We start from the raw sequence: 144,179 nt of genomic DNA, 5'->3' as shown, positions 1-144,179 counted from the left end.
TGTATTTCCTCTTGTGTCCTTCACACGGTCCCCTCATTACCTGAGTGGTTAGCGGGCTGCATATCTATAGAGTGGACATGCCGATGCTAAACAGAAACCAAACAGTGAACACTGTTGTGTGAAAGCCTTTTGACAGGGAGTTTGTGGAAAAAGAAAAGCCCATCTTGCTTGTGCATGCAGACGTCTATTTCTCTGACTGCATGTGTCCTGAGGCAACAATAGGAGGTTTGTCTGCGGCCTGAACACGGCAGAGGACAATGTCAGCCGGCAGGTGTGCATGGATCAAACTTTGCATAGACAGCCTCCTACATTGCCCTTTTTCTGGCTCTCTATGCTCCTGGTCCACCTCAATCCTCCCACCACACCCCTGCCTCCACCTCGGGCCGGCTTCTGGGAGATCACGGCCGTCGCTGTTGCGATCATTGTGTCAGTGTTCTTTTGTGAGGTCAGGATGGGCCCTGGCGCTTTGTGTCTCTCTCTACACACACCACGTTCTGCTATTTACAGATTGGCTTTGCGAGCACTTGAGGGGAGCGGAGACAGAGGGGGGAGGTACAGGCGGTCAATGGATCCACCATGGATCGTTGGTCCACAAAACAAGACGAAATGTAAACAAGGAGAAGAGATTCTTTAAAAAGCGACCTCTTAATTGTGTTGCCCAACAGAATGTCAACTGTGGCTGTGCTGTTTGGTTTGGGAGACAAATGAAGTGGGAAGAGACAAGAAGGAACAAAAGCAGAGCAGTTTAGAGGAGATTGTGCTTACACTGTATCTGGGCCCATTTGTCTGTCGGGATCTCTTCTCTGCCAGCAGGTCTTTGACTGTATGCTTGACTCTGACGCCTTGGTACACTCGCTTCGAATATTCTGGACAGAAAAGAAATACAAAAAGTGTGAATACACATTTGATACAAATCCAGAAACAGTTTGACCTGCAACAAAAGTTCATACAAATTTTCATCCATTCCCACAAATGTGAGTTCATTTTAATGTTTCACAGTTCTATGCATATAGGCGAATGACTCTTTGGGATTGGTGTGTAAATGTCATGGAAATTGATTTTGGTCAATGCAAATGGACTAAAAAAAGATGCAATTTACAACAAACACTCGCTCACAAACTGAATGAAGACCGGAGGGGTAATGATGGCTTTGCATCATAACAGCAGATCATTTGGTATAACATTGCTTGTCACAAATCTGAAACGTGTGCTGGTGTGATTTGGGGACATTCCTAGGAAGCAGGAGCATTAATGAGAATGCAAAATGTAATATGTAGATGGATATTGCATGCAAAAAAACCAAAGATCCCAGATTACTCTGACCTTACGTGGTCACTGAGAAAATATGAAAAAGTGAAACTAAATAGCATTCTGTAAATAGTTAAAATATAAGTTATGAATGATATTAATTAGCATGCAAATGTTCAAATATCAAACATGGATACATGTAAGAATTTAAACAAAAATTACTTTTCTCCTTGTTCATACATTTTTTGTTCTATTAAAACTAAACTGACCAACTTATTATGAGATATTAGCATCAGCAAAGGAGACTGTTCATGTCATCAAATAATTGTCAAGATACACTTTAAACTGTTCCTATTACATTTCTTCACATGCACTTAATTCATTAATATAAAAAGAAATACAGATGCTATATATATATATATATATATATATATATATATTCAGCAACAACCAGAGTGACAGCAGTATATATGAACAAGTGAGTCTCACCTGTGTCCATGATGCTGTAGAGCAGTCTGATACACACAGCCACTCACACAAGTACACACATATATGCACACACACAAACACACAGGCAGGCCTCTCTGTTGTCCCTCTGCTCTATTTGCCTACAGTAGTTGAATCCCTGCGTGCAGCACCATACTGAGTGGTGTGGCGTGCCACGCTATAAGCTTTAACCACGCTGTCAGGAGGGCAGGGACACATGGAACATGCCACCTCACACTGCAGTCATGAGGAGGCAGCTTTTCAAAATGACCTTTATCTATTTGTTTAAATGCAAATGTTTGGTAGGGACGTTTTTTAGTCCATTTGCATCTGCAGTCAAGATTAGGGGATGGAAGCATCAGGAGCGTGGAACAGGGACTGGGAAGCAGCATTTCACTCCTGCCTGAGCCCACTCATCACCCAAAGTTAAGAGGACATAATATTTCCAAGATTTAATTGTAGCTGCAGTTTTCTCACTGCCGGTTTGTGGAATAGAGTCTGTTTCAGTTTGAGCTGTGGCATCTTTGGAATAAATAAAACCTCAAGAAGAACTTACCAAAGCCAGAAGTCTTAATCAGACAATTGATACAAAACTTTTTTATAAGGACATTATTGAAGAACAAACTAGAATGGCACTCAGTAGAGCACATACCTCCAGTCAGGCTGTACCAAATTCCATACACTCATCAGTCCCCTAAATATGGCTGATTTTTTCAACATGATCAATTAATTATTCCCTGGGAAAATATTGAAAATGTCCATGAAGTTCTATCTCACAATATTAGGGAAAGTAAATAGAAAAACCTGGATTCGCCCCCTAAACTGGATCTACACCAAATTATCAAGAGTTCTTTCCTGACCCACACCACATCATTCCACCAAGTTTCATGGTGATCTGTTCAGGTGTGTGTAATATTGTTAAAAAATAAAATAAAACAATGAAGAGAGGTGGAAACATAACCTCCTTGGTGGAGGTAATGAGCTGGAGCCTTTACTAAACTAGCATTAGTAAAGCTCCCATCTGACTTTTTAAAGGTATCCTGGCAGAACCTCACTGTGTTTTCTCCCTCAGACTGAGTCTCCTCTTGTAAAACTACCAGCATCAATGCAAATTCACATAGGTTTCCAATACCTACATTATTTACATTTTCACACAATTTCATATTAACACCATATACAAATTAAAGTGGCACAATTAAAGACTGCTTGGATTTGCATACAGTTTGAGTTGATACTTTTAAATAGTGATCCAAACACTGCTTCTAAATGTCACAGTGACCACACATCCTTAACGTACGCTCAGTTAAACACCTCCCGCGTCTCCCATGCTGACTGTATGAGCTGAATCACAGTGGTGCCCACTTTGTTTTTAACACTAGGTTTATTGTTTTTTCCACATTTATAACAAATAAAAGCTGGCTACATTAAAAGATACGCAATAAAGGAAAAAACCATGAACCATGAACAAACAAACAACAAATAGTGGCTCAGATTCAAATAGGGTTCCCACATTTTCTAGAATTGGTCTGTTTTCATATTCAATGTACATGTAAGGTACTCTAATGGCACCAAGTCGAGGAGCACTCTCCGCCAGCCCTAACAGTCGGCACCTTTTCATTAATCCATCGTAGTAAAATGTTCTTCCTTGCAGCATAGGTAAGGAAGCAATACAATCTCATGTTGCTTTTTGATATTACCAATCTACCTGGGAGGTCCAGAATGAGGGACACTGGGTCCATCTCCAGCTCTAAACCCAATATTTTTTCCATTTCAGATAAAACACCAGACCAATACCAGTGTAGTTTACAGCATGAACAAAGACAGTGAGTTAATGAACCAGTGTCCGTTTTGCATTGAAAGCACATGGGTTAAAGAACCGGATTAAAATAATGTCTACGATTGGGAGTAATGTGCAATCTATGTATAATCATGAATTTCATTTCTTTGGTACGATTACAAACTGGAATTTATTTGTTATATCTCCAAATAACTTCCCAGTTTTCACTGTCAACTGTGACTGAAAGTTCCTTCTCCCAGGTGCAGATCAGCAAGGGATGCAGTGCTCAAAGGCTTATTAAATAAACTGACAGACATCCTACCTCCTGTTTCGAGTATCAACTTCTCAATAGGGCATACTTTAGGGTTGTCAGTTATTGTTGTGTCATGTAATATATAGTGGCGCATCTGCAGATAGCGAGGGATACCAAATTTAACAATCATATGTTCAAATATCATTATCATATCGTCAGCGAATAAGTCCTTCAGTCTAACAATGCCATTTTTAACCCACCGCTTAAACCCAGCATCCAACAGCCCAGCCTTCAGTGTATTGAGCGTGACAGGGTTATCATAAATCGCTTTTATTGTTTTAACTTCATAAAAAAAATAGCAAGTCCCTTAGTGGATATTTCGAGAGAAAGGACTCAATACCCAACCAGACAGAAGTGTGCTCAGCTTGGATCCAATCATAAAGCGGAGCCCACGTAATGTATCAGATTACAGAAATGCTGCCACTCGTAAACTGACACCAATGACTGTTGAGGTAAATAGTGACCGACTGCAGCCACAGACTGGAAGTGCACAACAGCTCCACCTAGCTCAGGAGCTGACAGTACACACACTGGACTGAAGATTGTCCACGTGACTAAATGTTGAGTACATTCCGCTCCCTGTGTGACAGTGGCATGAGATGAGGGTGCAGCAGTACACAGGAACAGTAAGTAGACTGTGCTGCTCTGTACTCGCTGAACTTTCTCTGTAGGCTACAGTATAACACATTACAAAGCACTGGGAGCTAAAATCAGTTAATATATAACCAAAAGCCATAATTTGGTGTCTGCATTTTCAAAGGTTAATGATTAATATTTGTTAATGAAACTTAAATGTAAATCCAACCAGTTTGTTAAAGTTTTTTGTGTGTTACAATTTGTAAATGTGACTGCAGAGACAAAGCATTTTAGAAAAGCTTTTTAAACTGTTGAAAAATTCAGGATTCAAGTGGTTACTTCAAGTGAGTATATGAAGTAACTGTGTGAGAGACAGCACTGCTAAATGTTTTCATCTGAGCATGTGTGTTGTGCCTTTTACTACAGGAAGGTACTACAGGCTTCAGCAGCCAGTTTCTTTTCTAGGCAAGATTGAATCTAATACAACTCACAGATACATTTGGTCTTTTGTGGTGTGCCACGATATTTGCAGATGTCTTTCTGTATTGCCGCTGCAGCTTTAAACTATATCACTACACCAGTTGATGCTGGAGGAAATGCACGTAGTTTGACGGAGCTAATTAAACGTATATGTTTGGGGAGTATTGGTAAATATATAGGTGGGAAAATGGGTTTAAAGCCTTTAGTTTCACTAGAAGGAGCTGTGATGAAATCGCTTTAAGACGTGTCTGGAGACAAAGTTTCAAAATGAAAAGAATCAAGGGCGAGGCATAATAAACAAGTAAGTATAAAGCTGCAGCCTGCTCTGCATCTCTGCTGTTGGCCAATTTGTTTGGTTATTATAAATGTCCGCCGTTAACATGACAGTTTTAGCAGTGCAATGTTTTATTTTCTCTTCCTCCACAGGGTGTATAGAGAGTACAGTCCATGGTTTTACTGCAGTACAGTTTTGCAGGTGGCAGCTGCTCCCCCAACATTTTAGCAAGACTTTGAGTTTTGAATCACTGTTCAAACAGCATCTCTCGAAGACTCTACATAGCACAGCGGGTCCCTGAGCTTTCTGTCTATTCTTTCTCATATAGAGATAGTCTTTGATGCCAGGGATTGCAGCACGCCCACACCCCTGATCCAGCCTGTCAGCTTACATTGAACTCCAACCTGTATGGTCCCACTGGGAAACATAGACGAAGGCTCGGTCACTAGACACTCACCAGTTAGCTCCCCTCCCAGGTTCGGCTCCAGGACAGTGCTGTGGCGAGGTGACACAGTTCCAAAGGCTATGAGTCACTCTTAGTCTGGCCTCTTCCCTGGAACAACTTTTCCAGGGGCCAATGCTCCCAACAAGTCAGCTTCCAGGATCACAGAGGCACACAAACCCCTCTACCATTTTGAGGGGAAGCTTGCACCTGCATGTCATAAGGACCAAGAAGACGCTGGACAGATTATCATCTGGCCTTGGAATGTCCCAGGATCCCCCAGGATGAACTGGAAAAGAGTATATTATTAGAGAGCATATGATAACCAAACTAGAGGAGAGCTCCTTATTTAATTTGCATTGTTTTACCTCCTTTTACCAAGTGTCATGGAAAGGTTAAACTGAGAGTCTAAACGGAGAAGCTACATGACTACGCTAATCAATTAAAAAAGGAAAAGCAGTGGACTATTTCAATTTTAACAATTTATTAATGGATTTATATTTCATTGGTAAATGTTCTTTATAAGGCCATACAAGTCACCATAGCTCAAGTATTACTGTAATGTTAATAACTACAGTCTGCCATGTGCACAATGCAGCTCGATTGTGTTGGAAGAAATACACAAAAATGTAGTATAATTCTGTGGACAGTATGATCACATTCATGGCAGTGTATAGGTTACACCTTGTGTTATTATCCAGATACAAATAAAAAAAATAAACAGAAAGCTGGAGGGAATTGCTGCAGATATTGTTTGGTATTTACAGTAGCCAATTGAATTAAACTACCAACTCAACATGGTCACAAGGAGGAATTACCAGAAAGCGTTAGAATTGGACGCAGAATGAGTAAATCACCCTGAGTCAAACAGTTTGAAGTGTTTTACAAGAAGAGAAAAGACAGATTTAGATCTAGAAATACTATGATGTCGTTGTAGCTATTTTACATATATATGTCAGATAACAAGAGATGAATGAGCAATTAACACAGGGGCCCATAAATAAACTGGGGGAACACATTTATATTTCACTTAACTTTAAACAGTTTATTTGCAGCATTAAATTCATTCAGTTTGATTCATTTGGGGAAAGTGAAGGGGATTTCCACAAGAAAAGTCACAATAAACACTTTCCATCCACCACAGTGTTTCCAGATCAACATTGGGTTTCCAGTGAACTTCAAGAGAAGACTTCCGTGTCGATAGCAGCATTGTGGCTCCCTGCACTTTTGTAATGGGATGACTTTATGTGTACAGACAACAGTGTGGAGTTTGTTTTAATAAGTTAATGACTCGGAGATAAGAGGGATATAACCCCCCCCCCCCGAGCAACGGACAGGACAGAAGAGGAAGGAAAAGATCCAACTGTGCAGCATGGTGTCTCATTCTGACAGGGACATGTTGAGGCTGAACAATTTGACTCTCTAGACGGGCTCTTATGTCTGTAGTTTCAATCTCGGCTCTTAGTCTGGTGAATATATTACACCACCATGAAAGCTTTCCCATACGATCATGTAAATAAGCTTCAAAATCTCTGCTAGCTGTTTCATCTGGTGAAACGACAGACAGAACATCTGAGTGCACTGTAGGCAGCATGTGAACAAAATACGGTGAGGGCTTTAATAGGGGCTGGGCAATGTTCATAATTATTGCAATATCATTTTCATCAAAATGAAATAAACCTATATATTTCAATATACTGCTCATGTGGGGAGAAGGTATTAACACATAATTGATCTACTGTAAAATAACGTGTGTGTCATTCTCTGCCAATGAAGAGTTTAAAACCACAACCTTCACTCAGGAGAAAAAAATCAGTCTTTAAACTTTAAAAAATGATATTGTGACCATTGACGTGATAATTGTAATAATAGTTATAATTCATTTTACAGTTTTTGGCCATATCATCTAGATCTATAGCTGTAATGGCAAAACTAATTTAAACACTGATTGAAACACCCACTAGCCAACCATGGTTTACTTTATGAAATAAAATATATACACAATATCAACTAGGTAAATGCAGGAATGCTGAAAGAAAGAAGGAAGACTGATGGAATAAATGAAGGGACCAAATCATATATTCATTTGGGATTTGATGACAGAAAACAAAACAAGCATGAGAAGTAATGTGTTACTAATGGTACTTCCATGTTACAGTTGTGCTCGTCACACTGGATCGGCCCTTTTGGACTGATCCAACCCACAAGGCTGCGTCTGGACAATTTGAATCTTTCATTACCATTTAGATTCATTCATTAGACAAGCCTATGAAATGAAACATTCCCATGTTAAAATATATAAAAACGGTAAAATCTGTGATACGTAATTTTGTTGAGTTGAGTACTTACATTAAACTAAGTGTTTCCTCAAAGTAAGGTCTGTTTCATTTGGTCACATGCTCCACTGCGCATGCGCTATATCCGCAGTTATCTGCTTTATGGTTAAGCTTTTTTTTTTACATTGAACTTTATATGTTTTTGGTGTTTTTAAAAGAAAATTAAATTAAATTTAACCAGATGAATTATTTTAGTCATCGGACGTCTGGATCTTCTGTTGTCAGAGAAACAAGCTCAGCAAAACTCCGTTCACTTCACAGCATCGGAGAAACACTGATTTTGAAGGTAAGTCTGCTTTATCTGGTGTTTTACTGGGTTAAATAACATGGTGCATTTATTCTGATAAGCAAGTAACGAATATGGACAATTCGGCTTAAATAAAAACCTTCAGAACGTTAAGTTATCAGAGAAACAATTACAGCAAACAGTAGCGTCACTTTGTCTCGCAGGGGGTGAGACGTCCTGTTTTCTCCAAACCGCTTTGGGGAAACACTAACTTTTAAGCTATAACTGCTCTATTCTGTATTTTTACCGGTTTTGTTCTTAGGGTCCGTTTCTGGTGGAGAGGAGGAAAACTGTGCGGTGAATTCGGCTTCAAGTAAAAGAATGATAAACACTCAAGAAATACTAACCAGGAGAAGCTGCCTGCAACGACCACAGTGAAGGTGAAGACTACAACTCCCACAATTCCACGCTACTTCCCGCTCAGCCAAATGTTTCGAGAGGGACCCCTAGCGGCAGAACATAACATTTTGTGCTTTTGACCAAAGCGGTTGAATCTTGAATTGTATCACATATTTGAAATTGACAGTAAAGAAATCAATCGCATCAGAAGATGAATATTCCCAGTGCAGCTGCAAGGGCCTCGTTCTGACTGCTGTGTTCATCCCTTCATTGTCTCTAACAGAACCCGGCATCACTAACACTATGGATGATTCAAATACAGTTCCAGCTGTTTAAGTCTGTGCCTGTGCTATAATGCTGCTTGCATGCGAAATCCCATCACATTATACAGAAATGCTGTCATTCATATGTGCACGTCACCAACATTCGGTTGCAACTGGACGATACGTTCAAAAAGGGCCCTAGGGAAGCGCATACTTTATTCCATCAAGATCCATGAATTATTATCTGAAAAATTAACAAAGTGAAAGTTGCCCTATTAAGTGGGGGGAAAAATCCTCGATCCACCCACTGATCCGGATCGGCACAAAGATTTTGCGGGTTCTTCTCTGACCCACACCACATCCTTCCACTAAGTTTTGTTGTAATCAATGGCATTATCCTACTAGCTATCAAACAAACACTAAAGAAAACATAACCACCGTGGTGCAGGTAGTAATGACATTGCTGTGTCAGTTCTCTGTATGAATTACTTATACCTAATTTAGTGCCAGTGTAAAATTGTCATATGTGACTTCTAAACCAGTTTGGTGCGCCATTAATGACTTTGGTGCAATTTCTCAAAGGGGGTGAACTGATTTCAATTTGACATTTAAGGAACTTTTCTTGTCGTTCGCTGACAAAAAATACAGAAAAAGATAAAGACAGCAGACTCTAAATAACTGAGTAGAGTTATCAGACAGTCACTTTAATCATTATTTGGGGTTCAGTTTGTGAATGTGTAGTTTTCAGTTGTGCGTTTATTTTTTGTCAGTGTGGTGCTTGGTTTAACACATAAATGTCACTTGTGCAATGTGTTTCTCTGTATTATTCCAAACTGAAAATCAATTAATAGGCTTTGGAAAGAAAGAAAGAAAGAAAGAAAGAAAGAAAGAAAGAAAGAAAGAAAGAAAGAAAGAAAGAAAAAGAAAAATGAACAATCGTTTGTTGTGGTTTAGAATCGTGACTTGAGGGTCCATGAACAAATGTAAGCTGACCTCCAGTGGAAACCATTAGTCATGACAGCTGAATGACTTTGCTTTGTATCCACTTGAGGGCAGTAAGAGACAGGTCAAATGAGGCTAGACACTGACACGGCACGGATGAAGAGAGGGGCTGAAAACAAGTTGACATGTCCCAAGTGAGCACAGTTCAGAAAGATAAAACAGCTATTGTATGTGGAGAAAAAATAAATGTATCCATTCACGGACATATACAGTGAGCCCACACATTACATCATATGGTGAGCACAAATACATTGTCTCTCACCGCTCTGTCATGCGGGCTTGTTCAAACAGCTTTTACTTATCATGCTCTGCTGCTGAGTCATGATTTATCACTGGGTTGGTCTGATCACACATCTCCGCTACAAGAACACATTGTGCTCAGGTCAGGATGATTTATCAGCCTCAGCTTTTTATTGAAACTGTATATCAACCAGTCACTCATACAAATGCTCTTAATATTGCTGCTGCTACTACTACTTTACCACTACTACAGCTACTACTACTACTATACCACTACTACAGCTACTACTACTACTATACCACTACTACTGCTGCTGCTACCTCTTCACCACTACTACTGCGGCTGCTATTGCTATACCATTACTACAGCTACTACTACTACTACTATACCACTACTACAGCTACTACTACTACTATTCCACTACTACAGCTACTACTACTACTATACCACTGCTACAGCTACTACTACTACTACAGCTACTACTACTACTATACCACTACTACAGCTACTACTACTACTATACCACTGCTACAGCTACTACATATACCACTACTACTGCTGCTACCTCTATGCCACTACTACTGCTGCTGCTATTGCTATACCATTACTTCTGCTACTACTACTACATATGCCACTACTACTGCTGCTACCTCTTCACCACTATACTACTACTACTACTACTACTACTACTATACTACTAGTACTGCTACTACTACTAGTATGCTACTACTACTCCTGCTCCTACCTATATACCACTACTATTCCTGCTGCTACTGCTATACCACTACTACTAGTACTACTACTACTATATCACTACGACTGCTGCTGCTTCTACTAACATTACTGTCATAATTATAATGTCCATGCTGACTTTACAACTAATAACACTAAAAAGCACTGTCTATGGTCCACACAATGATTTTAGAGGATTCAAGACAACAAATCAGCAACATTAAATTAACACGTGTACACATGTACTGAAAGCAGCAGAGTACATCATGTGTTCTAACGACAATGTTGATGTGTTGATTTCATGTTGGAGGGAAATGACATACATGTTGTAAAAAACTAATTAAAATATGCCCGAACTAAAATCAGTGTATATGAAGGAATATTGGCATTATAATGTACCAAAGGCACCAAATCTGGGTTTTTATGGCCAATTTTTTTTTTCCCCCTTGAGAAAAAGCTGGTTAGTTTTCACCACTGGCTTGTTGCTCTGTATCCTTGTGGATAGAAAGCTCATCTGAGCTACTTCAATCAGAGCCGCAGCACTGATTTGATTCATAAGACTTTTTTTATGCAAAACTATCCACACCACCTTCAGTAATCCATGTCATTTGAGCACTAGACTGTTTACATTCTTTACTGCCTTGTTAGACACAGACGCTCTGAAGGGTGTCCTCCCTTTTCCACTGCCACCTGTTACATAACAGTGAGTTGGTGCTGAGAAACAACAAACTTCTGTCTCCTGGAGTCGGATCTCTTGGAGTCTATTTCTTTAAAAATACTGCGACAATATCTTTCAAAATTTTATTATAAAACTAACAGAAACTTGTCAATGTAATAATTCATATTGGATTTACAAACGCTTATAAAAATATTATTTATCCTTATTTTCTCTGTCACCATCAAGAATAAAACCTTTCTTAACTCATGACATGGTCTTGGAGCGCTGAGTGGAATTTTCCAGTGGACAGAGTATTCGGTCTCAGACAGCGGAGGAAGCTGTGTTGGAGAGGATTCTTCTGCGGGCTCCTGTGCGTATCATGCACATATAGGGATTATTCTCATAAAACTAAATTCCATCTTGTAAAACTTTGGTACATCTCTCAGCCCCATGCAGCCACCTGCCTTTTCTTGGAAATTACAGTGCTTCGTCACACTCTGGACAAATACTATAAATTCTTCAGAGAGTCTGGACGACGTGTTTTCTGAGTGGGGTAATATAAATGTTTATTCAGGTTCTGCCTGCACAAATATTCACTCGGACACAAGGAGGATGACTCACATGAATGTCGCATTATAATTGAATTCCTATGATATCCATTTCTTCAGCACTTTATCAACAATTTCTCGTTTTAAATGTGCAGGAGTGAGCAAGAGATGGAAATATGAGTTAAACCAGACAACTACAGAGAAGTTTATCAGCCTGCAGGGTAACACTGGTGATACTGATTAGCCTGCACAGTAGGCTACCATTAGATTTAGTGGGTCTACAGGATGAAGACATAAATTAGAGAGTGGAGGATTAGTACACACAATGACGGGCTACTTTATTTCCTTCATGGAAGTCTTCATGTGGACAAGATGTGCAGGCGGAGCAATATAAACTCTCCATGGAAAAGGAATTGAAGCAATCACCAGCAAGTCAGCTACCTGAGGCAGTGAACAGATGTCCAGTGAGGTAAAAGCTTCTGCGCTCCAAGTGCAGGTGCAACAGTAAAGAAAAAAAAGGGTGGAAATAACATTGCACAAAGATTTCATGTGTCAGGAGTAATGTCTGGAGCACAACATAGACAAACTGAACTGAGTGCTGTTCAACCTAGTATGACCCCAGCTTTGCAGCAGCGTTGTCAAAGGGGATTGAGTTGCTCCACAGTTACGACCCTCCAGTGGGGTTTTCTCAGACGTTGTTTGAGCCCAGTCTCCATTAGCTACCGGAAGTGGCTGTGTGCTCCGCTAAATTTACTGGAGGTGGGAAAGTTAACCAGACCTGTGTTTGCCAAACCAACTCTTTGGCCCCTTTCTCAAAGCGCAAATACTTGTTCTTTTCCCCTCCGGCATCCACATTGTTTAAATAGGAACTGCATTTGCATCCACATGATGGTCTTACAATTAGTTGTGGTCCAGTGCATGGTTGGCTCATTGCCGTCATGAGGCACCAGAAAGACCAACACCAACCACAACCTGGTCTGAAGTCAGTGGGGCAGTTAGCACTATTACTTTATGGGCACATTATTGAGATAGTAATATGCACACACACTCTGCTTTTTACACTCACAGGTGGTCTGAAGGGAAACCATTTCCTCTGCGGAGAAGCGTTCTCTCCCACTACCGGGGAAATCCACATTATAGTAGCAATAAACCAAGTTGCAAGCACACCTGGCTTTTAAAGAGAATTGGAAATGGCTTTACACTCAACACACACGTATGATCAATCAAGAGGCAAAGGTTTGGACCATATGCCCGACGCAGCAATCTCGCTTTCTGCTGTTGAACTGGCCAAAGTGGATTTGGACACGTCCTGAATGCAGGTGCTCAGTTGATAGTGTCGATAGAACCCAGAGTCTTTACCCTTGAATTCTAATCACCACAGGTTTATCACAGCTGCAGTTGTAGTAGGTGTTTTCCTCCAACTGGCCTCAACGGGAAATATTGAGCCCATTCCCATCTCAATTATCAACTTGGACTTATACTGTATCAACAAGGCATAAAGGACAACACTTTGTTTGGTAAATGCTTGTTATCCTTCCTGCCAATAAAAAGCAGCTCCATAACTGCTTCACAATGCTGTGTGGGAAGCACCAGGGGCGACCCCAGGTCAAATTAGTCCTGAAGTGCCACTGTCCTGTCACTGGTCACTTGATTCTTTACAGATGAGTAAACGTCACAAACCCACTTCAGAGTCTTACTTTTTGTATAAATGATTCAATAAAGTGTCCTATATGTTGTATATTCTAGTCCGTCAGTCTCAGTCCCAGCAATATGAAAACTGATAAGAACTATTTGCATAACATATTCATTGTGTCTCTTTGCTCAAATCTATAGAGCCAACATTAAACAATGAAGGAACTTACTGAATCAGGAATTGTGAATGGATGTCGGACAAACGGTAAATTGGCCCCTGTGCGTTGGTCTCCCTGTTAACTCTATGTTGTTGGTTGTGTATGTTTGTGTCAGAGAGGATAGGCCGTCAGTATAGTTTTTTTCCAGGTTCGTTAGGCTCATGCACTGAACCAAAGATTATAATGGTCTGTGAGAAGGCATTGCATGGCGTGAATGAAATGGTTTTTTTCCCAGTTGTTTCAGACAATCTTTTGCGATGTGTTTAATGCACATTTTCATGTTGCAATGATGAGGAAAATATGATTTATCAGCATTATAGTTTATATAGTTATAGTTATATTTTATTATACCTACTATTGCATAGTACAGTCCTTTGCACAACTAGAATCGCCACTAATCCCTAAAAGTTCCCTTAAATTCAATCAAGCTGCACCTTGACTAACTATAACTATGAAGTATTCCCTGGGAAATGGTGAAAATGTTGAAAACTGTCCTATCTCGCATGATACAAATTCCTGGATCCGAACCAACAATTTAATGGGTTCCTCCCTGACTCATTCCACATCCTTCCATTAAGTCTAGTGGAAATCAGTTTTGTTCTTTTTGTGTAATCTTGCTGACAAACAAATGGACCGGGGTGAACACATAAACCTAAATTGCACTTGTGAACATACATGGGGAGCACTGTGACCCAGCATCTCCCACTGTTGCCCCACAGCAGGAAAGTTTGATTCCAGGCTGAGACTGGTTCTTCCTGTTGTTGTTTCTTCAGGTGCTCTGGTTTCTCCCACTATCAAAAGCATGTACTGTATATAAGATCTATTCTTCTCTCACTTCGATGTAAGCATGTGACAGTAAAGAATTGTTTTCTTCTGTACTTAAAATAATGTGAATTTGAAAGTCTCAACTGGTAACATTTTGATTTTGTTGTGTAAAGTTTATGTTAATATTTCAAGTTTTAATAGATTTCTTTGCTTTGCACTTTTTAAACATTTTCTTGCTGTTTAACTTCAGGGTTGCTGCACACTTGCTGCAAGTTACTTAGCTTCTTTAGAAAAACTACTCTGCAGACAGGAAAGTGCATTTTCTCAGAAATTTAGGATGTTTGTTCTATTACCAACTTTTAGCGGATGAGTATGGCAAAGATGAGCAGTCTATTTTTTTATTCCAGATGACCTCTGGTCTACTGTGACTGTAAGTTTTGTTCTTGTGCTGGAGCCAGATATCATGTTTCCTTTAATCGCTTTCTCAGCTTTTGAGATGGATGTTTTCCGTTTTCCTCAGCTGTAACAATCCCCATTGGACAATGGCTTTAAGATGCACTCTTTCAACGAGGACATTCAGTGTTTACAGCTTCAGGGGCGCAGGAGAAAGGGAAGGTACTGTAATCCTCCATCATCAGTGGCATGCTCTGTCTACATCATGTGTTATCATAGCAATAGTAGGGATACAGTTTATTGACATTGTAAATGCCAAATGGATTTGAATATTGTACATATACTTGGTTTGAACTTTTAGTCAATCATCATATCAGATGCCTCATCACTCATGAATCACCAGTGACCAGTGATCCATCTGAAGATGGAGAGCCAGCAGCAAAAACACAGGAACCACTGCATGGGTCATTGCATTTAAAGAATTGCTTGTAATGTCTTTGTCAGCAGTGGAAGTAAATTGTGGATAATATCAGTAATTTATCCATCGTCAAGCCATTCATTTTCATGGTGCTCTTCAAAAATATACTCATACATAGTTTTAGTTTTTTTAAATTCCCAGAATAATTCCTTGTTGTAATTATTATTATAATAAGTTCAAATTTACACCCCCAAAACATTTTACAACACCGATTTTGACACATCACCAAAGTGCATTACACAATAAGGATGGCCTTGCAATAAGTTTTTTCACCACAAGGCCACAACATATATGGAAACATCCCTTGATGAATCTAATAATTAAGACAAAAGTATTTCTTCCCTCTCTGTGACATCTCCTTTTATTTCCAGCAACATGAAAGATCTCATCCTCCAGACCAGTAAAGAGCAACTCATACCCTCAAAAGTAAAAAGGTTTAAGGGTCAATCAAAAAGTATTGTCTCCCTAAAATTCGTCGGGTATAAGAAGAGGAAATTTTGTCTCTTTTGCCTCAAGCCCACATCAAAAAATTGAAAGCTGTGCATGATAACATAGAAGAGGCAGCCGTAACATTTCAATATCGAAAGAATTCAAAAGACAGACGCAACAAGTTTTTGAAGGCATGGAAACTTTGCCCACAATGCCAATGTTGTGAGGGAGGGAGTTGCTGCAGGCCTGTCATTAATGGTATTCATTGTTTTCAATGTCAAGAAAACATGTAAAGAGAGAAACTGGTGATGAAATCCTGGATTGGGAAGAGCATTTGAGTTTGTGCCCTTGAACCTGCTGTTTTGACAGAAACGAATAATAATAATAATGATAATAACTTTTGCATAGCACTTATTTAAAGAAGGTTACAAAGTGCCTCACAAAATCCATGGCAAAAAATGAATGAATGAATGTAAAAGGTATTCAGTTCGGTTCAATCTTAATTGCCAAATCATAACATATTAAGGTCAAGACCTGAAAATGTATAGAGAAACCCAACAGCTCCCACATTGAGCAAGCACTGTGGCGACTGTGGAGAGAAAAAACTCCCTCACTAACTGGAAGAAACCTCTAGAACCAGACTCAGCGTGGGCGGCCATCAGCCTCGACTGGATGGGGTGAGCGGAGAAAAATGGGGAAGAGAGGAGAGGTGGGTGGAAAAGAGGGGGGGAGAAGGGGAGAGAGACCGTGAACAGTTGTGTAGCCATCACATTTAAGCTCTGTCAGACTGGTTGTTATAATAAAAATAAAAAATTTTAGGTGTACCATTGTGTTTCTGTGTTTCGGCCTTTTAATCGCAATAACGTTACCTGAGGGTTCACTGAGGCTAAAGGTAAATCTGTATGGCAGTGCTATGGAAGCCATGTGGCCCCCTCAGTAGATCAGACGTCATTACCTCTATGCCTTTTTAAACTAAACACCTACTGTCATAGGCAGCAGTCAAAGTCAAAAGCTGTCCCATTTAAGAAACTACATAAAATATGGTTGCAATTAAAGTAAGATAAAAAAGGAATACAAGCAGTTAAAACAACACAGTAGCACCAGAGTTAGTGAAGGACTGACAAGTGTAATTTCCTGCATGCAAAGCCATTTTCAGACATTCTCAGGAGTTTCCCCTTCACACACGAACAACGCAACAGGAGGGTCTCCGCTCAGATGCATTCACAACAAGACAGATATCTGAGGAGCATTCGGGTGAGGGGAGGGGCAGCAGGCAGAGGTTGGACATAAAGTATTAATTCCGCCTCAGAGATCAGAAGTGTTGGTTTACTGCGTCCCGCATCATCAAAAGCTCCCAAATCTTGCTGTCTTTACAAATTAACATGTTCATCTGCATCAGACTTGCATGGCACAGATTTGTCATCCTTGGATATTTGTATTCTTTTTTTTTTTTTTTTTTTTTCAGTTTTGCATGTCAGAAAAGTCATCAATGCAGCCACTTGCTTGCGGTGAATCCTCCTGCTGTATTCTCATTCAGACATTCTCCAGAGCTTTTACTAGGGGGCCGGTAGGAAAAACCTGTCTGTCTGTGGAGTTCAGCGCATGTCTGAGAGCAGCTCAAGTTTGATGAGGATCAAGTGTGATGATCCAAAGCCTCTCTTGAACAGAACAGACATGACTACATAACCCAAGAGCTTGGGCGACCATCACATGTCCTCGCTACGACCCATTGAACATCTTGACTTGCCAACTTCTTGACATCAAATTGGTAAATCATTTTAGAGGTTTTCCCGTTTGATCCGTGGGACGTTCCTACATGCTGGTCCTGTGTTTGAGCTGTATGTGTGTGTCAGAGGTGGTTGTCAGTACTTTGGCAGCTGTTTATATTTATGTCTGCCTGTCTGTGGACATAGTCTGTCACCATGGTGGCGTTACAGTCGTGCAAGATGCAGTCATGATGAAGTGGGTACTTGACATCAGAAGGAATGCAGAAGATGGGTGTGGTTCAACCAGTGAGTAATGAGCACTTATGTAATATTGTGCTCGTGGGTCAGAACATGTTGACACGTATCACAGCAGGTGTGATCCCATCACAGTTTGGACTCGAGTGTTATTTGGTCCACTGAAGTGAACTCTCTCACTTGTATGTTACAGCACTGCACTCATCCCATGAAATTCCATGTGGCCAGACTGGATCATCCAGTTCTCGTACACACAGTTCATCCTAATTAGGGGATTAAAAGCAGAAATGTTTATGTTCACCCCGTGACTCGTCTTGTTTGGTTCCTACTATACAGTACCAGCCAGGTCCAGCTCACAGACAGAAGGTGCCCTCAGTTCACAGACAGGCCAACGTGCTGTCGGGCCCAGAGGTCGGCATGTGGTGCGGCTAGACATCAGCAGATGCTGCAGGTCCATCAGAGCGACGTAAGCAGAATTAATGTAAGACCTGTAGGAATGTGTAAGAGCGAGAGGTTATGTGTATTGTGTTGGGTGTAGACATAGAGAAGCAGAAAGCGCAGTAAGCAGTACACTCACACACAACAAATATTGCCTTTTCACTTTTTACTGTGGCAAAGCAGTTTTCACAGCTTCACTCTCCTTGAATGGAATTAAACTTTGAAGTTCTGACACACACACACGTCCCCATGACTTCAGAGGACATTATATTGACTTACATTGATTTACTGGAGACTTAATTTAACCTAAACCATACTGACTGCTTGCCTAAACCTAACCTTAACCTAACTCTAACCTTTAAACAAGTCTTCACCTTATAATTTAATCATTTACATTATCGGGAGTTGCTTTTTGTTCCTTTAAGGAAGACAAGTCCCCATAGTGTGACAACATGATAATATCTGGAGAAATACCTGAGCCACACACACACACAGAAGTTTGTACCTCTATCTTAGTCAGGAAACTCATTGACACGATACATTCCCTAGCCCCTTACCCTAACCTTAACCATCCAAACTAAATGCCTGACCCTGACCCTAACCTAAACCTAATTCTAACCCTTACATTAAAAACCAGGCCTTAATCCTCAAAAAGCCCATTAAAAGTGAGGACCGGTCAAAATGCCCTCACTTTCCAAAAATGTCCTCACTCTGTTGGGTCACTCTGTACAGGAACACTCACACTAACACACACACACACACACACAGTGCAATGAGGTCGCACAGTAGCATGACTAGCGGGTGCATTAATCCGTCAGGCCACCCACTGTCCAGTGTTTTAGTAGAGCCTGACATAAAAGCCAACCCTGATCGGTTAACCAGGTCTTGTTTCCACTCAGTGGAAAAGAAGTGCCACTGAAGAAGTCTCAGTGAGTTGATCACAAGGTCCCAGTGAACGTTGGTTCAGTGTGTGTGTTGCTCTCGGCCACAGGATCTCTTTTAATGATACCACTGGGGGGCATCAAAGTCAGAGGTTTTCAAATTCTACACATTCTGGCTCTGTGCAGTATATGAAAGGTGTCATTAGTTGTGAAAGGTAGCTCCAAAGTCTGCAGTTCCCCTCAGGTCTATACTTTCAGCTCATGATTTGGTTTCATGTTCTGCAACTCTTGTGTCGTCTCAGTCAAACTTGATAACAAATGCAGCAGCCTCTGATAAACCCAAAGTATTCTCCCCTCGCAGCGCCAAACAGTTGTCTGTATCTGCTGGTTACAGAGCAATGGATGGCTGTGGCTCCAAGGGTAGAGTGGGTTGTCCACTAACCAGATAGTCAACGGTTCATTCCCAGTCTGCCCCATTTTACATGCCAAAGTTGCCCTGTCGTAAGATACTGAACCGCAAATGCCCCATATGCACTGTGTGAATATGTGTGTGTGAATGGTTGAATGGCAACACTGCAATTATTATTTATTTATTTTAATTTAACTATTGCACTGCTGAGCTGACCGGTTTCTTCCTGTCCAACACCTTTCATTGTACTGTTGACCCTGTGTTAACTGGCATATGACAGATAAAACTTGAAACCTGAAACTATTTTGTGCTTTAAGTGGTCATCAGGACATATTTGTCATAGGAACCTTATAGGTGATAATACAGTGTTTTCTGCCCTTAAAACTAAGTCATACATCTTCAAGATAATACATACTAATCTGTATGTGCTTGTTTGAACACTGAATAATTAATTCTTTGGAAAAATCCCAAATGTTATTGGCAGAAAGTTTAAATCAATGTCTTTCTGTTTATAACTACGGACATTGTTGAACTATTTGAACTCATTGTGCTTAGGTCCGTATGTGTAATATACAGAGTGCCATAACACCTGAGGCAATATTAAAATTGATAGTCGTCAGCGGTGTCGCGTCTGTAGATGAGGTTTTGCTCATTTGATTCTATGCAGAACAGCTGGCCAGGAGAGAAATACAATGTGGAAAGCAGTGGCATGTGATGTGAGGCCTGGAAGATTAAAACAGAGCAAGTCCAAACCAAACTGATGTACAACGTGTGGTCCATTTGAGGAACCTTTTGCCATGGACGCTCGGAGGCCTGGTGCTGATTTCCAGATGTGTCTTCAGGCCCTGTCTTATGTAAGGTAAGGAGTCTGCACAGTGGGGGCAGGCATTGGCTGTCTGCTCCCTTGATTGAAGAAGTTCAAATGTTGATTCAGTCTCAGTACACTAAGCATTTCTCTTTTCACTGTAGCAGGCATCATTAACCCTCTCCGTATTCTATCCTCTTGTGCAGGGGCTTGGATGTTTGCTTTCCAAACCAACCTCATGAATGAAAACATAAAGGCCCACCAGGAGTGTATTTCATAACGTTTTTTGGCTGACAGAAGCAGGCCTGACAACTTCAATTCATTTGTCGTGCAAAAGCACAGAAAGGTGGGCCTGTCACTCTGCCTTTCTCTCTGCGTGAGCTGACACGAAGGTTTAAAAAGAAACAGAACTCAAAGTTTGCTTAAATCATTCCTTTACGTTCCCTGTCTTCACTCAGATACAGTATGTGTGTTTGGTTTACTCACCTGTGTGGACCTGCAAGTGGTGCTCAGCAGGTGCTTCTGTGGCCAGGGCACAGTGTGTATGTGAAGCTGTTTACTTAACACACAAAGCGGTGTGTGTGTGTGTGTGTTATTTTGCTCATATATCCCAGTGGGGACCTGACTTAAGTCAAATCGGGGGACAAAACTCAGTTCCACAGAGACTGCTTTCTGAGACTCAGGTTACAACTAGGTTAACTTAAGGGTAACAGGCTAGTGAATGCATTATGTCATCATGGTGTGTGTGTGTGTGTGTGTGTGTGTGTGTGTGTGTGTGTGCGTGTGTGTGTTTGTGCTGCTTGTGTCATTAAGAGATGACGCGACTGCAGCATCGATTGACATGTTACCAATGCTGAACTCTAGTATTAATATAACCAGACTTAATTATGTGAAAATGTGAACATTTAAAAAAGCCACTTAATTCAAGTAGCACCGTTTGATGCGAGCTTTCCAACATGTTGATCAGACAGAGGTGGTGAATCACAAGTTGTTTTTTTCTACAAAAAACTTTAACAGGAATAATTACAAATCCAATAAAAACTTTAACACTTATAGATTCAAAATAGAAGGATTTTGTTAAATTATAATTACTCCTTAATCCTGCAAGAACATGCTTTTTTTTGCCACATGGGGGCAGTGGAGACAATCTGTAAACCCAACACTGAACTAATCACCTTTTAAGTAAATATGGTGAGGATGTTAGCAAACGTTGCATATTTACAGAATGAGTAATGTTAGAATTCAGTAGGAGTTGTGTTTTTGGCCTTCAGATGAACATTATTCCAATAATCCCTCTCTCCTTTCAGCTCTCTTTGGGGTTTCCGTCATCTCAGAATGCTGCACTATGAACATCATCAAAGCGTTTCCCTTTAAATAGCAGTAGGGCAGAGGAACGTAATCATCTATTTCTTGGCAGCTGCCTGCTTCAGATAGAAATGAGGATGATGATACTGAATCATCCATCAATTATCTATACTGCTTATACTTTTAGGGTCAACGGGGGAGCTGGAGCTAATCCCAGCTAACATTGGGACTTACTACACACTGGACACGTCACCAGTGTATCGCAGGGCCAGTATATTTTATATTATTTAGAATCTGTAATTAACCTAACCCTAATTTGCATTTGGGAGAATAGAATACCTGCAAAAAACCCACAATTCAAACCTTGAGGGGGTTAGAGCGGTCATTCTCTAAACAGGAGGTTGGCGGTTCGATCCCAAGAAACTCTGAATTGCCCCTCAAAGAAAAAGTGCTGCGCATAGATGCATTATGTGAATGGATGAATGGCAATAAACTGTACTGTAAAGCACTTTGAGTGGTCATCAAGACTAGAAAAGCTCAAAAGCAAACAATGAAATCAAAAATGAGCTTGAGCTGTGGTGAACTCTTGGTACATGAGAAACGATGCCTTTCACATTACACATTGTTACACATATAACAGTAATTTGGTCCCTTATTAATATGTATTGATTTATATTATATTATATTATATTATATTATATTATATTATATTATATTATGACTGCAGCTTAAAATGTGATAAATACTCCACATTATATAGAAACAAAGCAGCAGGTCTGATAAAGCCACAGGCAATGTGTGTGTCTACACAGGACACAGACACACACATACACACACACACACACACACACACACACACACACATCAGAATATTCAACAAAATACCAGCAATAAGTAGGTGTCAAATTTGAGGAAGTCATCAAAAACTATGTCGATTGTAGTGAGTTGTAAATGTTTTTCAGTGATGTAGTGTTAAGGATGTATTCTAGAGTTTTAATCTCTCAATAAAGTTCCCTGTGGCAAGTTTAAGCTTCATGTCCTCGCTCTCCTGTTTCTGAATTATTATTAGATTACATAATTAACAATAGTGCTTATAGTAAATGAAGTACATCTGACAAATTTGAGTGTGGTACACCCATTTGATGGTTACTGTAAGATTGCAGCCCTCAGGTGATGGCGTCCACATACGCCAGCTAAACCTGCAATGTTTGCATCAGATGGGACTGTTGGGACTGTTAATCTGTCAACAGGTGGGACAAAGATGAGAGTCGCATGGTGAATATTGTCCTGGTGGAAGTCCAAATCAACAGACAGTGTGTTTTCAGCTTAAGTCAAGATCTGCTGGTTCCTGATCCACTCAGACCCAGGTTGAGGTTGAGTTTGATTGACTCCAGCAATTAGAAGAGATTTCCTTGTACAGTTCATTGAGTGTACCACCAAAGAAAATGGCACTTCAATGTGGCAATCCTCCCCTCTGTGTTGAACATTAGCCTATCTCAAGCATAGAAGACCTTTCTTCTTCCCTGGGAAGTGTTTTAGAAAACCTCTCACAGGCCTGCCTGCTGGTGCTGGTTTAGAAGAGCTTAAAGACTCACATCCTGCACAATAGAGCATGAATGGTGCCCTACAATTTTCAGCTAGTCATTGACCAAGTCTTTCAAGGACTTATCACCTTGGACTGCTTCCTGGATGATATTCTAATGACAGAACATGATGACACAGTGCACCTGAGAAATGTGGTACCTTCTGTTTTTCAAGAGAGGAGTTTTTTGATTTCCCAGGGCTCCACCACTCAGGGCACGTACTGTGCAGTGGCATCAGAAAGTATTCAGATCCTTTCACTTTATCGCTTCCATTGCAGCTGCTAGACTTCAGGTTTTAGCAATGCCCACAACTATTCAATGTAGTATGTATGAGCTGCAGGGCATGTCTCACACACTTCAGGAACCACATAAAGCCACACCAGGTTCTCTGGACACCTTTCCGGAATCTCCAACGAGGCAGAAAAAGCCATTTGAAGAAACCTACTCTCAAGGGCTCTCCCAAGCGATGGAAATGACCATACTGGGAAGAGTTTAAACAAAGGTTCCAAAAATGCTTTGACATTCTATCTGTCAAGAAACGTTTTCACACAAGATGAATTTGAAGCATTTCTCAAAGTGAATGGACTGAAACATGAGCACCATGACACCAAGCCAAGAATGGTCTTGCAGAGCACTTCTTGAAAGCATTCAAGGAATCTACCACAGTGCAGCAGATATTTTTCGATAATTGTCTTACTCAGCAACAGTAGCATTTCAAAATTACAATGCCTACCATGCTCTTTCTCCACTGTAGACTCAACTGTCTTAGACTAAGTGTGGCCCCAGTCATGGACTATGATCTAAGATGACTATGATCAAGCTGCACAGCAAAGGCACAAGGCAATATTTTTCAGTTAGAGACTGTTGTGGCTAGTGACTCTTCCCTGGTCTTTGACTACTGGTGGGTTAAGGCAATTGTACACCTGGGGTAGTGGTTGCAGACATCACACAATTGGAAATATCATATGGATCAGATTCCATTCTGCTACCCCAAATGAGTCCAGGGAACTTCTGCAGCTACTGGAAATACTTCACATAAGTAATCACTAGTCAACCAACAACTACTGCAGGTGCTGGTATTGGTAAGACCCACAGTTTTGAATTGTGCTGCATTGTGAGATGGAGAGAGGGCCAACTAGCAGGCCTACATGTCACATCAGAGTTTGAGTGCTTAGTCAGAGGAATGACAAAGACACACTCACGCTTTATTTATCCTCCCTTCCTTTATCCTACTATATTTGATTGACACGTTTCAGGACATTGAAGTGTTACCATGGCAATAAACTAGCCAGTCATTTTGATAACGGCCACAAATGCAGGCTGCAATGTTATTCCTAAAACGGTTAAAAATGCTTTGTTTCTGTTGAGGACACTGATCAACGATGCAATAAATCAAGTTTTCATTCAGAAATACCCTGATCTGTGACTTTGTATAAGATGAGGCCCAGTTAGCAATAAAATGTAAAGACGAGGTCAAAGTTTTATTAACAAATCACATGAAGAGTGTTAAACCAACAATGTGTTCCTGTCTCAATATCATTTATCTTCACTCTATTGATGCCACTCAAGCCACTGGTTCTCATTAAATGTATAAATTATAAATATATGATTATATGAGGCCTTGGATGAACACACACATTAACAGGATCAGTCCATTGTTGAATTTGATCATAATGATAAATTGTTCTTAATGAAAACTGGTATCTGAACCCAGGTTGTTTCTGTGGTTTTAAGGGAAGAAGGCACTTAAATGCTGAAATGCAATGGACATGACTGATTCAGTTATTTCAAACAATACAAAAATACTTCATAGTGATTTTCTAAACTCACAATACAATATATTACAATTGTCAGAGTTGACTGTGTCTGCTCCCACATTGCTAATCTTGATCTAAAGCTATAAACACATTGACGTTCAAAGCCATTGTTCAGACCTACAACTAAGTGATCATATAAAGCCTCAGAGATGGACAGATTACACAAGGAGTCGATTAAAAGGTAAAGGTTGTTCTCAAACCATTGAAAATAACTTTGATGCATTGGACATACCTGAGCTGAGCCTTTAAGCAGATCAGCTGTACACACAGCCTATCCTCTCATCATCTCTATTATAAACTGGCTGTTTTTAATCCAAGGCCACTCCTGACGTCAGCACTTTTGGAGAGGAACCTGCACGCATTCCTGAGATGAGGAGGGATCCAGACGCAGGCTCATTACCCCTCCTCCACCTCCCCCTGCACTGCACTTCGGCCAGGACAACAAGCAGAGCTCTCTGCAGACAGCCTGATGGATAGATCAATTTGAGCTAAGCTTTTTTTCTCTTTTCACTCCACACTGCCAAAAAATGACACAGTGGCACATTTTATGAAACACAACCATGTGACTTTATTGTTGAGCAGCCAGTGCAGAGTGATCTAAGCATGTGGAGGGAAAACACATTTAATATTTATGGGGTGCTTCTGCTGTGCTGACCCAGAAACCCAGGTACAAACATGCTTAAATGTTAGTGTGTGTGGAATACAGTTTGTAATATATGGAAATGTGTGTACTCCAGACAGCTGTCTTGGCAAGAAGAGACCTTTGTTCCACAAAAGAAACCGTCCTTTCATTCTTCCCTAACAGTTTTTATTTTTGATATATTGTAGCTGTTACTCAACCATCTTTTGTTTTTTTCTTTCTTCCACAAATCACTGGGAAGCAGTGGTACATTTACTGTGAGCAAAACCTCACTGTTTGATAAAATAAAAACATTCAAATATTGTTATGTGACTGTAATTCTCTTGAACATGGGCCGTACTGCTTTCAGGAACATGAACCTAAATCGTGCTCATTACAGGACCGGTTAATCTGCTTTTTCTTTCAACATAGCTTCACTATCTCTGTGAGCCTAATTTCCAATTTAATTTAATGTCCTCATTGCCAGATGTAAAGTGAGATAGAATGTGAAATAATCCTAAAAAATTTAAAATCTGTGGCCTATTTGCCTCAAATTTAAAGACTTTGCTTCTGATTGTCTGAAGACAATTGAATCATGCTCTTATACTGAAAATGACATTTGCAATCACATAAAAGGTCAGAACGTCTAATAATAATAATGGTTGGCATTTGAGATTATGTTAAAGAACTTAAAGCAGTATCAGTTGAAGTTGAATCACTGAAACTGAGTTTAATAAATTCTTCTAGTTTTAGCATGAAATTAAAGCATTTGAAATGTGTAACTGTAAATCACTTTTGATTGATCAATCACTTCAAGTGGTCGTTTTTCATTTGTTAATCCTTCCAGCCTACCTCCAGGTCCAGGAATTGATTATGTGATTATCATTAGCTTGTGTGAGTATGAAAATGATATTATATTGCACCGTATCTGACATGAAAACAGTCAGTAAAAGTCTTACATTTGATTTGGTGAATGTGATGCTTGAATGGTATATGTTTTATCTGACTTGAAAGTATTAATGAGTCGTTGACAAACAAAAAGGAATCCCTGTCATTGTTATTATTATTATTATTATTATTATTGATAATAAAACAAAATTCCTACATGTTCATGCAGTTAACTGCCTATGGATTTGTTACCCAAGAGAGTTTCAGGTGATATTTGGAGCTTATAAAAAATTATTTAGAAAATGAAAGATCGTCATGTTGACTTTAGGTTTTGTTACATTCTTACACTGTGTGGACAATGCATGACAAGTTTTAATACTTAACACTTATTGTTCTATCATGATGAAAAATGCCCTGCCATGTTCCCTGAAACTCATCTGCAGGTCCTAGCTTCCATAAATTGTCCACATGTGCTGGCTGACACCAGGACTACTGGAAAATGTCACAGGTGTCAGAGGGTTTTTACTGTCACTGCTGTCAGGTCCATGACTTCCCAGAAATGCAATGGAAAGACTTTGCCATTAAGGAATGGAAAAAAACGGCTCCAGACCCTTTTCTGATGGTTGGTTGGTGGGTTGGAAATCGCTGCATCGCTTAAAGAAATCCCTTATATGCTCCAAATATTGGTCCTATGAAACACAGCCGTTGCAGACAATGGCTGTGCACTAATGAGGGAAAAAGTTAAAGCATGCTTTTAATATCTGCAGCACGTGCCTAATGTCACAAATCTGTCATCCCTAGGAGCCTGCTTTCAACGCAGATGTGAACTGGTTGAACCAGTCACAGCTTGGGTAAGTAAACACGTCACAGAATGTGAATGAAATGATGATGCCACAGAGTGAAAAAACAGACCCACACTTAGTCATACATGCCTGTGCTGGATAAACTGTCCAGGCACTACCTGTGAGATATCTGCTAAGGTTATTTGGGAAGATGGGGCCATTGTTTGACGTCAGAGTCCCTGTGAAGCAGAGATAGTGTCCTTAGCAACGGCCGAAAACAACAGATCACAAATACAGTTTTTGGAGCCGCGCGGCCAAGGACCTCATCCCAGTATTGGTACAAGAATAACACATTCTTGGAAATTACTTGAAATAGCTCAGTTGTGAGTCATCAGTTTGATCCCTTCACCCCCCACCCAACCCCCCAGCACTGGAAACCTCTGCTGATCAGAAAAATGCTAACAGCTTCCACTCTAGTGAAATAGACTATTAAGGACTTTTTTTTGTTTGTTCGTTTATTACTTTTAATTTTGTTTTGGAAAGATTGCTCTGTGACCATTTACTGTAACTTTAATAAAAGCTAACTGCCTATGACTTCATGGTCAGCTCATTCTCGGTTGTTGCACAAAAAGGAAGGATCATGAAAAATACCAGAGCTAGAAGACTTTCCAACAACCCTGAAACATGAAAAACATTTTATATATTTCTTTTTATACCATTTTTTAAATGTTTATATTGTAACCTATGCCATCTAAGTGCCAGAAGGTGAGGATTTACTAAGAAGAATTAACTAAACAATATTTCTAAGTCGCTAAACTTAAAGCAAGGTGCATTTTTGCAGTCTGGAAAGACGGTAAGTCAAGATACAAGGTCTAAAAGTTAACACTGTCTCTAAATAATGGAATAAAAAGAGTTCATTTTGAAAGACCAATGACCAATGTAATAAAAATAGTTCATTTTGAAAGACCAATGACCAATGTAATAAAAATAGTTCATTTTGAAAGACAATGACCAATGTAATAAAAAGAGTTCATTTTGAAAGACCAATGACCAATGTAATAAAAATAGTTCATTTTGAAAGACCAATGGCCAACCGGGAAACTCCAACCCTCACCTCTAAGAAATGGTATAACTTCATAGTCAGTCAGTCATGGTGGCATTCAGCCTGTCTCCCACTCCCCCCATGGATTTAACAGCATTTGGTGTTGTTTGTAATTTCATTTCCACACTTACATTTTCTTTTCATTTCTTTAAATACACTTATATTTTAGTTTAAACTCATATTTCTCTACCTCGTCCAGCCTTGAGCCGGTTGTGACAGTGCAGCCAAAAGAAGTTGACTGACAGGGCTAACAGCTGCAGCTGCTTTTAGAGGACTGGGCCCCATAATGACTGAGTAAATTAATAATGACACATATTCTTAGAACACATTGGATCATCCAATGATCATTCCAGCTCATTACATCAAATGTGTTATTTGGCAATTATTTCTATCAATTACATTATCTCACTCAACTCTGTCTGATCTCAGATGACCAGACAGTTTATAAATAAATCAAACATTTTAGCCAGATAATTTATACTAATGCTTTTATGTCATCTAAAGGTTCTACTACGCTCAGGATTTAGATACTTCACAAAACAAGTTTCACTGCCACTGTTGCAAAAACTATTCAAATGAGAATTTTCAGATTTACCACCTACAGACACAAAACCTACTGTAGCTGGTTGGGGTTAGGAAAAAGCTGACTCATTGCCACCTGAATCCCTTGAGGGGAAACAATGATTCCCATTCAGTTGTGATTAGATGCATTGGTTGTGTTTCAGGAGGCACAGATGCTGAAACAGACTCCTGTTCACACCAAGTGGCCTGATCCCAGAGAGGATATAACTTAATGGTGTTTTCACATGTGCAGATGGCTTTAAAGGACATGAAGAGAAACAGTGAAACTTTTATTTTTCTCTATAGTCTACAGCCTTTCCTCTTCAGCTTACGTAACTTTTATGTTATTTGCGACCTGCTCATACCCTTGGAAACTTTCTTCTTGCAACCGGTTATAGCAGGAATCAGGATTGGATGGAAGTTTTTTCTATTTTATTTTAGGCACTTAATTTAATTTTGAATCTGAAGACACAGCAGCTGGTGAGCAAATTAAAAATGATCACTGCCGTTCCTCTAGTTACAGAATTAGTTAGTCAAATGCTATAAAACCGTTTTCAATTGCCAAAAAGACAAAATAAATGTCATTGCTTTTTTCACTTTTGCATAACAAGGATGTGTCAAACTACATGAGATTTATGGTCACATGGGTAGGCATGTGCCAGCTATCTGTTATTGTGAAAACGTGTTCTGTTATTTTAATGATTTAAACTTACTAAAAATATTTTTACTTGTCAAAGTCAAATAAAAGTTGTGCATGAGTATGCCTATCCACTTTTATGTGCTTGGTCTTTGTCCAGTAAATTTTGTAACACAACATATGTTCTCAAAACTGAAACAGTGTTTGTCAATGCAGTTGTTTTACATAGTATTAAGTATTGGATATGTTCTAAATATACCAGCAATGGGAAATGTTCCGACATCTTGCTCAACCCTTTTTAGAAATCGCAATATGTTTTGGAGGAAAAGTAATTGCAACCAGATTATGTTTTTATGTAATGAAGATATGTTGTTAATTTATAAATTTGGCAAGTCAATGATAATATGGATTGTATCAGTTGAGTGACCCAGCCAGGGTGATCAGGTCCCATCTTGTGACCATTTAGCGCGTTACACCATCATCCCTCTTTAATTAGAGAAGCCTTTCCAGTAAAATGTTCCTCAGGGCTCTTCTTCCTTTCAGCCTACAGATCCCCAAGAGTCCAAAGACCTGGTGCAGAGATTGGTCGGCATGGGAAGCTTCTGCAGCTCACTTCAGCTTCCTCACAATAGGCCTTCCAACAATTCCTTTGACACTCAGCTACTAAATCTTCATATCTGGCTATATTTCTTACTTGCATCTCTTCCACTTCGGTGGACAGTTAGGTGTAGCAACACTAGTTGCTTGGTTTCATGTACATCAGGACCATGTCTGGCCAAAGCGCAGCAGCTACAATAGTGTTCCGTAACCTCTGTTGTCTCCCTATGTGGACAAAAACTGTCACTCTTTGCTGGGTTCACTCTATTTGGTGCCAGTGATGATGTGGTCTGCTACTGCCCATTGACAAGTGCAAATTACACCACAAAAGGCCTTTGAATAGCAGCTGGGGATATGCTCCAAGCTACGTTTCTGGCAGAAATCCCAAAGACGGTGAGTCAACCAGGACCTCGGTCAACAAACTCCATCTGGATAAATAGCATTAATTGGTCTGTTTCTGCCTTCCAGAGTTCTGCCCAGATGATCCTTTAACCAGTTTTACACTCCCACTAGGTCCAGGCCACCTACACATACTATCTATTCGGTTGTAGTGAGGTTCCTCCATCTCCGCGCAAACCTCCTCCTACATTGGCTTTTATTACATTTTTTCTTAGGCCTTACCATATAAAGGTCTCAAATGTCTCCCAATCTGGGCACTATCAGTGGCCACAGTGCCCATTGGGACTTCAGGTATGAAGGGAGTCATGGTATGATTTGTCCAATGTGATTTTTGAGATCATCACTGGTTGTCTTTTGGTGTTGTATGGGCACTGGGGTGTCTCCTGACCTAGCGCCTCTCACCAGATGCTGTATGTGGTACTAGTCCTATGCATTGCAATGTTCACTCCATCTTCAAGCAGCTAATCTTACAAATACTTGTTTGGTGTAAATAGGTCACATCATCAGTGGAGCAGAATCTCCAAGGCAAGTTTGTAACATCTTGTGGAATCCATCTAAATGACAAGTGAGGTTGGTTGGAGTGGAAAGAGGATGGGCTTAATTTCTTGTGAAATACCAGATAGTAAGAACTTTTTTGGGCTTCTAATAACAAAAACTCATGATATGAAGAGGATAATTGAGCAAGACAGTACTCACACAAACAATGCACATTCACACTTGTGAGAAAAGTCATGGCAAAGCATAGACATAACTTCATTTTAAATGGACAAATGCCAAAAATGATATCTTCTAAACCAGTCAATGCTGCGGATCCCATCAGCTCCGTCAGTGTTTTGGTTTTACAGCCGACAGCTATACTGTTTTTTGTCAGTCTAACAGCTTTGTTGCCAGCTGCACCTGGCTGACATTTACAACAAAAAAACACTTCCTGGGCCAACAACTAACAGCTCACAGCTCAAGTTAATGACTAGTGGAGTATTAAAGCTATAGAGACAGATTAAATCAGGCGTCCAGATGACTGCATGCATAGAGTCCAACCAATATAAGGTGGCCTCATATTTCTCAAGCCACACCTGTAATTGAGCCTCTGGCTGCCTACTTTTAATTGTCCTGTTTTGAGTAAGACTGTTTAAACAGTCGGTGATAACAGTTTAGATTTTGGCAAAAGAGTAGGCTGTTTAAGTTCTCTAAGGCAACCAGGATGAATGGAGGATGAAGACCAGGATCAGTTACCTTTAAACAGAATACTAAATGTCTCCACCACCTGTATGAATAATATGCAGCTGGACAGTGCATTACACAAAATATAAAAACCATTAAGGCAAACATGACCATTCAGAGTGCACAGACCTAAAACAGCTCAGGCCTGTCATATAACCCAGTGTCATTTTGTTTCCTGGGGACTCTCTTGGCAAAAGAACTTTGAATTAACATTCACCTTTCTTAGGTCAACCTTGATCTGTCTTTGAGTCAGTAAAGACCATCTGCATCTAACAAGTGCTTTTCTACTCCATTCTGTTGCCCCGGGCACTGTAGACCACAGGCTGCATCTCCTCACTCCCACCTACAGAGATCGACTCTATAGTGTCTGTTTAGAAGCAATAATGCACTGCACTGCTAGGATACAGAGTGCTGGGCAATAAAACGACTCTTTATGAATGTCAGCTCTGCTCTTTAATGTAAGTGATACTGCAGAGCAGGTTGGGGGTGGTTTTACTGGAAAAGGCTTCCTTTACACAGTGGATAAATGGTACCATACTGGGTCAGCGGGGTTTAGGTGCACATGAATGCACATATGGCAGGAGCTTATTGTTTTATAAAGTTGATGATGATGAATGATTTAATGTTTTATAGTTTCTATGGACTATCAGTTACACAAAAGATAATATGGCTCACTACGTCCTAGACTGGATTTGATAAAACTTAAGGAATGTCTTACTGTTTTTTCTGTTCTAGTACTTATACCTATAATTTACTAACTGCCTTTAGGGTACATCACCTGCTCAGAAAACACCAAAAATCTGATTATGGTTTCAATCCCTTATCCTTATCGGTAATGGTAATGCCATTTTGACACCACTTTCCACACCATGTCAAACCTCAGTTCATTAGTCTATCTTACAATCGGTAATGTAACCATAACAACCTGAGCAACTGATGTGTGTAATATCCTCCTCTGGTCCTTGTTGTGTTTTTCATTGTATCATTTTTGGTATACTCACCTCTCCTCTCATCTTTCCCTTTCTTATGTTTCCCGCCAGTGTCCTGTTTCGATTTGTTTCACCTGTTCCTCATTATCCTCCCCTCCCTGGTGTATGTAGTCTGTAGTTGTGTCCCAATTCAGGGGCCAACTCCTTCAGAGGACGCGGCCGATGGGGCCCACAAAGACCACCTCCTTCGACCGGGAAAGATCAAATGAAATAGACTGTCTGGTCTACAGAGGATCATGATCAGCATCACCAGCTTGTCCTGCCCTTACTGCTGTTGCCTAGCAACAGAGCTTCATTTGGACATGACAAAAAAGTTTGAATGCCTCTTGGTTTTTTAACATGTCTTCTGTTGAGTTGAAGTTACTTAACCATCCGACCTCTCGTCGCTTGCCCTTTTGAAAAACAACTTGTGACAGAAGAGCAATGCATCCTACACTACACTACATTATACTGCAACACCAAGGTGTCAACAAACAAACCTATAAAACCAATAAAATAAAACAGTCAGTCAACATTATCAGCTCATATATACTTAGAAATACGTTTGTCCACCACTTACTAGTTTATTTTCAGCCACACTAGCAGCGTGGCAAGGCTGGTTTATCAGTCTATCTCTTTGCTGTTGAAAGAAATATTGCAGAAACTATTGGTTTATTATAACTTCATACAGACACTCATGGTCCCCAGAGGATGAACCATGCCCACATCTTCAAGTATCTACTACTGGTGGCCTTCGATTCACCTTTTCTTATAAAACCATGACCTGGATGACTGGAACGTTCAGAGGCATCAACCTCATGGTGGCTTTAGGTGGAAAAGGTGAATCGAAGGCCACCAGTTGTAGATACTTGAAGATGTTTGACCTCTTTTCCAAGACATATCTTCAGTTCTGACTGACCAGTGGAGAGACCCAGGTAATTTGCATCAGGCCATCCATTTGTCCTGGCCGTTGTAAAAACTGTTGTCATTGGAGTCACCTGAGGCCAAGTGTAAAAACTGTGGTAAAATGATCGCGTTGAAGGGGAGTAATAAGTGGTGTCATAGCCACTTCTGAATGTGTTCTGGATGGTTGGTTCTTAGATGCGCCCCTTGGTTGTGTTAAAACCTTCTAAAAGCTGTCCCCTTGTGATTGGGTCTCCTAGAGATGAGTGTGATCAGGGCCTCAACAAGAGTTGAAGAGGTCTCTTGGAAGTTCTGCTGCCTGCAATTCAATTTCTTTTCTATGAGTTTGACATTTGAGGTTTGGGGGTAAATGATTTCTCCATAGAGTGTGTAAAGACATTCATACCTACCCCAGGATAAATCAAATAGCAAAAAACAAATAGTCCTGACCCTTTCTATGATCTTTGGTGTAATAAAGTTTAGAAAAATATTCAGAAAGACAAGTCTCAAAATGTTGACTTCCAAGTCAACCTCTCACCATAGCTGAGACTGTGTGGATACACATGAACCCTTTTGCTGAAGTTTACTCTTTTGCCTGCAGAACTGTTCTTATGTGGAGAGGCTCTCGTGTCTGTGTCTGGTGACACTTTTGCAAATGAACACCCAGAGTCGTCAAAACAGAGCATCACTTCAAAGCAGTAAGTACAGCATTGCGCCGCTGAGCATATCCAGGCTTCTGGAACAGTTACTGACACGTAGTGATGTTGTTCTGCAGTAAGCAGCCAGTCAAAGTTTTGCAGTGCTCTAATGTTGAAGCTTTGTCTGTGTGAGCCCTGTCTATGTAGAGGCTGAAGTGAATAAGCAGGCAAGCAGAGAACGAGCCCATAACCTGATGATAAGAGACCATATAAGGCAGCAGTCTGAGGAAAGACGCTGCAGGGAAACCCTGCCAGTAAGCAAGGAAAAGCACAACCCATCCAAACACTTACTATCAGCATACACACTTTTCCTAGAAAGTTGATTATACTACGGAGATGAGCAGGTTTTAAGCAACCAAACTGTACAGAGTGACAGCAAAACACTTGCCAACTAAAGGATCCATTAAGAGTCACATGAGTAATATATCAAGCTTACATAACAACCTATTTGTAGTATGCAAGCACCTAGCAGTATTATTAGACATGTCTACAATGCAAGAACATCACTGTAATGTTCCAAAGATATCTGACATTTAAGATGCTTAAATTGCCAAACATCTGCAGAACAGAGACAAGACGCAGCAGTAGTGGTGTAGAGTGGATCATCTGAAGATAAACGGGTCAGCAGGCCTGACACTTGTTACATTGAAGTCTGTTTTCAATCATCCTCCATGACAAAACAATCTGAATTATACAGAACTTCATTCATACATTATCCTCATATATCTACATTACGTTTATGCACAGATAATTGGAGGCCATCATAGTGTAGAAATAAACAGCAGCAAATGGGTGCTTTGTCCAAAAAAACCTACAAACTGGACTGGATGATTGGTAAATATGGAAATAGTTAGATGATATTTTAACATCAAAAGACTTCTCAATACTGGAATTTAGGTCTTTAAGTTAAATTATATTTTTGTACACATTATTATTATTATTTGAAAGTCTTTTGATGTAGCAGTGTTTTCCTGATACCAGATCTCGGCAAACTTGGTGAAAGTCATGAAAATAGCATGCAAGTTTTGATAAACCAGAATGATTTCTCATTACCACGTCAACAATGTTTGAAGCTGCTCTAATCAATATTCCTATTTATTAACTTCACTCGCCACGTACAATGTACTAGAATCAAGCTTCTGTGTCACTAACATTCACTGAGCATTGTAAACACCACACTAATACAGTACTAGAACTCCCTTTGCTTTGAAATGCATCACATCATCTCTGCAGATTTGTCAGCTGCACATTCATGCCGTCAATCTCCTGTTCTACCACATCACAAAGGTTCTACTGGATCCACATCTGGTGACTGAGGAGCTCACTGAAGTTCACTCACTGTCTCACTGTTCATGAAACCAGTTTGAGACTTTTAACTTTGTGACATGGAGCATTATCCTGCTGGAAGTATCCATTAGAAGATGGTAAACTGAAGCCATAAAGAGATGAACAGGGTCAGCAACATTACTTAGACTGTGACATTCAAATCATGATTAATTGGCATTAAGAAGACATTCCTCACACCATCCCCACCACCAGCAGCCTGGACTGTTGACACAAGGCAGGTTGGCTCCATAGATTCATGTTGTTGACTCCAGATTGCGACTCTGCCATCTGCAGCCTAAGCAGAAATCCACATTCATCAGAGCAGACAACGTTTTCCAGGCTTCAACTGTCCAGTGTTGTTGAGTCTGAGTCCCTGCAGCTTCACATTTCTGCTCACGGCTGACAGGAGAGGAACCTGTTGTGGTCTCTGTGGTTGTAGATCATCCACTTCAATGTTGGATGCGTTGTTTATACTGAGATGCTTTTCTGATCGCCACAGTGGTAAGAGTGGTTATCTGAGTTACTGCAGCCTTTCACTCAGCTCCAACCAGTCTGACCACTTCCCTCTGATCTCTCTCATCAACACAGAACTGCTGCTCAATGTTGTCTTTTTGTTTTTTGTCTCTATGTAGAGTAAAATCTCTAGTTGTGTGTAAAAATCCCAGGAGATCAGCAGTTTCACAAATATTTCTCTGGAACCAACAAGCATGTGACAGTAAAAATGAATTTCTTTCCTTCGTGGCTCCTGAGCTGTGTCTGCATGATTGTATGTATTCTACTAAGGTGCTTGTGTCACCATTCATTTTACTGAAAGAGAACTGGAAGAGATAACAGAAAAAAAACCAAAATGACATACAATGGTTTCTATGAAAGCTCAAGGGTATATATTACACTCTGCTGTCATCTAATCTCTGCTGTGACTTCACACTGCAGCGTCCTGCTGAAGACTAAGTGCTCCTTTCTGCAAGTCTTATGTAAAAGCACCGAAACACATGGAACTATTTTTGCCTGATGGAATGGGTCAGTTTAAACACACAGCCGTTTCAGACTCGTTTTTTTTTTTTAAATAGTGTCAGTGTCACGTAAGTTAAAGCAGAAATTCTTGCAAACTGCTGTTTTAACAGCTTTACCCTGTGTATGGGAAATAATTCTCCTTTCACAGAAATATGATTGGGGCAGGAAGTCGTTAATAAGAAGTCAAAGTTGAAACCGTGTTGTGCAGTGACCAAGACATGCATTAATGGTGGATTTCATTATGTAACTGATTGGATGGCTCGCTGATACTGTTGGAAAACGTGTTCCCGGCCTAAGGATAAACAGGAGGTCAGATAAATCTTGGCTGAAACTGATTTTCAAGTTAAAAACTTCTCACATCGGCTCATTCGGACATACAGACATTTGGGTTTTCACATACAGCCCCTCAGGAGAATGTCCAGAGTTCAGTGCATTTCTGACAGCAGCTAAAGAGTGCAGCCAACAGAGACACAAAGTGAAAAACAGTAACTCTGTCACTAGACAAGATCACAGTTCTCTGAAACGCCAGATTACATACATTCAGTGACAATGTTTTTCAATGTGTGCAACTCTATTATTATATTCTGCTCCATTATTTGCCTTTATCAAAAGAATTGATGATGATTAAAGTTCACACAAGTTTCTTTGCACAGGGAGCGACTGCAGGTGTGATAGTAGATACATGGTTTTAGCATGAATTCAAATGTTAAACTTATAATAAACAATTCAATTAATCAACTAATGAATTAATCAATTAACAAAAGGGTATGTAGGTGTGTGTGTATGTACTTGTACTTATACCTTTGTGAGGACCATTTTGAGCATAGACCTTACAGAGTGAGGACATGCATTATATGCCAATGAGTGTGTGTGTGTGTGTGTGTGTGTGTGTGTGTGTGTGTGTGTGTGTGTGTGTGTGTGTGTGTGTGTGTGTGTGTGTGTGTGTGTGTGTGTGTGTGTCAGCAAAAAGTAACACCCCCAAACTCTTCTGTCTGGTATCTACATGTTGTTATTCCTCATATTTGGTGGTCCAGACAGTGTTGGTTACCTGTCAGTATTCATGAGTTAATGTGAAGCCTCTTGCTGAAACAGATTTTAAACCTGATGACGGTGCTGGAAGAAACTTTAAGGGAAGGGAAATGTAATTGAAAATCATTCTAAGGGGAAATGAACATCTGCACCAGACTTGACACACAGTCTTCAGAGTGTTCTGATGTTGGAGGTGTGGGAAATTAAACTTGTCCCAGATATGTGGAGCATTAAATTTTATGCTCCACATATCTGGGACAAGCTCCATGAGAACCGCAGGTCTGCTGCAACTCTAGCTCTGTATTTCATCTGTCTGTTTTTTTATTTATTTATTTTTTTCTTGTCTTGTGTTTCTTTTACATTTGATCGTGATGCTTTTCAAATGTCATGCAAAGCACTCTGAATTGCGTTGCTGCTGTTGGAATGTGCTGTACAAATAAACTTGTGATGTTTAATGTAAGGGTTTGTGCTGACAGTTCAAATATGGGTCTCCAGTGGCAGCAGAATGCCTGACTGCCTGAATATTAGTCAGTGACAGTAATAAACACAGGGTGGAGAGTATAAAGCATTGGTTAATACGTACAAGCCCTCCGTACAGCCCTCTCACATGTTTACCTCCTCATCCTTCTGCAACACTGAGAAACGTCACGTGATTCCCAGGAATTTACACTGGAATGAAGGCTGGATGTTCCGTGTCTGGCCAAAAGGAAGCTTTTCCAAAACCAGAGAACAGAATAAATTCCAGGCCGTAGTGGAAAGAATCAAACATCAAGTGAAGTGCTGAGAAGCTCATTAGAAATGGATGGAAAATGACATAATGTTGTAGGTGGACAAAGTGATTTTCTTGTTGCTACTATGAGCAGGTGTCCGGTGTCACGGACAGACACAATCCGAGCTGTGGAAAAGGGAGAAATACTGGTCAATAATGTCAGATGGCTGTCATCACCGTGCTTGAATCTTGGAAAAATAAAGGAACAAATGTAGGCACCTTTGGCCTGACTGCGAGATGTCAGCTGCGTGAGTGGCCAGTAACATTACCCAGGTCCTGGGGTCACTTTTGAAATGCAGCGTTCTGAATGTCTAACCATTGTTTTCTGTGGATACAAAAGCCCAATGAAGCTGGCAAGGATGTGATTTGTGGAATATTCCATTGAATCCAACCTCTTCCATTGATTAGGAATGTATGACGTGTATTAGTCATGCAGTGTGTTTTATTTTTCCTGGCAGGGAGGCTCGCCACAGTATTATCACTCTCCTCACAAACTGCTGTATCCGGTTTGACTAAAATCCCCCTCTGGCCACGCACGTCCAACAGATAAGTCCAAAATGTAAACAAGTCCTAAATGCATCTGCGGTAAAAGACTCTCAGTCTTTTGGCTCTGCTATAAAAGTTTAAAAGGAACAAAGTACGAGCCCAGCGTTATACAATGGGGCTGTAATCGAGGCAATGCATGCTGGGTGAAGTGGGGGTGAATGATGGGTTTCATGATCCAGCAGTTGTAGTTTTCATCCACCTGCCTTTTCCCAGCAGAGACACTGCACCTTGACTTTACTTTTTAATAAGTTAAGAATGAGCTGCAGCTGTAATAATAATATACTGTATATTTCTTTATTATTTAAAAAAAACACCATGTTTTCTAAATTTTAAGCAATTGTCCTCATCTTGGAAAAGACAAGTTTGGGGTGCAGGGATGAACTTTCTCAGATGAATCTACAATCAACCAGAGGCCAAAAGCAACAAAATTCTGGCTCTGCGTGATGGAATAGATTAACTTCAGCTTTCTCATCATCCCCAAAACACAATGTCACCAATCTGAGTCTTTTTCATCAAACATTTCCAGGAATATTTAAAACAATGACTTATGAAACAGATTTATGCAACGCACATGTTCGTGATGTTCCCTCAATGAAGATCCCCTCCCTATGTCCGCTGTGAGATGAATGTTACTTTGAAATAGTGATACATTCATAATATCTGGATTCAAGGTTCAGTGAAGCAACATTCTGTAAATCTTCACTTTTTTCCAATAAACACAATACTGAGAATATAGCCCTGGTTTCCAAAACTAGACAATCTGACGGCCGTGCCTGCAACATGTTTTCTACAACAATTGTCCCTGGGTGTCAATATAGAGCCAAAGCATGTTTTATATTCACATTGCTCACATTGATGATGTCTCCACTGTCCAGTCCAGTGATGAACTACAACAATACAGTAGATAAGAAGAGTCTGAAATCTGGAAGATGTATGAAAGATACACACCACTCAAAGGAAGCCTGCATTTTTAAGGCTCCCTACACTCCTTAAAATCACTATATTGCCAGATAAAAATGTTGATATTCAATAGGTGAGTTGTTCATTTATACCAGAGGCGATGGTCTAACGTTGTGTAATTGTTGTTGCAGTCCTGCTGGGATTAATCACATTTAACAAACCAACATAAGAGCTAACAAGGAAATAGATATAAAAATAAAATATATTTTTAGTAACATTACATTACATTACATGACATTACATTTCATTTAGCTGACGCTTTTATCCAAAGCGACTTACAATAAGTGCATTCAACCATGAGGGTACAAACCCAGAACAACAAGAATCAAGAAAGTACAATTTCTTCAAAAAAGCAAAACTACAAAGTGCTAAAAGTAAGTGCCATTTAAGTGCTACTAAATTGTTAGTTTAAACTTTTATTCAAGGTATAGTCAGAAGAGGTGTGTTTTTAGTTTGCGGGGGAAGATGTGTAGACTTTCTGATGTCCGGATGTCAATGGGCAGCTTGTTCCACCATTTAGGAGCCAGGACAGCAAACAGTCGTGATTTTGTTGAGTGTTCAGCTCGCAGTGAGGGAGCAACAAGCTGATTGGCCGAAGCAGAGCGGAGGGAACGGGCTGGGGTGTAACGTTTGACCGTGTCCTGGATGTAGACTGGACCCGATCCGTTCGCAGCACGGTACGCAAGTACCAATGTTTTGAAGCCACTGGTAACCAGTGAAGGGAGCGGAGGAGGGGAGTAGTGTGAGTGAATAGAGAACATGCCTGAATAACGAAGAATGTTGTTAGCTGCAAAGCCAACCGACTTTATGAATGTTACAGTGCTGGCGCTCAGAAGACTTAATGAAAATACATTTCAGGCTCATCATCTGAATACAGAAGTGCTGCCCCCCCCCCCTTTTTTTGTTTGATCACATCTGCAACATAACATTGTAAAAATAAAAGCATTTTACACACTTAATTGTTCATTTTACATTGATAATAACCTTTGTCCACAATTATATTCGTTTTATATAATTTATCATTCTACCATATGGTGTGTCCACAGTAGAGCCACTTTGGTATTCTGGATCTACTTCTGATGGGTTTTTTTCCCCCTTCTTCTGATGAAGAAAAGCAGCTGTTGAGGTCTTCCTCATTCACTGCAACAGATAATTCTTGATGACGAATGTGTAAAACATTCATCTGTATCCAAGCATGAGGATCATGTTCCCTGTCCTGACTCAGACTGGTCCCACTCCAGTGAGGATGGATTGATGTTGCATATCTCAATAAATGTCTGTTGAAAGTATCTGCTCCTTTTGTCTTCATTACTAAAAAATATCTCTATTATGTATTAAATGAAGGCTCAACATTTTCCCTAAAATCTGTTCAGACAAAACCAGTACACCCAGATTACTTCACATTACTACTGTAGTAACTGACCAGAGCCATACACCCTGTACCTATATTCAGAAAGACATACACTGTGTTATTTTGTTTATAATAAACATGAACTTATTCACATTATTTACACAGTTTTCATTGTTTACATTAGTGCAGTCCCTGTTCTAAACCAATCAATTTGAATTGTGTACTGAACTCTTGTCATTTTTCAAACATTGCATGTCGGCTATCTCAGAGGTCTGTTAAGCAAGTGACCCAAGTTCACACTGTGGGTAAATTAAAGAAAAATATCATAGTTAGCTTTGGCAACAGCAGTCATCAAATCAAGGAGAGAAGTTATATTTCATCTTCTAAAAAAAACAAGAAAATCAAAAGAAGGAGAAACAGATGTGTTTGTCAGAGCTGCTCAGTGAGACTGCACATGATTAGCAGAAAACATATTGTGTGTTGGCTCAGGCTTTGTTTTCCTGGAGAGACGGTGGTGCCACTGAACTGAGGAGCAGCCTCGTCAGGTGCTGTGGACCACTGAGCTGTTCATGCCTCATGTTGCAAATGTGTGAAGTTTAAGATTAGATTAGATTAGATAGAACTTTATCTATCCACACATTGGGGAAATTCACTTGTTACAGCAGCAGGCAGGTCAGAATGAGGCAGACAACAGAATGAAGATTATAGATTTTATATAGAAAAACACAATAAAATTCAAATAAAGAGTTTATAAGTTAAAATTTAAAATTTAAAAATAAATCAAATTTTCAAAAATGCTGAGTATGAACATTCTGTACACACAGGATGAATAGTACATGGCAAGTAAAGAATCTTTTGTACATAAGAGTGAGACGGTTGTACATAAAAAAACAAGTGTGCAAACAGTTTTTTCCTCTTAAAAGTAGTGCAAAATAGTACAACAAATTGTGCAAAAGAAAACAATTGTGCAAATAGTGTAAGTAAACATGACCAAAGCAGCATTTTTTATTTAACATTCTGGATGGTGTTGTACAGTCTGACAGCAGAGGGAATGAAAGACCTGCGGAAGTGTTCCTTCTTGCACCGTGGGTGGAGCAGTCTGCTGCTGAAAGAGCTGCTATGGGCCCCCATGGTGTCATGTAGGGGGTGAGAGGTGTTGTCCATGATTGAATTCAACTTTGCTAGTAGGATCCAGAGGGCAGTCCAAGAGCGAGCTGGCTCTCTGAACCAGTTTATTAAGTCTTTTTCTGTCCCTCTCAGTGCATCCACATCCCCAGCAGACAATGGCATAGAACACTGCGGAAGCCACCACAGTGTCATAAAAAGTCCTCAGTAGTGTCCTGCACACTCCGAAGGACATCAGTCTCCTCAGCAGATGGAGGCGACTCTGGCCCCTCTTGGACAGGACGTCTGTGTGTGTGGACCAGTCCAGTTTGTTATTGAGGTGAACACCCAGGTATCTATAGTCCTTCACAATCTCAATGTCCACATCCTGGACGTTCACCTGTGTGGTCTGGGGCGACTTCCTGCGGATGTCTATCACCATCTCCTTTGTCTTGGTGGCGTTGATGTAAAAGTGATTCAGTTTACACCAGTGGACACAGTCAGTGATGACCTCCCTATATTTCTGTTCGTTGCCTTCCGATACACGACCAACGATGGCTGTGTCATCAGAGAACTTCTGGATATGACAGATATAAACACGTTTTTAATTTTACAAGTTTATCTCAAAGGTCAAAACTGTCCATTGGTGGATAGTGCATGAATGATTAAACTGTGTGATACATGGAACAAACACAGCAGTGCATTTTGAACTGAACAGCTGATAATGGAGTACAGGGAAATATTACTGGTCCTTCCCTTATAGATAAAGTGAAAGTTACAGCCACCACCAGCAGAAACCTATGGCTGTTTACAGGAGCTGTATTTCAAATCGTATGTAAATAAAACTGAAAAGCTGCTGTGAGCTGCTGCAGCAGTAATAGCGTCACTTCAAAAAGTATTAAGGCTTTCACATTTTTTCACATTATGACAAAAGTAAAACATGTTTTTAATTTTTTTGTAAATGTATTAAATATCAGTATCTATTATTTAGAAAAGTATTCAGATATTTAATTCAGTCCTGTGCAGCAGCTCCATTGGCAGCAGTCACAGTTTGAGTCTTCCTGGGTGAGTCTCTACAAACTTTGTACACCTGGAGTTGGGCAGCTTATCTCGTTATTCCTGGCAGCTCCACTCCAGTTCTCTCAGATCAGATTGGAAACGTGTGTGAGCTGCCATCTTCAGCTCTCTGCACAGATGTTCTACAGGGTTTAAATCTGGGCTTTGGCTGGGCCACTCGAGGACAGTCAGAGACTTGTTCTGCAGCCATACTGCATGATACTGAATAAAGTCTAATGGTTTATCAGCCATCAGCTGTAGGTACAGGCTGCAAAGCGCCTGATTGGAATGTATTGGTTTCTTTCGGTGCAGTTTTACCAGGGAACAGTGTATATATTTGAATATCAATGTGTATTGGCCTGGTAGCCTAAATCATTTAATCATTCTACTAAATGCACCACAGTAACATTAACTCAGAGTAGTTTTTACTGTCTTTGTACTTTTATCTGAGAACAGGTAATTTTACTTCTACTTGAGTAAAATGTCTTTCCAGAATGCTTTCCAATCCTGCTTCTCATTAAACCCATAATTGAGCTGCCTATAAAGTAAAGATACCAGATACCACATACTTATAAAACAGTTGAAAGCGTGTTAAATGGCCCAGGAGAAAGCTCTGGAATTACTAGTATATGGCCGGCTTCCACCTGATACCCAGTATTATATAAAAAGAAGAGGTGAATACTTCATCATGAAGGGTAAGTAACTCATTTAATACCTGAGACTTGTGGTTTGCTTGCTGAAGAATTCCCTTTGGCTCAAAGTTCAATTCTCCCCAGGTAATGAACGTCACTATATCTGCCAGAGGAAAATTGATGGCAGACAGATCCTGACCACAGTGCTCGCGTCTCCACAAGAGGCTCATGACATACGTGTGAAGTCCCACACTAACTCTCCTGGTGGGATCTGTGGAGTGGAAAACACTCACAAGGCCATTATTAGCTGTTTTTACTGGCCTGGCATAGAACAAGACATCGCAAGGTAGGTAGGTTGTTGCTTCATCGGTAACACCATCGTCTGTACTGGAAGACAATCTCTCTGTTTGTGAAGTTTTTATTCCATCAGATTTTTTGGCCACACAGCACATTTGTGATTGGGTTCATGTGTTTTTGAGTATGTTTTTTTTCTTTCTTAATCATCAAGGTCTTCCTCATTAGGCGAAGAGGGCTACAACAAAAGAGAGAAAGAAAGGCCTACAATACCATATCTATAACTTTTACAATATGAATCAAGCAAATGTATTAGGTTTGTTGGCTCTAAATTTAAGATAATAATAATAATAATAATAATTATGTTGATCTCATTTACTAATGATAGCTAAATGACCCAGCGTTAAGGCTATCGTCAATGCACAGTTGGCTTCATAATATCCTAATGTTGGATGGTAAAATACATAAATATGAAATTATATATATATAAATACACGTTTCATTGTCTGCATCTGTTGTCTCTCACTTCAGTTGTGATTGTATTTTTGTAGTGGTTGTGTTCTGGCCTTTGTGGTTGTGTGGTGTTTTGGTTTTTGCATTCATGTTTTCCACTACTGCGCCTGTGTGAGATGTCTCGATCACAGCAGATCAGGCCTCTAGAGTGGTTTGGCATTGAACTATTTGGTAAGCTGGAACCCGCTGATGGTGCATGTCAATATATTTGCTGCGTGGTGGACACTGAAGAAAGCGCACAAGAAGTGACTTGATGTTGTTCTGGACTTTTTCCACAAGTGTGATGCCCTCAGAGGACTCAGAAAGGAGTAAATAAGGTTTGTACAACATTAGTCTCGGCCTATTAAGTGTAACACATTAATAGGAACAGTATGTCTTGAACCACAGTGTGTGTGGGTTTAATCTGCATCACAGATCGAGTTTGGATTATAGGAACATCTGGGGATAAATCAAAGCCTCTGCTCGGTTTACTGTCCTCAGACAAACGGCCTCGTGGAGGAAGCGTAACTGCACCATCCAAAAGTGTGCACTTTACACTTTTCATTCCAATACTGTCAATAGATTTTCTCTAATATAAAAAATGCTCTAAATAAAAGTCAGATGCAACAAAATGCCGACGCAGTCAAAACATTTCTGTTCTGAGAACTAACAATTGCTTTGTGTGGCTGTATGTGTGTTGTATTAACTTTTATGAGGTTTGTGATTTTATTTGGAATTTGGTAAAATACGAGTCTGTGAAGGAGCAAATATCATTTCAATCGGGAGAGACTTTGATTCAACGTTTTAACAACATTTATTGACAGTGATGTGAATGTTATAGTCTTTTGGCGTGTTAGACCCCTATGTGATGTCATCGGGATTAGATGGAGGTGAAGCATAACGCAGTAGAGGAGTTCCCCCCGGGGTCGAGACACTGGTGGTGGTTGAGGATCCAGATGAGGTGATGATGATTCTGCTGAAGACCGGAGGAGATTGGGGTGGAGGTGGGTCATGCGCGTCACTGAATGACGGCTGACTGCGGAAGAGAGGAGAAGGGATTCAAAGTTTGACAGGAGCCGCATGATTGGCTGGAAGAGACTGTGGCAGAATCTGATTGGCCATTTAGAAACGCCCACCATCAGCTGATCAATAAGCGTAGAGAGAGTGAGAGAATGACATTGATTGAGTGGGGGTAAAGTTTTCCTGACTGAATTTACGCTGAGCTTTATTATTATGCGTCGTCTTGATGGTGCTTTGTCCCTTCATGATGTCATCATGATTCAGAGGGGGTAAGGCTGTGTGTTGTATAGGAACCCCCCTCCCCAAGGTCAAGACACTGGTGGTGGTTGATGGGAGGTAGAGAAGTTGAGGATGGCGCTGCGTATGGAGACTGGGGATGATTGGGGGGGATTGGGGAGGAGGGGGGCCAGGTTTGACAGCAAAATGATTGGCTGATTAAGATTGCGGCAACGTCTGATTGGATTACAGCCATCTGTGAGCCAACACTGAACATCAGTATCGGCCCTCTGAGAGGACAAAAACTACAAGTTGAGAAATAATGATGGGGAACAGTACAGATGAGACCCATTTCTTCACTGTCTACTTTGAGGGACTTTATTACTCTTGGCATGTTGCCTGCATGGAGTGTGTGACGTTAAAGAAATGAATGTTCACGAGCATAATAATGATGTTTGGCCACTTTAAATCCTTACAGGAGCCTCAGAACCTGTGTGGGGCTGTGGCTTGATCCAGACTCCTGCAGAGAATGGTTATTTTGAAGGATTCTGCACTGTCCTGGTGGCTTCGGGCTGTAAGACACTGACCATGTAACCACAAATGTTCCTACTTTAAATCTGGCTGGGGACCTTTGCTGCAAAGCATCATCTCTTCCTCCCTCGCCTCACTGTCTGCTGTCTAATGAAGGTAAGAACTGCCAAAGAAGAAAATAATACTCCAGGAATGGCCTTTAAAGCCTTTGTCAAAAAAGTCTGTCTTGATAAATTTGGATGGTTATTGATGGCATCATTATTTTCCCCCTGCTTGCTAGCTGCGAAGCAATTGCTTCATAGTCGACTACACTGCGACAGATGGGGGACAAACTCCTCAGTCTTAATTCTGTGTTCAGCCAAAGCTACCAAGAGTCTTCAGGGGTGGGCTCATTGGTTCAGATGGCCTTTGGGGGTTTAGTAGTCACATGTAGTTTGACTGCTGGGGTTTGGTTCCTGAAACAAACTCACAAGAAAAAACATCAACTGAAGTTTGCTCATCTAGTCTTTTGAATTGTGCTCGAAATAAAACGATGTTGGATTTGTGATGATGCAGAAAATATTCTGAAATATATTACAGCAACAAATAACTTCAGACAAGTTTTAGACTTATTCTGACTTTTGGTTTTTTTTATTTATATTTTATACTTTTACAAAAGTGACTCTTTTTTAATAACAACAGGACTGCAAAGCCAGAACACTAGTAAAGATTCAGAACAACCATAAACCCGAAAAATACAGAGTGGTCTTGTCAGTTTTTAAAAGCCAGCTGTGGAATATGATCCAGTTTAAACACTCAACAGCACAAACATCAGTTCTCCCAATTCAATGTGCAGGTTGCATTGCTATCTGGGATGTTTTTGTACAGTTTCTCCAAACTACAGTTGAAATACAGTATCAAAGACACAAAATACAACATCTGTCTCAAAGCAGGTTGTAATCAAGTAGCCTACAGTATAAAGAATATGCAACATAGTATGAGTGTATATACTGCAAATTTATATATATATATGTATATATATATAAACATATACACACATTGCAGACAGTCACAAAGTGAAGACTACCAATGCCCCCCATACTCCCAGACTAAGGTGTTCTATTCACATTTAACAAGATTATCCAAAGGTGCCATGAAACAGCACCCATACAAAAGTCACCAAAAATATATATGCTGTTATGAAGAGCTACCAGTTTTTTTTCTTATATTTTCCACCTTTTAAATAAACCTTAAGGACTAGAAAACATATACAACATTGAGTGTATATTGAAAAGGCATGTCTTGTATATAATCAAGATATTTTCAAACATTGCACATAAAGGGATAACGTACAGAAAATAAGAGGGCATGCTGAACAACTGATCAAAGCTCTGCTGGATGAGGAGTCATCGACAAATAAGGCCTTGACGGAACGGATCACTAACTGAAGACATGCTCTCCACTTCACAGAACAATATGAACATGCAACTTTAGAAACAAAAAGAAAGGAGCTGAACAGAACCAGTCTTTAAATATCAAAGCCTCGTTCCTTGTTTCACAGGTCAAATGGGGTCCTCGCCTATTTGATTCACCTTCAGTCACATTTGAATGAAACAAAATGATACATTCTTTTTTTTTTCTCTCTATATATATATATATATATATAATATAATTCATCATTCCAAAGACAAAATCAAAACTTTGAAAACACCACCTGTCCATTTATTGCACACCATTGGTTCACAAAAATATTTTGGGCACTTTGCGTTTCAACAAACAGCAGCATTTCATTATAAAAACTTTTTTATACAGACACCGAACACAACAGATGAAAAGCATGACGTACAAATGGAGAATAGAAAACATTTTTAAAATTTCGATATTGTGCAACTTGAGTTAATAGGTCCATTTACTAAGGCTAGCCTCTTAAAAGCACAACATCATACAGTGTTTTCAGGGCCGAAACAGCAGGAACCCTTTGCTAAATAGCATGGACCACTTGAAATGATTATCTCTTTCTTTTAATATGTGCAGATACTGATTGCCATGGCAAATCCCCAATGAGACAGAGGACATTTGGTCCTGTAGGAAAAGCTTGATATGTACCCAGATAAAAAGGGCAAATGGCACAACTTTGAAAAAGTGACGGACAGGCTGGGGCGGGGTAGCACAAGCTCTTATTAAGATAGGTCTCAATGGATTGCAATGAATGGGACACGGTCATTGATATTCCTGCCCTTCTCACAGCAATAGTCATCTTTACATTTACAATCAACCCTTCGTGAGAGGGCTTACATCCCGCTGTGAGAATCCTACATGTGGGCCATTAGCACTACTTTCAGGGGGCAACAGAAAATAAAAGCTTTCACTCAACAAGAAACCCATTCACAGTCAGTAGCATTCAACTCATGGATCATGAGCATCATTATCTTCTCCAAATACAGGCACACCACAGGAACACAGGTAACAGGAGTTGGAGGTTTGACCTAAAATCAGCATAAAAACATAAAATGAAATCAGAAACATCAACTGCCAAACAGTTGGAGGTGAAGGTTAAGCTCTTACCTAACACAGCAACGTATCATTTAGAATGATTCAACTCACAGTATTTGCATTCACACGACAGCACGCTCCTGCTGCTTCCAAAGCTATATCTTAACACAACGTGACCAAACATCCTTGTACTCTGAATTTCTGAATGAAAACTGGCCGTCACAGACAGCCTTCACAATCTGCCTGCACCACTTGCTGCAGGTTTAAGCTACATTTTAGTCAGGAATATTTTTCACAGAGTAACTTTTCTGTTTAAAAGACTGCTGGTGGGTCATCCCACTTTTGGGGAAACTTAATATTCTTGGGTTATCATCCAGAAAAAACATTCACTCAAGGATAAGAGGTTTGAAAAAAAAAAAGAGAAGACAATCACGTTGTACCTTATTTAAACATCACTTCAACAGTCATGCAACGTCTTAGAACATCAGCAGTGTACCTCGGTTAATCAGGATAACCATAATCTGAATCAGATATCAATATGAATCAATATCTGTTACAAAGTGTGTTCAAAATGAAAAGCAGACCCAACTTCAACTAGGATGAAATGCTACATTACCACATCTTAGAACCCATTTGGGACCGCACTTTCAAACTCCAAATTTAAAATTCTTCTGACATAAAATTTGGTCATATTTTGTTTCAAAACAAAAAAATGCATCAGTGCTTATCTGAGTTTCTCTTTTTCTAAACTCTGTGAGTTTAGGTTTGATTTAACAACAGTGTTCATTAGAGATTAAAAAAATACTTGTAATATGTCAGAAAAATCATATACTACACAAACATCTAAAAGGGAATACTCTGTCAGTATCATTTCAAGATTTAAACATTTAAAATTGAAATGTTCTGTCTTGATATTGATTTTGAAAAATGCACATACACACACCTGACATATGTCACAACACCCAACATACACAGCATTCAAATAGTAAAACTACAGAACAAGCTATTGCAATATAGATAATATTGACATTTAACAGTTTGCCTATAGCGACGGCACTGAAGGAATAACAGAGTTTCTGCCCTTACAAACTAGCATTATCACAACAAATGAAATACAAGTATGTTTTTTTCTTTAGCTCAGTTAGCAGACTTGATTCGTCACTGTTGGCAAAGTCAAGACCTCTTCCTCCTCTATATGTTACTTTGTTAAAATGGGAACTCAGGCACTTTCCAAAAATAGGGCAAGGCTTGGATTTATAACAGACCTCAAATTGGCTAAGACAGAAATAATTTTACCTAGTGCTGCATTCATGTCATATGGGAAAAAACAGCCACCTGAAAAATGACTTCAGAAATACTGCTGACTTGCTTATTCAGGAGATAATTGGGGTTTGGGGACAAACTGAACCCAGAGTTTGATCTACTGAAATCTCATATCACCGAATGATATCATAATTGCAAAGAAGACAAAGAAAATGATCATTTACTTTGCTGGAATTGGTTTGGTGTAAAACATTAACTCAAATAAGTGCATCTGACTTGCATGTGGAAAGCAAAACTAAGGCAACTGAAGTCTTCAGGTAACTTTTATCATGGGGTCATGATGGCTTCACATGATGACGTTTCAACATGTACACATGTCCAGTCGTCCCTGTCAGCCATCATGGCGCTCCGGCAGATATTCCCATATGACATGGCTGCAAAATAAGACATGATGAGCAAGTACAAGACTTGAATCATTCTATGGTAATAGAAACCATCTCCTTGGCCTGGGCGTGCTGCTGCTGCACTTCTTCAAACACCTCTGGGGAACTGCCACCTAGACTGTTGTCCATCTTGGTCTCCTCTGTCATGGCTGCCGTCTCGTCAGCGTCCATCTTGAGGGAGGCTTGGGCTTCCATGGGATCCAGTGGCTCGGGTGAAAGGAAGCCGGAGGAACTCTCACAATTCTGGGTAGAGGAGGAGACCTGGGAGATGACGGGCATCTGGACTGAGGAGGAGGATGAGGTGGCAGAAGTGCTGCCTGGGTAGACTGGGTGATGCTGGGACTCCTCCAGCTCATACTGGACTCCCAGCACCTCCTCCTCCTCCTGTACCTGGCTCAGGTAGTCGGGCACGAGGAAATCACTGCAAGAATCGAGAGAATTTGTTGAGTTCACTGTGCATGATTTGGTTTCTGCAACACAACTCCATTGTAAATGCAGTGCAAATATCGAAATATCTACAGGAAGGCACAGAGGACATGATAAAGACAATTTATGATGTTGTTTAACTATGATTTCAAGATTTATTTTGTAATCTTGACATAATTAGCTTGATTTTTCATTACAAAAACAGTTTACTATAATGTCTCACATCTGACACAGTCCTGTAAAGCTTAATCAGTAGAAAAACTAAATCAATTCAAAGATATACACAATGTTTGGTAATATGTGTGTTGGAGTGGATATTTTCTTGTTATCATTGCCATAATAGGTTGAATTATATCAGCAACCGAATACAACATTTAGAAATTCCATTGTAGTAATCAAAGGATTACTGATATGGCACAAGATATTGAAAATACTGTAGGAAATTGACATTTTTTCTCTCAGGCCTGAGATGAAACAACAACATAACAAATATCACCCAAATGGCCTCTTTAGTGAGTGAGATCTCTTCATCTTGGACTAGTTCCTTTTACTCAGTGTCCCAAATGCTCAGATCTGAGTTTTCTGTCTTCAAATTTAGCATCTGATTTAGACCAAGTGTACTGACCAAGGGCAACTTAAATACACCAATTTTAATTCTATTTTAATAAATATACAACTGGAGACTGACTGTTGAGAATTTCACAAAGTAAAAATTCATGCCACATAAATTCAAAAGATAGTTTTCAAGGTCAAATGTTTCCGTGCAAACTTAGTAGTGATTACATTTTTTTATTTGATTCAGCTGATTTAACTCAAATTATTTTGGCAATCATTTGTTTGCAAACAAGTTTAACACAAGTAAACTAGAAGAGGAGATGATGACGATGAAGTGATTGATGATGACGATAAATGCTTCGGATAATGTCTAATTAAAAACTAAATATAGAAAAATCTGTGCTTGTTCTGCCTCACTCTTTTAAAATGCTGCATCATTTGATCTATGCATCAAAATAATCGGAACATGGATTGGTTTTCATTAAGTACACTTGAATTCCAATGACAGAGGCTCTAAAATTTGAGTGACCATGGTTCCAAACTAAAGTCACTCATTATTCAGAGTTATTAGTTGAGGGCCTGTGTTACTGTCGTCTGTGGCACAGACAACAGCTGAACCTGACAAACTGCACCAGCAATCAGCAACTTGGGGACAAATAGAGTGAAGTTAACTAATCTTTTTATATGAAGACTGGGAATGGGAGTCAACAGAGCGACTGGATAGTCAGTTTCCATATTACGATCTCAGGCTCAGGCCTTTTACTAAAAAACCTTTGAGGAGTCAATAGCCTGTTAAAAGTCCTTCTGACCTGTGAGAACCAAAGTTAAGTTAAGTCAAAAAGTGGAAAGGTTTAGTAAATAAAAAGAAACAAGCAACTCAGTCTATTTGGGTTGAGGAAAATTATTTCAAATAGAAACAAATCGACAAACAGAATCAAAGTTGTGTTTTGTGGGGATTGAATGACCGTACTCAAGTTTTCATGGTGCAACTCTCGTGAACAAAGTGCAGGACTATAAAAAGTGTGAGTCTAAATAACGCTGAAATATCAAAGGTGTTTCAGAACACTGGGTTACTTCACTCACTTCATTTTAAATCAAATTACCGACTTCATTGTCACATCAAATCGTGCTTGAGGTATTTGCCATCTCCTCTCAATGATGAATGTTACAGGAATAGTTCAGGGTTTTGGTGAATGCGCTCATTCAACTTCTTGCTAAGAGTTAGAGAAGATTGACACCGCTCTCATATTGAATTATTTATTGATTAAATATCAAAGCTACAGTCAGAAACAAAGGAAACAGCTCGACAGCCTCTATTTAAAAAGGCACCAAATCCACTGACAGTCTTCTCTGAAGTTCACAAGTTAACACGTTATATCTTGACTGAACTGTAAGACCTCAAGAAACATAACCCTTGGCAATTTTTCACTTCAGCTTTTGTTGATTAAATAAATGAGATATGTGTTAATTAGTGAACTTTAAAGAAGCTGATGGCAGATCGCGTCAGGCCTGCTGTTTCCGTCATAATGCTGCTGTTGGCCCCAGCTACCTATTTACCTTAAAGATATGAGAGTGCTGTCAACCTCCTCATCTGACTTTTGGGAATAAATATATTAAGTACATTTCCCAAAATGTCTAAATATTCCTTGAAGTAAGTAAGTAAAATAAAAACTCTCCAATAAACAAAAGCCCAAAACTTCAGGTACACTTGATCTGAACATTCAAACCAACTGCAATCATCTCAAAAACAATTCTACACAACCAAAGTCAAATGAACCTCAGGTATTAGAACCTAAATGTAGTTATTTTCTAATCCATCTGAGTAGGTGAGATCTGAGTAAATAATGGGGGTCAGCGCCCCCGCACTCCTCACCTGCTCTGGAAGTAGTTTGCTAGCTCGGATGCCTCATGGTTCAGACTCCTCAGGTGTACAATTAAATTGCCAGAGTTGGTGAACATGGCGCCGCACGTTTTGCACTCGTAAATCCGCGGCTTGCGGATTATGTGTCGGGAGACCCTCATGTGGTGCTTATATTCACCGAAGGACGTGAATGTGGCGCTACATATCTGGCACCGGAAACAGCGTTTACCTTCGTGCTTCAGCCGATGCATCTTTAGGGAGTAGGCCCGTGTGAACTTTTTCCCACAGCGGTCACACTGGAAAGGCTTAATGCCTGAGGGAGGGTGAGAAACGCAAGGCTTAGCGGATCTGTACTGTAGCATCAAACAAGTGTTTGTATCCAAGTGTGTGCGTGCGTGTGTGTGTCTGTGTCTCTCTGTGTGTGTGTGTGTTTCAGCCTCAACCGTTTTCCAAATCAGTGTTTCCCAGAACAAAAAAGCCTCATGCATGCATCACTAAGCTCTACACAATATGTTGGAAAGTATAGTAAGCCAAAATCATTGAACCATTTATTGTGATCTCCATTAGCAAATATACCACTGATACTGAGAACATCAGTTAAATGTCAAGTTTTGGTTAAAACCAGTTAATGTGTAAATAATGAAAATATGCATGTTTTTCATATTTAACCTAACCTTTAATTTTCTACTTGTACAGACAAGGAACAAAACCAGTAGGTGGTAATATACTTAATCATGATAACGTAATGTAGTTTTAGTTATTTGAATGTCAATTAATACTTCAGCTCCTAAATATCATTAAGTGTTAAGGAGTAAACACTCAACTCTATGATAAATGCCTATTTGCCTCTACATACCACAGTGATGAAACTCACACATCTTCATCATCTTTAAATGTTTGCGGAGATTTCTACATATTTCATGGCTAATGTGTCACTGTGATGTGCCCTTAAAACTGCCTGTCCCTTTATGAACATGTTTGCACTTCAGAAGTCTTATTAAACTATGTTCTAAGTTAGTAGACGTCTCAAACATGATAAAAGGAAAGTAAGTTTCCTATCATATAGAATTTACCTGCTCTGTCACTCTTTTACTGAGTCATCAAATTGTTCATTTCATACATTTCATATATAGGTATAACTCCAACTGATTCCAAATGAAATGCTGCTTATGAATTATCTACAATGTAAATCACACTGGACTTTCACCATATCAATTGGAAATTGATGCCATTGCAGGGTGATGACTGAAGGCTGAGAATATGATGCCTTTGGCTTTTGATAATAAAGTTTGGTTATCTCTAAAACCAAACTCAATTGTTACTGCACTTTCCACAGGTTAAGAAAGTATAACTCTATAGTATAAAAGTACAAATCTAAAAATGTTTTAAAAAGGAACTACTCTGACCTGAGCAGGTTTTGATCTCTCTCCCAGGCTGCATATGCTATTTATGGCACCTTTTTACAATCTTACTTAACGTCTGATGTAAATCAAATGTTGGTAATGTGAGAATAAATCCAACAGTGCTGTCATATTAGCGCCAACATAGTGCCAACATTGTAATCTGCATATGGTGAACACGGTATTTTTAGACGACTGAATCACAATGGATGTAATTTGGATTTTGTTTTAGAGAAAAACTAAAAAACAATTAACATCGAAATGAAACCTTTACAAACTTGTCTGAATAAGTACAAACATTTATAATGACAAATATCACTATCGATTATCGACTGATTTGAACTTTTTTTATTGTGACGACATTTTTGGTCATATTCAGCCCAGCCCTAGTTTACAGGTGTTGGGCAGCACTGCTGCATGTGTGTAATCTTGTTGTGGCTCCAAAGAGAGCTGCACAAAATCTGATGCATTGTCTTCATTGATGACAAAATAATGTGACTGCAAAAAAATATCTGAGGTTGTGGAGGTACACAGCAATGAGCTGATCAGGTCTCTGTTACCTGTTCTTGATCTCTGTTAATCTTAATCTCCTCATTTCACCTACCGGAGTGTATGAGCATGTGCTGCTTCAGATTTTGAATACGTGTGAATCGGACTCCGCAGGTTGGACACTGAAAGGGCCGATCAGGGCCATTGGTGCCTGGTCGCGCTGAAGGGCTGATATAGAGGTGGTATGGATACTGAATACCATCCAACCTGAAACACAGTCAACATCAAAATGATAATAAACCTCGTAAGTGCTCCAATAGTGAAAAAACCTGTTCCTATACAAATACTTAAATTACATCCATTTTGACAAGTTAACAAAAAGAACTATCTTTGTCTCTTCACATAAAAAATATCTTGATAGTTTAGAAATACAAATGGCCCACTACAGTCCATGTCAAGGAACTGGTAATTTAAAGAAACTAGTAATGGGATGTTTTTGGACAATGCTGAGATGTGACATGAGTCATTTATGCATTTCCAGTTAGAGGCCTTCACATTGAAAGTCTTCATATTATCGTGTGTCATGTCTTTGTCATTTAGATTTATTACCTACACAGGTGTGGCTCAGACAGCCAGTTATTTGTCTATATATTCTTTGCTGCCTGTGACTTGCGTCTTACTTCAAGTTGTAACAAATCATGATACCTTTCATCATCTTCCGCATGTCCTCCAGCGTTAGACGTGCTCTGCATTGACGGCAATCCCTCAGACACTCCCTCATCCATCGACCCTGAAGAGACAAATCAAAATTATTCATATGGTAGCTGTCTACTGAATTTCCGACTAAGGAAAGCATGTCATCTTGTATGAGGTTGGTCTATTACTGTAGGTCCTTTAAGGCTGATCCCTTATTTTAGCATTGATGCAGCTGGATACAAATCTGTTCTATTTAACAGTTGAGTGATCACTGTTTCCATTTTCCAACTGCTTTCGCGCCCCCGGACTAAAAAATGTTCCACTAACACCAACACAAAAACCCACTGGGGAAGGTTTGGTTACAAAGCGACGCTGTGGTAACTGGGTCAGGACACAGATTCTATTGTAATAGTGATAGATACAGCAACACGGATATGTTGTTTTTCTGTCTATATTTAACCATGTAACTCTCGACTGATAGTGAAGCATTTACTCTAGAAAGGCAACATTAAACATGCAGAAATAATTCTAAATGCTGTGGATGAGTGAATTAGGGAGAACAGCCCACCTATAGAGGAAGACTGTGGACTGATGAGGAGCTCCTCCTGGACCTGTTCACTCCCTGGCACCGTCTGCTGGTCACTCAGCGAACTCTGGGAGGCACTGACTGGTTGAGAGGACGCCTCTTGGACCTCCTCATCGCTGAGACGCTCCACCTTCACCCTCACATCTTCCTCTTCTGCTGGCACTGGCGACGACACTGCCTTGGAGCTCTCACACGACAGGTAGTCACTGAGCCGCCGGCCAACCACGACCTCTGAGGTCCCTGGAGCGCCCTGCTCTAAACAACGAGGGCTTTCCGGGAGCTTTGATTTGTCCGAGTGGAACCTTCGGTCGATGCCGAATGGGAAAGTCCATGGAAAGGCCAGGGAGGATTCCACAGGCTGGGCTGTGCTGTCTGAGAACGAGGGGGATGGGTTGGGGATCTGAGGGGAGGTGGTGACAATCTGTGTAGTGCATTTAAGAGGACTCTCAGGTGACGCCATTGTTACAAAGCTCTTGCGCTTCCGTCGCGATTCGCGGCATATTGGCACATTTCTCTCCATCACGCTACAGTCCGACGACACAGGTGAAACACTGCCGTCCAATGGCGTCAGGGCACAGTTTGATGAGGCACTCTCTTGTGCTGATTCATGTGGTTTTTCTGCTGCCATGTTGTTGTTGTTGTTGTTGTTGTTGTTACCTGGGCTCCACAGAATACTTGACTTCATGAACTCTGAACATGTGCTCGCCACAGCAAACATCTGCATATAACTTGCAGCCGCCAGGACATCGATGATATTCTCGGTGCTGATGGAGAGTGTCGACGTGTACGCATATTCCAACAGAGGAGCGAAGCCACTAACAGTCACATGATGAAGGTCCAACACAAACTTTTCCTCCTCCTCTGGTCGGCCCACCAGTTTGGAGCGGAAGAATTCGCTGCAGCAGGCGAGGACCACTTTGTGGGCCAGGAAGAGCTTGTCTTGGACGCGGATGGTGACATCACATAGGTGACCCTCGTTGCGTAAAGCGTTCAGCTTCTCCAGCATCTCCTGGCTGTGGGAGGTCGAGCTGTGAGTGAAGGTTTTGACCCCCATGTTGGAGTCACTTCCTGACTCTGCACAGGAAGTGCGTCCTGCAGATGAGAAGCAAAACAAAAATTCTGTTCAGTTTGCAAAATTTAAACCATATGAACTAGTAAGAAAATATAAGAATATAATACAAATATTTTTGTTAAGCTTTGTTAATGTTTCCTGTCACGTACTTCACTGTATATAGCCATGCCAATATTTCAAATGGTTACTTAACTTAACACAGTCCAGGCCTAGCATTAGAGAAACAAGTGTGAAGTCACAAAGGACTCTCATAACCCACTCCATTAGAAATAAAGCACAAAGAGAAAAATAAGATTTCAAGTAGCACTCTAAAAAACACCAGCTCTATGGTAAAGTAAGGATGATACCAGTCAAATTCACTGTGGAAGGCAGTGGGCACACAGAGAGAGAAATACTATGGTGTTCTCTGAGGGGAAGGAAAGGTAAAGGGGGGGCATGGAGGACAAAATGCCAAGTTATGTAACAACAATCAAAGCAGATGCGCAGCGATGCGAGCCAGACCCATGTGGAGGCCAGTGCACTACAGGATGCTCAGCAGCTGTCTGAGAGACATGTGGATTCTTTGAGGCATGAGATTTTCCATCAAACAAAAGCTCATGTGAAGGGGCTCTCGCAGGGAGAGCGCACTCCCCTTCACACACACACACACACACACACACACACACACACACACACACACCAAAAGAAAATACTCTTGGGCTACGCTGGCCCAGTGAAAGCAAGGTGAATTATAGACCTGGGCCGTGGTGGTGCAACAAGAGAGTGCCTAGTCTGAACCAGCAAACTGGGGTGATAGAAAAGAGCTTTGATTTCACTGTGCGGTTTTCATATGGCTGTAATGTGTCCTGAAGGAGATTTATTTATATACATGAGCTCTATTAAGTTATTCATGACAGAACTGGATGTCCTTTCAAGTACATGCACCTGAGAAAGAAGTTGTATATTTTAAGTAAAACTATCTTAAAAATTGCATCTGCAAGAAGTCTTCAATTCTGCTGTGAAAAAGGGTTAGGGTTAGGCTTAACTTATACAAAGGTTGACGCCAATGTTACATCTTGAGAGTCCATGTAGTGACTCCAATATACATGACTGATTACATTAGTACCCTACTTGCTTCACTATAAAGCTACAATTTAATGACCACAAAACCATCACAATGAATATTGTGGTGACAAATTAATCCGCGGCAGCTTCTCAACTTCTTTGCAGAGTGTTTCTGTTTCACTTCACTGAACACTAAGCACTTTTCTTTCTTCTTGGTGTCAGAATAAAAACAAGGTATTAGAAGACATCACTGGGCCAATTTATACACTCGCAGATCAAGTGATTGATCAATGGATATGTGACTAAGAGTCAACAATAACACTAAAAACTAAAATCCTAAAAAAATATGATGATGGTGATGGAGCTGGAGCCTGTACCACAAAGTGAGAAAAGTGAGCTATCAGCTATCTTTGGGCTTATCTCTGGTTTGTGGGATCATGTAGCTGGCTCACTTTTGACTAAGGTAGATCACCGTGGTAACTTCTGCTGCAGGGATACAGATTTATTTTACTCGGTAAATGCAAAAAGAATAAGACTTTACACTGTCAGGTCTCTGTGAACAAACCAGTTAAGATCTGCACCACTTACAAAAAAATGCCAGCTGGTGTTTCAACTGAGTACAACAACTCCACTGGGTTAGGGTTGAGCACAAACTACACTGTTTGTATTGAAGGAACATAAGCCAGACATCTGCAGGCAGCTGGCTCGCTAGTGTTCGCTTCTAAGTAGGGACAGACTGCTACAGCTTCTTATCTTAACAAATCTCTTCACCAAATTCAAACTGAGGGCTCAGATAAATGAGTCTTTTTATTCTGTCCCTCTATGTGATCTCTAGAGTTGTAATTTCCAGACATAGCCAACTTGCAAAGGTGCCTCATTGACTAAAGTATTTACACATCACAGTAGGTTGCTCAGCTCAGGTTGAAGAATATGCCTCCCCAGGAGCTTGTATCATTTGGTTTGGCTCTTAAGGTTATCTGGGTGTAATTGGCCCATCATTGACAATTCTGGATAACCAGTATCATATAGCTGGGGTCTGTACCCTGTAGAAAGGACACTTTCATTTGCTTATGTTGGGGTTACCTGGCTTGACTGAGCCCAACATTGGTTGTTGAAAGTCCAGGGGATTCAAATAACTTCAGGATAGTGAGTATTTTTTTTGTCTGGTGATGAAACAAACTAATATGAATATGATGTGCACAAAAAAGCTACAGGTTATCTTTATGCTGCCAAAAGAGAGACGAAAAGAAAAGCCGTTCAGTCAAATTCATGCTTCTTCGCACAATGAAAATGCAGCAACAATCTGTATTTTGACACTTTGATGGGATTTTAAAAAGCCAGAGAACAGAAAAAACATCTGGACTGATGTGTAAAAACTGCCATTGCTATTATTAATGGTCACTTTAAAATAAACCCTTTGTAGAAAATGATAGCTCAATCTTTTCGGTGACCATATTGATCAGCAGTCACAGCTATTGACATTTTCCTTTTATGTTAACCTGGCCTAACCCGTGCCGAGCCGCTAAGGTGACCATGGTGATCAACCTAAGTGAGCCCCTCCCTTCTGGTACCTGGGATCAAGTTCGGGGGGGGGGGGGCAGACTCCGACAAAACTAACGGAAACCCTCAATAAAGCCCCCAGACTCCAGAGACTTTCACTCTGTTTACATCACGGATAAGCAAGTGACCACAGGCGTTTGACAGAAACATGTGTTGGTGGTCTGATAGTCAAAGAGCTCACAGACACGAAAAGCCTGTGTTTATGTGTGTGTGTGCACAGGCACATGGACAAAGTGTCAGGCGATCGAACTCCCGATCAAACTCCTGTTTCCAGCAACAATCACAGCTTAGCAGACACCAGCTAACAGAGTCAAGTTAGTAGGTCAAAACAAAAGCACATCCGTTTTTCACTGTCAAAATAAAACACGCCTATTGCGACCCTTTAAGCTTAGTATACAATTTAACAATGATTTTAGACATTATAGATTTACACTATAACACACATTTTTATGACTCCACAAATTAAGGTGTAATCGTTACCAACCATGTGGTAGTAATACAAAAGTCGATAATAATCATGTTTTCACCACTTATTTGTAGACCCATTGTCCTCTTCTTACAAATAAAACTATTCGTGTGCTATGTTATGTTCTAGATTTTTCCACTTTGTTATATTGGTGCATAAATACAGCATTTAAAAACACTAACAGTTCACAAACACAAAATGACCAAGTGGCAAAAATAAGAAATTCAATTTACCCCATTTATTTTGAAGTCGGTTTAGCCACATCCCCGGTTTGACCGCGGATAACCCTGCTCTCATTAGCTACTGATAGCCACCAGGCTAGCGCTAGCCAGCGCACCGCGGAGCTATCTGATGGTTCCGTTTTCTTGTGTCGACACTTGGACAACGACGCGGCCCGACACACGCGTGGACTGCGGGGTTATCGTAATCCCGCCGACGGTGGGGGGAAAGAGTTTACCTGGTGGGGGGCGGCCTGCGATAGCGGCTGGGCCTCGGGATGCAAACGGCTCGGCTGACAAAAGCAGCGGCGGTCGGTCGGTCGGTCGGAGCCCGCGGTGCGCGCTGCTGCTGCTGCACACCGCTCACCCTCAGTCCCTGCACTGCCTCTCGGGCAGCTGTCAGCCTGCCACCCGCCAAACCTCACGGTCCGAATGACGCCGACGTGAATTCACATCACAACCCGCCGGTGTTGAAAGTTTCCGAGGTGCTGGTTTAATCCTTTGTGCTCCCCGCTGTTCTCTCTGCGCTGTGTTTGTATCCCCACAATGCAACGCGCATCCCTCACTGTACCGTACTGTAAGGAACAGGAAGCGTCACATTCAGCAACATGTACAACAGCACTCACACAGTTGCTCAGGGATTCCCACTGTTTAGACCAACTCACCAGGAGCTTTTGTTAATATGTTAAATCCATTCATATATTTCTTTACCTCATATCATCGTATATATTTCTTGTTATATATAGTTTACATTTTTTCATCCAAATTCATTGTCATGATGAAAAAGGACCTTCTCTGGATATTTAGGCCAGATTTATGATGTCCACCCCTGGAGTACATTGTCTGATGTCCATATGAACTGAGCTCATGCACAACAATGAGACACTGATAAGTCAAATTCAAACGCTTCCCCTTTATTTGACAGCAATGCAAGCAAGGGCAGGTACAGTGAAGGGCAAAGAGTGAAGTCAGCAGGCGGGGACACAAAGCAAAATGCAGCAAGCCCGAGGTGAAGTCCAAAAATCAAGCAAAAAGTCAAAACCGGGCAGGCAGTTAAAGGTTAAAAAACTGAGTGAGAACTCCAACTGGCACGATAGACAATCAAGCAGTTACAGTGAAAGTGGACCAGGATATATTCGGGATTAATGAGGGAATGGAAGAAAGAAAAGGCTGACTGGATTTAGTGCAGTTGAAGTATTCAATCTTTTACCCAAGTAAAAGTCCCGCATGAAAAATCATATTGGAAAGTTTATTGAGTATTAGGAGCCGGTTTGAACCGGGTCACCAGATAAATTAGCGGGGTCGTGAGATGATTCGTGAAAGAGGAAATAATAAAAAACTAAGTTCTGATACAAAAATCTGTTTTCAGTTTTTGCACTTTTACTCTAATCTTTCATTTTTGGTGAGAGATTAGATCATGTTGAGTTTTTATTGGAATGAAACCATGTGAGAAGTTTAGAGGGGAAAATGATTATTTGTTGGAGCTGTTAACTTACCGACATCTGAAATGTGACTCTGACTTCACACTGCTGTTTGTAAGACCGTTGGAAGCCAAAAGGTTGAAAATGACTGGTTTGAAATGTATTTTAGAAGCTTACTTCTTGATCCACAGTGTAAAATCTCCACACTAGAATTAACCAACTACATCTGTCACATAAATGTAGTGTCATAAAAGAACAGAATAAAGTAGCATAAAAAAAATATAATGAAATGAAATTACTATACCTCAAAATGGTACTTATGTGAAGAGTAAATGTTACTTTCTACCACTGCAAGAAACAGTCAACATGACAAAGAAGGAATGAATCAGAATGAATTGTGGCAGACTGTCTGTAGTCTCCTTCCAGTGTGGGTTAGGGTTATCGTTAGGGTTAGGGGTTGTAGTGGGGGCAGTGTTTTTAAGGTGCACTGATGTCAGTGACAGACCTTTAACAATAGATAGCAGTAGTCGTTTCTATTTTCTAATGTTTCATATTAGACATCCAACCCGTTTTTTCCATTTTCGGGAAGCTTGATGTACTGTGTGGGTGGATGATGGAATTACTCTGTGATAAATATACTGCTACATTTTCAATAACCCCAAACCAAATTCTGTAAATGATATTATGGCCATAGTAGAATTTGTAATGCATTATGTTTTTCACATGTACCAAGCTCAGACAGATGTGAATAGAATAAGACTGGCATTTAAAATAGGAAATTAAGTAGTTGCCTGTTGGTTCCTCCCTAACCGCAGCTACTGATTTTTTTTTTGCACCGCTCTCTAAGTCTGGGCAGAGAAACTGTTCCAGTGTGGGAGGATTCTTACAACACATCTTAAGGGGTTTCACTTTGTAAAACGTGCAGTGAAGTCTGCCTCGCCCAGCTGTTAAAAGCTGTCGACCCACCTAAAAGATTCCATTAGTCTGGCCTACAGTGGCAGGTTTTAGTGTCCCGTAACAGAGTGCTCTGGAAAACGTAAACGTTTGTGTGGAATTTATTGGTCATTTTAAAGTATGGCTCCCCCTGATAGTGGCACCATTATTGATGTAATTGCCAGACCTGAAACAAGAATCGTCAAGTACTGAGGCTTTTGAGCACAATTGAGAAAAGGGTTTTTAGATGTAGATGTTTGAAGACATGTTTTCTTTTGGTTGTCATGGCAGGTAAGGATCAGTCGAAGACAACGATATATTGACATAAATGTGTTTATTTGACAATTTTTATGACAAAATTCTCAAAGACAGCAGCATTTGCCATTTTAATTACATGTCCAAGGTAAAAACTTTACAAAAATAAATAGCTTAAAATGGAAGCTGTAATAATAAAATAGTATGGTCCTTCACTGAAGGGATATAAGGCCTAATACTTCATCTGTTTTATAATATACTGTAAATTATCAACAGGAATGAAGAAATCAAATATACATACCAGAGTCTGAAAACAACTGTGAGGGTTTGCATAGGATGCATTAACAAAAGTCTGAAAAATAATAAAATCAATGTTACTTTTCATATACACGATAAGATAGTATGCTAATAACTTAGTAATAACACCTCCAAATAATATAATAGTTTCATTGAAAACTGATTGTACCACTGTTCCTGTGCATTATATTACTGCATTATAATGCACCTAGGTAAAGGCAAACTGTAGGACAGGGGGGATATCTCCGTGGTGGCTGTTTTGATGTGGACTATAACTATAAGTCCAACGTCTTGTCAGATTGAGTGTCAATCAATGGTTTCCCTATAGTTAAACATTGCTGAGTTTCTGAATAAAAACATGGGGTTTCTATCACATCACATTTTGGTATGTATGCAGAAAAGATAAGGAATCAAACTGGAGCGCATTCTCTCAAGCCTTGAATCACAAGGCCTGAATCATATGGACAAACCCCAACAATAGGTTAATGGCTTGATTAAAGCTTCATAGAGGATTGAGTGCTTTAGAGGACAAGAGGAGGTATATTTACACTGTGCTGGTGTTTGACAGAAGGTTTCATGCCATTGCTCTAGCTCCACTTTAAATGACACCTAACTCACCAAGACTTGAACAAACTGCATATTTTACCAAACCTTATAGTCATAAAGTTAATTTCTGTTTAAAGCAGGACTACAAACTCCTCATTCTCCAGGATACACACACACACACACAGACACACACACACACACACACACACACACACAGCACCTTCATCTAGCATATATACATCACATGAGGTAGATTTCCATTGTTTCAAATCTCAATAGTGGTTTTCAAATGTAAAACAGCAAAAAATAAAATAAAAACAGGCATATGCCCTTGGTGGGACTAGATGCAACCAGTTAGTAACATGAACAAATTATGAGACAATGGGCCCTTGGGCACAGGCCTTCAAAAGGCCCCCCACTCCTCTGACGTAGGACCCAGACCTGTCAGAATCTCAGAAACACAAAAAAATGACCCAGAGATGTTGTTTGTCATGTTGTATCTCTTTGTTGTCATTTGTGTCCTTTTATAGTCATTTTTTGTCTCTTTGTAGGGTTTTTGATTTTTATTCTCTTTGCGTCTCTTCATAGTCATTTTGCATCTCCTCTTATTCTGTCTTTTGTGGTTGTTTTGTGTATCTTCATGGTATTTTGTGTCTCTTTGAAGTTACTGTGCCCAAAATGTCCAGTAATCCAGCCATGGTTGGTAAGTGCAGTTGGACCAAAATAGGAAAGTTCATTGTTTTCATAAGCACTCCTGGTTGAGACATTCTCCAGAGACTGGCTCTGGGATTTTGTTTGGGTCACACTTCTCTGGCTCAGTAATCTTCCCAGTATAGTCTGTGCAGAAGACACTGCGGCGGCGCTCCCCCTGGCCACAAGTTCGCGAACAGGTGGACCAAGGTCCCAATTGCCAGATGGGACATGGCAGATCCCCGCACGGCCGGATGTCTACAGGTTTCAGGTCTTTGTCACACTGGGTGGAGAAGAAGCCTGCATTGTCTCGGCACTCAACGTTCCTCCTGGACCATCCGGAGCCGCAGCTCTTGGAGCACTCAGACCACTCCCCCAGCGCCCATTCAGGCACACCGAAGGGATGGATCATATGCAATGATTGTGACGAACCCTTCTTCTCCTTGGATTTATTGAAGGTCACATCTCTGGGGATGAAGAAGGTATACTTGACCTTAGGTGGGTTTGCGTCCCCTGCAGTGGCTAGGATTTGGATGGTGATAGCCTCCTTTAGTTGCCTGAAGCTTTGGATCCTCTCCAGCGTGGTGGAGGAGCCACTGTACTTCAGCACAGCACCCAGCACAGGAATGTCCTGCTCCACAGTGGAAACGGAAAAGTTACCATTGAGGATGTAGCCACCACTCTCTCTCCTTATAGCCAGGTAGTTCCCATCATGTTTGATCCCTCTGTTGCTCCGCTGTTTGATGTCGATATTAGTGGCACCAATGGGAATTGTGACAATGTCACTGTATCCATAGCTGGTAGAGAAACGAAAGAACTGGATTAAGATCATGTATAAACTTTGTTTTGCATTAAGAGGCGTGAACATTTGAAAAAAGTAGTTTTTACAATTTTTTCCCAAGAGAATAGAAAATACAACTCCTGATAAGCAAGTGAGGGTTGACAATACTACAATCTCTGATCGGATTGAAGATTAAATGATCTTTCTTTTCACCACAGTCTTTTTTTACTCTGCAGCTAAAATGTACAGAAATGCATCTATGTATTTCATTGAACTAGCGCAGTGCCTGTTCTAAACCTGCCTTTCAGGAATGTGCTGTTTGTTTGGACGAGCTACTTCAGAATTATTCCTCGTCATCAGTGACTCCTCCTCAAACAGTTCTGCAATATACTGTCACCTTTTACTGTTTGTGTGCTGGACCTTGTATTCAGAGCTTTTTATAAACGGTCTATGGTGCAGAGTGAAGTTGTTAAAATTTGTGTTCATCCGACCCGGTTTATCTGCAAAAAGATTTGATCTTTTATCGAAACGATCTAGCAGCAATTGTGAACAACGGTTTGACCCAGCTGCGACCACTGCTTTGGTTTACCGAGGATGTAGAAGAAGACATGTTCAACTCAGTTCACAGACAGAAGGCACACAAAATTATTAACAATACACATTCCAAGTGTAAATGGCTCGTGAGATATGCGTTCCACAAACAAGAAAACAGACGGGCGTTAATGGAATTAGATTTGAACTTAAATGTAACTACATACACTTTACACTCGGAACACTTCTTACGTTGCTTTGCTGTAGGAGCTTGTGATCTTCCTACAGGTGAGCCCACTTCCTCCACACACTCCACACTTATCCACTCTCTTGTTGGATCCAATCACCTGGTCGCAGCCTGCCTTCACACACTGGCCTTGGACACACACCGACGTGGTGTCAGGACCACAGGTCGTGCCATCGATCACCTGTATTGACACAACAGGTGTTGATATGGCTCTCAAGCAGATAAACAGTTGAATACGACTTCAGTTGAATTTGACCATGACATGCAGCTGAAAGCTCTAAATGAAGACTGTTTACAAGGTCAAGAGGAACTTCCACACTGAAGTGGCAATTGCATTTAAAAGAGTAACAGATGTTCTTCGCGAGGCATCTTTACAAAGACTGTGACTGTGTTCTGATTATCCAAATATAAGGTGAACATCTCTTTCAGATTGAATTTGAAGAAATACTTTGACTGGGAGCGTCTGGTCAAAATTGGGATATGTTTGCTGTAGTATGAACATGATGCATAAGCAAATTTTGCAAATGAGCTGAGATGTTGAGTGCATATACTAATGTACCTTGGATTCAAACACCTTAAATTCACTGCTGCCTCTGGCCCGGCAGAACAGCTTGCATCTATCTCTGGGAGAAACTCCAGCATACTTTGGTATCCACTGTTTCATGTTTCCATTGTAGTCCAGGTAATGGAGGCTGTTGTACTTCTCACACTGCTCCTCTCTGAAACTCTTCCCTGTTGGTAAAAGACAGATACAACAGATGTCAGACCATTTTTTTGTAACCCCGAACAAAAAATTCCCTAAACAGAGTTATATTGACTAATCTTTACCTCTACAATAGCACAACAATCAAATAAGTTAATAACTTCAAAATATAGTTAATATGAGTGAAAATTTGATAATAAATCAAATTTTCTTTATTGACTTCTTCCCAATTCTTCCACATCAGGGATCGTGATGATTGCTCATAGATCATGACGGTAGATCGCAAATCAGAGATCGTGATGGTGGATCATTGATTGTGATCATGGTGCCGGCTGATTATAGAGGTGGATCGTAATCGTGGTAGCAGCTTGATTGCTTGATATACAAAATGCCTTCTCACATATTCTACCATTACTGGCAATAAATCCTCTTTTTCAATTGACATTGCTGCTCCCTTCACCTCGATCAGACAGTTTCTTCTGTTTGAATACTTTGATACTGCATTGACAAACCTTTCCATTATGTTAAAGACTGTTTCTTCTAATCGATGTCCTAAATATTTAAATTTTGCTGATGTGTTCAGTTACACGCGGCATCTATGGCATTTCTGTCCGTCCTGGGAGAGGGATCCCTCACATGTGGCTCTCTCTGAGGTTTCTACGTTTAGTTTTTTCCCTGAATGTTAATTTTTGGTAGTTTTTCCTTACTATTGTTTGTTTGGTTATATATTTTTGTTTGTGAAACAGTGCACATCTTGGACATCTAATACAAATTTCAGAAGGGCGCTCTAATAATAAAGTGAAATCATACCGTATCTTGTAAAAGTATTTTATATAGTAAATGTCATGAAAATGCCCATATATTTTCAAAAAAGTACATAGAACTTCTAAGTTTATATCAAAATAACAGCTCACAGCAGCCTCAAGAACTAGATGATGAAAACTGTTGATTCTCACCCTCGTTGTTGTCACAGGGCTGCGTGTTGCAGGACTGATACTGGACCCTCTGTCCCTCGCAGTACTTCCCTCCGTTCTGAGGCACGGGGTCAGCACACTCCCTGTAGGAGAACTCCACTCCACCTCCGCATGTTCTGGAGCACTGCTGCCAAGGTCCCCACAAGCTCCAGCCCCCGTCCACTACCACCTGTGGTAAAACACGAGCAAGAAAAGAGAGGGAAAAAAAAGAGCTGTCAGAGTATTTGGTTAGAGCTCAGTGCCAAAGGCAATCTCAGCGGCGCAGTCCAAACCACAGTCTGGGCTTCTGGGTTTGAGGCCGCACAGTGAGTTGGCGTGCCACAACTCCAGTCCAAATCTGTGTTGAAGTTCGGCACGTGCCTGCTGTCTGCCTCTACCCACGTTCCTGCCACTTGCGTCACTCACCACTACTGGAACCTGCCATGCTGCAGCATTTAACTGAATGTGTGTTGCTAAATTGTGGGTGTCCTCTGCAGCCGTTAAATGAGTTTGGACCAGCTAAGATCCCAGTTCATAAACAGATGTTTGATTATATAACACAGAGACGATTAAGGCAATTGAGCTAAAATGAACCATTAAGATGTAAAAGTGTTTTTTAAAGGAAAAAGCTTTGTGACACAGCTGGATTCAAACTCCCTAAATTCCAACCATTCTGTAGTGTGAACTTTTAGCCTGAACTTTTCATTCATGTATTTCTATTTCAAATGCACACAGCTGCACGTTGAAAAGGTGTCTAGTATCACTAACTAAAAGAGCGAACGTACCCAACAGAGTTTTCTATTAATTCATTTTAAGTAAGTGCTTTTCCAATTGTTGTTGAGTGATTTATTAAAAAGCTAAATGAAGTCCTGAATCAGACAGATGTCTATTCTGGAACTTTCATTCATCTCACACAAACGTCAGCAGGGGAATTTTGTCCAGTTTTTATTGTATTGGGGAAGTAAACATTTTCATTTTTCCTGGCACTTAAGGACTGTACTGGCATGAAAGCTGAGCTTGAAAGTTGAGTCATGAACTGAGAAATGGCAGTTGACAAAACAATCACACGTCAAGTTCCCTTTCAAACATACTCATACCACAACTTCTTCAGCTGCTGCTTTAGAGGCCAAGAGCGACCAAGGGAGTCAAATCTTTTGCAATTCCAGGTTAAACCACATATTGACATGTATGAACAGCTAACTGACAGTTAATTTGAGAAAATAATCTGTGTGTTAGCACTGACGAACAGAACATGTAACTCTATCAGGCTTACCATATTTGAACTCGGATGTGGGGGACTCTGAATGGTTGTTTCACGACTACACATTTTATTGCTCCATTTCTGAGTGAATGAACTGTGCATTTCAATGGAGTGACTCATGCAAACCTATGAGCAATTCCCAGCAGAGAGCAAGTGGGAGCTAAAAAGCACAATGTCAGCATGCAACATGCAACAAGGTGTAAATGAGGTCCACACAGGACCACATGTGCTGATATCACGTTACATGCTCTTAAGGTTAATGTGGTCAGAAGTATACAAAAGTTTCCAACAGCTGACAGCCACTCTTAGATGGCAGCGTGAGGTCTGCTGATGCATTCTTAGCGCTCTCTCAGGTTGGTCTTAAAACATTTGTCAGGTGCCCATGTGAACACTCAAGCAGTTTCTGGTTGATGCAGTCGTTCCTCCTGTTCATACAGGCTACTAAAACATTGCCTCAGTGTTTAGAGTCAACACTCTTGTAAAAATACAGAACAAAGTATATTTTCACAAGAGTCAACACTCTTGTAAAAATACAGAACAAAGTGTATTTTCCATAGTTACTGCCCTTTCAGTACAGAATTACCTCACTCCGCCATGCTCCAACATGGAAACACTGTCAGGAGAAACACAAAGAGGGATTTTATACTAAAGAAGAATGTGACTATGGAAAAAAACAAGGGCCCTCTCATTCATTTGAAAGGAGCCACAGCATGTATGGGTGCCAGTGCAGGGGGCAAACACAGAGCAGGCTCTGACGAGAAAAAGTTTGCTGCAATCGCAATTCAGCGAAGTTGTTTTGCGTAGATCAAACACACGCAAATGATTACTTTAGAAAATGAATGACAGAACTTTATACAGTTCGAAAATCTTGTCTTTGTTGCTTCATTGTTTAAACACCTACTCTATTATTGTAACTGGTCCTAAAAGATTATATCTTGTGATCTCAGGTACCTGAGCATGCCCCCATCAACACAGCCCATAAGATCAAGATAAGATCAGATAGATGCATCGCTGACCTTTCAAAGAGCTTTACAGTAGTTTTTGCCATTCACCCGTTCACACACACATTCATACAGCGAATCTATGGGCAGACATTTTTGGGGTTCAGTATTTTGCCCAAGGACACCTAGGAATGTGGAATGAGGAAGACAGCGATCAAACCGCAGATAAGATAGGACTGTTGTTGATAATGGTTTGTGTGTAAGAACGATTACTCAAAATAGACGGATTACCACAGAACTTGGTGCCAAGACGCGCTGTCGGTCAGGGATGAAACCCATCAACTTTTGGCGTAGATCTGGATCAGGGGGTGGATCCAGGATCTTTATTTTCACAATAATCATCCATAGTTTTCAGTGAAATTTGGTGCAGCTTGATTGAATTTAAGGGGACTGTGGAGTTACGTGCTCTATTGCATGTCATCCGTTTTTATTGAAAACTGTTGTCTGCTATTGCTCAAAATGTGGCTGATGAAAGCTGTGACAGTTAATGAGGTCATGGTCTGTGGTTTTAAAGCAGTGTGAAAGAACCCGCTGAAGGGAACTGCAACATTGCCACACAGTCATTCACACCCAGTCACTTAACAGTGTCCATATGAAAATATTTAACTGTATGGGGGGTAAAACATGGAAACGTACATTTTTCTTAACAGTGGCCATTGTGTCCACATTTAACAATTAAACGATAACTGGGAATGCGACAAGATAGTCTCATGGTAGCACAAGAAGTGAAGGATCATCACCTCTACACACAACCAATTTTGTTAATATTAACTAACACTAGCCCCAATAAGCTCCTGGTCAGCATCCTAAGCTGTAGCAGCACAAGTACTGATAGTATGAGTTGAGCGAAGAAACATTTTAGAAAGAACAAATTCAACTTCTGATTTGTAGGAAAGCGAGCATGGTATTTTGTTTCTTTCCAGTGTTGCATAATCACAGTTTCAGGCCACTTGATGGAAAACATTTGTTATTCGTGATTAAAGAAGCATTCTTACCAGTGGCTGCATCACCTCATGGGTGGACATGCATGCGCCGTGGAGACAGGTCCCATTGAGGCCACAGGCGGAGCCGTCGGCCCAGGGCAAGCTGCCGTTCTTGGTGGAGCACTGCGCCGTCCCGTCCTCTTGACACCAAAGCTGGCTGCACACGTCACTGTCTGAGGTGTTGGGGCAGTGGATGAACTCCTCTCCAAAGATCTGCTGGCACTGTTGGTCCAGGCTGTACTTGGTGCCTGGAAGCTGACTTGGTAATGGCATGGCACTCTCTGGGACGTCCAGCAGGCAGTCCCCTGTGGTCACAACACAATACAACAGTGTATGAGACTGATTACTTTGTGGTTTATGGAGATCATGGAGCTGACAATGGTAAATGTGTTGCTCTTTCTGTGTGGCATGACAACAGTTGGGAAATATTCTTGGCAAGTTATGCCATGACAATAAAAAAGGAGTAATTTCAATTTAACTAATGAAGTGCACTTTTATGGACGGCCTGCTGCTCTCCGAGTGAAACTGGACATTTGACAGCTTTTTCTAAATCTGAATTTATTCACCGTTCCCGTAATGGTTCTTCATAACATTCAATAAGCTTTTGCGTGGAGCTGTCGATGACCTCCACAGTTCGGAATGAGCATTCTTAGCCACATGAGTTTTTGTCTGAGACATTTTCCAACTGATAAAGAGCATATTTTGCTGACACCAGCTGTTGCTTTTGGCTGGGGAGGTGGAGAACAGGAAGAAGTCCATAGTATGACTCAGTTGGAAAGAAGGTTCACTGATAGGTCTAACAAGGATACAAACACTACGAGATGCACAGCACGAGGCAGGGGAGAGGGAGCAACAGCGGGGGCGAAGGGAAGGAAACAAAGAGAGAGGGGGGGAGAAGAGGAGGATGTGGAAAGAGATAAACTATCCCTATAAATCATAACCCATAATTTGGAGGGAGTGACATGTTTAAGCAGGAAAGCCATAGTTAACGCATGAGAGGAAGAACAGTATTGTTTAATCCTCTCTGAATCACCTATAATAACAGTGCCTCAGTGCCATGGCAGATGCCAACGTTGGCAAGGAGTCTTTATAGGGCGGAGCAGTTCCCGATTTTCGCATGTCATTTTTCTTTAACATGCTGGGGTGGCAACATGAAACATTTCCTACCATGTCCGTTGTCAAAGAACTCAGTGATGTAGAGGGCACTGCAGGGAGACCAGGGTGTGGTCTTGTTGAGGCTGACAAACAGTGGAGCCATCAGGTAATGTCCTCCCAGATCTCCGAACAGCCTCTCACAGGTCTTGGAGTCGTCGTGGGGCATACTCAACACATGACCTGCAGCAGGAGAGGTAGCAATAACAAGAATGGGACAATTGTAGGGGCACAGGCAGTTAAAAGTGAGGCTGTCAATGATTGAAAATTACTTTAAAGCTTTGCAAATTGTTATATATAAATTAAATACACCAGCCCGCACGTTTGATGATAGATGTGATCTTACCAAGCTCATGTGCAGCTGTGAAGGCAGCCTGCAGGCCGTTGTCCTCAATAACGGAGCAGCTTCTCTTGGGGTCGCACATAGTCCCGACATCAGCCACACCCAGCGTGTCGCAGCTCTTATGTCCGCAGATGTCCTGTTACATGGAGAAGATATTGAAACCTTTTTTGTTTGGAAATGTATAATACATATTTGATTTTTTAGATATATTATATATGCCTATTAATTTATTAAATTTGTTCTATTTTTTTTTCTTTCTCTTAATTTGTATTTTTCTATGAAATTGCTCTTATCACTGTACTGGCCTGTTCATCTCGTCCAAACACTATTTATTTTTCATCGTTTACTTACATATGTCAAATAAAACTCAAATAATTCCCTAAAAAATTTACATTTTGCATTATAGATAATGTGTTATACTGTATTATTTAATTATTCATTACATCTCATTATCTTGTCAAAAAATATATAAAACACAATGAGGCAGAGACTGAAACATGGCTGGCTGTGTGCCTCTTTTTTTGTGGTATATGCAATAACTGAGTGATTTGTCACTGCTAGTTATGACTATTTTAAGATATTGTCATCCTTCCACAGAAGAATACCATTTTCCAAAATCATGTCTTGGAAGCAAGTTTGTTGTTCAGTGGTATGTTGCTACTGTTCAACCAAAATATGACACGTGAAATGAATATGTCAATATGTTACAGTGCAACATGCTGTACAGGCTGCGTTTTAGGGTTTTATACAAATACATATACATTGAAACAGTTTTATAACACACTGTAAAGCGTTATCTGCTGCTGGAACAGGACTGACACACTATTAATACGTCGCACATCAGCAGTCAATTAGAATTGGCATATGCCAGGGAAACATGAAATACAACCCACCGTTAATTGTTAACTGCTATAAGTAGAATAACATTCCAGTAATCAGCAGTGTCATACCACTCAGACTCTGCATATGTCGCTAGAACAAGAGCTGCACACACCTGCCACTTTTGGATCTCAGCACTGCTGCCAAACAGCTTCAATGTCAGAAAAACCACTAAAATAAAAAACAAATGCAAACTTGAAGTGGATCCAGTCTAACTACTTCAGTTAAATCAATTCAGGTTAATGTCTCGTCCTGTATGGTCAGTGTAGTGTTGACTTAAATTATTCCATTAACCTGTGATCAAACCATGTGTAACAGTATCTCAGTGCAGAAAGGACTTTATCCAATGTTTAATACAAAGCCAATATTGCCTTCATGCTGTTCAATGGAAACATCGTGGTCATCTGCTTAGAAACAGCTGGAAAAGTGGACTGTCAAAGAGCTAAAGACATTATTCTGTCATATAATAAATATAGTAACTGTTTGGGCTAAGGGACTGTTATATTAATCACGTAGGATGACGAACCTTCACCATCTATTTACTGTGTCCAGTTTTGGCCATTTTTAACAGCACAAATCAAAAACATGTTGCTCAGTGTTTCCATCATAAAACAAAGCAAATAAATATCGGCAGCATGCAGCTGTCCAGAGCTGTGATGTGGGATAATGAACTGTGGGGTATATTAGAAACCTTTCCCCGTTTGAGAACATGCCTGGCTGTGGAGGACGGAGACGGACGCGTCCAGGGCTTCGCCTCAGGCCCCCGAAAGACCACAAGGCAAAGCCCTCTGTGATTCAAAACACATCTGGACTCAGGGCTTCAGTTGAACGTAACCCACCAGGAGTTTGTACACCATGTTCCACAACAGCATCTGTCACTCATGTTTGCAGACACACAACATAGATGTATTATATGGGTCAAAGCATAAGCTGTAGTATGCATTTACACATTGTGTAGACAGACATACACACACACTTGTAGTTTAAGGTCACAAAAACCCATGAGAAAATGTTTTCCACTACCTGGATCAGAGGGTAGACTGTGAGTTTCACAGCAGACAGTATGAGCAGCAGCCCCGTCTTGTGACTCTACCGCATATGTTTTCAACCCCAACCTGGCCGCACACTCAAGCCTTGACCATTTAAAGTGGCTTCATTGTGTCCGGGCTGAGTTGTGGGAGCACTAAAGTTAGCTCATCCACGAGGATCCTTCCGTCCTCTGCATTTCAAAGCAGATCTCCGCGGAAATGGAAAAACAAACACAAACCAGGCTTGTGTGAATGATGGTTTCCCCCGACCGAACGCTGTCCCAACAAATCCAACACAAGACTGCAAAAGCCCATATGTTCTATTCATCATTTCTCCTGGTCCAGGGATAGACTTGGATACTAACGTCATTCAGAAGGCACATAAACATCGAGCCGCACCCGGTACATTTACCTACAAATCCTAATAACAGAGAAGTTACTCGCCTAATGTCTGCTAATACCTTGTCAACATGCACAAACCAGATGAAAGACGGCGGCCAAATAAAGCAGAACAAAGTGATCACAAGTCAAACTCAAGAAATTATGACGTATTTCCTGTTGAAACTTCCATTAAGCCATTTGTTTGGACTCTGTTTACATTCCCCCTGCTTGGAAACATTTACAGCTATTCCATCTCTGTCGTCAATTTTCAGCATCCTTAGTTAATCCAAAGGCAAATATAAAGGCTTTTCTTTACCCTATCTTTTTTCATCTGCTTTTTTCTCACTCATGTTCCAGGGTTGCTTTAAGAGCAACAACCGGTCCAAAGCAAGGGGCTCATTTTTATCTGGGACCCCCCACAATATAAACATCTGCCCATCTTAATGCACCTGTGTTACTGTATAAACCTCTGGTTTCAAGAAACTGGTGTGTGGTCGATTGTGGTGCTTCTGAAACCACAGTATGTACCGCAGCTGGCCTGAGACTTCATGACTCATCTTTGCTGGGTTATTGCTTTCTGAATGGAGAACAAAGCATGCCAGACTAGCATGGGTGAGTGGACTTTCCATTCTAATAATACAGTGTAAAACACTCACAACATTGTATGCATTGTTTCATGCACTTAATAGTCTGAACCATGCTCTGCAGAGAAGCCAGACTATCATGAGCTATCAAAGTCACTGTCTTTAAACCTGATGCCACACAGTGAATTATTTTTAAATTATAAATATTTATGCCATTTGGGTGAATAACTCCAAAAACAGCTTCTGAGTTTGACAGTAAACTAAATTGACTGTTGCATCAGACAAAGAGAAATATTAACGTAAATTTGGAATGGGCTTTTGCCTTTGTTCAAGGATGCTATCTTTGGTTTGACGTGAATGTCCTTTGTGATTCTTCTCCTGTCATTTTCCTGGTCAACTACCTTTGACCCATTCTCAGTAAAATGCTGTGATCGTTTTTGATCTAGTATTCAGAATCAGCTGATGTTGTCAGTTTTCCTGCGTTTATTCAGTCGCTTGTCCACGGTTCCTGCTGTTTCACTTGTGTAGTTTAAATGACAACTAAGCACCGCAGCCACAGACGAAGACTGAATGATGAAAGTGCTTGAAAAAAGCCAGTTGGGTGATCTATCTTTTGTGCTGAAACTCTTACATTACGTATTTACACCTTTATATGCAGATGATGCTAGGTTTTATTTCTGAGGTTTTAAAAATATTCTGCAGCCGAATGAGGAAGCTAGACCAGGTCTGTGCTTGTCCCTCACCTCTCTGGTGAACAGCATGGCAGTGTCATAGTGCTCTGGGTGCCTATGGCTTGGTGGATTGAAGAGTTGCTGCCAGGAGCAAAAATTCCTCAGGGCCACACCTCCGTTGCTGGAGACCTCCGGGCCGACCTCCTCATCCTCCACTATCAACATCTTCACCACCACGATGTTCACTGAGTTCTTTATGCTGGGATGCTTGTACAGCTGGGCTGCCATGGACATCAGGGTCAGAATGTAGTGCTATGGAGGAGGAGAGAAAGGACAGGACAATTATTTAATTCAACTTCCATGCACAATGACCTTCAGATAAAAGCCAAATGGTTAACGATCAGGCAGTTCAGGTATTTTTGCATTTATACTATACTTGTGTAGACTAAAACCTAACCAAATATTAAAGTTATATTTTACGAAACATTTAAAATTAGTCATTAAAGAACTATGCCCAAGATATATGCTGAAAGGGACTTATCAAATTTAAATAAACCATGTAAGTGCTCTCTGTTGGAGAAACTCAATGATGGTGACAATGCGTCTAAATTATTCAAAGCGTACCATTGTGCTGCAATTTCTTGGGCGCCAAAGATTTACAGTAATCTGCCATGAACTATAAGGCAATATGGCCAGTGTATCACGTCTTATAAGAAATTTGGCTGAGATGCATGTATAGAGCTCTTTTATTTTGGAAAAACACTTACTTAACCTATGCTAGCCAACATAGAACACAATTATTAAACTAAACACAGATAACCCAGTAATTAGGGGGGGGGGGGGGGAATTACACTTTAATACAACAACAGCTGATTCATATATTAGTCAAGGACCAAGAGCACAAGTAAGATTGTCTTCTGAAATAAATAACTAATGTGGGGGGATTTCTGTGTCTCTTAAAATGGAAATGCTACTCAAAGGCCATGTCATTGGTCCTTAAAGCATGGACTTGTGCCTTATGTCTCTGCTGTTGCTGAGAAGAGGAGTTTTCTGCCTGATCTGTCAGTTGCCTGTCTTTCTGACCCCTACATTTTACGAGTACGAGAGTTAACAACATGAGGGGAGCTAAAAACAGAGTCAGCAGTTTGGTGGTATTTTACGCTTGTTACGCTAACAACTTCTAATGCTAAGAATGAACTCCACACAGTGAGGCATACAGCTTATTGGCTAAACAAATCAGATCGTTGCATGAAAACATTTCAAAAAGACCAAAACACGCTCGCTTATATTCTATCGTTCATCTTGAAACAGTTTCAGAAAAACTGGAAGTATATTTTACACAAACTTTTCTTCTGAGTCACTTTGTAGCTTCCACATAATTCTGCAACGCTCATAAATCCCAATGAATGTGGAGGGAAATGTGCCATGCATTGTTTTGTACAGTCTTCCACCAGCCTTGCTGAAATCACTATTTCTCAGGTTGGATGATATTCTACAATGACAAGATTTTCGTAGAGCAATGGGTTCTGGTAATTTCCTGGGGCCTGTAAATCTCTAAAACCACCCCTGCTCATAGAAAATCATTGTCACATGAATGAAAATCAAAACAGGCCTGTCTGATTTATGAAAAGCCAACATAAGCCATATCTTTCAGCCTAACTTTTGTCCACTTGACCCTGGTGCCTGGTTGCCTGGGACTTACTGTGTTGTGAGGCTGTGTTTGGCAGCTGAGGAGCTTTTTAAGTACAAACAGACAACAATTTGGCTGCTGCAGATGTTGGCAAGATCACGGAGTGTCCTACTTTTTGTTTAAATAAATAAATGCCTTTGGTTTAGCACTGATTGGAACCAGGACTGATATTAGTTATGGGGGATGATTTCACAGGATCTTTCATATAAAGACTCAATCCATTAAATTCTGATGCATTTAAATATTGGAAGTTTTATATTACAGGCAGCAGAAATGGTCCATTTAACGAATTTATAGAATTAGGTAAAGACAGAGTAGAACAGATGTTGTAAACCTTGTGAATCTTCCCTGGATGATGCTGAAGATATGCTGCCAAATCATGACCAAGTCCTGAGGAATGTAGTGCAGCATTGCTTGCATTTCTGTTGCCTGACTTCTTTCTCAGCCTGTAGAAAACAGGGAGCCCACCGATTTCCTCCCAAGCCCCCTTATTGCCTGAACGTATTTATGAAGCAGCACATGAAAAACAAATCACTGCCACTATATTTTCTAGGCTACGAAACCTGACAGACGAGATGTGGAAAGAAAGAAAAAAAAAAGAGAGTGACGTCTGCAGGAGTCTGTTTATGGGACAGTCTAAATTACCAAGTTAAAATAGGGTTTGTTTAGATTTATATCAACTGTGTGTGCAGGAAAGAATTAGTTCATCGTGTCTGACCTTTGTTTCATCTCCATAGAAGTGGGTCATGGTTGAGTCAGCTACCACCAGGGTGTCTATGAACCGTGGCTCGGAAACAAAGCGTCTCTTGCGAGGTTCCCTCCGTGCGTCACTGTCCCCGTGCGTAAAACTTTCCCCGTCGCGCTTCTCCGCTCGGCTGTCCTCCGCCGCGCGATCAAACCGCAGGGAAGCACCGTGGCCTTTGGCGAATGTCCTCCTCCTGATGACATGCAGCTGCTCGGTCGAGTCTGGCCCTCGGCCGCCGATAAGTTTGGGCTCAATTAAATACTCTTTCCCCTCTGTGATGAAGGAGCCGAAGATGCCGGAGCACAAACTAACAGCCACCACCGAGTTTTGATCGTGACCCACGTCCCCGGAGTAAAAGCAGCCCCTCAGGTGCCCTTCACTGCCCTCTGTCTGGCTCGTGAACATCTGGAGGTCTGGGTGCAGCGCAGGTTTGGCACCTGAAGCGCTGCGTAAAGCGCCAGCATCTCTGGCCCTGATTCGCTGTATGGTGAAGGAAGGAGCGATAAAGCTGGTGTCTGGTACAAGATTTAGAGTCAAGTCCTTGCCAAAGGCTCTGAGGACAAATCTCGGCTGATCCTCGCTTCTTTTCCAAAAGCGACCGCTCGTTCTTGCGTTTATCCGAACAGGTACAACATCCTCTGATTCAAATGGAGTGGAGAGTGCCGCGTTCATTACGCACATGGATAAAAACAGTAAACGCACAGTGTAACACATCTTCTACAGATAAATAGCTTTTAGAAGTGGTATAAAAATTAAAGAACTGATTACAATGTATGTCCTTTATCTCTGGGAGGTGGCGCACCTTCTCCAATCGAGACAGTATTTTATCAAAGTCAGAGCTGTCTCCAGATGAAAAGTGATTTCCCAGCGCTGAGAAGTCAGTCTCAGTCAAAGTATGTCTGCTGTTTAATGTCAGTCTGAGTCGTCCTGTCTGATTCCCAAAGCCAGTGAGTCTTGTTGCACCGCTCAGCAGCACCGCTGCAGTTTGCACACATCGGTGGTATTTATACTTTCTGTTCTTCCTTCGACATGGGGGGGGTTATTTTTGATATCCTGGAAAATCTCCTCCCACTCGCACTTCAGGAGAAACTCGCGGACAAAACGGATCCAATGAGAATAGGTCGACACTCCCCCCTTCCGAAACAGCCTAACAACCGCGCTCCTATTATTAACCCAGCAGGCTGTGCATAGCTGGAAGTCCGCTACTCGACTTATTCCTGAGTTACACACACACAGACACACACACAGACACACACTGGACGGTCTGCTTGATCCCCTCACAATAGAAAGACACCGCTTGGCAGAAAGTGTGCGCTTGAACCCTGAGAAACGTATCATCCCATCAGTGCAGCTATAAGGAGAATATTGCCTTCTCACGTGTGATTTTTTTTTAGAAGATATGGATTCTGTTAAAGTTATTGATCAGGGATCATCTGTTTTTCCTCCACGTGCTCTTTACCCAAATGGTAGATTTTAGAGGTTTTTAACAAAACGAGAAATTACACAAATAAACTTCAAACATTCAAACAAATAATCCAGTGTGTTGATTTTTAAAAATCCAAAATCGTAAAGCAGATTTGATATTTTTGTATATTAAGGGAATCATTTTTCCGGGCTAAATTCCGACATTAGATACATTTAATTGAACTTTATTAAGACCGTGTGCCAGAAGAAAGAGAATGGCAGAGTTGTAAGGGAGGTACAATTTACCTGTGGGACGCAGTCTAACTCATTAACCGACAGATGGCGCCAGAGCATAACCCACCTGTTCACGCGCACAGACGCGCTGATGCTCCACAGGATTTCAGGCGCCAACAGGTGTCGCTCTTTGCCTGGATTTAACTTTACATTTTTCCTCTTGGCTTCGTCCTCTGCATGAGCATACAAACGTGTTCGCTTGGACGTCAACGTTAAAGTTTTCAATTAATTTGGCTGCTTTTGATGAAATACAGGTGGTGTCTTTTTTGAGGGACAAATATGCACACAAAGGAAATGAGATGGGATATGTTACTTTATCAATATTACATTTTAAAGTTCCTGTTTGAGATGAATGGCAAACTGTCGAAAGCGCACAAACAGCGTGTGTGTGTGTGTGTGTGTGTGTGTGTGTGTGTGTGTGTGTGTGTGTGTGTGTGTGTGTGTGTGTGTGTGTGTGTGTGTGTGTGTGTGTGCGTGTGTGTGTGTGTGTGTCCGGGCTGTGGGAGGAGGGAGGATGATGCTCCGGTTCCTCTCGCACATGCTGTACAGCAACAATAATATTTGGAGAGTTAAGTGGCTGCAGCACAAACCGAGACGCATGACCAGTGAGCTCTGTGTTGCGCACTCAGTCAGGTTTCAGTGACAGTGAGCGCCGCGGCTCAGACAAGTTGGAGGTCAGAGTGGACACGCTGCAGGATGGGGAAGAAGCTGAGGCGGCAGAGCGGCTGCTTAGTTTTCTGAGGACGTTGTTGCTCGTTGCGCACAACTTGTTACTGCACGCGAACGCACCGCAGCTGAATTACACTGTGGACTTGCCCGAGGAGCAGAGATGGCTACACTCATTCATTGTTTGATTGTTTTTATACATTTTTTCTTTTATTTGAAACAAACATTTTGCATGGAGGTCGATTTCTTCACACCCGAACGCGTGGATCTCCAAGATGATGAAAAGCATCTGCAGATGAATGTTTTTCGATTAACTGCGTTCAAACAGGAATTTTACCTCAGACTCACACCGGATTCTAGTTTTCTTGCTCTGGGCACCTTGGCCCCTGAGAGTGGCCCTTTGGCACCTAACGCGTCTGAAGCGGCAGACCTCAGGGCATGTTTCTACTCCGGTGATGTCAACACAGACCCGGACTCATTTGCCGCTGTTAGCCTGTGCAAAGGTCTCCATGGAGGGTTCTCCTATAAGGGAATGGAGTATTTCATCAGTCGAAACAGGGCTGAAGACGCACCAGTCGCGTCTGGATACAGAAACTATTTGGACAGGACGCATGTCATCCGCCGCCGGGGACGCACTGATGCGCACTTCGGCCGCAACTTCACCAGCAGGTGTGGAGTTACACCTGATCCCAGCTTCACCGTCTCCCTGGAGAAATACAAGCATGTGGGCGAACTGGATAATGATGACTTCACTGAAACTGTGTTGAAAACCTTAGGCAGGTCAAAAAGGTTCGCCTCCATCCCCAGGTTTGTGGAGGTGCTGGTGGTGGCAGATGAATCGATGGCTACATTTCACGGGGATGACCTGAAGCACTATCTCCTGACCCTGATGTCAGTAGCAGCCCGGCTCTACAAACACCCCAGCATCTTCAACTCCATTAATATAGTGGTGGTGGGCTTCATGGTGATAAATGAGGCCAACAAGGGACCGAAGGTTTCCAGTAACGCAGCCCTGACTCTGCGCAACTTCTGCTCCTGGCAGAAGAAGTTGAATAAACACAACGACAAGCACCCTGACTACTGGGACACTGCCATACTGTTCACCAAACAGGTAAGCAGGGGTGTGTGTGTGTGTGTGTGTGTGTGTGTGTGTGTGTGTGTGTGTGTGTGTGTGTGAGAGAGAGAGAGAGGGAGTCCTATAAAAGTCGGCACTAACTTATATGAAATAGACATGCTGCATACACACGAGTGTATGGCTATATTATGAGACAAGGGGGCACAAGGGGCACAGACAGACAGACATAACATAACAGACAGGAAATTGCCACCCCCTACCCACACATGAACTTCTGGTTCATTTGATTATAACATGTCATTGTGTGGGTCTGTGTGGCTTTCCATGCTGTTATGGTCATTCAGTGTCCCTTTTAATCATTTTTCATTGCATGTCTTTGTAGCCATGTTGCATCTCTTGATCACAGTTTTGTATCTCTCTGTAGTCCTATTGTGTCTCATGGACATTCCAACAAGAAATATAAATGTTACTTCATACAGAGAGTCAGGTCCAGGGGCCCGTTAACCCTTTGGGCCCTTTCACATTGTGTGCCTGCAATACCCATTCAGTAATCCATCCACGAACTGTGTCTTTATCTGCACAGCTGCGCAATGCACGTCATGTAGTTCTGTGTTAGCTGCTTCAGCGAGTCACTGGAAAAGATCAACCGAGTCAGTCGTTTCCAAGAACTCACCTCTGTGTGCTCCTACAGAATAAGAGCTGGGTCGTTATCTGCCTACATGAGGTACCGTCATAAAGATCAGAGCAGTTCATAAAACTCCACTTTGAATCCAAATCACTCCTCCATTCAAGCTGATGTAAAGTGACACCATCTAAAGCCTTCAGAACAGTCACAACTGTTACGATAACCACATGTGACCACCACAACTGTGACCACTTACCTATATATCTTTCTGCATCACTAATTTCTTTCTGTCTCTCCTCTTATGATGTCTGGTTGTTGTCATCTGCTTTTAATCCCGTCCAGCAGTCTGAGACACGACCTCTCTGCTTCACGGCAGAGCAACATGTAAAACTCATCAAGGTCAAAACATCCCAGTGCTGGGAAAGATCACTTATTTACACTGAGTGCAGGGCCAGTGTTGTTGTCCTTATAGGGCACAATGAGCACAGCTGCTGCGTTGGAAAAAACCTTGTCATAGGTTATGGAGACCAAGTGATGTGGAGTACACGTGCCTGGCAGAAAGTGCTTCTGGCATCCTTAGGCCTCACTGTAACACAACAAGTTCACCACTATTTATCTAGATTCCCTTTGTTCACTGCAAAAAGCACAGAAAAGACTTCTTGATCGACCGTAATCCCAGAGCAGAGAGATCCGAGCAGGAGTAAAATAAGTGCTAAAGATCCAGGAAAAGATCTAACACTTGTATGCAAACCAATGAATCATGGCCAATATTCTAATGTTCTATTCTGCACATGTTAGTCTTGAGGTGTGTTCAGGTGCATTGTGGGCTCATTGCTAACTTGAGGCAGCACAGAGTTATTGCACAATTGCCCAATGAAAACCTGGTCTGAGATCAGTGGTGCAGGCTTTCACTGCAATTTTTAAGGCACATTATGATTTAAATATAAAACAACATGCACTTATATACAAGGGTGCACAACTGGCACTATGACCTTCATTGAACTGAAGATGAAACCACCTAAATGCTTGTGAGGCTGTGTACGTGTAAAGCTTTGAGCTAAAAGCTAACAGCAGAATGCAAAACATGATGTTGAGCAGGCATAATGTTTACACATGTTCACCATGTGAGCTAAAATGCCAACATTTGTAAATAAACTACAAATGAGGTTGAAGGAAAGGTCATAAACCAAAGTAATGGACAAATCGAAATGTTGACCCGATGATGGTGCTGAATGAAAATCTGGGTGAGCACCAAAGTTATTACAGAATATCGTGAGAATCCAAACATATCTGAGCCATTTCAATCAAAACCACAAACATCAACTTCATGATGGCTGTAGAGGAAAAGTAAAGAGATTACAAAGTCATTTGGATTCATCATCTACGGACCATCAATATAAAATAAATAAATGTATTTATATAGAGCTTTTCTATTCTTGCGCTTTCCAGTACAGTTTTGCCATTCACCGACATGTCTTCATATCTTCTTGACCAAGGATATTTAGGTTTGCGGGATAGGGGAGGATGGGATCGAACCACCAACCTGTTGGTTAGTGGATGACCCGCTCCACCTCCTGAGCCACAGCTGCATGCACAGTATGTTCCACATGATGCTGTTGAGATATTTCAGTCTGGATCAAAATGATGGATCGACCTGGGATGTCAAGGATACAAGAGGAAACAGTGACTCGTAAAGAAAAGACTGTAGTGGAGCCGACATGGTTGTCCTTCACCCTGGGCTGTGAGCTGCAGGTGGGACTCATCTAGTCCTCCCAAACTATCTTCTTACCTCTTACCTAAACACCAAGGGGAAATCTCTAATGGGCTATCTCCCCTGACTCCCTGCCTCAATATATTTTCAGAAGCGAGCAGCAATAAGCAAACCACGGCCCCATGTGCTTTGTATTAGTGCCGTTTACGCTCTGTTCACTCTGTAACTCTCAGCTCAACCACACGAAACATGGCTTTAGAACATGGCTCGAGTCCTATCTGATTTTCTACGTTTCCTCCAGGAAAAAAAGAGAAAAGTCCCTTTCACATTTAACTCTCAAGTCTCTGTCACCAGGATCTCTGTGGAGCCACAACCTGCGACACACTGGGGATGGCTGACGTCGGGACCATGTGTGACCCGAAGAGGAGCTGCTCTGTCATCGAGGATGACGGCCTGCCCTCGGCTTTCACCACTGCCCACGAACTAGGTTAGACACATGCTGATTGTTGGTGTAGTTTGAATGAAGTGTAACTGATTAGGAGGGAACTGAACTTCCTGTGCATTTTAGATTTATGCTAATACACAGTGGAATTGCAGCAGGCCTCAGAGAGAGATATGCTTGAGGCAGTCGTTCTTAGACTTAATCTGGTATATGGTCCCCTTCAGAAGGAGAAAAGAGCTTGTGCCCCCACTGCAAACTTTTTTCTAAAACACAGGGAAAGCAACTGAATAAAAGTTTAACATTAGTGAAATAAATTGTATGAATAGCATTTATTCTCCGAAATACACTCACTCCATATGCCCCCCTCCCAAGATTCCAATGTTTTCAAACTAAAACAATCTCTCTCCACTTGAGCGCCACGTCTCAGTTTTAATCATAATACATAACAGACCTTAAAACGCACAATAACATGACCACTCACCTACACTGGGCATGTGCGGGCTGGTGTAAACAGGAAGCCTTCGGTTTATAGTTGCAGAATTGTCGCAGATTGCTCGAATAATAGATCGTCTCCTACACGTAAGCAGTTGTATTATTGTAAAAAGCTGACTTTAACTTCACAACAGCTGTTAGCATAGACAACAGGGTCAGCCGCTCTTGTAATTGATTATATTCATGTTGTGTTCTACACTGGTAGCTGAGGCCAGTTAGTTTTCTTCTGGTATAGGGGGTCATGTGATGGGCCTGACCTAATAAGCAAAATTTACATTTTACTGAAAAGACCCAATCAGCAAGCAGTTGTGAGTGTCTTCGTCATCGTTTTTAAATATTTCAGTTTCTGCCCGTCCAGACTAAAATGCAGATCGGGAAATTTCAAACTAAAAGAGGACAGCGTTTCCAAACTTTTCCTTTTAGTGGCTCTAAAGCATTGGAGTAGTGTGGACATCAGGTATATCCGTTGTTGCCTTTTCAAATGAAAATTGAATAGTATAGTGTAGGTGTGTGTGTTGAGGTAGCCACACACACGCACACACACACACACACACACACACACACACACACACACACACACACACACACACACACACACACACACACACACACACACACACACACACACACACACACACACACCTACCCTCTACAGTCTCCACAGTGGCTCTGTGCCCGTCTCAGGGGTGGCCACATCACAGATTGAGAACCACTGGCTTTAGGGCAATAGCTTCATACAACCTCAACTTAAACTGTCAAAGGAATTCTGCTGTCCGGCTTGACAGACGTCTGTGCACGTAATCAGTGTGTAAACTGGCCCGCCTGGAAAGCTCTGCAACTTTCATCATGATCTTCATGTTCTCAGACCAGTCCCAGAGCACTGCAGGGTTATTAGTCCCACCAGCTATTTCATTACTTTGACCTGATGTTCGTTTTTGAAGTAGTCTCTAATTGGGTGGGCACACTCGGAATGAGCGTCTGGGTCTTACAGGCCAAGGTTTAGATCAGTGCATGTTCCACATACCAGCTGCACAACGTAACTCTGCACACTGGCAGCTGCAAACAGCAAGAGAGAGATATGTTTTTTGAAAAAATCTTGAAAATTGAAAACAGTTCAGGCCCTTTATTCACATGGTTACATAAACTCACAAATGTACACCCCAGCTGTAATTCTCTGGCAGATGAAGAAAAGGCCAATTTAAGAAAGAAAAATTACACCAAAACTGTCTCAACTTTTCTCTGGACTCTGAACTGTGTTGCAATTAAATGTCCAGTGAATTTTTTCATGCAATTGTGTATTTAATATGCCACTGAATTACAGACATGCAGAGCTCTGACGTTTTTGGTGGAAATGGCGCTGATTTCTGTTTGTTGCTTTAAAACATTTGCATATTTGCTTTGTCTCCAAGGGTGAGGTGGGTTTGACTCCAGTCTTGTGTTTAGAAATGAGTTGGGGCCAGGACTTGTTCGCTGAGCTGGGAAGTTGAGGGGAAGAAGCTATATCCAGTTGTTTCCAATGTTTATAAAATACACTTGCACTTTTAAAGCTGATTATCTTTACATTCTATCTATCTTGCTAAACCAGTACAGAAAGAGAAATGATTGTTGGTTTCAGGGAAAATTTCATGACAAACAAAAAAAGTAACCCCTAAGATATAGCTACATCAAAATTGCTCTTTTATAGGTTCCTACTAGTGTTTTTCCAAAGTCAGTTTAACTAACGCTTTGTTCTTTACCCCACAGACATGAGATATGACACCAGTTCTCTCATCTCACTCTTACCATTACATAAAATGCTGAACTATAATTTGAATTCCTTTTTCTAGTTTTCTTGCTTATTAATTAGCTACAATTACCAACTTTTGAGTGACATCACAGCTGGGTCATGGTACATGTGCTTAGAGAAAGTATTGTATGATCCAGCTGGATCCGTCTGAAACCTGACATCATGCTGAATTCAGAAGTGAGTAAAGAGATTTATGACCTCCTGGCGGAGGAGAAGTTTCCAGTTCAGCTTGAACTATAGGGTGAATTAACTGAACTGACTATTTCTTTTCTGTGGTAGCAGTGATTTAGACTGATATATTTATATGTGCAACATGGTAAAATGGAAAAGGAACTAAAGTTGATCACCGCTAATCCTTCCTCCTGTGCTTGTTGATGCAGTTTAATGGATAGTATTAAATCAGCTGTAGTTTACTCAAAGCTAACGCTATAAGGCCAATCCTATTAATAATACAAGTAACAGTGTCGTTCTCATTTTCAACAATCAGTGGTTGATGGGGCTGTAAAAGAAGCAGGACTCATGCCTGAGACCAGATGCACAAGTAACTCCTGAGGCCCCAAGGGAGGCATTGATTTACACTGACCACGTATATGTTAAATAATGACACAATTTCCCTCCGGAAAGGTCCTGGTCCATGATTAAATAAGCTGAAACCACAGTTTATGATTGTTCTCTTTTTCTTTTGGAAAGTACTGCATGTCCGTATTTAGGGAATGAAACAATTTTCTTAGGGAACTAAATTCCCCTGTCAGACCAGATTTAGAGCATGGACATATGCCACGCATTCCTGTCGGCTGTGATATCAGCTCCAATTCAGTCCAAGTGGAGTTCACATTTATACATCTCATACATATGTGGTCATGCAGAAACTTCACTGTATCCACCCAGTAACTGAACCAACTGCATATCATGGTATGACATTAAATGCAACTACTTGAGTCCCACAACGGTGTGACCATCTGTCTCTGTTCCCACCCCACCCTCTCTCCTCAGGCCACGTCTTCAACATGCCCCACGACAATGTGAAGGCATGTGAGGAGGTGTTTGGGAAACTAAAGGACAACCACATGATGTCTCCCACGCTGATTCAGATTGACAGGAGCCGACCCTGGTCTGTTTGCAGCGCAGCCATCATTACTGAGTTCCTGGACAGAGGTCATGGTTAGTAAACACTTCCTGTGTATGTCTCTGGATGTAGATGGACTCGCTAATTTTGTCCAGGCTTTGAGCTGTCAGCTGGTAGTAATCTAACCCACAAAAAAACAGACATTGGCTCGCTTTTGTCACAGTTGTACTCATCATCTTGGTAGTATGACCGAAGGCCAAAAATATTTCTATTCCGTCCTTCTTTTTTTCATTAATATGTCTCTATGGATAAATGAGGCTTCACAGCCAGTGGCTTGTTCAAAGCTGTGCAGCCAGTAACACCCAGTCATATTCACTCAGGTGTACATTGCAGACTTTACAGCCTGACATTTCCACACTGTTACTCTGACAAACACACTCATGCCCACCAGCTTTATTAAGGAGCAAATGATCATGGTTTGCTGTACATCTGGTGTGCCGACCACTACCTTTGTGGTGAGCCTGTTGTCAATCAGCCTTGAAGTTGCTTCAAGCTTCAAGGTCAAAGTTGCTTCATTTGAATAAACAGGCGACCAACTTCTCTGTGGCAGTCATTGAGAGCAGGGCAGTGTGCCTTCAGTCTGTGGACCGAGTCTACTTTTATTTACTTGGGGTATTTTTTTTTTATTTACAGACCTCTGAAATAGCCGAATAAAACATATATGAATCACACATGTGAACAGAAATAAATAAAATTCAGTTGTTTTATGAAAAACATTGACTCTAAAATCTTCTAACTTCACTCTGCATCATAGACTATATATAAAAAGCTGTGCACACACTTAAAATGTTCACTATGAAGTTCAAATGCGAGATTATGAAACCTTATATCAGCAAAGAATCTACAGAAATATCATAATATCCAACTCAAATAAGTCAAAACATTTTAATCAAAGGACATTTTAAAAGTGTACTTAAAGCGGCATTTTTTTATTCAAGTGATGGATCAGAGGTGCCTCTTTGAGTAACCCACCCACAGAGAATTATCATCGGGCAGTTTTTGTGTCTTTTAGCTCATCGTCTTGGTTTTCTGTTTTGGTTCGAAAAATATTCTTGAATGCTGTAATCCATTGATTTTAAATGATGTCGACGTAGATAAACCTTAAACCATTAACTTGCAGAAAGTCATCTGAACATCCTTTCAATGCACAACATTTTACCCAGCTGATTCAAACTTATTTTCATATTTATGGGCTGGGCAGTATCCTAAAGAACTTTTAAAAATTTCAGTGGGTTTATCAAAAAAATAAAAAGTGTGCATGAGAGAGAAAATGCACATTTTCTAAAGTGGCAAATCAGCAGATAAAACTAATTGGATGAGTGGGAGAGGTCTTGGAGGTGAAGTCTCTGATCAGAGAGAAAGACATTAGACGTTAGGACCTGGAGCAGCGAATCAATCACATGAGGATGATTTGTTGATAAGTGGACTTGAAGCATTAATCACATCTGATTGCCACAACTAAAGACTTAAGTCCATATTCCTCAAATTATCAGTTCTTTATATGTTTCCTCACTCAAACATGACATCACATCACACTATCATATTATCATGTGAAAGGTTTCGTTTTGAACCAAGATTAATATTGCATTGTTATAACAGACATGGTTTCTTTTTATGATGTGTTTATGTTGTAATAACTTAAAAATACATTGTTGTAAGAATAAACCTTTCATGTTATAATGTGTTACTGATCTGTTTTGCCTTTTCTGGTGGGAAAGCAATACATAGTGCGGTGTAGCTTCAGATGAGAACGATTTTTGTGTGCAATATGAATTGGCATAAGAAACAATGGGTTTGGTCGATGCACTTTTTTTCTGAGGGAAGTATCTGGCTCTTACGCTAACTTTGTGTGACTGCTGACAGGTATCAGTGGGTTTATTCGATCTGAAAACATCTGCCTGTTGCTGCTGGAAACAAGTCAAAGTCAAAACAGAAATATTTCCAATGTTTAAAAGGCTGATCAGCAGCAACCAAGCGGCTCAATAAACTCTTGCTCTTTGAATAGATATTTGAACACTTCCACATGTTTAGTCATGAAGTCATTGGATTTCAATATCCATATGAGTCAGTACAGTGTGCAGTGGGACTGAGAGCAGTGCTGTGGGTTTGTTTCTTTAGGAGACTGTCTGCTGGACCAGCCTCAGAGGCAGCTGTCTCTCCCGGACAACCTGCCTGGCTCCAGCTACAGCCTGCACCGCCAGTGTGAGCTCGCCTTCGGTCCCGCCTCCAAACCCTGCCCATACATGCAGCCCTGCTCCAAACTGTGGTGCACTGGGAAGGCCAGAGGACAGCTGGTCTGTCAAACCCGACACTTTCCCTGGGCGGATGGGACCAGCTGTGGCAACGGCAAGGTCTGCTACAGAGGAGCCTGCGCTGATAAGACTGCCACCATGCAGATCAAGGTGAGTGTTGGAAGATCAGTTGCCCTCGGTCCTTTTAATGGAAACAACTGATGTACGGCCTCTTTTCGTTTGGTCACAGGTGGATGGCCGGTGGGGCAAATGGGGTGCATTTGGAGATTGTTCCCGCAGTTGTGGTGGAGGAGTTCAACTCGCCAAGAGGGAGTGTAACAACCCCGTCCCTGAGAATGGAGGCAAATACTGCTACGGCCTTCGCATCAAATATCGCTCCTGTAACCTCAACCCTTGCCCTGAAACAGGTACGCTAGGCTCTGCTCACACAGGGAGACACAGAGAGGGCTCTGACTGACCATTCACTGAAACTCTACCCCACAGGCACAATTCCACAACTTCATGACATCAGTTCATTTACTTACATACAACAGATCCATAAAGGCATCAGTGTATTTGTTCTCTAAGTTAAAGGTACAGTGTGTAGAATCTAACGACATCTAGTGGTGAAGGTGCATGCTGCAGCTGAATACCCCTCACGTCACCCTCCCCTTCCAAACATCAAAGAGAACCTGTGGTAGCCTTCAGTTGTCATAAAAACTCAAAAGGTGTTTCGTTTGTCCAGACTGGGCTACTGTAAAAACATGGCAGCCTCCGTAGAGAGGACCCACTCCCGATGTTAATATAAAGTATTTGAAGCTAAAGATCCTATTCTATGGTAAAGAAAACAATAATTTGTACAATTTAGATGAAACACCCGAGTCAAAACATCACTGGGATTATTTTACATAAAATTTCTGCCAATAGATCCCTTTCACCTACATCTTACACACTGGACCTTTAAGCTTAGTTTTGGAAATTTAATGGAAACCTATAGAGCAGCACATTCTGATCTCTACACAAGAGAGCCTGCATATCGTTACTTAGGTGCTGTCTTCAATTTTTACAGAATATTATATTTAATTCTCTTACTAAGTAGAATTACACAAAAAGTACTGAACCAATTTGCACCAATTTGTGCAACTTTTAGGGCAGATCCGGTTGATGGGACAGAGCCAGGATTTTTTAAAATCTATTTACTCACAACTTTGAGAGTATTTTTAACTATAACGTAAATCTGAATTGTATCACTATCACATTATAATGTGAAAAGTTTATTGTTAAAATAATGTTTTTCAAATATAACTAGACATTTTTATGTGTTCACGACATTATAATAGGACACATTTCTTCTTATAAAAATATATTATAGCTGATAAATATGGAGATATTTCAGGAACAGACTTTTAACTTCAACTTCATAGAAGTGTAGTTGTCATGTTCACATTTTTGACCATTTTGAGTCCATTTTCTCTCCATAGTAAAGCTTTTGGTGGTCTTGATGGTCCACCGATGTGGTCCCCCACTTGGACTATGCATACACTAAAAAGGATTTGAAAATGCATGGGGCTGTGCTGTAGGAAGGAGTTTTCCTTGCTAATATCAATGGAGCCTTGTGTGTCCATCAATGAGAAATTACCCTAAATTTTCAAGCCCGTATGTGTCTGAACGTATGTACGCCCCATTCAGGAATGTCTTCAAATTTGGTACAACTATTCATTTGGACTCATGGAGGTCATGCTTAGAATTTGGTGGTCAAGGTTCAAAGGTCAAGGTCACTGTGTTCTCACAAAGCAAGAGTTATGCCTTGTGAATGTGATATCTCAGGAATGTCTCGGCCCAATTCTCTCCAATTTGGCACATAAATTCACCTGGACTCAAGGGTTAAATGATTAGATTTTACTGGTCAAAGGTCAAAAGGCAAGGTCACGTGGCCTCTCAATATATGCTTTTGGCCTCTTGAATGCAAAACCTCAAGAACGCTTTGAGGGAAAACTTTTGATTGTCACTTGGACTCAAAGACAAAGTGATTTGATTTCACTGATATCACTGCGGTATTTCTAGTTATGTTTTATTGTTATTTACTAAGTACATGTCAGTGAGTTCATCTGCTGTAGAATTAACATTTCCCAATGTGGGATCAGTAAAGTACATCTACCTATCTACATTATCTCTGTATGTAAAGTTGTCCCTGTAAAATGTAAAATGTGCTATATGTGCAAGAACAGAGAGCATGATTGGTGCATCACACCCTGGGCAGTAAACAGTGCTGCAGTAGCTGTCAATCAACTCAAAGCTTGTTTTTCTCTCTCCAGGTAAGAGTTTCAGGGAGGAGCAATGTGAGGCGTTCAACGGCCTAAACCTAAACACCAACAGACTGGGTTCCTCTGTGGTGTGGGTTCCCAAATATTCCGGCATCTCTCCCAAGGACAAATGCAAGCTCATCTGCCGTGCTAACGGGACTGGCTACTTCTATGTCCTTGCTCCTAAGGTGTGTATAATTATTTTTTTCACTGAAACATTCCTCATACCAAATTTTTAAATCCACACTCACTTTTCTACTCACTGAAAAAATTTCCTCATACTCAGATCTGTCTAAAAACCTGAGACATGACACGAGTAAAGTATCTTAATCTTCTGAGCTGCAGTTGTGCTTCCTAATGAAATCTGGACTCTTTGTCCTTGAACACCTCGTCACAAGTCAGAACCTCATGGGAGGTGTAGTTGAAACATTTATTGAGCGGCTCCATGTTCACAGAGGTTTCCTGGTTTGGTGTTTACAGTAACTGTCGGCCTGGTGTGACTTGGCCCTCATCCACAGTGCAAGAAGAAACAGCTAATTCTGTCTACTGCACAATGAGTGGAGATGTGTTAGTGGCAGTAGTGGTGAGAGAGGGAAACATGCAGGGATTGTATCGCTTCACAGCTGTGGCTGGACAGCATGAAAACAAGCTTGTAGCAGCAACACAACTCCACATCTCGTTTACACTCACACACACTGTAACTCTCTCTGGTTCATTATTTTCATTTATGTACATGGGTTCAAGTGTTTGTCAAAATGTGAGCACATCTTCAGCCTTGCTCTCGCTGTCCTACTCACATGTTACCCAATGACCTGAGCCCAGGATGATGTAACTTTTGTAACCTCAATCCCTGCAGGTGGTGGATGGGACGCCCTGCTCTCCTGACACCTCAGCTGTATGTGTTCAGGGAAAATGCATCAAGGCCGGCTGCGATGGCAAGCTGGACTCTAACAAGAAGTCTGACAAGTGTGGCGTGTGTGGCGGGGACAACAAGGGCTGTAAGAAAGTCTCAGGACTCTTCACCAAACCTGTGTAAGTAGTACGCCGGCACACTGTGACACTCTTTGGGGTCACATCTGAAGTGGTGGGACAGGTCAGGGTCAACTTTATTTTATGACCATACTTTTTAGTCAAGTACCAAAGTAATGGCAAGACTGAATACGTACATGGTATTTCAAAACTGTGCAGTGTGAGTTCAGAAAGGAAACCCATAGTTGTCACGGAGTCTAAAAAGTAACTGTTTGTTATTATCTGAATTTATGAATAAATATCTTTAAATGGTTAGATTTTCATCTAAGTTACTTTCATGGAAAATCTATTTAAACCCAAAACACATACACCATTGTGTATTTCTTGTGTATCCACCTTTATGCTGACTTCAACTTCTGATTTAAGTGGAATAGTTGTGTTCACATGGGCCTAGTTGTCATGCTCGCTGCTAAACTTGGCTTATAGCATAAATAGTCGCAAAATGGACAAAAATTAGAGGTGTATTTTACACGGTACAAACATAAAAAAGTTGTGAGGACAACTGTGTAACGGTGATGACATGAAGCGATGGCCCACAGTTAGCTACATCGACAATGACAGTAACCTAGTATTTTAAGTTGATCGCGAAGAGGTGCGGAATTACAAAAGCACAGAAGTAAAATTAATACAATTAAAATAAGTTAAATACTATTAAAGAAATACAGGAATTTCATATTTTTGAAGGTAGCAGCGGAGCCCGGCCAGAGCATCAGTGAAGCTGAGCATGTTGCATGTGTAACTGTCATGGCGCTCATAAGCTCCCGAGGACAATCGTGGATATGGAACATATGATCCAAACACTGACTCTGAAGGTTGTTAAACCTGGAGTCCAGCCAATGACACCAGATTGGGGCTGTTTGTTAGAGTTACTTTGACTCAGTTGTTCACAAGAAGCATGTGATGATGTCATGGGTGTTGCCACGACCTACCACAGATGTTGGTGCATGTGTGAGTTGGCGTTTATGTGTTTGTTTACTGGTTTTGAATCATTAGTCCTTGCAACCAAAAGCCTAAATCAGAAATTGAACCTGCTTTGTTCAATCTCAGGGAGAGAACAGTGGTTGCAATGAAGCCTTATCTTTTAGAGTATGTTTGGAGATCTTTGCAAATCTGGCTCTTCGTCGCCTTTTGAATTTCTAATATATCTTCAGTGGTAATAGAATAGACAATGTGGCTGAGTGCCACATTTTATGATAACAGGGAGCAGCAGTCAAAGGGCTCTGGACAGGAGACAGACCAGAGGAGAGGCATGCAGCATTGCTCTGTTGTCTTGGCAAGTGTGCCGTCTCTAAGAAAGTTGAGGAATTACATAAAAGAATGGATGCATATCTACAGAGAGCTGACTCTGGATAGAGGTCTGGAGATCAGCAGGAGTGGAGTTCTGCACTTCACTGTAAGGATGCTTTGTGGGCTTTATGCTCTTTTGGGAATCTCCTGACAGAATTGATGAATTCACTGAGGTGGTTTGTTGCTATGTTTCCATTTGCTCACAATCTAATCCCCACTAAGAAAGTTACGTTTCCAAATGATAAACTTTGGATATCTAAAGATCTTCTTGCACAATAAAATGTGAAATTCTAGGGAAGAGAAATAGATACAGTCAAGGAAATAAAAAACAAATACAAATGACACAAGATGTAAATAACTCACCATGAATAGATTTAGGTCAAACATCTTGGGGACAGGTTGCATGTTTTACACAATCAATTACATGAGACCAGTGGCTTGAAAGCAATGATTTTATTCCTGTGATGAAAAGTGTACCGGAAAGGACGAGGTCTCATTGACACAGTGTGAAAGAGGGCTCTTCTAGCAGATCATAAAAGGAAAATTGTGGGTCCGGATATCATCAGCAGCTGGGTATTAAAATTAAATTCATGTGCTGATCAGATGCATCTTTTCCTTTCTTCTTTTTTCAAGTTTCCTGTTGTAAGTTCTGAAAACAACAAATGTTCCAGTACCTGAGATCAGCATCTGTTACCTGTTGCCTTAAATTCCTTAGTCGTGAAATGTTTTGAAGAAAGAAAAAAAATTGAAAAAGTATAAACATGATGCCCCTGTCCTCCTATTCCTGATTCACATGATCATTTTCATCATTTTGCTTAAGACTCAAACTGCCCAGACTCAACAGTCTTGTAAAAGTCAAAGCTTTTTAACAGCTATAACCATCATCTGCTTAGGAGGGATGAAGGTTTTCATTCTCGTCCAGATCCTCCTTCACTCAGGGAGTTTGAGTTGTTTCCATGTGGCCAATGCTTAAGGCTTCCACTTGTAAGAACTAAAAGGACCAATTTGTGTTTTAATTTGTGGCTGTAGGCTTGTCAAAATCTTGCCACCGGGTTTTTTTTAAGTGGACGAGAAGTGTTTCAGTCAGGGTCAGCCAAAGTCAAAGAGCTTTATTTCCAAAATATAACTTCTGTATTTAACACTTACACTGGCGCAGTCTAATGAGCTGCTTAAATCATGGGGGGATCCCTTTTGAAGTACAGATATTGTGCTTAAAGTCAGGTTGATCATCTTAAAGATAAGCTGCTTTATCACAGAGTTTTGGCTTTTGAACTTTGCAGACCCTTTACGTAGGCCACACAAAAACCTATATAACACACTAAAGGTAAGAAAAACTGAATAAGCATCATATGTCTCTTTTAAAGATGTTGGCGGATGGCTCATGAATTACAAAATATAATCAGTTAGTGAAATATTGTTGGAGTTACTTCTGATAAAACTAGTGAAACATTCACTTTGAATAAAGTTTACTCGTTTCACCCAGCCTATTCTCTTTGTGCAAAGATAGGCTTGTGTCAATGTTTCCACTACAAGCATAGAAAACAAATCTTACTCTGGGGAAGAGAGGAAACAAGTAGCAACATGCTGCACTCTACATTATTCTAGAATTTAAATTAAGTTACATCATCACCAATGAAAAATAGCATACTTAATATTTCACATCTCCACTCTTCCTTTCCAGTCATGGCTACAACTTTGTGGTGATGCTGCCAGTGGGAGCCTCCAACATTGACATCCGTCAGCGCGGCTATCGAGGAATGGTCAGCGATGAAAACTACCTAGCAGTAAAGAATCAGCATGGCACGTACCTCCTGAACGGCAACTACGTGGTGTCAGCGGTGGAGCGCGACCTGCTGGTGAAGGGCAGCCTGCTGCGTTACAGCGGCACCTCCACATCTATAGAGATTCTGCGGGCCACCAGACCCTTGCAGGAGCCCCTGACTGTGGAGGTACTCTCTGTGGGGAAGATGACTCCACCCAGGGTGCGCTACTCTTTCCACGTCTCCAAGGAGAGCAAGGAGGAAAAAACCCTGAAGAAAGAGGAGAGAAGCCACAAAACACATAACAGCGTCCTGATGGACAGCAACAAAGTAGAAGTTAAGAAGCAAGCGATGGGGAAGAGGCCAGTTAGTCACTGGGTGACAGGAAATTGGGATATATGCACAGTGACCTGTGGCAATGGTTTTCAGAAGAGGCTGGTGCAGTGCCAGAGTGTGGAGGGGCGTCCTGCAGTGGACTGTGACAGCACTGACAGGCCTGTAGCTGTGAGACCATGCGGGGATCCATGCCCCATGTGGGATGTAGGTACCTGGTCTCACTGCTCCAAGTCCTGTGGAAGGGGCTTTAAAAGGCGGCCGGTGCACTGCATAAACGAGAATGGTATGAATCTACCCAGGGACCACTGCTCTGGACGGAGGAAGCCTCAGGAACTGGATCTCTGCAACCTAAAGCCATGTTAGAGCAGAGCAGGCACAGTCCATGGATTGAATTTTGGAAGTCAAACTGATGAACCTTGTCCCAAATCAGCATGACAATGATTGGATGGCTGTGTTGGGTGCAAATCCTCTCAACTTCAGTCTAACTGTGTCTGCAGGGGTGTCTGCTCTACAGTAGAAGACAGGGAGCGCCATGTCCTCCTGCTCCTGTTTGAAGACAGAGATCTGTTTACATACAAATAGAGGGAAAGCTGTCTTCTTGTAAAGTGAACCGTCAAACCAACTGTGGCAGGTTGGACTTTTGGTTAGTCTACCTCGACCTTAAACGATGACACAATGCCTGTGTAAACTCTATACAGACAGTAGCAGAGGATGCAGAGACACTGATCATTCCATGCATAGGATGAGATAAGAATGGATGAAAGCGTGTGACACCCACACTGTGCGGTTATCAGAAGCAGGTACCGGTAAATGGACATTTTTTTCTCATTTCACTCATCACTGAAGTGATCGATATGTGAAACACAGTACTGTATCTGCCACAGTCCAGGCATAATTGGTCTGTGCTGTTCTTGCATCATTTTCTTACATCTTTGAATTGATGTCTTGATTTGGTGCCATTCACTTCATCTTAACAGCTTTATATCATTTGGAAATGAAACACAGTCAACCTGATACAACATGATACCCACTTGAAACAGTTTTTTTCAATTGGATCAATATCAAAGAATCCCTGAATACTAACGACCAAATATCTTTAAACTTTTTTTTTTTCATAGGTAAATTTGTGTATACAGTGAATGTAGGCTGTTTGTATGGTGCAAAACGTAATGTGTTTCTGTCTGTTGTGTGTAAAAACTGACAAATGTTAAGTTGTGTGTTCTGTTGCCAAAGAGCTATAACCTTCCACAAAGCCTTAGCACTGTGAGAGACGCTTCTCTGCATGAGCCGCACAGGAGCGTGGCTTCCTCAAAGAACCGTCGCTGTACATTTCCGTCATCACCTGAAAATTACCTTCCGACTGTTACAACACTCAAACCCCCTGGAGACTGAAGTCAGCTGTAAACATTTTTAAACACTTAACTGAACTAATCACTGAATCAGTCAACAGAGAAGGAACATGAAAGCAGGAACATGCAAAAACTTTACTGGTTCCACCTTCTTTCATTTAAAAGCTTTATTTTGGAGTCTTTGTTGAACAAAACAAGCAACATGAAGATGTTGCTTGAATTTATATTTATATTTTTCACTATATATTCCAAACAGCCACGGACTATGATCATAATGATTATTATTATAATAGCAGCAGAACACAAGAGGGAAGAGGACAGGACATTAGCAGCATTAAAACTGAATGAGGAAAAAGCCAATAGATGTAAACTCACTCTCACAATGAAAGACAGGAAATCCATTAGCTGCTTTAAAAACACATTACTGGAAAAATAGCTTTTCATCATATTTCAAAGCAAAGAGTTTTAGCTGTTCTGATGCTGAGCAGAGGGTTGTTCCAAGAGATGAAAGAGCTGAAAAAGTTCCACTCTGGGTAAAATCAACATCTTACAACACCTTAAAAACAAAAGACCTTTAAGGATGAGCCAAAATATTATGACCACTCACAAATGAAACAAAAATCTTTGATAATCCCAAAACAATGGTGGATGTCAGAGTCTGAAATACAGTATATCAGATGATAAATTAAAAGTTAGTTCTTATAGTCATTATGTTGCATGTGGGAGACGTGGGCAAGTGTAAAGACCAGGGGGACTTAGACAAAGGCCAAATTGTTGTGGCAAGATGACTGGGTCAGAGTATTCTTCAAGGGTCCAGAGATTTGTGTCTGAACCCAACAAGACCTGAAAATGTAACTGAAACCGAACCAGACCAGTTTATTAGTTGAAAGCTGAGACTCTGGCCCATGAAAAACAGAGACATGTCCGACCAAACCCAGCCAGGAGACACACACCTGATAGCCACTGGTTTTCAGTTTGTGACTTACTACACACTATGACTAATACATCAAAAGGAAAGTGGTTGGTGACATGCCAACTTTCTGTAGTGAACTGCTAGGTGAAGCCCACAGTATATTCAAGTGGCAAAATGTTTATTCACCCCATGAAACACACACTCTGTAAAACTACTGGCAAAATCTACAAAAAAGTAAATCAATTACCACACAGATATTGCTGCACTTTCCATCCTGGCATTACAGTCTTTTATTTTAATGTGATTCTTCTCATTTAATTTCAACTCATCATCTCTCCAACTGTTGGAACTGAGTCAGAGCTGGAACCATAATGGCATCTCTGCCAAGGCCCAACTTATGAAACTTAAGTGACACTTAAATTTGCTCCAGATCCAGATTTTTATTTGGATCTGCACTTAATTACACACACTCATAAATATCAGTCTGCTAAACATGCCTGTTTTTTGGGGGCCAGATTAATGAATTATTTCTCTGGGAATTCTGTCAAACTGTAAAAAAAACAAACATCCTATCTCACAATGTTAAAGAAATTCCTGGATCTGCCCCTTTGTCCAGATCCACACCAACATTTCATGGAAATCCATTCAGTAATTTTGACATAATCCCACTAACAAACCAACAAACAACGCAGAGGGCTGAAGACATAACCTCCTTGGTGGAGGTAAATATTTGAAGCATACTTTCTGAACAGAGAATAGATGAACACTCTAAAATATATTTGGTAAAAGCTCATCAGACATCACAGAATGATGGGAGATAACTACTATTACTCAAAGGTGAAACTGTCCTTAAATCTCTCCAGTCACTCAACACGTCCCTCAACAGAAAACTCATTTTAGTGTTAATTTGGTATCTGTTTTGGTTCAGAGGGACAACTAAACAAACAAAAAGATGGTTTTGTACAGTTACTTGTTTTATTCACACCATGTACAGATAATGTTATCAGTTGTCTTCTGTATTGTATACTATGTATACATCCATCTAGCGGCATCAAATAAAATATATATGGGATTATAACCATAAACTGAATCATGATTCGTTATTACACAAAGGCATTACTACATTATAGATAAATGCTGTGTCTTGAATGTCTCCCTCAGCGCCTGTAGTATCTGTTGCATCAGATATGTGCTGAAACTGCTTCCTTCCATTACATGTAATGAGACAGTCTTGATATCGCAGCTCTCCTCCAACTGAAGCATGAGCGATGAAAATGCATTCATTCATCCACTTTGGTATTCTGTTGATTCAAGCTCTGTTGAACCAGCTGCACTGTAATAACACACCAAGCTTGGCCAGTGCCTGCCCAGTAAGCCTGACGCATTGTTGGATAGATGTCTTTCGGACTCAGACACCCTCACCCCAAGGATTTGATCCATGTGAGGGTTTAAAGCAGTGGTGGGGAACGTCCGGCCTCTAGGCCATATACGGCCTGTGAGACAGTTTGATCCAGCCCATGAGGCAATTCATTAATATGAAATAGTTCTCATGAGAGCAATGAATTTTTTCTTCAATAAAAGAGACTAACATTGAGTTATTAGTTTTTGTTGAGGTCAAAAGAAAAGCCAGTGTCATGGTTAGAGGGAGGCGCTTGCAGTGATGAAAATAGCCAATTTCAGCATTATTACATATGAAAACATGCAGCTAGACTGGATGAGTTAAATTGACAACTGCTCTTTGGTAAAGTCAATGTTCTTCTGTAAAGTTTGTGACCAACAAGCAGCTTTTACAAGACATTCTGACAGAGACGATGTTACACAATCAAGTTATATGGTGAGCAAGATGGTAGCTAAGAAGCTTCCCTTTGTCCTTGTTGGTTCGTCATCATTTATGCCTCGTCATTCGTGCTTGTCCTTCCTCTGCGTCATCTCCATCTCTCGTGAGTTCCTAGTGTTTTCCCCAGTGTGCTCTTCTTTTTTCAGTTTAAGCTCAAACACTTCCTATCCTGTCCAGCTCCATCTACTAACCCATACCTTGGCACCTGTCTGGCTTTTGGAGGACCACCGCAGCCTCCGTCAAGATTATGCTGTGCGTGGCAGATGTCGGAGAGGGGGCGCTCCACACAGCAAAAACCCATCTCCTCTACAGCCTGCTCACAAGCACCCACCTCCAGTCCTGGCTGGGCTGCAGTCACCTCCAGTCCCGGCATTGGGGGTCCCGGCAGACGCCACTCCTGCTCCGGCGTCGGGGGTCACGGCAGACGCCACTCCAGTTCCGGCGTCGGGGGTCTCGGCAGGCGCCACTCCAGTTCCTGTCCCGCGCAGGAGGGTCCTGGCAGAGGCCACTCCTGATCCGGCGTCGGGGGTCCCGGCAGACGCCTCTCCAGTTCCTGTCCCGCACCAGGAGGTCTCGCCTGGTGCCTCTCCAGCTCCTGTTCCGCGCCAGGGGGTCTCGCTTGGTGTCTCTCTAATTGCTGGAACCTCTTCAGTTCCCCATTCCTGCCCCACGTCTGAGGGTTAGGCCAACGCCCCTTCCTGTACCTGGACAGCTGCAGCAGCTGCCATCCTCTCCAGAGCCCCCTGCATCTGTTCCTGACCAGCCTCCGGGCCGTCTGCCCAAGCCCCCATACTCTACCCCTGACTGGCCTCCGGGCCGTCCGCCCGGGCCTCCATGTTCTGGCCCTGACCAGCCTCCGGGTCGCCCGCCCGAGCCCCTGTGCTCCGTCCCAGATTCCCTCCTCCGGACCGCCCTCCTCCCAAACGTCTCAGTTTCCAGTTTGGACCGTCTGGAATCCGGCCCTCATGGTTATGACTCCAGACTGTTTATTCTCACCTCTTTATAGAAGAGTGTTTTCAGTTTTGATTATGACCTCCTTGTGTTTCGTGTCTATCCCTGTGTTTAGGTTTGTATTCGACCCGTACCTGTGTTTCATCTTGTCCCAATTCCTTTTCCCACTCTGTTTCTTTCTGTGTTTCGATTTATGTATTCTCCCTGTGTGCGGTTTCGTGTTTTATTTTGTAGTTTCTGCTCCTTGTGTGTTTACCATCTTGACTCCCTGTCTTTGTCCTGTTTCCTGCCCTTGTGATTGTCGGCACCAGTCCTCATGTGTTCCATCTGTGTTCAATTGCCCCTGCCTTCCCTGTGTATATAAGTCTCTGTGCTTCCCTTTGTCCTTGTTGGTTTGTCATCATTTATGCCTCGTCATTCGTGCTTGTCATTCCTCTGCGTCATCTCCATCTCTCGTGAGTTCCTAGTGTTTTCCCCAGTGTGCTCTATATTTTTCAGTTTAGACTTTTGTTATCCTATTCTAGTTGTTTTTCCTGTTTAGTAGATTTTTGCCATTAAAAGGACACTTTTTGTTGAAACATCTGCCTCTGCATCTTGGGTCCACCTGCTCCACACAAAACCTGACAATAATAGCCTTGTTACAGAAACCTGGAAGGACCTATGGGAGATGGAGGCATGCAAAATCAGCTTCCTGCTTAGAGCAACATATGACATCTTCTTTCACCCAAAAACCTTCAGCAGTGGCTGAATGAAGATTCATCCTAGCCGCATTGCCCAACTCCAGCTAAGCTCAGACACATCCGCACTGGTTGTAAAGTGAGTCTCTCCCAAAGAAGGTAAACAATAGAGAGGGGAAACAGGGAATGAGAGGGCGTTCTCCACTGACCAGAGAGGTCGTTTTGAACAAGAACCCAGGTCTGATCTGCATATGGTGGGTCAGCCTTAGCAGAAGGTGTCTAGAAGGCCAAAACAAACTAAGGTATACATATATACCTAACATCTGCAATGTTTGCTAACATCTGCTGGTGATCCCTAATATCTTCTGGCGGTTGGCAAGTGCAGAAGACCTTTAAACATAGGGGATATTCACCATCTTGTCCCATGTTCTAAAATGATTGTTATTGTAAACAAATTCCTGAAAATACCAAAATCACAATGAATTAATTCACAATGGATTGATTCTACTAGCCTGTGTCAGACAGACTTGTATACCATTGATTTGAGGCATTTCTCTGAATTTGTTGACAATAAGAAAACAATACACCAGCCTTGGATGCTTTGTCTCAGGGTCAACATATCTTTAAATATATACAACCCTTTATGGTTGTAAAAGATTAAGATGTAATTTCCTGTTAATGTTCATCTAAACAAAAACTCCTGATGCTCTGAATTCCATGAGATCGCTCATGAAAAGCCTTAACTACAGAGCCTGGAACCCAGATGTGTTTTGCGCCCTTTTTATAGTTCTCTTAAATACGTAGTCCGTCAGTTGAGCCTGTGAGGGCAGGTTCCTGAAAACACAATTCCTTCACCATCAAAAAGCCGTCTTTTAAAGCTTCATTATCTAAAACACACCTCTGAAGAAGAGAACTGGACCTCTACTAAATGAGATGCAGCATATTTCCGTAAGTAAAATTGTGTGTGTGCTTCTCCAGCCACAGAAAGTGAAGTTTTGAATTTATTAGCGGTGACTCAGCAGTATTAGATCTTTTGTTTTGGTCTCCTCGAGGATAAAGCAGGACAGATGGGCTGGGTTCGTAAATATGAGAATTTAGTGATGTCACGTCTTGTGACTCCTGGTTGTCGGGTGAAAGAGCAGACCTCACGTGATGGTGAAATGATTTGTGGGTAATCTCTGGAAGTTACATGATGACATCTTGGGTGGACTGGTTAAACAAACACCTGTGAACTATGACTGTTCTAAAACCCACTCACAGGAGGGAATTCTAATCCATCACCTCTATGGTTTGATTAAGTTCAGACACTTAAACCTTCTCAGTCAGAGTTAATTACAAGATAAACTCGCAGGTTAGAAAAACATGTCTGTCATGTTTAACAGACACCAACTGTTGGTAGAAAATGGGATGTGAATCATTGACTTCCATGTTGTTGTCATAGTAAATGCTGACACAACCAACTCCTCTAACCTCTGTGCATGATAACCAGTTACAATGTACATGGCAGCACGCTGACCTTTAACCCTTTAGCTGTCAGTCGGGCACTAATCAGCTCCCTTGAGCAATCAACACACTCAATCACACGATCACTGACGCAGCCAAACAGAGGCTCAGAGGTTTTTTCGAAAAATGCACTTTGGTAGGTGTAAATACCATTTGCATGTGGACAAGAGGCCCAAATGCAGAGGATGACGATGGTTTTGCAAAATATCCACATCAGTGTAGACAGGGCGTAAGGCATACAACATGACCAGCCTTTCGAATTCAGGAAACATCAAACACATTTCACAAATGAACAAAGTACCAGTGGCGGCTGATGATAAAATGTATTGGGGGGGTGAGTTTTTTTTAAATTATTATTATTTTGTGTGTGTGTGTGTGTGCTGGACTCAACAAAACAACACACAATATGCCAGTCCACATGCAAAATGTAGCATCATTGTGACTGTGGCAACCTTACAGCAAAACAGCAAACAGGGGAAGCATTTAAAGACATTATTTACACCACATCCAGTTAGTCACCTCTGTTTCTCATAACAAGAGCGGGTGGAGCCCTGGGTGTAAGCTCGTCCTCATTACTTGCTGCTGAATCTGTAAAACGGGTCGGTCCGGACCAAGCTCCCTTATCCTCTTTTTTTTTTCTTGTTGCCAGATTTTCCCCAGTTCAATTTGAAGTCCCCATATGTTTACCAGTCAGCTAGCATTAGACGAAATCCAGTGACGTCAGGCGTACAAGAGACGGCGTCGAGGGTCGAGCAATCACATTAGATTTAAAAAAACGTAAATCAATACCTATTGCTTGTAAATAAAAGTGGGAGTGTCTGGGGCACAGAGAGCTGCGTCCCGAGGAAAATCTGCAACAACAAATTAAAGACCAGCCTCAGGTCCTGTGTGTTGCGATCAGATGCTATTGCATGTTTTATCCACTAGGTGGCAACAGGAGTAATTAAAGACGCAGAAAACATTAGAGTAAGAAGACACTAAGATGCACATGTATGTTGCTGAAGGCATTGTGTAATAAAGTTACGTTGGGACCTAAACTAAGCCTCATTCTTCCAAACGCGAAGATAACATGGTACCAGGAGTAAACTAAGTAGAGCGACATGGAATTAAAACCACCGGACAGTTTGAAACTAACGGGGAACGTCGACCAGAACTGGCACACCTTCAAACAGCAAACGTTGCAGCCTTGGGACTGGAGACAAAGCCGGATGCTAGGAAGGTGGCAATGCTGCTAACAATAACAATAGCAGTTTATAACACGTTCCTGTTCGACAGCCAAGAAAGACAGTTGGATGTAGTGCTTAGTAAATTTGACGCTCACTGGTCTCCAAAGAAGAACGAGACGTACGAGAGAGACGCGTTTCGGTCTCGTAAACAGCATCAGCATGAGCCCTTTGATAGCTTTCTGACGGACTTGTGGCTAAAAGCGCAGTCATGCAACTTTGAAACACTGAAAGACTCAATGATCAGGCACCAGATTGATTTTGGCGTGGAAGACAAAGAAGTCAGAGAAAGGCTACTGGAAGCAGCCGTTAAGATCTGCCAGGCAGATGGTTGCCAAAAGTTTCAGGACCCACATTCACATCCACTTGGCCGTCACCCACACCAGGAAGTATATGTATTAAGACACAAATTAACCAAATACAATTTGAAAACAACGTATATTGAATGCTCACAGGTGCCTAGGTTCAACCAGGAGCATTGTACGAGTAAAATATTATTATATAATTAAATTATGTTTAACATTTTTAGACAGGCCTTTTTGACTCAGGATGTGGGAGGGGATGGCGCCCCGTATTAACTACGCACCGCTACAGTCTCCTGCCTTTCTCAATGCATCCTATAGAAAAGACAGATATGAGGAGGATAGAAAAGTTGGTGGGTGGAAGAACAAGCTGGAGTGATGAGTGCGTGTCCGAGTTGACACAGTGATGTGATTCTAACTTTTGACCCTGTTGACATGAACATTTAAAACCCTTTTATTTGTTCAGTCAGTGCGCACTCGAGGTGGAATACAGCCAGAGGCAAAGATATTCCTGAGACAATATATGAAACACAATATATGAAACTGACCTTCTCAATTCTTCATCATGAATTAATTACAAGTTATTAAATATTGTTATTAAGATGTTAATATATTTTGATCATTACACTTATTGGCAAACCATGCATGTCTGCAACGTGTTCCTATTTTTTGGCATCCACATCTTTCTGTGAACTCTTTAATCCCCACATGAATCTTAGTTTGAAGAGTTTGGACAACTTTCAGCTGAGTAACAGCCTTTATAATGTTGGGTGTGGATGGGTACAGTGGGTTGACAGAGCTATGATTCACACAAGTGGTTTGAAGTAATCCTACTAGTAAAAACAATTGTGTGTGGTCTGGACTAGTTTATGGAGAAGCATGAGACAATGTATGCGACACTGCTGTAATAAAATGACTGATTTGACTGTGTCTGGAAATTATATCAACCCTGTTAGGTCAGCCATTACTTTTCTGTTCCACTGGCACACAGCTCCTGCACACAATTAACCTCTGCACACCATCCTGCACTGACAAGGGAAGGAGCATAGACCTGCACTGTCTTCCAGTGTCATCACTGTTTGAGTTTTTAATGGACTTGGATGTTAGTAGCATTGTGAATGGATTGGTCTCCACTGGTCCTGTGTATTTAGAAAATGACATTTACTCCAGTGTGGGCTGCTGCTGTATGAAGAGCGCTCCTGTCCAGATATCCCATGTGATTTACACAACACATCAGTTTAAGGGATAGTTCACGCATTTTACATATTTTTCTGTTGTTTTTATACGTTAGAAGAAGTGGTCCCCCAGTTACTTCGATTGTTTTGGATTTGGCTGCAACACTGTTTACTCCTGAAACTCCAACAGTGTTTTGTTGACTCAAACACTTCACCCTCCCCTCCATCGGCATAGTGGTGAGTATATAGATACTGATAATAATCTTTATTTTTGGCTATCCCTTTATCTGCTGTGTTGTTGTGTAAATCAGTTAGGATATCTGGACAGGAGCTCTCTTCATACAGCAGCAGCACCATGCAGTTAAAACTCCCGTGAACTATCCCTTTAACACCAGCCCCTGCCTTCGGCCCAGTGGACACCTGTCCTATTCAAATCCCAATCCTGTGGCTAATGAGCATGAAGGGTTAACGCTTCTCTGTCCATGGGAATTGCTAAAGCTTTAAGATGGCCTTTCTTTATATTGACGGAGCCACAGAGTCAGAATGAGCAGCGTTGCAGATTTAAATGCATGTGGAGGGCTGAAGACAACTGGCTGTGAGGTTCAGGAAATACATCCAGATCTCCACCTGTTTGACAGAGGCGCTTTGCGAAGAAAATACACTGAATTCAAATTAACTACCATTCACTGAAATATGCAGTGTAACGCTCCTACAGAACTTGATAGAACCTATGCTCAAGTGTTACACAGGGACCAAAATGTAAACTATGCTGTGCTTCTTTCTGCATGTTGCCCACATTATTCACCTACACCAAGCTGTCATGTTTTCACCCCAGTCCTTTTGTTTGTTGGTTGGTTTAGATAGTTTGTTTGATGGTAAGCAAGATTCCAGATCCAGGAGGTTTATTTTTTTAATCACTTTCTCATTGTGAGATTTGACATTTTGCAACATTTTCATTGATTTCTCAGAGAATCATTTATGGATCCTGATTTTGAAAGAGCAAGAATGTTTGTTCTACTGGACTCTGTCGCTCCTTAGTGCAAGAAAATAGATTTGGTTGAAGAAATATACAAAGAAGCCAAAGCTGTTTTTTGTTTTTTTTAATTCTATGGCAGAATGATAATGGGTGCAACCATGTAGACCATGTGCTGTGAAGAGCATCTTTGCTCACTTTGTTTATATCTGGGCATTTCATTATTAAATAACTTTGTAGTGTGTTTACTATGACTTTTTTTTTTTTTTTATTATATTTGAATTTTATACTTAGAATTTTAAAAGTGAGTAACTCTAAACCCTACCATCTTGGAACCTTATGTGTGTATTTATTTTCAAAAGAAAAGTCCAAATCCAAAAGATATCTGACGATAGTTAGCCCTGATCTGAAATGAGCAGCTCCTACAACAGCACTGTCCACCACTAAATAACAATTGATCAAAAAAGAGTAAGAAAGTAATTTTCCTGCATTGTCCATTATGTTCGAGAATACATTTCCCTAATGTAATGATTATGAAGCATCTTCTGAGCTGATTGCGGGGCTTCTTTGGTTTACACATACTGAGACAATATGTGAGATACTACACCTAATGAGACTGAATATATTAAGTCTTGACTTTAGAGCAGTGGTTTGAAAAAGGAATAACAAAACTTCATTATAAGGTCTATTTACCAGCATGTTAAGCTAGTATGAAAATATAACAGCACGTAAAGCTATTAACAGAAGATAAGCTAAATTTGAAAAAAAAAAAAGTAATCTCTCAGCCCACGTTAATTTAGGTACTGGATCCGGTCTTAACTTTAAAACAGACATGACACATTTTATAGTGATGAACCCACAGGATGAATCAGCTGAATCTACAGACCCTTGTCATTACTTAGCTTTATATGTGGTTTAAGATCAGGCCCACAATTTAACTCGGAAAAGACAGACCCAGTTAGCAGCTTGGAGAACACTAAAGAGCATTTAGTAGCTAAAGACACTGATATTTCCCACTGGAGCTGGTAGGGACAAAAAACAAACAAAGCTAAAAGAGGGTGAAACTGGCACCGCAAGATTTTATATTTTTTTATCCAGGCAGAATGATTAATTATTTCTAATGTTCATTTATTTTTGTAAGTATTTAATATCAGTCTTAACTTTCCTTCAAGAGCAGAATCCTGCCAACTACAACACACGCTCTGTTCCCTTGAAGAGGTAACTAGGAAAAGAATTGATTTCATACCCTGAATGTACAGAACATGATGTATACATGATAGATGGTAGATAGAGACAGGCTGGTTGAATTGATGACATGAGGTGTGAACATAAGTTCTGAGGGAGTGATCACCAAGCACGGCTGCAGCACTGATGTCAAACATTTACCTCCTTCTTCTGGGATGTTAGACTTGTCATACTCAGTGTTCACGTTCCCAGAGCCACAGGGGAAGGAGACTTGCCATATGGATTCATTTGTTCATCGTCACTACAGCCTCCTCGCAACACCATTTTAGGCTAAGCAGCTACAGCTAAGAGGTCTTTGAGAGGATCCCTAGGGTGACGGATGATTCTGGGCTTTCTCAGAGGACCCAAAGCTCCTGTTGTTAACTCCCCTTGCCTTGATGTCATTCCATTACAGGCAGAGGGAGACAGATTTTTCCAAGCTGGGAATGGGGATTGTTTGACGCTTGGTGCTTTTAGGGGTCAGGCCTTTCAGGATAATGTGTTATTCTGACAAACCCTACATGGGAAGTTGCAGAAACTGCTGAATGCTGTACCTGCCAAGTCTCAGTCCCAGCATCATATGTCCTGTTTATGTCTCTAGTAAAGTAAACTGATTCCATGTAAATGCAATGTTGGTTAAGTGGAAGAATGAGTCACACTGGGGCTGTAAGACACAGCATAGTCTGCAGTGAAAAGAAGAAAAATAGATGAAATGGAAATAAGTAGATCAAACATACAGAATTATGGAGGAAAGCCTTCTTTATTATCTTTTAAAAAGGTAAAAAGAAATGTAAATACATGTTAAAATCCAGATATAGTTTTGTTTACACACTGTATATCCATCTCCATTGGCTATAGTACAGATCTGATTGTGTTCATCTTAGTTTTTCAAGACTACATGCAAACGGAGATAAGCATCTATACTTCAGCCCAGAGGGCGGTGATGCACATGAAGCTGTTTGGTTAAAACACTTCTGCTTCCTTGTGCTTTCACTGTGTCTAACCCTGCCACAATCTGAAGCTGTACATTTCTCTATCACCATTAACATGCTGGTCTTTGCCCTGCTTTTAGGAGCTGGTTTTATCAGACTCTTGCGGTCAACTGCAAGCTTCTTGAATTCTGTCTGTAGCTTTCTGGCCTAAGATAAAGCTCTACACGTCTCTCTGATATCCTTATCCACACCACTTATTCTGCCAAGCCCATTCCTCTTCTGACCTCCAGCCCTGCTCCTCAGTGAACACCACTGCTATTGTGAATGAATGCAACTCGACTTGTGAGTGTTGTGGACAATGGTGTTTCTCTCACAGCCTTGGCTCAATGATAAAATCTGTTCAATGTGAGGAGTGAACTCGGAAGTTCAAAATTAATTGTCAAAATGCTTTTCTGATCTCACAATTAAATATAGACAACTCTAAGGTCACTATTTTAGTCTATATGTGCAAAGTGCATGGAGCTAATGCATTCACTGCGTGTGCAAATTAATTTTTCTACGTTTAACGGCATAAAAACAAGTTCTCTGAGCCATGAGCATGGCACAAAGTGGGTGACCTAACAAGACTACTGTTGTTGAACCGCTAAGTACCTCAAAGTCTCTAGATCGGGTAATATGCTAAGGAACATATTTATGGCATGCCTTTTTTGTGCCTAGTATCAACCAGTTCCAGCCCATTTTCTGTTTGCTTCTTTCCTAGTCTGCCTGCTCAGACCCAGTGCAGTGGTTAGCACTGTTGCCTCACAGCAAGAAGGTTCTAGATTTGAAGCCGTATGGCCGGAAGCCTTTCCTTGTGGTGTTTGCATGTCTCCCTGTGTGTTTTCTCCAGATACTCCAGCTTCATGCCACAGTCCAAAGACTTTATTGGAGACTCTATGTGAATGAGAGAGTGAATGGTTGTTTGTCTCTGTATCTTGGGCCTGTGATGTAAGCCAGGATTGGTTCAAGTCTCCTGTGACACTGTAAACTTATAGACAATAAATACATTGTTCTGTTGACAGGACAATAGAAGTAGTATTGACTGAAATGTGGCCCATTTCAGACCACATGTTAATCAGTAGTCACCTCTAACCATTTTCGAGCAACTGCTCGGGCAAAATCCTGATTTTATAACCGCAACTGTATTCAGACAATATCGCAGTGCACACACAAGCTAAAAACAACTATGTAGTGATTTCGGTTATACTTGTGCAATGATCAATCATTCAACTGTATTATTTATCAATGCTCTTGAGTCTGTGTTTAGGGCAATTGTGTTTTGAACTAATTTGTTCTCATTTCTTATATATATATATAATATATATATATATATATATCTTGTTTTATGTCTTTGAAAAATAAAGCATAAGCTAAACAGCTTGCACCTCTCTGCACAGCAATGCTTAGCTGAATGCTAATGTCAGCTTACTAACATGGTGGCAGGACATACAGTATTTAAGCTGACCCTGGCTCCTGTGGGAAGAATTAAGCCCACGCATTGATCTGGGAGAGACTGTGTTTACACAGCCAATCACATTTCAGATTTTGATATCAGATCTCTCCATGAAAAGGCTGAGTCATGCTTCTTCAGGGTAAACACATGAGCGCGTCTACAGTGTTGTTGTTTACAATTGTGATTACATTGCTTCTTCTGCCTCCAGATAGAAGTTACATCGACAAATCTTGCACCACAGTACACACTGGTCTGCATGACATGTTGAGATCGGAAGGTGTGTGCATTAGTTTCAAAGTGACCTATGGGAACCTAACACCTCACTGACATTTATTTGTATTTAGAAAGCATATTAATTCCAGTGTGTGTAAATAGGTCAAAGGTCCTTAAAGCAAAGGATGGCTGATATTGATGTCTGGTCTTTATGGGAAGCATAAGGAGCCATATATTTCAGGAGATTAAGTGAGAGCGAATTCCACCTGAAGTGATGCTCGGATATTTATTTCTGTTAAGTTACAGCCTTACATGGAACAGGCTTGCAGCTGAGTCATCATATCTAAACCTCAGATCAGGGTGACAGATCAGGAGTTCCTCCTCTGGATGCAGAGAGGCGTGTGGTTTAACTCTATAAATGTGAAGGTATCATGGTTGTGAATGTGGGTTAACAGTGACGACTTCATCCACGGTAATATATTGGTTGGTGTCCTGTGACCGCACCAATCTTGTTTCAAAGTGAGGATTGAGGGTCTTCAAACGGAGATTAGATACTGTAATATTCCCCCAGACCACAGCCTGTGTCATTTCAGCTGTATGGTTGATTAAATCTTATAACAGAATGTAGTCAAAAGCACATCAGCACACACGCACACACACCTAACCTTACTGTAACCTTATCACGTCTCTGTTGAATGATTTATGTAATGGAGACTTGATTTCTGTCACCCAGAAGGAAGACGAGTCGCCGTCATGTGACTGTGAAAAGATATTTAGGTCCCCACATCATGAGTAATACCTGGACTACACACATTCAGTCATAAAAATGAACCAGTTATTACTCCTGAAATTGTTTTACGACATTCTTTAAGACATACACGCTGTGTAACTCAACTGTCACTATTCTTCAGTTTAACTTATCGTTTCCAGTCTGATCTGTCTTCATGATAATCTAAAGAGACATAAGTCCGTCTGTATCCTTTCCTTCTCACTTCTTCCCTCTCTTTGCTCCCTACTAATGAGGACTAAATTGGGGGTTTTCCAGCGCCTATGTAGATTTAAGTTGCCATGGAAACTTTGCAAAATAAGGGCTGGGTTTAGTTAGCTGCTCACCTAATGTTTCAGCAATCATCTTGGCTGTAATGAAAAGCAGCATGTTTTAAAAAACTACACTGTCAGCAGCTCTTTGCAGTCCACTCTTATTTTTTGTAGTTTTAATGTCTATAGCAACAGTTTGTAAAATGTGCATTTAGACTCTTAAAATGTTGTGAATAGCACAAGAATAAATGATCTTGATATGTTTTATAAGCTTTTCCACAGCAGAGGACTGTTCTTCTTGTAGCAGACTGTGACAAAGTGCTCAGAAGTGCTACACCCAGTTGGTCAAGAAGGTCAAGTCGAACGCTGCAGACACCACAATGAGTGATTCACTTGCTCGCTGAGACTTTGCACATTTTGAATGCTTGCTTGCTCTGCGCAACAGAAACACCCTTTGTTATCTGAAGGAGGTGGAATCAATGGATGGCAGGAATCTGCTGAAGATGGCAAAGGCTTTGATCCTACAGAGGCGGCTCCTGCTCCGCTTTGGCCAGCAGCCATCGTATCGTCACGCTGGGAATTGGGTTCACTGGAGAGAAAAGCGCGTAAAGAGGAAACTGGGAGAAATCAGCTAAAGTTAAAGGAGAGAAAATCGAGTAACAGAGAGCTGCTCCTCGGCTGTAGTGAAGGCGTGGGGTGAGACAGCATGGTTTTAATCACAACACACTGTGTTTGCTTAACAAGTTTACACTAGAGCGCTTCCCTTCGGCTCATACTGATGAGCCTCTCCGAGGGGACGCAACGTTTCAGAGGACGGTCTCACAGGAAGTCAGTCAGGTGGAGTCAAAGCAATCTAGAGGACACATATACACACACAGTTCGCATAGCTATCCTTATTAGGACGTTATACTCACTTCCATTTATTGTTGACAGCCTACCCAAAACCTTATCCCTAACCTTAACCAATTCATGCCCAACTAAACGTCACATCTTACCACTAACCTTATCCAGGACGTCAGAAATGACATTCTGCCCCATTAGGACAGGGCTTTGGTCCCCATGAGATCTACTGGTCCTGACAAGGTCAGTGGTTATACTGGAAAGGATCCTAAAAAGATAAAATAAAATACACAGTTTTCATTTTCTCTCTCATAACATGTTCCTCGGATCCTTGGCTTCCCGACTGTCGCTGTAACAAACACAAAGTTTGTTTGGATTTTTTATATTATCAAAGTTTCCTCGCTGAATATCGGAGATGATTACTTCTGAGTCTTTTTCAACGCATCCACAGTTTAGCATTACTATTGAACTTGCTGGGCCTGATTCTGGCAATGATTCTGCTGACTTTGACTTAACTTAATTGTCGAGTTAACTTATTTTAAAACTAAAATATTGCAAAAGACGACCTGAGCATTGACTTGATTGCGACATGATGACAGGCTGATAGTTGGGAAATATTACTTACTGTTAGTCCTCATTGTGAATTAATTCTAACGTTGCCCTTAAATGAATGCACTGTACTTGGTTGATCCTTGGCTTGGCTCGCTGATCCCATCTGTCCATCACTCATCACATGTCTTGTGTTGTGTTAAGTTTAAGCCTCAGTTATCTTCAGTTCAAACTGCTAAAACCCTGGTATTGCAATAGTATCAGTCATATAAAGTTGCGACTTCCTTTTCACTGCCTTGCCAAACACTGAGAACATTTTGATTTGACTATGTAAACCACAGGCTTGAGTTATATTACATAATGCTTGTATTCTTTCACCTGCAGGAAATGTGCACATACATTACAGACATGCTCATGCCATAAAATGTAGGCATGTGTGCGTGTCATAGCATTTTAACAACACAACGGAGCAAGGAAAACATGTGGTCAAGCCTGCATACGCACAACCAGTAAAGCCCATTTTTTATGATTGGTGTTCTCATGCTATTCACAGTCTGTTTTCAATGTGACAGCATCGGATCAAAGACCACCACTCTAAAACATATGAAAAACTAACTCTCATGGTGACATGATCTTTTTGGTTTGACAAGGTATCAGGTGTCATGTTGTTATAGAATGTGAGAGAAACAGAGTGATGTAACCAGCCCAGCATAAGCCTCACACAGACCATTAATCACTAATGTCTGCAGAGTAGTCTCATGCTACACACTGGACCACTTACTCAGCCAGGAACTGGTTCCAGAGTAAAACTGTACAGTAACTTTGGCCACAGCAGCTTCAGCGTTTTCTATTCTATATATGAACTATTCCACAAAAACTGTTTTCAGAAATCTTTAGAGTTAGATTTCTCTGAAGTCAATGCAAATGAGGGTACAACTTGACCACAATACAGTATCTGACGGAAAACTGCAAAAGAGATAAACGGAAAAAAATTGGGCAGATTATATGGTCTCATTTCTGCATGCTTATAATCAAAAACAAAGTGCTGCTTGGAATTGCATAAATTAAATAAAAAAATGAATAAATAAAAGCTTGTATGTTACTGATTTTCACAACATTGGCAAAGAAACAAGCCATTCACTTAACAAACAAGCTACTCACTGGCTTGTTGGTTGTAAATTACCCAATTGCATTGATTTATGACTCCTCATGTGGGTGCTCCACATTGTGTGCCAACTTGCTATGACCAACAGACTGCAACCCCATGGCCGTAGTGCTGTCCCCATGTTAACTGTCTGTGCACATGCTATACACTTTATGGCACTATCCAGAAATGAAGTCAAATAATCCAGATTTTAACACAATTTTGAGAGTTTGGAGCCAGAACCTGCCTAGCACCATTCGGGGAATGGAGCCATTGTAGAGAGGCCCACTCGATACTCACATTCGACCAATCATGTGTCAATCTCATTATTGCATTAAAGGACTTACTTAAAAGAAACTTTCCGTAAAAATGTGCAGTTGAACATACATCAAATGGATAACAGCTATTTATAACAACATCTTTGACTTTTTAGTTTGGCTCCTGTCCCATCCACCAACATGGAGGAGTCTGGATTCATGACCTATACTGCAGCTGTCCACCAGGTTGCAATTAACACACTTTGGCTTCATTTTTAGGGAGCCGTCATTGTCGTCCATCTTTTTAATACAGTCAATACACCACACTGGTGGCTACATGCATGTTGAAAGGCTGTTATTGTCCCGCAGTGACACAGCAGGCTCTGGGAAGCATAAGACAAGTCCAATGTAAAATTATGCAATAAAAAGGAACTCCATAATATTAAATGTTTTATATACATAGCTTACTGTGTATACTTGAGGTCATCACAAACGTAGGGACATCTGTCAGTAAAATACAGTGTTGAATACATACTTTTTTGATTTAGGTTTAATGGACATTAATAAGTCAAAACAGAGCAAAAGAACAGTTTAATATGAATTCATGTCTTGTTTCTGTTTTGACTGAGGTACTTTCCTCAAGTGCACAGATTACAGCCAGTCACTGACATTACAAAGGCCTCCTGCCACTACAGATGAAAAGTCTAGTGAAAAGTTAATACATTTTAATGCATGCAACTTTTTCACAGATTATTAATATTCAAACTCACACACAATGAAAGTTACTGAGACAAAACATCAGGTAGTATAAGTGTCCAGCTTTCTCAGGAAAGCTAGCATTAGCATGCTGGGTGACTGGAGGTGTCCTTATTACTTCTGCAGACCTGAAACAAGGTGTCTGATGATAAGATGTTATGTAAACATAAATTAAACAAACTATATCAAAACCCAAATCTATTAAATCAACCCAGAGTTAACACTGTCAGTGATTTTATTAGCATTGGTACTTAGACTTTGTTAAACTAAATATTTACATGTAGTATTTAGATTAAGGATTTAATAGTTTTAAATTTAGTATTTTTATTTAACATTTTTAAATATTTTTTTCCTAGATAGAAATGACGAAGTTCTCAAACATCACCATCAAAATATACCAAAAACATGGCTTTTGGGAATTCAGACTTTTTGGGCTGTAAATGTGACAAAAACGGAGCTGTTAACTGGAGCATGAGGTACTTAGGCGCTTAATAACACTTTTGGAACATAAGACCTTGTGATCTGTGAAGTGTGCGTGCCCAGGCACTGGAACCAATAGAGAGGTCTTTCTTTTATTATGGGTCGTCTTGCATAAAAAGGTTCTCAGTTCTTTGGAACAACTCAGACGGCGATTTTTTTTCCGATAATTCCCATGAACTCTGCCAAAATACATCCAATGTGTCTGCACATGTTCATGTAAGTAAGAAAGAAAAGAAAAAGAAGGAAAGACAGATTCACTGCAGCATTCAACTAATTGCTAATCAAAGCTAAATAATCAAACACTGGAACTTTTTTGAAGTGAAGCCAAAGACCTAATATGTCAAAAGGATGTATTCTACATTTAACACTAGTTACTTAAGGAACCAGGGACTCGTAGTCAGGGGCTGTGGCAAACCACAAAGACAACTTCTAAAGCAGACGTGAACACAGGAACAAGTGACTCTGGCTCTAGAGAAATGGGCAACAGCCAGGGGTACAAATCACAGAAACCAATCCTGTGACCACAGCAGGACTCGATTTCATTCGATGGCAGAGCTGCAGCAGTGAAAGCACTGGCAATGATTATCTTACATGATGAAGCTCTCTGTGACCTGCTGAGTGGGCGGCATCAACCGTGTGACAGTTGCTGCAGTTTTAAACAAGAGAGTTAAAAAAATAAATAATGTTTGTGTCTTGTGAGTGATAAGTTAAATTTCTGTGAAACTAAACAGTCGCAGTTCATTCTTAATGTTGAGGTCTAAATCTACATTAGAATGCTTAACCGTGCTAATCGCCATTTAGCTCTTGATGATGTTTGACTTTAATCTAAACACAAAGTGGAGTATATACCTATCAGCACTCATATCAACATCTCTTTTAAATGAAAAGTGAAACGTTTCAGGAAGTACTTGTTTATTTGTAAGATGGCTGAGCTAACAGCTAATCTGCTTCTACTCAACACCTCAATCTACCCACAAAGAGAAATATAAAACAATTCGATTTTTACACCCTATAATAATTTCATGATGATTGTGATTTATGTGAAGCATTGCTTCTTGCCATATCACAGTGAGGTTGGCAGCTTTGGTCCTATTGTGCCTTTACACAGACTAAAAACAGTACGAATTAAACTTGGTCTTACTTACTGCACCTAACAACCCAGTTTGATTGCCAAATTAAAAAGCTAGAAATTAGGTTACCAATTTGCATTAGAGTTGTTGTGGGGTTTTTTTCAAATTTGAGCAAATGTTGCATGCTATTTCCTATTGCAGAGTAAAAGGGCCAAATGGAGAAACAAGTTGTTGAGATATTCAGAATGATGTGATATTACGAGAATTAAGTAAAAATTCAATAAGAAAACAGTCATAATATTATGTGAGTAAAGTCAATTTAAAAAGAAAAAAAAAGTCATAATATTAGGACAATAAAGAAAGGCAAAATCAAAAACACAAAAATCTTAGGAAATAAGCAGGACAGCCAGTGCTTGCTACAATCGACTTCTGGATCCAAAAGTTGAAACAATCGTATTATTTCTTGAGAAACTAGAACCCCTTTTTGCACGCAGATGTTACCAATGACATCCTAACAATCAACCTCTAGCAAGCATTTGTTCTTCCACAAAAGCAGCATCGTCTCATGAAACGGTTCTTATATTTTATGAAAAGATATTCAAAATTTTCCATGTGAATTCTTACAAAAATGTACAGCAATATGAACGACCAGTGTGCCTGTGCAAGCCTCTGCAGCAATATTTTCAAGCACAATGGCAGAGATCCCTCTTTTCTTGGTGGAAAATGTAATGTTTAAGAATGTTTCTTCATTAAAATGCGTTTTGACGATATTTATGGCGAGAAATGTAGGTTTTAGTTTCACTATTTTCGTTCAGTGAATCTATATCTATATATTTGGTGTGTTAGTTATTGTGAGGATTTAGAAGTCTCTGGTAAGTAGTACTGTACGTATATATAATTGATCCCCTGGGAAAATTGGGTAGTTTCCATATGGGGGAAAAAACTGCAAAACTCTCAACTAGCGTGATTAGTCAAGACACAGCTTCAAAAGTTACTAGTCAGGTACACAAAGTTAAGACAAGGGGGGAAAAAAATGCCTAAGAATATATAGTAAAAAGAAAAAAGTATTCCATGTGTTTAAAAGGAATATAACTGTCAATTACTGTAAGTGAAATATTTTTAAAAAATTGTTAGAATGTTTTAAATTTAAGGGGGCTTTTTGTATTCATTTAATAATCTGCATTCCTGTGTCCGAGATTAATGTAATGACTCCAAACGTAATATACAGTTTTCTGAAAATGTTCCTCTAGGTGTTTAACAAGGGCTGCCTTGTTCCCAGTTTTAGTGCTCTCTGCATGATTTTCATTCTCTCCCCTCTGCCTAGTTGCTTGACTGCTGGACAGTCTGTTGTTTTGTTACAATTAAAAAATTCCAATGTGTTTCTAATCTATTTCTAATCTGAAATTAGTCTGGCTCACATGCAAGCTTATAGTTAAAACCTAATAATTTTCAGATGAGCACTTGAATGTCAACACAATTGTAACAAAACTTGTATGCCAGGGGAGGTACTTGTTTATCTACAACTCTTTATTTTCCATATACTTATAGTTGGCTCGATTTGTCCTTTGCTGTATGTCTCACCAGCATAATGTTTCTAAGTCAAGAACAAATCACATTGTATTCAAGAACTACGGAAGCCTGGCTAATGTGACCATATCATATATTGTGGCTTTAACACGTTTAATCTGTATTGTTTAGGTACTATGGCATTGGAGGATGATGCAGAGACTCATCTTGATGTGATGCTCAGAAAAGCTCTGACAAACGAAGTCAACACAGAACTGGTATTGCAACACCCTGTTCCATTTTTCTGTTTTCATGAAGTCATTTGCTCAGGGAGTCTATATGGTTTATATTTTCTACTTGGATTATATTGCCCTTCTTAGAAGAAAAGGAGAGAATCTCAACCTGCTGAACCTTATCGGTGGAGACAACGGGATAAAGTTGGCAACATTATTGCCCAAACTAGCAAGTCCCCCTCATCAAACTCATGAGGTTAGTTCAATATTACAAATTGGCAGCATGTTGGAGAGTATTTGCTGAAAAAAAATGGCTTGTGATTGTTGTGAAATATTGGACAATAAGGAAGGTTTGCCTTAATTAAACAGAGCTTCTTCAAACTCAGAAGTGTTCTCGTCTCAATACAACCTCAAATTCCTCACCTAACTCTTCAACATATGCCAATCAATTTCTCTTGAGCAAAGTGTTCAGCCTCTAACTGGCCACTAAAAGAAGACTGACTGTATCTCGCAGCTGCATCAACCTATGCTCATCAATGCATATATGTATAATTGGCAGATGATTATGAGCAATAACAGCATGACATTTTGTTAAAAAAAAACCAAGACACAAACTTGGGCTTGGCATGAAATTTTGTATTTATTATTTTATCAGGGACCATGCACAATAACACATCATACATTTTTATCTCAGCAAGAGTACTTTTAAAATACTGTACTGTGAAAGCAGTCAGAATGTCTGTCTGTGTCATATACTAGGACAACTAAAATAGTAACCCGACCAAATGTTATCGAGTCAATGAAATGTACAATACAGACTTGTTCAAGAAGGAGAAACCCAGAAACATCCCCAGACAAGGTCAGTTCCATAGGGAACTAAGAAGCCTCAGATTAGTAGTTTCAGGGAACTGGGGGAAAGCAGGAGCCAGTAAAATAACTAAAATAAAACTACAAAACAACAAGATACAAAAGCAAACAAAGTCCAAAAAACTAGGTTAACAGAAACAGAAAAAACCCTGGAAAGCAGAAAAGGCTGCAAAAGCTAAACTGAAAAAAACATCAGAGACACTAGAAACATGACAGCAATAGACAATGACGAGTGAAAGACGAAGAGAAGCACAGATCCTTATATACACAAGAGATGCAGGGATGATTGAACACAGGTGAAACACATTAGGAACAGGTGCAGATGATCTCAAGGCGGGAAACAGGACAAAGGCAGGAAATAAAGCTACAGACAAACAAGGGGCAAAATTTCAAAATAAAATAGGAAACTGAGAACTCAAGGGAAAAAAAAACAAAAAACACCAGCACTAAGCAGAAAGTCCACAATCCAAAAAATCTTTACCTCAGAGCCATGACAAGTATTGATTGACATTGCAATGAAATTTTGTTGGCATTCTTCACATTAAACTTTCTCAGCGAAATGGGTCAGATCATCAAATCCCAGTGTTCCAGAGGAGACTTCTGTACAGATGCCCGATGAGCAAGTTGAAAGTCTTCTCAGTGTTGCACATGATGACCGATGTTGATGATGTTGATGATGTTGATGCCAGCACACAAACAACAGCCAGTGACTGGAAGACAGGAAACGCCTTCCTGACAGAGAGATGGAAGGAAGCCAGACATCAACTGTTGACAATATGCTCAGAGCAAACTGCATCAAACCACAGCTCTGGCAAAGATGCCTGAAGAAGGAAGCCCATGCAATATCACTGCTGTGATTGTGACATTATCCATCATGAGTCCCAAGCACTTCACAATCAGGCATCCAGGATTCATGGCTTCCACATGCTGCTGCCGCCAAGAGTTGTTGTGAAAGATGCTATTCGCATCAGACGTGGTTCTACATGAATATATTATCTTTTCTTTTTTTCTTTTTAAAAACAAAAATCTATTTATTTATGTTTTTATTCTCCTCTCCCCATAGAATATTGCCCATGGAAATGCCTCAACATATTTGTGACTGCCCTCCAGAGAGTGTAACTGTTATTCCAGGGAGGCCTTATAGTCTTCATCAACATGAAAGGTAACTCAATAGCATAAACTTTCCAAACTGTCCAAAATTTTAGGTTTTTAAGCACCTTTTCTCTATATTCTTATTTGAGAATTTAATATGATTTTATGTTTTTTCCCAGGGCGATATGATCTGAACCTCCCAGAGCTGCGCTGTGGAAGCTGCTGTTCTAGTTGGACACCAGAGCTCTATGATGTCGAGCTGAACAGCTACTGGCCAGCCACCATCAATTTTTACATACTGTATTATGTAGCCATATTTCAAGGGTTCAAGGAAATGAAGTTGGTTACTCCAGGAAATTCTCGCTCGACATTTATAAAGAATGCTAGAAGCACAAACAACAGAGTAGGGCAGGGTGGGTTGGTGACATTATATGTTCACAATATTTATCATTAACTCAGGTCCCATTGATGCCATTTTTAACTGTATTTTAGATATCAAATCATGGATGGCAGAGAACTTTCTACAGCTCAACCAGGACCGAAACTGAGGTCTTACTTATCGGTCCTGAGGCTCAGAGAGAGAAATTCAATGCAAAACTGTAAGCACTCACACTAAAACCTAGTCAGCAAGTAAAAAACCTTGGTGTTATCTTTTACTCAGATCTAAACTTTGTACCACATATTAGAACCATAACCAAAACAGCATTTTATCATCTTAAGAATACTTCCAGAGTGCGACCATTTCTCTCTCAAGCCAACACAGAGACACTAACACATGCTTTTATTACTTGCAGAATTGACTACTGTAATGCTTTATTGTCTGGTCTCACCAAGTCAAATATTGCGCAACTGCAATTATTACAAAACCCAGCTGCACGCATGCTGACGAAGACCAGAAGGTATTTTTTAAACCTAAACTTAAACATTTCAAGGTGGTACTTCATCTCAAATTGTTAAACATCTCCTAATACACAATGGCAATCTAAGTGTACTAAAGCCTATGAAAGACCTAGTCAGCCATGCCGAGGTAAGATGTATATGTTTAGGATCTAATTTGTGCTTATTAAAAAGTATAATGTACCAATATTTTGAGTCAATTGTTAAGGCAGTAACATCTCTATAATCCTACATGACATTGGAAGGGTAGGGAATCAAGTGACTAACAATTTTTTATGTTTTGATAAATTGTACAATTCTAGCTTGACTGTTTGACATATATGTAACCTGAATTTCTTACTTCTTTGTATTTTCTGTGTTTTTGTACAAAAAATGTATCACTTCACCAATGGATCTTAAGGTCATCTCTATACACCCATTCGACCAGCTGGAATAGGTAGCTAGTATGACAAGTGTGCAGGTTGCAGGTAGTGACGAGCTTACCAATATCCCAGCAGCATTGACCAACTTGGAGGTATTACCCCCTTTTTAAATTTTTTTTCTTATTCCTTGTTGTTTTTTTTTGTGTTCTTCATTGATTGTTGGGCCCCACAAAGTTTGCATATCTGTATGCACATTGTCTTAAGAAAAAAACTAAATTATAGACCAATTGGCTCAGAGTGCACAGTTTGTCAAGATTGTCAAAATAGCATTACCTTATGGGTGTGCAAAGGCAGATTTAGCTATCTGAGGGAAAAACAGACAAACTGATGTTGCTATAAAACACATATTAACCTATTAACACGTATTAACAATTTGCAGTTGCAAATAGTGAGCAGGATACAGGATCATATTACCCTAGGTTTGGTTTATTGGCGGGTGGCAACCAACGTCAAGATGCATTACAGAATATTACCCTATTTCTACCAAAGCCCTATAAGCATATTTCTGATAAGAGTTAGATTTAAAGAACTACTCCGACACAATTGCATAGGGTTAGGGAACATATTTTTCCAAATTTGTTAATTATCATTATTATTATAAGAGTATCTCTTAGATTGAGGACAGCCATTCTACCTGTAGATAGTTACTTCACAAGTATAAGGACATCCCTGTGTGAGAATCCTTGACTCTGAGCTTCTTCCTGCAGACATTATTACTTATTACATTATTATTACTTCTGCTAGTCAATACAACCAAATATGTGGGCTGAACTTTGAATGGAGGTCAGGTGTTCCCACAGATGTTGTGTCATTAAACTAAACCCACATTTATAAAATATGTATATGTTATAGATGTGTCCTGATATTAGCAGTGAACATCAGGACTGATATAGAACTAACATTACTGTCCTTTTGGTATCTTTGGTTTTTTATGCTCTAGAAATCTGGCAGAAATAGTGTAAGGTACAAATGGAAACTATTTGGATGGACTGTATTGGCTACATGTATGCTATTAGCCTATTGCAATCACTGGCTGATACCATAATATAGCATTACTGAATATAACTGTGCTAATCAAAACTAACTTGTTGTACGTGACACCTTATCTTACTTGAACACACTCTGGGATTATGCTAATATTACTTTATGTGTAAGCTTAGTGTGTGCGGTTAGCTTTAGCGGCCACAATTGACCTATGTTGGTCTTCACACCTCTGTCACAGAGAATAAACATTTTAAAATAATAAACAAATTTAGAACTTCCTCAGACCATGCGTACGCACAAATGATGAAGGCCCGGCTGTCCTAGAAAATGTAAACACACACGCTTTGGACTAAATGCATAGTATATTAAAACTCAATTTATTTACATAAAAATAGTAGATAGACAACAATAATTTAATTTACTAATGCATTGACAAAATGTATTAAAAAACTGAAATTGACGCCCGTTCATCGTCATCATCTCTATAAAAACCTGCTGAATTCATATTAATGTTTCTGGATAAACGGGACGTCGCTTCTTCTGCAACAATGAAGTTAAAACACAGCGTCAAGTCGTAATCTGCGGGAGGAACTCTTATGTCTGCTGGAGTGTGTGTGTGTGTGTGTTTGTCTGTCTCTGTTACTCTTCACACACAAACTGATAATCACATGTATTCAGTTATTAATAGATGATGTCGGATCATGACTCCGGATCGTTCCGCTCACTTTAACCCTGATAGCCTGACTGTGCGTGTCACGTTACGTCTCGTGTTGTGTCACAGGTTTAAACATGTGTCTCATAAACTCTAAAGCGTATCAAACAAACACAAAGTAAACATCAGCACTGTACGTGTACTAATAACTTGTGATCAGTGATGGTGTTTAATGTTAAAGGGCCCATATTGTGTAAAATACATTTTCTGGGCTTTTACTATGAGTAATTACTTGAAGGGGGTCAGTAGGTACCCTCAGAGTACAAAAACAGTCACTCTGCTGACTTCCATTCTAAGAAATATGTTATCCGTATGATGTCATTCGGGATCGCACTCGTCTCTCAGCCCCACCCAGCCAGCCGTTACCATTCCAGTCTCTGAACCCACCACCCGCGCTTCCCCTCACCTCCACCACCACCACCCCTCCACACCAAACTCGACACTAAGCAGACATGTTGCTTAGCTAGCAGCTTGTTAGCTACCACAGGCTAACCACAACAAACAAAACTGAAGAAACACTGCAGCGTGGAGGGATGCAAGGAAGAGAATGTGTCCGTGCACATTCCTCCGAAGAACATTACTGTTCGAGACCAGCGGTTATGCTTTATTTCTTCTGACGTGCCGTGTCGGTGTGCGTAGTACGGAGTAACCTAGACATTACTCATTACACCGTAAACTGAAACTCCGTATTGGCCGACTGTCATGCTAAAACTTGAACAAACATGAGGACGGTGTAATTTACCGCTCAGAAACATCCTGTTGTAACCAACTGTAAATATGGGGCAGGTCTTCTACATTACATTACGTTACATTTCATTTAGATGACGCTTTTATCCAAAGTGACTCACAATAAATGCATTCAACCATGAGGGTACAAACCCCAAACAACAAGTAGAATTTTCTTCAAGAAAGCCAAACTACAAAGTGCTATTGGTAGGGCCATATAAGTGCTACTAAATCGGTACAAAAAAAAAGAAGAGCTGTGTTTTTAGTTTGCGGTGGAAGATGTGTAGACTTTCTGCTGTCCTGATGTCATTGGGGAGCTCATTCCACCATTTAGGAGCCAGGACAGCAAACAGTCGTGATTTTGTTGAGTGTTTAGCTCACAGTGAGGGAGCAACAAGCCGATTGGCCGAAGCAGAGTGGAGTGAATGGGCTGGGGTGTAAGGTTTGACCATGTCCTGGATGTAGACTGGACCCGATCCGTTCGCAGCACGGTACGCAAGTACCAATGTTTTGAAACGGATGCGGGCAGCCACTGGTAACCAGTGAAGGGAGCGGAGGAGCGGAGTAGTGTGAGTGAATTTAGGTTAAAGACCAGTCGAGCTGCTGCATTCTGAATGAGCTGCAGAGGTCGGATGGCACTAGCAGGTAGACCTGCCAGGAGGGAGTTACAATAGTCTAGGTGTGAGATGACCAGAGCCTGGACCAGAACCTGCGCCGCCTTCTGAGTGAGAAGGGGGCGTGTTCTCCTGATGTTGTACAGCATGTATCTACAGGAACGTGTTGTTGCAATAATGTTGGTCTTCTATAGCTGCAAACATAACAACGGCGAAAGGCGAAAACAGTCTGCAGCTCCTGAGAGCGGTAGAAGAGAGGACATGGAAATACACATTGCAGCAGTTTTTTCAACTTTAAACCACTGATATATCATCTTAGGGGTACCAATACCTCAATTTAAATCCAAGAAAGGTGTAAAATATTGGGCCTTTAATCTCAGAAAGAAAGAAAAGAAAGCACACTTCCCAAAACGGTTCACAATTCCTCTTATAGCTAAAATTACTTTTTAATAAGGAAAGACAGTGTACTAAAATGCTGTCAGGTATAGTTGCACGACATTACATTAACTTTGGATGAGACAGAGAGGTGACGATTAAGCTAAAGCCGTAAAGACCGCACTTCACATTTTGTTTTGAATTCTGACATCTGGTGACATCTTGACATCTGGCCGGTATGGTGTCCAGATTCCTTGTGTCTTACAGAGAAGAATAACAAGGAGAAAGGGGGGGGGGGGGGCTTGGAGGAGGTTGTGTTCCAGTAAATGACACAGAGACAGACAGGTGGAGTGTTTTGTCTCCTTCATGTTACAAATGAAAGCTCCACTTTCCACGCGAAAACAAAAACGCCCAGCAGGTGAAGTTCTAATCATATGTGTGACCAATGCAACACCAACTTGACAAGACAGTTCCAAGAAGAGAGTTTTCAGTCAAGAGCGAGAATCTGCCCTAATTTCTAAAGCAGTGTGTTACACCATGTGTCCCCGTCTTTCCACAGAGGTTTACAATGACCAAAAACAGCAGAAAGCGTCACACGTGACTTTCCTTTCCTTGTGGTTTGTCAGCTTTAGATGAGCTCAACATTATTGCATTCTAGTACGTGCACTCCATTCTAGATCATACTCCAAGATCTTTCACACTGACTGGAGATACGAACTGGGCAACAGCAGAGGATGAAGTCATGGTTGTCAGCATGAAGCTCCTCACTTCTCATAGCCCTGTCTGGAAACCTCGGCACAATCCATCACAGTGCAACTGTCTGTTCTCTGAGCTGTATCTGCTCTAATTGACAATGAGGGGAGGTCACAAGCCTTCAGCCTCGCTTTATACATTTCTTTCACAGACTTTGTCAACGCTGTCAATAAACCTGCTGTCCAAAAGGATCTCAACTGCAACATGCCCAAGGAGGCTTGGCATACACAATTACCTAATCCTTGTATGGTGGTGAAACAGGGTTTGTGTGTGTGTGTGTGTGTGTGTGTGTGTGTGTGTGTGTGTGTCAGCCAGAGGAGAACGGTGCATGTGAGTGCATGTCTGTCTACATGTGTGGGAAATCTCAGGTTACTCCCTCATCATTCCACCGCATTCTGCAATATATCACTGTCGCCGCAAATGTAGCTTTGTTCCAAATAGTTTAGTCTGACAGGACCCACTTCTACATGATGGTGAGGTCTTGTGTTCTGCGCCTTATAGATACTCATGCTAAAAGCCTGCTGAAACAAATGGAGGACATGTTTAGGGTTTGTTTCCTGAGGCTGGATGCTCGTGTTTATAGAACAAATCCTACATGTTTTCAGGGATGATTACTCAACGAATCATGTAGTTCTAACTCGAATTGATTGCATTATGCTCATAAACAGACATATTGTACATTAGTAGAATGTGCAACCGGAGCCAAGAATGGTTAACATGTTTGAGATGAGAAGCTGCTGCACATTTTCATCACTAAAACAAACTTCCACACAGTATGTTGTGCAATATTTCTTCAAATCTAAATGACCAAAAACATTGCATAATCTTGTGCAATACATGAGGTATTAGCAGTTGACTCAACGTATCATCACTTTCAGAGTGAACCCGATTCTCTGCAAGGATTGCACTCAGTACTAGCTCTAATGAATCTTTGTCTGTCGACAGTTTCAGAGCAATAATTGCTTGTTGCAGCCCGTCTCCGGAGGTCCCATCATGGTGTAGTGGGAGTTAATGCATTTTATTTATATTGCCCAATAATCAATCAGTTGAACAATCAAAACAAGTATTATGACACGCTGTGTTCTTCCACCCTGGAATCAGTACAGTAACACAGAACAGTAAGCAGAGATATGACAACATTATAGATTATAAACATTAATGAGGATATATGACCTCTGTGGGTGTCGAGCAACTCCCAGGAGCTGCCGACAGATAAGATCTGAGCCATCTACCTCCTCTTCTCTGTGAAGACTAGGAAAAAGTATAGACTACAAAAACAGACAAGAGGCAAAAAGCAAGCACATGGCTAGTAAAAGGAAACAAACACACAGGGGTTAGAGAAGGATGAGGAGGAGGCAGGGATCCAAAACATCTGGAATGAGGCACCAACAGTGAGGGGAGGGAGGTCCCAGAGACGTCCGATGGTCCAACACAGAGAGCCAGGGTGAGTAGAGAGTGGTGGGGGAGGTAGACATGCAATCATTATGGAACGTCATGAATTGGAAATTTATGACAAGTAATTCAGGATAATGAGTTTGTCCTAAGTTCCCGCTACACCTGACAGTAAAAGCCATTAATGTGTTTTGGAAATGACGTTTCTCCTTTGTAATGGTTGAAAATTGCCATTCCAAGAACATTGTTCTCTAATTCAGTTCTGGCAGTAGTATAGCTTCTCTGGGGGTCTCATCACTGGGTTATGGGAGAAAAATAATCATCCCTTTACCGTAAACTGTTCTGCACAGTACATACTGAATCTCATTTCGGCATGTTTAATGCTTAACTGAGGAGTATCTACAGAAATCCATATCCCAGCTTCTGTCCAGAGCAACTCTGTCTCTCAATTTTTTATCATTCCATCCCTTAGATGTTTTCATTGGAAAAGTGAAATTGTGTGATATAGAGGAGAGGTCTAGGGATCATCAGAGTCACTGGGATACCTCATCTGGGTACCACAAACACGTTGCCCTCAACCAGGGTTGTGTTTACCGAGAGAAGAATCATATAAACGCCCCTTTCCTGTGATATTCATGATGACCATGGAGTTTTCTGAAAAAGCTTTCCGAAAAGCTACGATTTTACAAGTTGTGACATGTTGGCTGGCGTTTTCAGAAAAGGAGGACATGGAAGTTGAATGGTAAGGTGATAGTCTTCAATTGACGCCTATGCAGGCAGAGTGGACACTCTAACCTGATAGGGCACATAAATAAAAAGCAAGATGTTCCGTGTCGCACACGCGCTGCTCACGACTAGCCTGGGCTTAGTCCTGTATCAGTGTACATGTTGCTGTTGCCCAGCAGCGGTGTTTTCATGACTTCACACACTTTAATGTCAAGCTCATCATGAACACAAGGTCCATTTGAAGGCTGCAAAATTTGGTCCAACATTTACACTATTCTATAAAGATTTTCACCTGCACATGGCTTCATACAGGTAAAATCAGGGCTCTTTAAAAAAAACCCAGGTGGCACAAATTTAAGCAAAAATGCCAATCGAGGTCATGAAGAATGAAGAGAGGCAGAGTGTATGAGAGAGGTCTGCGGAGGATTCTACCACTGAGCTGTTTCAGGCACACATCCACACTGTTGCATCAGACACCAATCTTGCTATGGTTAGTTTTTTGAAAACACTGTAGTTAAAGTTCGTGAAAGATCGTGGATTTGGTTTAATGTGGATAATGTGGATAAACTCAAATTCATTGTGTTTGAGTTCACTGTGAATTTTTTCTGTATTAAATAAGACCATCATTTCTTCCTAACCTTGAACAAGTGCTGTGAGAGCATAAACAGAACCATTAAAGTTTAACAATGCAGTTCTCTCTAATAGTGAACACTTGACTTTGAATATTTTGGAGGAAAATAAACAAGTTGTCGGTGAACATTTTACCGATGCGTTCAGTGTCAACATATTCCTGACTTGCTCAACATGTTAATCAGAGACACATCCTCATTATGGTAATATAAACCATAATCTGGTCGCAATTATGCTTCCTACTAAATGTCTTTGCTGTTGAAAACTAGTTGTAAATAAACATCATTTGTGAGAGACCATGTGTTTTACAAATCTGCTTCACATTCAGTCTGAACACTGGAGGATTGATAACAAATGGTTCTATGTGGAAACTCATTTCCCCTTTGTTAGGTTTGTCATTCACTCTAAATACAGTATTCTAAACTATTAGAGAAACTGATACTTGTTGCTTTCATAGTTCCGAACAGATTTTATAAAAGAACGGCAAACTCTGATACACACCACATTTTGTGATTTTGTTTTTGGAAAAATGCTTATGCATAAAACATGTAATGTGTTACGGCTGATGCTTGGCTTAAAAATTCAAACATTCCTGTGCTGTCAGCCAGACATTTCTCTAAAATAGGTACCAGAGTTTTGTATGGATATTGATGTGAAGATGTAACTTTTGAAGGAAGCCTTTCTGGATGGAGAATCGCTGAGGGTTTGCCGAAAAACAACAAAGCTGAATATGAAAAAATCCAGCGTTCCCAGAGTTTTTGAAAACGCACGCAAACAGATGTTTTTAATTGTTGGCAAATTGAACTGAGATCCACTTTAATTTCAATCAAATCTTTAATGAACACATTTTTTTTCTTTCTTTTCTTTTTATTATTATTGGGTGATGGCACTGAAATTAGTAATTTTGGTTTACACATTCATTCCCTTTCTTCAAGATGAAAAAGTGGAGAAGTACCAAAAATGCAAAGACAATGAGATAACAGAGCTTTTGCTGAAACAGGCTAGTGTTAATGTGCTGTAAACAAGAATGTACACTCTGCAGCACCCCTCGTTTTAACTGGAATCTCTTACTGCATACTTCATATATGAAAGGCAGACTCTGGAAAAAGTCCGGACCTCACTGTGCGGACATTATCCGGATTCCATGTCTGAAAACAGCTTTGCATAGAAGAGGTGGGTGGCCAGCATAGCTTAGCATAATTAACAAAAATGAAACAATTACAATTTGTAAGTTATTTATCTCATTAGATCCATCTGCACACAAAAAGATATGCAAAATTAATTTGTCTTCTCTAACTTCTTCTCTTGTTTTCACAGCAGGGTTGACAGTATTGCTATTTACATGGGTTAACATATAGACCTAAAATAAAATCAACCATATATGGCTATAGTAGGACAGAGTTCACCAGATGTGTTACCTAGGGTGATCTTTGTAGCCAGGAAGTTACAGTTTGTAGAAGGATAATGCAAAGAATGTTACCATGTTAACTAGGGAGTGTCAGGGGTGCTGCTAAGGCCAATTTTGAACCTGTCAAGCTGCTGAGCTAGCTGCTTCCGATGGGCTTGAAATGCCAAAATTAAGAATGAGAACAGCATGAAGTGTTTCACAGGGTTTTTGTCCGAACTACCTCAATGACCAATAACTGAATTTCTCTTGAAAATGGGTGCTGCACAAAATAAACACATTTGTTCACAAGGATTTGAAGTTCAGTCAGACTTTTACACCAGGTGAACGGTTGGGCTGGCATAGGTTTGGTGTCTGTGAAAGATCGAGAGAAGATGAGAGTGAAAATAACCCACTTCTCACCCACCTCACTACTCAAGACAAAAGCCAGGCCTGATCCATTATTTGTTCTGTGTGAAGTAAAGCCACAGAAATGCCTGTGCAAATGCCATGTGAAACATCTGGCGCAGCCTGCTTTTATGATATCATCTAACAGTCATCCATAAGTGTAACTCAATAAGGAAACGAAATTCAGTTGAAAAATGCAGGCAACCAAGTGAAGCCGTGCTCATCAGCAAAGGTGGATATTTGGATATTTTGACATACACATCTACCAAGTGATGTGTAGACATTTTTTGTAACCTTTTCTGTTGATTTGCAGTCGGTGTTACTGCCCAAAATTGTGCATTTTGGTAAAACAGGGCTGTAGCGTTACATCTCTAGTATGACTGGTTGATCTGTTCTGAAAATATTGAACATGTACTCTGACCTGAAGATGGTGCTCGATGAAAACAACCAATGAAAGAGATCATTCATTTCGCAGGGATGTCAAGACAATTCACGATGTCAAACTCACACGCTTTACGGTCGAAGACACATTAACACAGCGCAACAATATGCTGCACTTCTTCTATCACACACATACACACACTGCCGGCACAGCCGTTAGAGGGGGTCAGTATCTTGCCCAAGGACACTTCAGAATGCGGACTGAAGGAGCAGGGGATTGAACCACCGACCTGACAATGAAAACTTTTACCAAAGTCTGTAGGACTTGTTGTCTGTGCACCTTGAAAATCTGTTTCAACTTCATGGATGCATGGTCGATGATAAGTCAGAGGACCACCAAAGTCACCTCCCTCCTCTGTGGACCATGAATGAATGGTAATACAAACAGCTTGACCAAAATTTTTATTTGTGCTGGTCAAAAATGACTGACCGATTACTAATTAACTGAAAAATGTCTCCAAACCAACAAAAGAAAAAATCTCAATTAGAGCATTCACGAACTGTTGGCTTTCTGCTACGTTCATTTTGCAGCAGCGGCCCGTGCACCTTATTACATCCTCCCTCCTCACTCCCCTGCTGACCTGCACTCACTTTACACGTTAACAATAAACACAAAGATTAATCAGAAGTTATTAGGATCTGAAGAGTACTGAAGTCTACTTTGTGTTTGTTTGATTCGCTCAGTTTATGAGACATGTATTTAATAGCATTGACAATAACCCTTTGTGTGCACACAGTTCACCTACTGCATACAATATGAGACCAGACACGCACAGCCAGGACATCAGGGTTAAAGTGACCCGAAATGAATCTGATCCGAATCGAGTATAATCTTGTAGATACCGCCTCCATGAAATATAAGGAAACAGTGTTGCAAACTCACTTGAGAACTGTGTGACAAATGATTGGTAAGATGCCTGATTTCTTTTTATCAAACATAGATAAGATAGTTTGTAGTATCAGATTATTGTGTTTGTTGTTTTGGCTGTGTGTTTCTCCATGCCTACTCTACCCTGACTGATGAAGAAATCCATTTAGCTTGGACTGCAAATCTGAAATGATGGCACTGGTTGAGGAGGCAGTTCGTGTTAGGCTCAGATTCCTTGTAGGCTGGACATGACACAGCTCCAGAAAGATCTTGGACATAAAGAGAAACACTACTCAACCTTTAAAACATCTCTCAGCCTTTGTGAGGTCTAATTGGTAGGAGCATTCTGAAGTCACAGTTTGATGGACATCTGTTGGTGCAGTAATGTTGTACTTCATGTAAGCATGTAGATGTTTTAATATTCTGTGCTAAATCTCAACTCTAAAGACATGCAATATATAATCCTGTCGGCTATGATCACTAAAGTATAAAAGTCAGGCAGGTTTGTGTCATCTAGTAATGATTAGTTCCACTCTAATGACTCATCCAGCCAGATCCGTTGTTTTAAAACCATATGTTTAAGAAACAATAACGACACACATCACTAATCATTATTGACTTCAGACCTGTAAGATGGCTAATCCATTTACATTTCCAGTTGGAGTTGGAGTTGGACATCCATCAGCCGGCCCCCTCATTGACAGCTTCCAGCCTTTAATCCATCCACTACATTGACTGTAATGTGGAAATACCTCCATGAAGGCCACATGGGAGCCGTTCATCAGGCCGCTCTTACGCTGCAGTGACATGAGCAATCATTCAAGCCCTGTTGGAGGAGGTCCTGGGGATGCTGCTGTAACACTATTATAGTAAAGGCTGTCTAAAAGCACTGTGTGGTTACAGACTCTTAATCTAATGTGAGATCTAAAATAATTAACTATCTGGACAATAAGTGGGGTTTTAGTGGAGGGAGGATGTTTGCTACTTCGAGCTGTGGATAATTGTGGTATATTTTAATGTACTTTTACACAGCCAGTTCAGCGTTGTTGCACATTTAGTCTGCTTCGCCATTTATAAAACATGCGAACAAGGAATAGGTCAGCAGAGGTATCGTCACAGAGCAGGATGAGTCACCTTTAAGTTGCAGAAGAAGTAATCCTTATAAACAGATGTGAATATGCAGAATCTGTCCGCGAGAGACAAGAATTTATGGAGGGGGCCTTCTGGTTTCTGTTTCTAATTTGACCAATCACATTTAAGCAGTCTCCGTAGACAGGCCGTGTGGAGAGCAAAAGAGGCGGAGCACAAAATGCATCACCTTACGGCTCTTTAATTGATCTGCATTCATATGCAGATAGCTGTTAATAGAGATCTGCCAAAATGCCGTCTGGACCATAAACACCAACAAAAAGTGTTTGAGTTTTGTGTTGAGAAATGTTTGGCTTGTGTGAAAGAAGAAACTAGTCGGACTGTAAACGTGTGTACAGCGAACTCAGATGGCCCAGATATCCTCTCTGCACCAGATTCATCCTGAACCAGCAATGTCTTTCACAGGCAGGAATTTTGCAGTACATAGGTTTCAAGGTGTACTGCCCAAGCTCTTCATTTGAAGCACAATGAGGACTGGAAATACAGCGGCAAATCAAGGTAACTGAGTGTAAAAACCTAAAGAAACAAGGTGGACACTGATATATTTAAAGTAAAGAGATATGGTCAGATATATTGTGAAATGTGTGTCGAGAATATATGGGAAGCCCCAGGGGGAAAAAATATGTCAGTCAGTCACTGCTTGCACATCCTACAGCAAGCTTAACTTTGTCATCCACTACCATGTTTGTAACACTTTCAAAGTTATATGCTCACACCAGGTAGTTATTTTAGCAACATTGACAAGCATAGCACTTAGTTAAAGCGGAAAGCTTTGGTTAAGTCACACGGCATATGGCTATTTTCTGGAAACAGTTTGAACCAGTGCGGACCCAGTATACAAATTGTTAATTAATTTCCAGACAGCTCTAGTTGATGCCAGACATGGGACATCTAGATAAGCCCACAGGCGAAACCAGAAAACAACTTTATAGTCTTGGAGATTTTCACTTTTTCACTTCACAAAATCTACGTAAAAGGAGTAAGTCAGGTCTCTGTATGGTAAGTGATTGCTTCATGCAAAACAGGTATTTTTTTGAGGGGTTGAAATACGTGTGCATTTGTCCATATGTAATCTCTCTCCATAGTGACTAGAAATTGTGTATCTATAGTCACAATGGCCATTAAAGGGAGATACAAATACATATATTCAGTCTGAAATTAAATGCTTTCTCTAAGAAAACCTCAGGGAAGTAGCACAGTCTCAAATGTTTCACTCTCTAATCACTATATCTTTAATTCAGGCATGCTCCCACTGTCTTGATAAAAGTTATGGCCAGTACACTTGGTCTTTGTCGATTTGTTGCTATGCACATCAAAATATTAGCAAAACACAAAAACCAAAGTTTATTTAAGACAAAGTCAATTTAATCTCTCTGTCGCAGTAGAGCGATAGAAAGCAGGGCTGTGAGGATGCTGGAAGGAGCTGAGATTAAGAAGGCGTGGGCGTGACAGGGGTTTGCCTCACAGTTTCCAGCTCCATTCATCATTCTCAGATTCCATTTGCACAATGTGTTACCGTGAGGGGACGAGAGGGAGAGAAGAGGAGGCCCAGCCTCGACAGCCTCTGATGGATTACCTGCATACTTTTACGTGATTTCTAATTAAATCTGCCCCGAAAGATAAAGTATCATGCTAGTCTCATACCTTTCACACCCTTACATGTTGTAGTCTGGAGCAGTGACAGGTCTTGAAATCAGAGGAGACTGTTTTGACAACATCACTAGGATCACAGAGTTAGAGAAATATGCTGCTATTATGAAACTATCGTCTGAGAAACTTCAGCCTCTTGCAAAACTTGCACTCCCTCTGCCATGTACATACATGTGTTTGAAATCTGTCTACTTAATCCAGAAATCTCTCTTTATCTGTGCATATCTCGAGAACCTTTCATCTTCAGCTTCACACTTTGCATTTGGGCCCAAGGAAGTGCAGCCCACAGGCCAAAACTTTTTGGACAGTTTGATTGATTTCATTTCACCAGGACGGGCCGACATCGATATTCAGAGGTGCACAGTCATGGCCACAACATGCTTAGAATCACCTCCTCTCTAGCATTTTGTCAACTAAAGGCATACGAATCATTTTGTTTTGTATCGAGCTAAATTACAAAGCTTTTGTTTAGAAAAGTTGTGAACTTGGGTCTGAACATTGTGTCACTTGCTCAACAAACCTCTAAAGTAGCAGACCTGAAATGTCTGAAAAAATACCTGTAGTTCAGTAAATCGTTCAAATTTATGTATTAAACACACACATTAACGGTACATATCTTCATTGCAGATAAACCAGGTAAAATGAGCGCAATTCATATCACTGAATCACTATCACTGTATCACAGAACAAAACGCCACATCTATAGAAAGCTCGTCACACAAAGTCGAACAGACAAACGATAAAAAGTGACACTATATTGAAGAACAGTTTTAGGAGGACTCACTAATGACAAGGAATAACTCTGAAGTAGCTCCAGAGCATCAACACAGGACAAGAGAATAGTCCATTCAAACAGGCAGGTTTAGAACAGGTACCAGACTAGTTGCCTAATTCATAATCCCCCTGTGGTCAGGATCAGTTGCTTCACAGCAGGTCTATTGGAGCTATTCATTCATTTCAACATCTGTCTGAGATAATTGTTTTGCCTTTAGCCCCAGTTGTATTTGACATAGACATTTAATGTATTTTCTTTATTAAACACATCAAAATGATCTCCACACTCAGGTTGGTGTTTCTAACTTGCAAGCCCTGATTCTGTCTGAAAAGACTTGCAGCCCATCGTAGTGACTTAAAGATGCTGGAATGCTCAGCTCTACTTTATGTGTGCACATGTGCACATGCAATCTTTTTAATCGTTAAAGCAGTGTAAACACAGAGAGGGGCATGAGTAAGGCTCAACAATAACCATTGATTGATTAAACTGGTAAGACCTGACTTTGGCGAGCTTAAACTGTGATAAGCCTGTTTTATTCTGAGTCCCACAATTGGCCCACCTAATCTGATTCTGTGAAATCAAACTACATATACAGCCACTCGATGGAAAAATATATTTGTAGATACACAGAGTGCAAATGCACTGAATGTCCAAATCACTCATCAAAGCTGCACGCCATCCTGGTTCCTGGAGGCTGAGGAGTAAGCTTGAAACCAATGAATTCATACAAATCTAAATACAACACGTATACTTGTTTAGAAAACTCAAGGAGGAGAGGAAAGTTTATCATAGAAAGACATGGAGCACATTTTAGGATGGGCCCTCCATGAAAACATTCATGGTGTTGTCCTCCCGTGACAGTTGTTGCTGTGTGAAGAATGAAAAAAGAGTGAGAAAGAAGTTCAAACCCTTTCCTCACCTCCTTATAGTCAGTTTAGGGAGGGATTTAATACGCTGTTGGGTGGAACTACTGTATAAAATGAGTCTTTCATTACTGATGTTTTACAATTCGTTCCTTCAAAATAGACGCTGAGTGAACACCCATCAGCCACAACCATTAGTTACTTGTTTTACTGTTGTGGCTGATGCTGGAATTTTATTTTTAGAATTCAAGTTCAGTACTTGAATTTCGGTTATCCCACAAAAGCTGTTATTATTGAGTTCATTGCGTTTATACCTAGCAAATGGTACACATCATTAAACAGATACAAACTGGGCCATGTCATAAACATTAAAAACTGATGGGGGAGATGAGCTGGGATAGTGATGGGATGTCTGATTAAGTGTTGCCATGGCTGCAGCTAGACTTCTCCTGAAGTACCTGTTGTATTCTATGAACCTGAACCTGTGCCTTGATGGCATTATGTTAAAGTGGCAGTGAGTAAGGTCAGTAATTGTGCTATCGAGGTGTGATGCAAAGGGACGTTCTCACACAAGAGCTCAGAGAGGTTGGGTGTGGAAATCTTGGCAGCAAGTATGAGGTTACTTTAATGACAGGGAGCATCTTGAAGAAGCAGGTGAAAAAGAGAGCAGGATGGGTTGCATAATAGTTCTGTACAATAGTAGAAGAAGATGGAGGGAGACAACGTCCTTTACGTGTCCAGATGACTTTGGTGGCTCTGTTCTTGTTTGTCTTTTGTGTGCTGTTCAAAGCTGAGTCTTTGTCTAGTGTGAGTCCGAGGTATTTGAAGCTCAAGAGCAGCATCTTGTAGCCTGGGGCTGTGTTGAGCATGTTGTTGAAGACTTGACGGGAAATGTTGAGGCTAATATCCCACTGCTTATCAGCAATTCATATCCCTGAATCACAGAACAGGTCCACACCACATCTTTTGAGTGCACATTACCACTGACTGGTCCTGGTCTTTAATCCTAAAGCTATGATGTGACAAAACGGCTGCCATAATTAATCTAATCTAGTTAATCTACCTAATTCCACAAATGTTTGTAATGTCTGTATGTGAAATGCATATCTCTCGACCCATTGTGAACTTCTTAAAATAGTTTTAACTAGACCTCTTAAAATAGCTGATAAAAAATGTATGAAAAAAAACACCAGCTAAGTAAATCATTCAAACTTACATATAAACCACACATGTGAACAAAAATTAAGCAAATTCAGTTTTATTTTGTGAAAAATATTGGCAATAAAATCTTCAATTGCAGTTTAACCAGGTAGGATGAACATAACGTTTTCTAACTTCACTCTTCTTACCAATTACAAGGAGTAATTCTGAAGTAGCTCCAGAGCATTAACACAAGAGAACAGTCCATTCCAAACAGGCCAGGTTTAAACGGGCGACATGTTGGACAACAAAGTAATAACAGCCCCTGATTTCAAACTGTCTGTCCTCGAAAGCACTCACACTCAGTTTGGAGAAATGACACAGAGTTGAATAGAGAATTAAACATCAGGACTTTATAGAGGTTTACATTGCTCTTGGACGCCGTTTGACATCCTTGTCATCTGGTGAGAGATAACGTATAAAGTCCAACACCACCACCAAGCAACAGTGTGAGAACACAGCATGGTCACACAAAACCTAATGGAAAAAAATAATATTTAAAATAAACCTGACGTTGTCTTTTTATTGCTCCGTTGTATTGGCCCATGCGTTTATACTGTATGAGTGCTCATTACCCAATATCATGTTGTAGCCACATACTTTTTGTGTTACTAGAGGTGATGTTTTTATTGTTTGTAAGAATTTTTTGTACACGCCCCTCATAAATAAACTTGGTGTGACTTTAACACTATGTTTCTTGTTTTATGTTGTGCTGATTATGTGTTATCTGGATTCATTGTTTATTTCTATGATAGTTGTCAGAGTCGTGGTACACCCACTTAACAAGGCAAGAATAACAAGGAATGAACATTGTATGTCTCCAAGTTTATTTCAACAGCATCAGTAAAACATAACAAACACCCTCACAAAACCATGTTTGCTGCTTTCTAACATTGTTCCCCAGCTGGGTGTAGCAAGTCTGAGTGAACTTATCCAAACACGAGTGCAGCTGGTCGTCACCGTGGTACAAGTACGGCTGTAACAGCAGCACCTGCAGCTGATTTAAATGTCGCCCACACATCTTAGTTATCTTTACAGGTTACACTTAGTAGTTCATTTTCCTTATTTAGTTTGTTAACCTTTGGACCTTGCACACGTTACATTCACATTACATACAAATCAGCAAACAGATAACTGTCCAAGTTTATTTAGCATTGCTGAAAGTACCGTAGTTTTCTATTTGATGTGCACATATTTAATGATGTGCAATGACTCTAGTTTTCTTGAGTTAGCAGTGTTAGCAAAGTTGGATGTTCATTCAATTCTACAGCCTTGTCTATAATTAATTTCCCAGATTTGTGTAAGAGTACTGCACTGTCTGACTGCACACACTTCTCAGTGGATCTCTGCAAGTCAAGCCCTTTTTTATGACTTTTTGGTGAGTCCTCTAAAAGCTGTTACATTTGTTTAATGGTGAGAGTTTAATGGACACAATATTGTACCCTGCTGAGCAGATGAAAACTAACTTAAATCAGTTATTGTACTTCAAACCCTGCCATATTTTAACACCTGTTTTAGGGTTAGGGTCAGGGGTTAACCGATTGGCCCCTGAAGTGCCCCTGACCTGTCAGTTGTCTCTATTTATTTAATAAACTAGTCACTTACTAACGATTTTTTGAAGAACACAATGTGCTTTAATGGGGAATGTTTTTCCTGATAAATTTAAGGATGGGTGGCTTTGCTCAAAGCTACAGAGCTCACAGTAAACAAGAAATGGCTTAAATGTGTCCTCCCTTCATCTATTTGGAGATTTATATTAAATTTCAGCTCCTTCTTTTGTCAACTTGTTGGTCTGTTTTGACCAAACAAGACTGTTGGTCCGCTCATGTGTATACAAACAGCATCTGGCTCTAAAAACCCACAGTACACTACCTGCCTCACAGCAAACAGCACACACACTTACAGCAAACAGTGAAGAATGTAGTTGCTGTAAAGAGATGTTTTCTGAGTCTGAAAAGAGAGATAACAGCGAGTGAATATTCCAGCTACATTCATCAGGTGGCCAGAAACATGAATGATAATGTTGCTGTGTAACTGCTAGATATCAGTAGTCTACCAGCAAGAACACCATATCTACTTCCTCAGCTGTCCAATACTGTAAAAGACAGAATCGACAAATGTTGGTAAATACTGTAAAAAGTGCAGTGCAGCAGAATGGTCTTTATTTTTTGTCTGATGATAGTAGATTCTTATAATTCTGTCTTATAAATAATTATATGTCTTATAATAACTTTATAATTCTGTTAGATCCATGAAAAGTAATTTAGGTTTTATATTACATGTAATGTGAAACTTGTTAAGGGGTTTTGTTTAGTCCTGAAGAAATAATGGCAACGTGTTGTAATTCTCCGTAGATCTGCTTTACACAGACTCTGACACCAGGGACAGAGCTGCCAACCAATCCAGCTGGAGCTACCTTTTACAGAGTGAGTAAGAAATGGCCATTCACACTGTGTTAAATTAAGTAAGTCAATTATATTGCTCCTTATAAATCTCCAACGAATAGTGTCTGAGTGTAACTTCCTTGAAATGCTGCCCAGACTAGAAGGAGCTCTTTGTGCCTGGACAGTATCCAAGAGGGCATAGTGTGTGTGTGTGTGTGTGTGTGTGTGTGTGTGTGTGTGTGTGCGTGTGATGTCTCAGCATGTTAATGTTAATGCATGGTTGTCCCATGAACTCAGGTGCCCATGAATGCATGAATGACAGCAGCTGGTAGAAATTACCTGTCGCAGAGCTGAGAACTGATGTACGAGTGGAGCAGGGCTCACGCCTGGCCTGGCCTGCTGAGCCAGTAAACAGCAGGGGGGAGCTTAGCGGTTGGGTTTTACAGCCAACACCTGCCCCTTACGGACCTGCGGTAGACTGCTCTACAACCGCACCGTAAACCTGAAGAATGAGAGCTCACTTGTGGCACTGCTCTGACTGATTCCTGCATTCTTTATGCATCTTGTCAGAGCCATTCTGACAAGTCTACCTAGGGAGATAAAGTCCCACAATAGTCAGCCATTGTATGTGCTTTTATGTGCAGGGGCATGTGTTTAATTGGGTCATGCATTCCACTTTAATGAGCTAAGCAAATATGTCCATTTGTGTGTTTAACCTGCATATCCGCAGTCCTGAATGTCTAATGGTATATTTTGATTACAGAATAATAAAAAAATATATCTAAGAACTTAAATTAAAAAAAATGTATTCCAACAAAATATAGTTTAAGCAAAAGCTAAAATCTATTTTGTATTTGCATGTTGTATATACAAGTCAATTTGCCCTTCATATAAGTTGGTTTTAGACATGCACTGAACTCAGGGGGTGTATGTAAGGACAAAAAAGTCAGATTCAAATGCTGTGGACATTCTCTGGAGTTTTTCCTGCCAGACCCCTACAGTAATGTGAGAACACAGTAGGTTTTCCAGAGAATTCACCGTGAGTGAGAGGCAGTGTTGATGATATTTCTGACGGGCGACAGAGAGAAAACTGAAAAAAAACATCAAATACAAATAACTCAGGATGAAAAGGAGGTGTCATACACCTATAAGACACAATCGAAGTTGTCAACTTAGAAAGAAAATTACATACAAAAGCTTTTGGTATTAAAGTCTGAAGCCGGTGTTAATGTGCTGTAGAGATAGGCGTGATTTCCACAGTGTAATATATATATATATACGTAATCTCCTGCCTCCTGCATGCTTTACCCGGAGGCCACCCCTCACCTGAAAGCACTTGAGATTTTCCTGTTGTTGTGAATAAGTCTGACACAGAGAATCTCCTGCTGTGTTGTACATAACTGAAAGGCAAACTCCGGCTGCACAGAGATGATCAGAGGTACATTGAGTTTGTCTGCATTGAGTTATCCTTGTTGTGATAATGACTACTGTATAAAATATTGTTCATGTGTTTTCTGTTCTCAAAGGGCTTCATCTCACGGAGCCAAGGAACAAAACTGAAGAGAGAAGAACAGCGAGAAAAATAGTCGAAGTCGTAGTTTCAGCCGCCCATCAACGGTAAACGAGCTGTGAACTGATTGACAGACAACTCATGATGGTTGCAAATGAGTAAAAGCCACTCTGACATGTAGAAGCCTAGTGTGTCAGTGAAGCAGTTCCAGGGGATATTTTTGTGTCTCCACTCTGCATCGGCCAATCGGCTTTTTGACGCCTCACTGCAAGGGACAGCTAGCCACTCGACAAAATCACAACTGTTTGCTCTCCTGGCTCCCAAATGGTGGACTGAGCTCCCAAACGACATAGGGACATTAGAAAGTCTACATATCTTCTGCCACAGGCTAAAAACACATCTCTTCCGACTACACCTTGATTTTAAGTCAAGTTGCACTTATATGGCACTTACATGTAGCACTTTGTAGTTTGGCTTTTTTTAAGCTAATGTACTTACATGATTCTTGCTGTTTTGAGTCTGTACCCTCATGGTTGAATGCACTTATTGGAAGTCGCTTTGAATAAAAGCATCAGCTAAATGTGTCCGTTGAAAATCATACATTCAGAAAATGCTGCCATTATTATGTGGGGTAGAACCTTGTGGGTTTGTTCTATTTGATAAGTAGTTAAAGACCAATGCTAACTAAAATACAATT

General features: G+C 40.7%; 4 protein-coding genes and 1 long non-coding RNA gene across 7 annotated transcripts in view; 1 reads left to right on the top strand and 4 right to left on the bottom strand.

The window, feature by feature from the left end:
- The window catches only part of LOC117773067 (uncharacterized protein C11orf53 homolog), a 13,084-nt gene extending 11,113 nt beyond the window's left edge, over window positions 1-1,971 (bottom strand). Inside the window, exons 1-2 of the mRNA XM_034604764.1 lie at window positions 1,738-1,971; window positions 766-866 (exon numbers count right to left, since the gene is read on the bottom strand). Of these exons, the coding sequence (XP_034460655.1) occupies window positions 766-866; window positions 1,738-1,747 (111 nt within the window). The 5' untranslated portion in view covers window positions 1,748-1,971. The remainder of the gene's footprint in view (window positions 1-765; window positions 867-1,737) is intronic.
- A 45,473-nt stretch (window positions 1,972-47,444) lies between these two features.
- On the bottom strand, window positions 47,445-62,097 carry zbtb44 (zinc finger and BTB domain containing 44). 3 transcript variants are annotated; one of them, XM_034604430.1, is made up of 6 exons: window positions 61,397-62,097; window positions 57,004-58,113; window positions 56,445-56,529; window positions 55,855-56,006; window positions 53,863-54,163; window positions 47,445-51,429 (listed from the first exon to the last, which is right to left on the bottom strand). In XM_034604430.1, the coding sequence occupies exons 1-6, from the start codon at window positions 61,458-61,460 to the stop codon at window positions 51,039-51,041; spliced, it is 2,103 nt and encodes a 700-aa protein (XP_034460321.1). In that variant the 5' UTR covers window positions 61,461-62,097; the 3' UTR covers window positions 47,445-51,038. The 3 variants fall into 3 exon arrangements, with proteins under 3 accessions (XP_034460321.1, XP_034460322.1, XP_034460323.1); XM_034604431.1 differs by having other exon boundaries at window positions 61,621-62,096; XM_034604432.1 differs by having other exon boundaries at window positions 51,271-51,429; window positions 54,080-54,163; window positions 61,397-62,041.
- Window positions 62,098-64,657: 2,560 nt separating this feature from the next.
- Window positions 64,658-80,441, bottom strand: LOC117773005 (A disintegrin and metalloproteinase with thrombospondin motifs 8-like). The gene is made up of 9 exons (XM_034604671.1): window positions 79,430-80,441; window positions 77,094-77,333; window positions 73,482-73,614; window positions 73,151-73,318; window positions 71,996-72,288; window positions 68,742-68,928; window positions 67,642-67,814; window positions 67,088-67,263; window positions 64,658-66,320 (listed from the first exon to the last, which is right to left on the bottom strand). Exons 1-9 carry the CDS (start codon window positions 80,168-80,170, stop codon window positions 65,576-65,578), a joined length of 2,856 nt encoding a protein of 951 aa, XP_034460562.1. The 5' UTR covers window positions 80,171-80,441; the 3' UTR covers window positions 64,658-65,575.
- Window positions 80,442-81,743: 1,302 nt separating this feature from the next.
- Window positions 81,744-101,370, top strand: LOC117773029 (A disintegrin and metalloproteinase with thrombospondin motifs 15-like). Its single transcript, XM_034604713.1, has 8 exons — window positions 81,744-82,931; window positions 85,586-85,718; window positions 88,945-89,112; window positions 91,196-91,479; window positions 91,559-91,736; window positions 93,624-93,799; window positions 94,468-94,643; window positions 97,609-101,370. Exons 1-8 carry the CDS (start codon window positions 81,984-81,986, stop codon window positions 98,384-98,386), a joined length of 2,841 nt encoding a protein of 946 aa, XP_034460604.1. The 5' UTR covers window positions 81,744-81,983; the 3' UTR covers window positions 98,387-101,370.
- Window positions 101,371-104,434: 3,064 nt separating this feature from the next.
- LOC117772941 lies at window positions 104,435-121,060 on the bottom strand. Its single transcript, XR_004615855.1, has 3 exons — window positions 120,839-121,060; window positions 114,764-114,770; window positions 104,435-104,447 (listed from the first exon to the last, which is right to left on the bottom strand). It is a non-coding gene; the product is annotated as an uncharacterized LOC117772941 (long non-coding RNA).
- Between the last annotated feature and the right edge of the window lie 23,119 nt (window positions 121,061-144,179).

The sequence above is a fragment of the Hippoglossus hippoglossus genome, chromosome 13, assembly GCF_009819705.1.
Source record: "Hippoglossus hippoglossus isolate fHipHip1 chromosome 13, fHipHip1.pri, whole genome shotgun sequence".
Classification (NCBI taxonomy): domain Eukaryota; kingdom Metazoa; phylum Chordata; class Actinopteri; order Pleuronectiformes; family Pleuronectidae; genus Hippoglossus; species Hippoglossus hippoglossus.
The sequence above is the reverse complement of the archived record's forward strand: the minus strand, read 5'-3'. Positions and strand labels throughout refer to the sequence as shown.

Bases quoted from the DNA above. Each gene is read 5' to 3' on its own strand.
- LOC117773005 (XM_034604671.1), bottom strand. From the start codon at position 80,170: ATGTGTTACACTGTGCGTTTACTGTTTTTATCCATGTGCGTAATGAAC. The intron at 68,929-71,995 runs GTAAGAATGCTT...GTTTTACCACAG, and splicing joins ATGAGGTGATGCAGCCACTG to GTGGTAGTGGACGGGGGCTG. The intron at 67,815-68,741 runs GTGAGAATCAAC...TTTTACCAACAG, and splicing joins GCCCTGTGACAACAACGAGG to GGAAGAGTTTCAGAGAGGAG.
- zbtb44 (XM_034604430.1), bottom strand. From the start codon at position 61,460: ATGAGAGCAGGGTTATCCGCGGTCAAACCGGGGATGTGGCTAAACCGA. The intron at 56,007-56,444 runs GTATCATGATTT...ACTGTGTTTCAG, and splicing joins CATGCGGAAGATGATGAAAG to GTTGGATGGTATTCAGTATC. The intron at 54,164-55,854 runs GTAGGTGAAATG...ACCCTCCCTCAG, and splicing joins GCACATGCTCATACACTCCG to GCATTAAGCCTTTCCAGTGT.
- LOC117773029 (XM_034604713.1), top strand. From the start codon at position 81,984: ATGGCTACACTCATTCATTGTTTGATTGTTTTTATACATTTTTTCTTT. The intron at 85,719-88,944 runs GTTAGACACATG...CTCTCTCCTCAG, and splicing joins CACCACTGCCCACGAACTAG to GCCACGTCTTCAACATGCCC. The intron at 89,113-91,195 runs GTTAGTAAACAC...TTGTTTCTTTAG, and splicing joins GTTCCTGGACAGAGGTCATG to GAGACTGTCTGCTGGACCAG.